Source organism: Spea bombifrons, chromosome 5 (genome assembly GCF_027358695.1).
Source record: "Spea bombifrons isolate aSpeBom1 chromosome 5, aSpeBom1.2.pri, whole genome shotgun sequence".
Lineage (NCBI taxonomy): Eukaryota > Metazoa > Chordata > Amphibia > Anura > Pelobatidae > Spea > Spea bombifrons.
This window is the reverse complement of record NC_071091.1, coordinates 98,873,316-99,017,494: the sequence shown is the minus strand read 5'-3', so window position 1 is coordinate 99,017,494 and position 144,179 is coordinate 98,873,316. Positions and strand designations below refer to the sequence as shown.

The 144,179-nt window shown below is 38.4% G+C and overlaps 3 protein-coding genes and 2 long non-coding RNA genes across 7 annotated transcripts; 3 read left to right on the top strand and 2 right to left on the bottom strand.

Annotated features, from left to right (window-relative positions):
• The first annotated feature begins 29,397 nt into the window (after window positions 1-29,397).
• On the top strand, window positions 29,398-48,616 carry SYBU (syntabulin). Of its 3 annotated transcripts, XM_053466552.1 has the most exons (9): window positions 29,398-29,481; window positions 30,007-30,047; window positions 32,336-32,516; window positions 34,844-35,041; window positions 40,342-40,447; window positions 42,700-42,753; window positions 45,134-45,337; window positions 46,756-46,905; window positions 47,119-48,616. In XM_053466552.1, exons 2-9 carry the CDS (start codon window positions 30,024-30,026, stop codon window positions 48,212-48,214), a joined length of 2,013 nt encoding a protein of 670 aa, XP_053322527.1. In that variant the 5' UTR covers window positions 29,398-29,481; window positions 30,007-30,023; the 3' UTR covers window positions 48,215-48,616. The 3 variants fall into 3 exon arrangements, with proteins under 3 accessions (XP_053322527.1, XP_053322529.1, XP_053322528.1); XM_053466554.1 differs by lacking the exon at window positions 42,700-42,753; XM_053466553.1 differs by lacking the exon at window positions 29,398-29,481 and having other exon boundaries at window positions 29,897-30,047.
• A 2,892-nt stretch (window positions 48,617-51,508) lies between these two features.
• EBAG9 (estrogen receptor binding site associated antigen 9) lies at window positions 51,509-58,679 on the bottom strand. Its single transcript, XM_053467120.1, has 8 exons — window positions 58,523-58,679; window positions 56,813-56,881; window positions 56,281-56,379; window positions 56,005-56,083; window positions 55,583-55,732; window positions 54,994-55,101; window positions 53,742-53,833; window positions 51,509-51,954 (listed from the first exon to the last, which is right to left on the bottom strand). Exons 3-8 carry the CDS (start codon window positions 56,361-56,363, stop codon window positions 51,834-51,836), a joined length of 633 nt encoding a protein of 210 aa, XP_053323095.1. The 5' UTR covers window positions 56,364-56,379; window positions 56,813-56,881; window positions 58,523-58,679; the 3' UTR covers window positions 51,509-51,833.
• Window positions 58,680-66,211: 7,532 nt separating this feature from the next.
• PKHD1L1 (PKHD1 like 1) lies at window positions 66,212-133,397 on the bottom strand. The gene is made up of 78 exons (XM_053466545.1): window positions 133,325-133,397; window positions 132,601-132,681; window positions 129,408-129,552; window positions 128,654-128,765; window positions 124,269-124,326; window positions 121,962-122,055; window positions 121,100-121,153; window positions 120,260-120,333; window positions 120,132-120,174; window positions 119,195-119,265; window positions 118,449-118,559; window positions 117,780-117,869; window positions 117,131-117,393; window positions 116,354-116,445; window positions 114,711-114,870; window positions 114,409-114,538; window positions 113,724-113,867; window positions 113,150-113,307; window positions 112,932-113,045; window positions 112,068-112,226; window positions 111,139-111,260; window positions 110,652-110,806; window positions 109,612-109,760; window positions 108,035-108,182; window positions 107,487-107,644; window positions 106,897-107,019; window positions 106,350-106,455; window positions 99,342-99,461; window positions 98,104-98,265; window positions 97,710-97,831; window positions 96,572-96,704; window positions 96,151-96,340; window positions 95,266-95,405; window positions 94,653-94,757; window positions 93,794-93,982; window positions 92,866-93,036; window positions 92,407-92,621; window positions 91,280-92,264; window positions 90,602-90,851; window positions 90,207-90,352; window positions 89,643-89,817; window positions 89,043-89,199; window positions 88,801-88,957; window positions 88,266-88,345; window positions 86,946-87,075; window positions 86,612-86,741; window positions 86,052-86,293; window positions 85,594-85,730; window positions 83,757-84,786; window positions 83,360-83,551; window positions 82,874-83,025; window positions 82,491-82,650; window positions 81,836-81,995; window positions 80,938-81,026; window positions 80,206-80,351; window positions 79,955-80,084; window positions 79,722-79,840; window positions 79,138-79,267; window positions 77,653-77,826; window positions 76,979-77,082; window positions 76,036-76,162; window positions 75,267-75,388; window positions 75,030-75,120; window positions 74,388-74,536; window positions 74,038-74,160; window positions 73,309-73,420; window positions 72,882-72,998; window positions 72,418-72,583; window positions 71,520-71,752; window positions 70,769-70,936; window positions 70,235-70,392; window positions 69,533-69,668; window positions 68,397-68,741; window positions 68,011-68,162; window positions 67,530-67,679; window positions 67,275-67,431; window positions 66,703-66,928; window positions 66,212-66,296 (listed from the first exon to the last, which is right to left on the bottom strand). Exons 1-77 carry the CDS (start codon window positions 133,371-133,373, stop codon window positions 66,723-66,725), a joined length of 12,597 nt encoding a protein of 4,198 aa, XP_053322520.1. The 5' UTR covers window positions 133,374-133,397; the 3' UTR covers window positions 66,212-66,296; window positions 66,703-66,722.
• On the top strand, window positions 99,871-100,823 carry LOC128496758 (uncharacterized). Its single transcript, XR_008354256.1, has 2 exons — window positions 99,871-100,119; window positions 100,335-100,823. It is a non-coding gene; the product is annotated as an uncharacterized LOC128496758 (long non-coding RNA).
• LOC128496759 (uncharacterized) lies at window positions 105,660-106,223 on the top strand. Its single transcript, XR_008354257.1, has 2 exons — window positions 105,660-105,904; window positions 106,120-106,223. It is a non-coding gene; the product is annotated as an uncharacterized LOC128496759 (long non-coding RNA).
• Window positions 133,398-144,179: the final 10,782 nt, after the last annotated feature.

Genomic DNA, 144,179 nt, shown 5'->3' with positions numbered 1-144,179 from the left:
TGTTCATTTTATGAGTCATGTTTTTTTAAGAATATGGTGTCCTGTCCAAGTTTTAATTACAGACAGGAAATTATAAAAATCATCCCCTGTTTTAAATAATGCATTGATGCCATCATTTTAAGCCTGATATGAGCTGATTCTCTGCTGTGTTCAGCGTTCTGAAGATTAAAGCTCTTTCCTGAAATTGACACACCACACATCTCTACTTTTGCTTGTATTTTGTTCTTATTGCACTGTCAAGATATCACATTTTCTACCTCTGCCGTAATTCATTGAAATTCTAATCACAATTTCTATAACTTTACTAAGGAAATCCTTTATCAGAAAGTAATTGATACAAGAAGTATCCTTTGACATTTTACATAATTTACCTTCAAATTGCTTGGCAGAAACCAAGGGGTTGAATATAAATCCAGCTTGTAAAACATGGTACCCTGATAGACTTGCTTGAAAAATATTGGCATGAATATCAATTAGTAGTACGCAGATGTTCAGAAATGTTTCATCAATATCAATTACAATGACTCTATAAGGTTTGCTCATTAATGTGATTTTTTTCCATGTAATAACTTCCCCTAATAACCTCAATCTCAAACACAGTATGCAAAGGTATGTTGTCTCATTAACCTCCTCTGTATATGCGAGTATACAATTTAAATATTCACTCGCAAAAATTCTAGGCAAGCAAAGCACGTAGTCCAAAAGGTGTGAATCAGAACTGTCAAGACATTTATAATGAAAATATGCAGAAAATGAAAGCTCTCATAGGAGAGGATAAGTCTGTATTTTAAATTTAGCTACGGTAGACATGATTCTACCTACAAACTATATTTCCCAATAATTTTCAGTTAGCTTTGAAATATATTTGTTGAAACATAGAATTTGACAACAGAGGAGAAATATTCAGCCTCCTAGTCTGACCATTTTTTTCTGATGTAAGACCAGGGGAATAACTAAAAATCACAGGGCCCTGCTGAGAAAATTGCCCTGGGCCCCCCAACTTCACAACTTGTCTGTGCCTTCTTTGCCCCTGGCCTCCCACCCTTTCCAACATACACTCTGGCACACATATGTTAACACACATAAATTACACATATTTACTCATACTTACCAACACACACTCCAATTCACCTGCTTACACATATATCTTAAACAAAAACACCTACAAATACATGCTCACACATACAATTACACATCCCTGCTAACACACTCAAGTGAACATCCTTGCTGACACAAACACAATTACACATCCATACACACATACATAAAATGACACATCCATGCTCACACACATATACACACACACACACACACATATATATATATAGATATATAGATATATATACACATACAAAGTTACACATATACATACATCGCGCCCCTGCCTACTTCTCACCACTCCTGCGACTTATGCCACCCCTGTTGTTACACCAGAGTGTAAGACTCAGATTTTAATCCGTTCTTGATTTTGTCTTAGATTCAGGATAGCATGTACCTATCCCAACATGTTTATATTCCTTTACTGCATTAGCCTCCAACATGACTGATGGGAGGCTTTCATCTACCACTCTTTCCATAAAATAAACTTTTTCGTACTTATCCAGCAGACAGGGACCACAGCGTAAAACGTTTTTTGATTATATTTGTATTGTTACATTTTGTTAGGCGTATTTACCACTGTTGGTGAAGAACTTGGGGTCTTCCTCAATTATTTCATTGTCACTTATCTCATTCAAGAGATGGATTCCTGATGGGTAGTTTAATGCAAACATTATTTAAATTGTTTTATATGAGTGTCACTGCATGTAGTCTCAACAGCTGGAGTATTAACTAACCCTAGCTGCAATACATGTTTAAGATAAACTACCTTGTGTCTGCAGCATGCAAACTGTGTCTCTGCCCAGGCAGGTAATCTATGACTGTGAAGAATCAGCTGCCAGAGCAAAGGGGAGGAAACCAGCAAGATAGAGGGGAAGAGAGAGCAGACCAAACCACTCTGATAGCATGGGTGTACAGAATTAAATAAAAGTTTTTTTGCTGCACTCACCTGATGACCAGGTTAACCTACTCAAAACAACCTACTGTTTCTCCCTATCCTGCTGTGGCCCAAGTGGGTCTCTTTGAATTTCCCCTCTTGCCCAATCAAAATGTCTGTAAACTATTGTACTTATTATACAGCTGTGGTTATTGTACACCCCCATTTATTATACTATAAACTGTAAAGTGCTAAGTATACAGGTCAGTGCTTAATAAATAAACATTATACATAATACAGACTATAGTAACACTATGAAAATTGCCACTGCCTCCTCCTACTGGGAAAATTTTGCTCCTGCATCTGGCATTCAATGATTTAAATCTGTAAGGTTTGCTGTGAGCCCCCTGCCCTTTCCCCCATACACCGTGCTGAGAGATGGGGTAAACTTTGAACTTCACATAGTAAGGCCACAAAAAAATAGCTTTCAGATCTATGAGTACTATTTTCTATTTGCTCCCAATTTGATGGCACTTGGCCAGATAAGGGCCTTTATGACTACAAAGTCAAGGATCAAATTCCTACTTGAATATTAGTGACATATGAATTATATATACAGTATTTATTGTCAGTCCGGGCAGGTTCTCATACTGGTATCTTCTGTTAACTCTTTTAATTCTTTGCTGCTTTCATTTCTATATATATACTCATTTCATACTAATTTTGGGTACATTCCATTGCAAAATTCTAGCCTTCTAAACTCACTTCTAATGTGTTAGACGGCAACAAGTTTTTTCGGTCATATAATATTGTTTCAGTCCAATACCTTATCTCTAGAAGATAATTGTTTTTTTTTTTACGGGAAATAGACAATTACTTTAGCTAAACATTGTGCCGAAATGTCAAAATCCGCAGGTCGTCTTGCAAAGTAAATTTATATCAATAATGAAATAAACCACATGCCATTTCCTCACTGGGCATTTCTGTTAAAAGTAGATTTCACAGGAAAGCATTGATTGAAACAAGAGATTATTGGTGTTTTCATTAGCAAATAAGAAGGCCCGAGTGGTTATTTTTGGAGTTGGCAGGAGAGCTACAGTTTAGTTACTTTATGAAGGACTGACCATAATGAGCTTCAGCTGCGTGAATGGCCCTGTATAAAGGATATTTAAAACTAAGATTTCTTGAAATGTACCAAACTGATTGAAGTAACCATTGTTTTGGGCCACCTGAGAGAGCAAGAACACCAGGCCTCCTTGCTTGGCCGCAGGGTCATGTAACATAAATTACATGAACCTACTGTAGTACAGACACTAGTGTAAAGAAGGCCCGTGTGTGTGTGTGTGTGTGTAGGTGCGTTATTGTATGCCTGTGTAAAAATGTTAGTATGTTACAGTATGTGTAAGTACATATGTTAGTGTGTGTAAGTATGTTAGTATGTCTAAGTATGTATGTGTGTATAAGTATGTTGGTGTGTGTGAGATGCTTGGGGGTCCCAACCATATGTGTCGCAGGAGGTCTTAAGATTAAAGAGAAAGTCTGGCACACTCAATATATAATAACGATTTAGCCTATCAAGCAGACAAACGGGTCTTTATCAGGCCATTACAGTAGGGGCAAAAAAACAAAAGCAGGTAAAGCAGGAAAAAAAGATTTGTAGAAAATGCAGGTGGGGCATGGCAAAAATGAATCATCTTTAAAAGATAATGGCATAGTTAGATCTAGAGGTATAGAGAGACCAATAAAATATGTCTATTTGATGTAGCAAATCAGAAAACGTGTGTCAGAAAACATACGGTAAATACATATACATGACTCATGTAATATGTAATTTATTCATTATTGTAAAGTTCAGGACCAAGTTGTCAGGTCCCTTCCTCTAAAACAGAATTTCCTGAGTACAAAAACATTCTTGCATTTAGAAAACTTTGTTTTAGCTTCATTGATGCCTCAGGAATAGACCTAACAAGTTGGTCATGAAAGCTCGCTATTAAACTCTCAGTTAGCCAATAAATTGTATCATTTTCACTATACTACTATATTACTACTATTTATGTTTTAATTCAATGATATTGCTTATTTAATGGTGTTCTTGGTATCATGTAAAATGGTTCTGATACAAAGGAAAGGCAAGAAAGTCCTATAAAAATGGTTATTAACCAGCATATACTGTATTCCAAAATTAATAAAATAAATACTGAACCATTCAAAATATGCAATATAAAAAATACCACACACATGAATAAAAATGATCTACTCTTATCAGGGCTTTTTCCATATCAAATTAAGCTAATGAGATCGGAAACTTGGAAATGCGTGACGCTTGGCACTCATGAGATGACCATTCTGTCCTTTTGACATTATTTGAATCCAAGCAAGAACAAATCTGGAATACGTTTAAATATATTTGAATAAATAATTAGCAGTGACTGACATTGTTAGGCTAGGCACAAACCTAATGTTTGCAGTCGTTATCTCTGGACCTTGTTTTCCATTCACGTTAATAATTAATATGGGTTTGTAATGTTCATTGATCTATTTGTGTACAATTTCTAAATGAACAATGAATTATTCTTAAGTAAATCACAATTTTAAACAGGCTACCAGGTACCCAGCTCAGAATTCCTCAATAGAGGGCTAGCAAGAGAGAAGGGGACTGGGACTTGGGACTGCTGTAAACCAAAAACTTTGAGACACTACCTAAAGCTTTATTGTGTTTATTCCACATACAGCAACCAGAGAGTCTAGAATAACTAGGAGTTTTAGAATAATTCACTAATTGACCGGATTACTTCTTTAGGTACATGACCACCTGGCTAAATGCCCCCGGGGTTCAAAGTTGCCAGCTTTCCCTCGGAGGTCTGAGACCGGTTTAGAATTTACTGAAATTCTAATAAGATTCTGCAAATTCTTGTTTATTGTTCACATTGACAATGTTCCATTCAAGGTAGCCCATATAGCAGGCCCAAACGGCCTGTGTCTGAATTTGGCTTATGTTCTTTTAAAGAATGCCATTGGTCCCAGGCCCCACACAAGCTAACATCAGAATGTCCTGATTTACATCTACCATGTTTCATTCAAATCTAATGAACAAAATGGGTCTTTAGTTGTAATTACGTTTTAAAAGGTTGTCTGTCTACCCTTAACCCCCCTCATTTAATTTCTAGGCAGAATAATCTTACTTTAGAAGAATCTGCAAATTAGCGCTAAACAATGAACCACAAAAGATACAGCTAGTGCACTAGTGGGTATAGAGAGGAATAAATGCCAGAACGTGGAAGCAAATTAAAATGCAAAAGCATCTGTTTTAGTCTGAAAAGAAAAATGTATGTGTATTCAACATCCACGATACATAAGAGACATGAACAAGGAATAGAGAGCATACCCAGGTCATTAATAATTTAAAGATGATTCCAGAGAGCACGGTAAAAAAACCAAACATTTTAGATATATTCTTGGCATGGAGGAGAGTGCATATGCCTCCCGCTACCGCATGGCTTTTTCCACCTGTGTATTTTTTGTAAGAAATTTCATTAAAATTCAGCTCTGATAAACCAAAAAAACTATATTATCAGAATAGTTAATAGTAAATTAATATTTACTGGCATGTCCTACAAACATAGAAGCCATAATTATCAAATAAACACATTTATGCTGCCCACTAAGTTAAACAGAATACATAAGTTATGTTGCCTTCTAGCACAAGAGACTATTTTACAAATTTTAATTGTTATAGGACTGGGGCTGGACTGGTAATAATGAAGTGGTCCTGGCACTTTAAGGCCAACAGCTGCCTGATGACATAAGTCCCTCCGACAGCTGGATAGGCGCAGCCACATATTACATTTTTTTGCTAACGCAGAGTGCGGCCTGGCGGATCCAGACATCAACCACACACACTGCTGCTCCCAATTTGCCACTGGAATTGTAGATCAGGCGAGTATGGAGCACTGGTGGCCAACAGTCTACTGGACCACACATTTGCCAGATGGCCAGTCCAAGCCTGGGTCTACATCATTCTCGTTTTTGTTATTTTGATAAAAAGGATACTCTTCAAAGTACCATTCTTTGTAAAACAGACTAGCAGTTTCCTTTTTCTATTGCCATTGTTCCCTAAAAAGAAGGTCTGGACAACTCAATTAACTGTATGTCTAAAGTTAATGGGTTCAGAGACAAATGTGTCATGGCTACACTGATAGAACCAGAGTAAATAAGAAGGAAATAAATTAGCGAGCAATCTTTCATGACCAAATTTAAAAACAACTTCTAAAGTATCATCCAAGGTGTATTAATAACATTAAAATACATTCATAGCTTTTACATAGTTTTCCCTTGAATTGCATCATTAGGATGACATTTATGTTTAGTCATAACTACAACTTGAAATTTGTAGGCCCAAATCCAGCATACGATGAACATTTTTTTCTCATGTTATAATTCATAGACAGATTTGCAATTGAAAACAGAACACTAATGAGAATTTAGTTAGGTCACATATCACGCTACATATCCATTTGATATTAGATATCGCATAACATATTTTTACTAATATAAAGGAGAGATAAGTAACTCTTAAGCTCCATAGTACAAAGTAAGGCCCTCCCAATTTTGTCTGAACCAAAAGGACAAGAAATAAAAATGTGTTGTCAAGAAACAAAAGATCAGAAATACCGTTTTTTGGTATTTGTGTAAAAGTCTAGTTGACAAGCTGGTTTATCCACAATGTGGCTTCTCTTCTCTGTATTCTTATGACTAGGCCTGGACTGGCCATCTGTACACTGGGCCACAGAGAGGGCTCAATGATTTTTGCTCCTTTAGGCAAAGCTAATTTTTCCCCACCTTGTATTCCGCTCGCTTTGTATACCATCCACTTATACCCCACTCATTTTAATAATTCTTACCTTAGCACTTTTTATGCGCTAATTAACAGATGTATGGTGACAGAAGTATATTACATTATAATGCAGAGAGACGTCATGTATCTCATATAATGCAGAGAAATCAAATCATAATGCAGACAAATATCATGTTTTAATTCAAAAGAATATCACACCATAACATATTATAACAGAGATATCACTTTGTAACGCAGACAGATATTACATCATAACGCAGAGAGATATTCCATCATAGCCAAGAGATGCCACATCATAAGCAGAGGAATACCACTTTATAAAGTAGGTAGATATCACATCATAACACAAATAAATTTATATTTTCAATTGCATTATAACTCAGTGATATCACATCATAACCGAGATATGACATCATAATGCAGAGAAATACCGGTATATAAGGCAGAGAGATATCACATCATAATGCAAAAAAAAATATTTTTACAAGAGTCGGTGCAAAAGTACAGGGGATTGTAAACATGAGGAAGGGAAGAGCAACAGGCAACGAACACCGCAGCTCTAGAACACCGCAGCTCAAGAACACCGCCGATCTGGAACATCGCAGCTCTGGAACATCGCAGCTCTGGAACATCGCAGCTCTGGAACACCGCAGCTCTGGAATACTGCAGCTGCATGAGGAGTTTTTATAGTGCAGCTAAGCTTTGCCTCTCCCCCTTGTTGGACCAACTCCTCACTTGATAGGTGGAAAGTGGGGTGTGTTGTACTTTCCTCTATTGGAGGATCAGACTGCATAGAGGAGGGGTTTTCCGGACTTCCAGAGGCATCAACACCCACTGTAGCACAGGATGAGGTCCTGGAAGATGTCCTGGGCATGACTTCCGTGCTACCGAGATCGCGGGTAACCACCACCCCTTTAGACCACAGCTTCAGCCTACTCATGGATCTCTACCAGGACCAGAAGAGGCTCTAGGAAGCTGAGAGGCAAGGGTGAGTATGATCTATTTAGAAACAAGACATAATTCATAATAGTCAAAAATAATTATCAATGGACTAATTCATTTCCAAAAACATGATCAGAAAAATCAAGTGAATCAATTAAAAATAAATACGCAAATGGGTACCCTCATCTGTCCCTATCCTAGAAATACATTAATGAATGAAGAGTTGGTTATCAGAATGTGTAACAGAAGGGAATAATTTGAGTAGCACAACCCAAATGCTATGTGAAATTTAAAAAAAGCCAAAATAGAAGAAGGCCCCAGCATGTAATCTTAAATGGGTGGCTTACAAAAAATCAGGTTTGTAATGTGCATTCAGATGAACACAGATACAAATATATAGGGAAATATTAATATTGCTCTTAACATTGTTCATTAAATTATCATAAATAAAACAATTAAATATCCAAAACAAATAAATATTGATTAACTTTCTCAAAGAAGGCAACAAATAAAAAGCAAGACAATGGTAGTTGGGTCGGTGCAAAGATAGAATTTCAAGGTCCCCTATAAAATACCGTATTGGCCGCCCAATACAGGCCGCCCCCGTATATAGGCCGCACCCTAAAAGTTTGGTGCTTTTTTAAAGAAAAAGTTTTTTTCTTTAAAAAAGCACCAAAAAAACATGTCTTCCCCCCCGAGATATGCTGCCACTGCCCCCCCCGAGATATGCTGCCACTGCCCCCCCGAGATATGCTGCCACAGTCCTCTCCCCCCCCAGATATGCTGCCACTGTTCTCCTCCCCACCCCCCGAGATATGCTGCCACTCTGCCCCCCCCGACTTACCAGAGCAGACTCCCGGGTGTCTTGCTGGGCCGGCGGGGGACATCCACGCAATACGCGTATACAACTTCTGGTGCCGGCACTCAGCGGATGTGCCGGCACCGGAAGTTGTATACGCGTATTGCGTAGATGTCCCCCGCCGGCCCCACAAGACACCCAGGAGTCTGCTCTGGTAAGTCTTGGGGGCAGAGGTAAAACGCATCGTGCTGACGGTCACCGGCTGCGGCGACGCGGGTAAACAACCTCCGCTGCCGGGACATCTGCACGATGTGCTTTAACAATCTCCCTTGCCGGGACTCCCCCCGTGGGAATTCCCGGCAAGGGAGATTGTTAAAGCACATCGTACAGACGTGCCGGCAGCGGAGGCTGTTTACCGGTGACCGTCCGCACATGCGCTTAGACAACCTCCCGTGCCGGCACCCCCCCGTGGAAAGTGCTGCCAGGGGAGGCTGTCTGAGCGTATCGGGGAGTAGGATGCAGGTCCCCTGCACAGCTGCGGGGGATCTGTATCCTAACCCCGCTGCCTGCCCGGCGCCCGGGACTCCATGTCCCGGGCGTCGGGCGCTAGACCCCCAATATAGGCCGCACCCCCACTTTAAAGACTTAAAGTGGGGGAAAAAAGTGCGGCCTATATTCGAGCCAATACGGTATTAGTATTATGTAAATTAGAATATAACTTCGAGAACCGATAGCTGATGAACATCAAAGACGGCTTAAGGTTACATAAAAACGCATTGTTCTATTATCTGTTGCTACAGCAGTAGAGCGATTAGCATTCACTGTCTTATTCGGGAAATGGATGATTGATTATATTTACGAGAGACACAATTATTTTGTTTTATTGTTGACCTTTCTTCAAAATGTGTAATGAAAAGAAACAAGCCCAAAGGGAACACAAGTGGATGCTGTAATGGAGGCAAAACAAAGTTGTTGATTATAAATGTTCAATACTGAACAAATGAAAACGAAAAAACATACAAAGAGGAAAAAAAAGTTGGATGCACCTTGTTATAGTAATATTCCTAATGATTTCTGGAATATGGTTAATATATGGTAAAAATAAGGTTATTATGTTTGTGGAGCTTTGGGAAAGGGTAATATTGCCATCACAAATCAATTAATTCCAACATTTAATTTTCATGTTTACAAACATATCCTATTCTGGGATTTTAGATTCTTTACATTTTTAAATTTAATCAAGCGCTAGGTAGTAAGGTGTTAACGTGTTTGAGTGCTTTTAAGTGCTTTTCCATTGGTCTTATTAAGCTACTTATTGGTCTTATTAAGCTACTTTTTGCCATAACTAATCATATAGCAAACAACTTTACATCAACTGCTACAGAAATTATGCAAACAGCTTTTTTACCCCTCAATTGGTTCCCACCTCAGGTTCGAGGAACCGTGGGGCTTACTGATGATCCACCCTGAACCGTAAGTGCCTTCCCCTGGTCTGGTAACGGATGTATAGTCAGCCAAGCCAAAAAAGTAGGGTAGGAAAAATCACCGCTGATTTTGTGACCATTACCGCCCGCTCCCGCAATGTGTGTGTGTTCAACTCCGAAACATATGTGTCCAATCCTGCCCGCTCCCGCCACACATGTGGTCAATCGCCGCCCACCCCCTTACCTGAACTGCAGATTTCCCGCGCACTCCCGCAAGGCTGCCTTCGCGTTGCTCCCTCACAGCGTCCGCCCAGGAACCCAGCGGAGTCAAGTGAAGTGACGTAAAATCACGTGACTCCACTGGGTTCCTGGGGGGGAACAAGAGAAGAGACGCTGTGAGGGAGCAATGCGAAGGCATCCTTGCGGGAGTGCGCAGGATTACCGGGACCCGCAGGTACATTGTCTGACCGCCCACTTTTTGTGCCATCTTAAAGAAAAGATCAGCTGTCATCTGGGTTTTGTTGTACTTGAGAGATAGTTAAAGTCTACCTGCTACTTTAAAAAGTATGCAGCAACTTAGCTCCCCAATGAACCAACTTATTCTGCTGATGCCTAAAAGCTATCCCTGCTAACCCTCTGCCTCCGAGAACCAAATGCTAATCCCCCCAATGGCTGCCACCCACTGACTCGGATCCTTGGTACCAAATCTGGAGCATTCTTAGTATTGAGAGTCTTCTGTATGACATCACTTGTAATGCTTGTGGCAAGTCTGAATATTGAAGATTATGTCACAAATGTCAGTTACATCCCTTCATATACGCCTTCCTCTTATTGTCTACACCAAAATGGCTAAAATATCCATTTGTTTATGCATGTGGTGCATCTTATTTCATTTTTCAGTGTCTTTAACATGCCTGCTGACAAGATTAAAATGCATGCATTACTTAAGAAGTGTTATCAGTGTTCTATTGTTCTGATAATTATGATAATTTTCTTCCAGTACTGAATTATAATTAGATTTCTTTGTAATGGTAACACGTTAATAAAGTGTCATGGAACAATCATACTTTATATAATTAATTTTCCCCCAGTTACAAATAAGATGCTTTTTTTCTCTTTTATGTTTTTTTTTTTTTGCTTGGAGATTCAAATTTATTTGTGAGGATTAAAACTGTGATAAGTATCAACAGACTGTAATAACATATATCAGGATAAGGCGAGATTCATTTCCAAACATCATTAGCATTGAATTCCTGTTTTCAGTATCCTAGTTTGGAAATATTCATATTTTTTTTGGTTCTCCAATAAAACTGTTCTGGTTCACCTTCTTCAATATTAAAAAAAAAACATAAAAGAACAGCAGTGATTGACCGATAAAAGGAAATCTCTTCTGTAATGCTGAGCAGTGGAAAAACATAGACACCAAAAAATCCCTTCTACTTTGCTTGGTTCTGAAGTTCAGCCAGAAGGTTAGTGACAAATGGTCTTAAGGGCAAAGTTGTTTTTTTTAATCTTTATCTGTAGTTTCTTGTGGCAGAACATGAACTTCCCAACAAATTATGCAGGGCTTCTTACAGTCCATATATCGAAAGAGTATGACAAAACTGGAATTGACAAAATAAGATACATTGGGTAAAGAAAGAGAATAAATTTATGTTCCTTAACTGGTACTTTAAGCTTCCAAAATCCACTTTTGTCCATCTTGAAATCAACATCTAGGGTCATAAATTGCTAGGACATGTTTTATCTATTGAACCGTTTTAAAGCCCATTAAAGTGGTAAGGAAATGGATCCCAGTCAGACCACTACAAGTGAGCCCACCATCCAAAGTATTGCTCCAGCCTGAAAGTTACCCGTGGTTCCAAAATCAAGTCACAGAGCCATCTGGAATTAGTACTGTGAATGACTTTGTGAAAAAGCAGGTTACAAACATCTGTGCTTAGAAACTGGTAGCACACCTTCCACCAATGACTAATTATGCCTTTATTACAGAATATAGTAACATCATAGTAAAGTATGAGTAACCTCTTTGTTGGTCAATATCGAAGAAATGTGAAAACAGTATGAAAAAGGAAAGAGAGGGCGAATTATAGAGGTTAAGAAAAAGGGAAGACGAAAATAAGTATAAATTGATGTATTATGACACAGAATAAAACAGATGGAGCAAGGTCAATCTATAGGAAAATGACTTTGTCCTTGAAGCCAGACAGCTGACATTTTAACTGCTAAACCAGACCATCGCTGTTGTTTTATGCATATAATACAATTATTAATATAAAAGGATTTTAAGACATATTTCAATGTTTTGTTTTTAATTGTTTGCCCTCAACCACTGGGATCTGTTCCCATTTTAATCAATTTGACTGCTGTGTACATGAAATAAGGTTCCCCATGTCATGGCATTTGCTATTTTTACTGTGCTTTCATCCTCAATAAATCTCATACTTTGTGCCGCGCATCAATTTTGGACTGTGAAATTTTGAATTACACCAAGGGCCATATTTGCAAAAGGTCAGAGGAAAACATAGTTGATAAAATATTCTTAGAAACATTTGTGCTGCTTCTTGGTTTAGATCAAAGCTTTGGTTAAAAAAAAGAGTTTCCTCTACAATTTGGAGACACTTTTTACTCATTGATTTATATCATTGAAAGCAGCTAGAGTTTCCGGTTCATACAAATGAAAACTCATACATGCACATTTCACAACATTATCCCCATAAAGTATCAGACCTGTCTCTCAAAAAGTTCAGTTTTTTAGGCAACTTCCTTCAGATGCACAAACTACTCGAAAAGTAGCCGATGGTACAAATAATTCTGCCTTGTCTCTAAAAGTCAAAAGACGTGATTAATTTTGTGTGGGGAACTCAAAATACAAAATATATTGGTTCTTATGGTGATGGAGGGAGTTAGAGAGAGAAACAAGGTGTCCTGTGCTACTACTGGTTAATAGTTAACGGCCTTTAGTTAGCTGGATGTGGGTGCAATGGTTCTTTTGCTCAGAACATTACTTTTCTTGTACTTTTCATGTATTTTTTAACGCCCAAGTGACAGTTTTGGATTTTCTCCAGCATGATCTTTGGAAGACTGCATCAAATCAAAATCTTGCTACCTTTGAAGATGATCTCATTGTTACATTATATTTATTTATATAGTTCCAGCGCCGTTACAATCAGTGGGATCATTTAAAGTCATACACAGTTACAAACTGGTAGAAAAGAAAAAGAGGGCGCTGCTCTTACAATCAAGTCAACGGACAGATATTGGGCATAGAAATGATGGGGAGTGGGCAACACCTGAGAAGGAAGTGGGCATGACTAAATATTTCTCTGAGCCATTGGAGATGCCTCCAATCACATTGTTCCTTGGGTTCCAATAAAAGAAGCATTTACATACTAATAAGAAGTATTTTATTTATATGTTAAAGACATTTTAACACTTTAGCATTCCTTATTTTGTACATTTTCTATGCATTTCTCTTTTTAATTTAGTGCAAAGTAAGAAGAATCTAAATTATTCATCACTATTTGAGTTCAACTCCAAAGCAGGCCCAGACTGGCCATCTGACAAACTGCGCAAATTCGAAATCCCCTGTACTCATCTCATCTGACACTCATCTGATGCTGATGGCTGAATATACCCATTGGTATACTACATGAGTATAAAAACATAGTGTGCGGACACGCATATCCAGCCATCGGACACACTTGCGTCATCAGAAGGGCCACTGGCCTTAAGGTGCCGGAACCGTCTCACTGTCACCAGTCTGGTCCTGCTCTAAAGTGTGCCATTGATCCCCCGCATATGCCCCTTATTCATATAATTTTCTTTATATTTTTTATAAATATTATTGATAATAAATAATTCTACAGAAATCAATTTCAGCTGGAAAATACTGGAAATATATTCATACTTTCCAGGAAATAAAAAAATATGTTTAATAGCATACGAAAAGCACATTGAGATGATATGCTTTACAGAGATAAACTTAATACATTCAATTACATTAACCGGGGCATTCTGGAATTGACTATTATGTATATGTAATTGAAATACTGGAATAATTTGGTTTTGCCATATATACGCAACATAGAGGCATCTGTCACTCAATTACGAGGTAATAGGATATAAACATGTTATTTTAAAATCTAGATTATATAATTAAAAAAGATAAATGAAGTGTTGGAATTTTATTTATTTTTAATTATCAAATATAAAAGCTTTTAGAAATTGATTTCTTGCAGTCATTTGGGAAAATAAGAAGAAATTCGTAACTGATGTTTAAATACAGGCTAAATATCATTTTCCTCTTTTTATATATAAAATGTATATATAAACTATTAATATACCAGTAATTCTGCCCATTAAATGGGATCCAAACAAAAGCATAAACAGTGTCTGTTAGTTGGAGAAATGTCCCCTAGTTTATGATATATTAAGCTGATGTAGAGGAGGTTTTGCTAAACTTTAGCACATTGGTGGCTTAGCTTTGGCAGAATTTAACAAGGTTCATCTCACTGGATTCCAAACTTTTAAAGTTACTTTTTCTTAGTGTGTAACCCTCAGTTGCTTTCTTCCAGGCTATGATTCCTATAGAACCTACGGTCCCTACATGGCCACTTGAAGTTGTGGAGAAGCAGCCAGAGGCGATAATAGAGTAGGATACTTAAGAACGTAGGGGGTTCAAATGAGTTAAGGGAATGAACATGAACGGAATAAAAATGAATATTGCTTGGAAAGTGACCCTTTCTTGGAAAAATGAAGCCTAAAAACCAGAGCCATGAAACATGGCTCCTATTTGAAGTGCAGGGTTTCAGGGAAAATAAGTTATTGGGATACTTTTGACAAGATTTGTCTACTTTTGACAAAGCTGTTCTTGATTTTGAAAATTCTTCATCCAATATCTTTTTAACAGTATGTTGGTTGAGTTCAATATTTGTGCCCAGGAACATCTGGGACATTAATTCCGAAATGAGCAAGTGGTTAGAAAATGTCCCTTTTTTGAATTTAATACAATTGACTATACGTCAGACAAGGCACCAGGCAAACCTCTGTTTTAAAAATAAACTCAATACATTGTACACACCTCATTAAAAATCCTGTTTAAATGTATAAGCAAGTATTATGGAAGAAAGGGAAAGTATAAGATCTGTAGTTAATTAAATGTCAAACTCCTCTTTTATTTGCAGTATTTGAGGTCAATGTGACAATTAAAGGCATTTTCACAGCGCGGGATCCTGTTTCCATATTTATTTTGTTATAAATATAAAATTCAAATGAGCCCTTGTGACATTTATGAAATGTTAAATAAGTAATTTACTATACCATTAAATTGTGCAATTCTTAATTTGGAACCTCCGGAGCACCGAGGCGCATGACTTTTACTCCCTCCCCACAGTGTATCTAATGGGTAATCTGGCTCTGGATTGGTGTCATTAGGTGCCAGGTTAATTATAGAGCAATTGAGGTTCCTACCCAGGAAGGCAAAATCTGTGAACCATAAAACTCTCAACAGTCCAGGACTTATAAGGACAATCCTGATTTTTGGACATTGTCCCGTTTTTATGGATGGTTGGGAGCATGGGCCAGTTGGGGACATCCTCTGATCAACCCAGGGAGGTACAGACCTCAATTACAGCTTGCATGAAGCCTCCTCACACTGGGTGGTAGAAATTGAGAAAAGGTGGGTGGGGCCATGCCTCTAGTCCCACCCATTCCCATGGTTGGTCCTGCCTCTTCTCACCATTTGCCACACCCCTCAACAGAAGTGTCCTGATTTTGACTCCAGCCTCCATGCTCATGGAAGTCATAGATCCTTAAAATATACACACTATTAAATGAAAATAAAAAGCTGTAGGGAATCTTGTCCGTCCACTTCAAATGACCATAACAGACACTTCCTGTAGGCCATGTGAAGATGCTTAGCCCTGGGAAACTGTTCCTTTTGTCCTGACTTAAAAAAATAAAATAAACAAAGCTGCATATCCTATTTTCAAATTTCAATACAAAATGAAAAGCCAAATTATAGCTAATGAATTCTATAAATGTTTCTTGTGATTTTCATGCATTACATTCGTTAAGCTTTGCAACTTCTGCTCTGCGTCATAGTATTGCTAAACAAAGTGGCTTAAGAAGTGAAGGTGACTGTAAAAATAATTGCATTAGAATTCTGTCCTTGTTCCAACAATACCTCTCCAGTCACTGATAGAGAACAGATAGTTCCAGTATAGAGAACATTACTGTAGAAAACATTACAATGCTTTAAACGCTGCTTAGATATACTTGAAATCTCCGTAGGCCTCATTGTGGATATAAAAAGAGTTTTAGTCACAGAGGCCACAGTCATGCGATTTATGTAGGTCATGATAATCTCAGACTTACAGAAGGATAGATGGAACACTACAGGCTTTTTATTCTCCATACAGGACATGTTGTTTTGCTTTATAAAAACTAGTTACATAAACTACAACTTAAATGAGAAGTTTCTAGAACTTCTGCAGTATATTTATCTTTCTCACTTATGGTGGAAAACTGAGCATTATTCCAGAAAAAAATTATTTACATCGTTTTGAAGATGCTAAAGGTCAGAGGCAAGTCGTTCTCTTTCAACGAAATTATGACTCCATACAATTTGAGACCACCATTTGCCATGAAAGAAATAAAGGAACAATCATTTATTTATTTATAGATTTCTATTTAAAAATTACTGTCATTGTCACACCTGGGCATTTCCCAGGGTAGACTACCTGGATCTCTCCCTCCACACCCCTTCCAAAAGAAAGAAGAAATTGACTGGTCACCCCGCAGCTATATAAGTTCTGGTCCATCAACTACTTAAAAATCACATGTCCTTAAAATAATATGGTAATTATTTCCTGCGTCTAAGACGTGACTCAGCTCATTGAACCAGGTGCAAGCCAAAAATAAGTCAGGCTCATCACATGCAGATTTTTGTGAGCATCACAAAACACTTTATAGAGAAAAGTTTTGAGCTGACATGGCACTGATTCACCAATACCCATAGAGTCGCTCATACGGACCTTTAACTCTTGGAGTGGGGAGACCAATGGTCTCTTCAGGCCAAGTTCCGCCGTCAGGCGTTAAAGGTCTGTACGAGCGACTCTATTGGTCGCTCGTACAGACCTTTAATTCCTGGAGTGGGGAGACCAATGGTCTCCCCAGGCGGAGTTTCAGCAATCCGGGAACCTACGGATTTCCGCTTCCGTTAACCCCTGCGATGCTGCATAGATAAGGTAGGCTAGAAGGGGAAGGGACCAGGGAGATTCGTTAGGAGATACTAATGAAGACCAAGACAAACACGAAGATTCTTCATCTTCATGTACGTTTTGCCTCCACCATGTTCGCTTCTTCGGTATTCGGGCAGAACAATGAAAACGCACCCTTCTTGTGGCAGCGACCATTGCAGTTTTTGTTCTATAACTCCTGGCAGACAAATTTCAGTTTTTGAACCGCAATACGTGTAATGTTATATATGCTTAATTACCTGCCACTTTTGCAGAAAACAATATGTAGGACGTGCCGGTTGTGGACTGAGATGCTAAATATGTGAACGACTGAGTTCTGCGGGCAACACTAAAAATTTCAACAAACATAGTGAAGGTACGAAACTTTTGAGGTTCCAAAAAATCAAAAGGGTTAAACTCCCAGTTTCATTAAACCATGAACGGGATGTAGGGTATTTTTTTCAATAATTCTATTTACTTTAATTAATTTATATGTTCATTAAACCTTAATAAAGACGTATAGTGGGTTTTATTATTTAATCTTAGATATCAGACACTTGACACCAACTATAATTAATGATCTATCTCCTTCCTCAGGGATACCTAATGGTTTTTATATGGCTGCTATGCATTTATTTGTTTGATCATTGTTGTATAGATTCATAATTTATTGCTTATGAAGTTTAAATATAAATATTCTTTTTTATTCTTATTTTCATATATAATCTTGATCTTCTGTATCCATGTTTATTATATCCATTATGAAAATTGTTATGCTCATTTGAATTATGAATGTATTTATTTTATATGGTATCACAATACACCAGGATTTCTGAATTTTTATCTTTTATATATATATATATATATATATATATATATATAAATGTATCTTTTATTGCAATTATTGCTCTGGCAACAGTGTTGCGGAGGATGTGTATGTTTCCTTGTTAAGGCAGCAGCTGTCATTAATTAGGAGGTCGGAAGGATGAAATGCGTCAGGTGACTACCACACACTGATGGATATGGTGGATTGAGGCTAAATTTATACAACTCCGCCTATGCTTTTATTTAATAGGATTAAATAAAATTATTAATTTTATAGTACGTCCTCTGTGTAAACTTGTAGCAACTTTGTCCTAAGGTGAACTTCCACCAAAATCCTGACGCTTTCAGTGACGTTTTCCCACCCGATTGGAGGATCAGGTTAGAGGACGTCACCGGAAGCGGCGCCATTGTGGCAGAAGTTTGCTCCAGGTTACGTCCACCAAGATGCAGACGAAGATAAAAGAGAGAAGATATAACATGAAGAACAAGAAGAAGTGGTTGGCAGAGAATGTAGGAAAACATTTAGAGAAAGTGAAAGAGTGAGAGTTAATGAGAGTGGGCACTGAGCAACGAATTTTGTTCCCAAATTAAAAATGTCCCCGATTTTTGTCCGAGCGAATGGGCAGGGAACATAATTTCAAAAATACCAACAAGTAAAGCGCTGGGAGGGTACCTTGTACATATTATCTTTGTGTCACACATTTAATGTATTCATTTATTATTTGGATGCACTTACACTTGTGTGTTTTATGAGGGAACGTAATTTATTGCCCAGAAACGAGGGCCACAAATTAACCGAAAAATTCATCTGAATCATTTGTTTGCACATGTCTGGTGGATATTTCATATCTGGGAGACTAAGTTGCTTCCTTTTTTTGTGCAATACAAAAAGTTAGTACAAGAAAAAAAGTTTACTTTCAGCTTAACAGCTGGAGTGTGAAATAACTGTGTTTACGTCCTGTACTTCCTGCATCTCAGCACTTAATTGAGTGCCTTTTAACACTTTTTGTTGTGAGATATTTACAAAGACTGTAAAAATAGAAAGGCAGATATTGCAAATGCTATCGCTGTATATCAGGAACACAGTTGCTGTTATTTCTGACAGTCTCTGTATTAGTTTCAGCTGTTAACCCCTTAACGTCCATTGACGGGTCAGGCACATCATGCAAAAACGGTCACTTAACGACCAATGACGTGTCTGACACGTCGTTTCATTAAACAAGCTTAGAGTGATCTACGATCACTTTTTTTGCTTAAATGGTGTTGCTGTAATGCCTTGATGTCAAGGAATTCGGCAAAACTGAGATCGGCTTCAGTGGCCATGTCTGGCCCCTCCCAGGGTGTCAACATCCGCCGTACACTGTATGGCAGTGGACGCTTTTTTTAAAAGAGTTTAGGAGGGGATCAACGCCACTGCGTTAAAAAATAACAAAGTTGGAAAAGTTCACCAGAGGGTCTCCAGACCCTCTAAAGAACTCTGGCTCCACTTGCAGGTTGAATACAGGTAACATTTAAAAATTATTATGCATCAGAGGAACCATCCAGTTCCAGCAAAAAAAAAGTCCAAAATTAGATATGGAAAGAGTTAAAGTAAGAGCATTTCAAATACCAAAAGGGTGTATAATTTACAAAAAATGAATGGTTTAATGGGGTAAATTGCAGCGGCCGGGCTCAAAGATAGGGCATAGGCACAGACTGACCAAAATGGGGGAAAAGCGCACTTCCCAAATGTGGCCTTTAAACCCCAAACACCAGACAAACCCGTGCATGGGTGGTATCACTGTACTCGGGAGATTTTGCTGAACTCACATTGAGCTGTTTGATAGTGAGCTATAAATTTATACCCGAAGTACAATTTGTGTGAAAAAAAAATACAAAAAAAATTACTACTACAAGCTTTGGCAAAGGCTGGTGGTAGAATCTCATGCATTGAAAGGGTTAAAATACTAGCATTTGAAATACCTTGGGGTGTCTAGTTTTCAAAAATGGTTGATGGGGTAAATTGCATTAGCCGGCTTCAAAGATACCCAAAATGGCACATGAGATATTGGTGAACACATATCGGGGTCTTGTTTGAAAGTGACATACACCAGAAGCTGTAAATCCATACCTGAAGCGCAATTTTAGTGATAAAAAAACACAAAATAAATTACTACCACAAAGTTTTACAAAGGGTGGTAGTAGAATTAGTGCATGGAAAGGGTTAAAATACCAATACCTTGAGGGGTCTAGTGTTTGAAAATATATGGTTTGATGGGGTAAATTGCATTGGCCAGCTTCAAAGATAACCAAAATAGCACATGAGGCAGAATTACCAGCTTTGGGAAAAAAATGGTTTTAAAATCGCAAAATGCCACTTATTGCCCAATAACTTGAAGAAAAAAGCAAAAAAAACCTTACAAACATAGGGTATTTCTAAACTCGGGACAAATAGTAGAATCTATTTAGCAGGATTTTTTTGGATGAGTAAAAGATTTTTTGGGTAAAAGTCAGAAAATATTTTTTTTTTCAATTTTTCATAAAATGTTATTATTTTTTTATAGCAAATTAGATAATATATCTGAAGAAAACCCTTCTTGTCCTGAAAAAAAAACAATATATAACTTGTGTGGGTACCCTAAATGAGTGAGGAGAAAATGACATCTAAACACGAGCGCCGCAAAGGTGTTAAAACAGCCTCAGCCCCAAAGAGTACAAAAGGAAAAAAAAAACAGCCTGGTCCTTAAGGGGTTAAGTAAGGTATCTAGAACACAAGGCCAGCTTAAGTGCAATTTAGCTGGATTTACTAGGAGCTGCTGATTGGTTCAGTTCATCCTGATATCTGACAACATTACATTACATTACCCTTCCACTTAAAATGAAGGGGGTAGTAGAAGCATTATTAACCCCTTAAGGACAATGGGCGGTCACTAAACCCATTGAAAACAATGCATTTTGAGCCTGTACATGTACAGGCTTTGTCATTAAGGGGTTAAACACTCATCTACAGACACCAGACAAGATATGGGATTGATCTTCAGGTCTCAGATCATGTCAGGATCTGAAGCAGCAAATCAAGTTTGGTAAAGTTTATGAAGAGTATTATAGTGACATCTGCTGGAATAAAAGTATAATACACGCAATATGTGTCTGGTGTGACATACTTTTTAAGATTAAAAAATATTTTAAAAAATACATGCTCTAAAAGGTAACTATTCAGATGCAAATGCACCTTATCAGCATGCATATTTACACACAAGCCAGATTGTATCTGTAAATTTACTCCAACCATATACAGACCAGTTGTAAACTTATCATGGTGACCCGGGTCATCACAATATGGGACAATATTCTTCAATGACAAGACTGAAGTACAAAGATTAAAAAAAAAATTATTGTGAGCAACACACTATTATACAGTAACTTGTCATTAATTAATGGTTACCACAATTTTATACAGAAAGTGTTTCCCATATGCCTTATGATCTTCATTGAATTTTCTCATCATTTCCTTCCCCAGGCATTCGTAATATGTCCAAAGTAATTAGCACATCATTGCTAATTAGCAAGAGTATTGTTTATTTGATTAAATGTCCATTATATGGAAAGAATATTAGACTCAGGGTTGGTCTAGGAGCATAGAAGCAGAGGGTGCTACCTCTTGCCAGACACCCCTATCAGGTAATATGCGGTGGTAGGTAAGCAGAACCCACTAGGTAGAGGCAGAAGCACAAGGGCGCAAGAAATCCAAAAGGTAAGCAACAGGTCAAATATCGGGTAGTCCAAAGAAGACACTGTAGTACAGAGAGGAGGGAAGTCTGAAAACTGAAGCCGAATGACCACTTGCGCGATGAGGAAAAGGTCCTCCACTATCTTGATTGAGGCCCGTATCAGATTGGATGGCAGAGGGTGGGTGTTTCCGTAACACATACCCCTCTACTTGTTTAACTGCAGACCATTGGAGGACTAGTAATTATGGAACCAGGCTCTTCTCCTCCACAGGTGCAAGCGGTTACTTTAATATGTGGCCTCCACCTACTACACACAGGACAGAGGGGACACCTGGCCATGGCAGGTAAGGGCCAGTGGGGCCTGACAATTAGAAAAACAGAATTTAATAGCAGGAAAAAATCATTTGGTCCATTTATGCTCACGTGTTGCTTGCTGTAAAAACATAAATCCCTATTCAGTTCTTGATCATGTCTTAAAATGAGGATATTATTATCCCTGTCCCATGAATATTTACATGCCCTCAAGGTATTAAATTCTACCAAACTATTAAATTCTAAGTGGAAAAGCATGTATTCACTACCCTCTTGCATTACATCTTAACCTCCAAACCTCCAGTTTTATAATATGACCTGTCGTTCTAATATTTCTCCTTTGAAATAAAGTTCCCTTCTGTACTTTATGGTAAAACCACCTTTTTCTGCTCCTAATGCCTCGACATATAGCAGGCTGCTTTCTTTTCCCCCCCCCCAATGTTTAGTTGAGTTGTCTCTCTAGTCATCAGAAATGATTATTCCCAAATCTCTCTTTGGCATCACCGACAACACATTTCATCCAAGACTACATTTTGCTTTTTTGTATTTTTATATCCCAACTTCATCACTTAACATTTATCAATATTGTCCTTAAAGATGCGTTTTTTTTTTCCCTGTACTTATGCACTTTGGATGGAAAATTCCTTGTGAACTTTATCAGTGATATCTAAGCTTGAGTCCATAGTAGCAGTAAAGTCACATTCTCGATTATTTCTGTTCTTTTCACATTTCTAGCACAAGGAGAAAATGTCCAACTTAGGTTTCAGTTCACATCTTTCCATTTTGTTCCTGATTTATCAAGCTTCAGACTCAAACAGGCTATCAAACTTAAAAGCTCTTATTGCTCTGACACAGTTTCACGAGGCATCTCTAGAGCGTAACAAAGATGTTATAACAGCCGACAATTGTGTTATAAAACGCCTCACATAAAGCCTTGAACTTTAACAATTACTTGCCAACAAAAAAAAACTTCCCTTAAACCAAGCTTGTGGCGTATTCTGGAAAAAATAAATAAAAAAAAAAAGTACTCTATTTGTTGTAACTTTTATGTTTCAATAAATGACGAGATTTGGTGATATATTTTGTTGAAATATATTACGTTTTGTATTAACTTTGGAAATTTCATTATATGATTGCGTGCGTTTTATTTTTCTATTATAGTATCGGACATTTAGGAGGTTTTTAGTTACAAAACACTGAAGTTTTACCAAAAGAAGAAAAGTTGTACAGTACAGCTATATATTGAAGAATATTTCAGAATCTGTAATTGTTAGATTGTATATTTCACTGTATCTATTCTCTGAAATTCTAATTTTAATAGAAAATGTTATAATTGTTTTTCTATTAGCACAAAATCTTAGAACTGGGCAGTTGCACTTTGCCAAACAGATCACTAGAATAACTCACGTTTCCATAGTAAATGATGGTCACACGTAAGTAGAAGAGGTTTATTTAACTTTATTTCTTCGATCTATCTAATACTATTTAAATGGGGCAAAACTTGCGTTACTACTTAAGAGAAAACGATACATTTCCCATAGGACCTATACCCCTGAATGCATTAGACAATTAAGAATCACCAGCCTTGTATTTTTCTTTCATATATCTAAGCCAATCATATTTGGAAAATAAACAGCAATTCTCAAAGTCAGAGATTCTATATACTGTATGCACTGCAGTGAAATGCCTATAGGTATTAATATATGGGTCCAATGGGATACTCATGTTACTCCAAGTAGGTTCTTGGAGTTCCTCTTCCACCAACTCCACCAAAACAGATTTGTAACCAAATACAGCACTAGGAAAGTCATCCCTAGTAGTATTCAACACTCAAACTTTTGAATCCAAGTAAAATTTTGATTTTTGCCAGGAGCACTTATTTGTCAAGTCACACGGAAGTAGACATTTTAGAAACATTTTGTCATAGAAACTGAACATTATTGCTGCATTATTGTTTCTGTGTAGCTTCATGTGATTAAACCTTCAGAAAAAATAATAAAATGTGTGCTCTTGGGTTTGGGCATTGTGACAGTACCGCAGGCTAGTGTTTTCAGTAAAATTACAATTATTTGCTCCATAAAATAATATGTTCCAAGGCACCATTTGGATACAAAACAGGATACATAGATATGGAGGCGTTCCTCAACAAAGCATTGGTGTGGGTCCCAGAATTTTCTCTCACAGAACTTGAGGAGGTACCACACCAGGTCAGATCAATGCAGAGGGATCTCTTGAACGTTTCTGCCCCCCTCTTTCCCCGCGAATCCCTCTGCATTATTCTGGCCTCTTGGAGTAAAAGAGCAAAGCCACGATGTGCCCCAAGGAGACAGCCTTTCCTCATTTCTCCCATTGGGGAGAGGGTGTGCGCAGAAGCTCTGCATTTTTGCAGAAGCACTCTGGAAGTCCTGGATAATGCAGCGAATAGCGGGAAAAGTAGACCAAAAGAGAAGAAAGAAGACAAGAGAAGTAAAGAACAAGAAAAGGAAAGGCGAAAAGCAGAGCAGCGGAAAAGCAGACTGGAATATGGAGGCAATTGGCAGAGGAAGGAGGGAGACATTGAGAGAGACTGTAAGAGTATAAGAGGGTGTGAGAGAGAGGGAGCGAGAGTGAGTAAGTGAATTAGGGTGAGTGACAACAAATTGTTATCTGAGCTGAAAGGGCTGGAAGTAAGATTTGCTGTGGAGCTTAAATGAAATGAAAAATGAGACCACAATGTTTTTGTCTGGTATACATACATACAAAATATGTTTCAGTATTCAGTTTACTGCCTTTTGTTTGATATCACGACATAGGATATGGTATTCTCTTTTTCTTAAACTGCATATTCACACCTTAGAGGGAGAATTGACATAATAAGGTCAATGTTCCCAAGGAATACGACCAAACCTGTCTTCCAATGTTAACATCACAAGGACTGTTTGAAGATAAGGGTCTGCTAGTTTTATTTATTTTACATTTCTCATTTGCAACCTAATGTATGGAATGAAGACATTCTCCTGCTCACAGAATCTACTGTGCAAAAAAAAAAACAGCGAAGCGATTTCCAATTGTGATATGGGAGACATTTCTTCTTGACTTCCATAAACCTCAATGGATAATCTCTTGCTCTTTGCATATTCCTAATTTCCTATTCATAAACATGTGATCAGTGAGCACCTGGCTTTATCCCCATATGTATTCGTATAATTATCATATCCCATCTAAGACGCCTTGTTTATAATGCAAACAAATTCAGCTTCTCTTGACTTTCTTAATTACTTCCATTCCAAAATGTCCTTTAAATGCAGGTGCGCCCACTTGGGCTCAATAGATTATTTTGTAATTATTAGTATTACTACATAAGCATGTCTACATTAAAAATAACAGGTGCCATACAACTAGGTATTTTTATCTATGTTCCCACCTTTCTTTCATGAACATGCAGATTCTACAGACACCCAGCAGATGGCAGTAGTTAGTTTATTTACTTTTTTCTTCCCCTGTTTACTGGTTTCATGATGATATGTAAATTTATGCTCATCACACTTACAGATGCTTTCATTAACAATACTCAGCCTTTTATTCATCATCCTGGCAAGTATTTCTGATAATTTTATTGTGATACAATTTTTAAAATGAAATGCACAGAAGGCACATCCATGTGCAAAAATGATGTGTGTCCTGGGAAAAAAAACAGTGGATGTATTTGGTTGGCCGTCAGCCTCTGAGCTCATTACTGCATAACAGACGGAGGGCCTATGACTCCATAAACAGGGCTTATACTGACTGTACCTACAGTATGATGTAGACAGAAACATAGACTGTGTCGGCAGATAAGAACCACTTGGACCATCAGGTCTGCCCAATTTCCGGATACTTATCTTACATCTAGACTAGCCTTATGCCTTTGCCATTCATGCTCAAACTCCTCCACTGCACTGACATCTACTGGAAGTTTATTCCATGCATCCACTACCCTCTCAATAAAGTAATATTTCCTGATTTTACTTTTAAAACATGTGCCCATCTTATTCAAACCTATGTCCTCTAGATGGATGGGTAAACACTAGGGTTTAATCACTATAGATCAGGGGTGTCCAACCTGCGGCCCTCCATCTGCTGCAGGACTACATTTCCCATAATGCTCTTTCAGCTAAGGGCTGGCTGAGGATTATCGGAGATGTAGTCCTGCAGCAGCTGGAGGGCCGCAGGTTGGACACCCCTGCTATAGATGGAGTTGGCAAGAGAGTCTACAGGAGAATTGCAACTTGAACTCACAATCTTCAGTACGCTTCATTGAGGGCTTCCTGGCTAATCCCTCCTGCAGAAGATCTGAGCTGTCAGGGCAATCAGTGAGGTAAAGAACTCTCATTGATTGAACAATGCATTATACAGGGCCAATCAAGCTTTTTTTCTGGAGAAGCTCTTTGAGGTTTTTTTCTTGATAACGCATGGTACTGAGCGATCAAGCCTCTGTGGTACGCTGAAGCACAATCACTATGTCCTATTGAGGCGTTGTCAATTAAAATTTAATTTATTGGGGTTTGGGTAATCAATATTTCAAACTATTCTCTTTTAAATTAAATATTAAAATATTATATAATGAAATATGAAATAAATATTTATTAAAATCGTTAATTCTGGTAAAATGTGTCCCGTCTTGAAACGCCACAGTTTACATAGTTAAACACGTTATGTAATACAGCTGTTTACTTTCTAGGTGTATAAAAGATATAATGTGAAAGGTGAAGCCTGGTTTGTCCTGCCCAAATTTTTTGTTCGCAAAATTTATCTTTTGGGCGTTAACATTAAGGATTTGTAAAGCGGTATCAGTTCTGCTTAAGGTTTTGTGTAAAAAAAACAAAAAAAAAAACAACTCTCAACTGAAACAGCACTCTGATAACATTTAGTTGGATTTATGGATTGAATCTGGCATGGACAGCATGTGACCCTCTACTGATTGCCGAACTACAACTCCCAAGATGCTCAGTCACACGGATTTGCATTAGGAGATTTCATTCTGGTTTAAAATACAGTGTAGAAGAAAATACATAACAGGGGTTTAAGCCAGTGACCCAGAATCTGCAAACCAGAGCAGAAGGTAGTTGTTCCCTTCCTAGCATATAGTCCCCTATAGCACAAACAACCAGCCCACTTCATGTCTGGAGAAGGTGGCGGAATCTCTTATAGCTCAACTAAACTGCAAATTTAAACACTAAATAAATATTAATCACATGAATAGAATGTATAAAATGTATCTGAAGTGTCGTCAATATATTTTAAAGTAACTCTCAAAAATGCGATCGTTACTCATGTGCACATATTTGCCATTGTTTGGTAAAAAAAGAATTCCAGGCACACTTTACAGCACAGCTATCAAAAAAGTTACTTGCAACTTTACCCTGCCCACTGCCCCAAAGCTCTGCCCACTATACCCAACCCAATAATTAGCTCCACCTAGTTATTATGGCACAGTTAACAGTGACTTGCCATGGCACCCACGGGGCTTGCCATTGCCATGAACCTTTTAGGCATCTGTCCATGCTCAACAGGCTAATGTGCCATCGAGAGGCAGGCCCAGCCCAGAAAGATCTTTTTTTTACAATGCCACTTATGTTAAAATAAATAGATTTTCCTAGGTCAGCTCTCTTGCTTTACACATTACCCCCTCCCCCGTTATACCCACCTCTCTTATTTCTCATTATATTCTCCCTTTCTCACTGTCTCTCTTTTCTTTTTATCTCGCCTCCCCATTTTCTCTCTTATTTAGCTCTCTCCTTCCTCACTTTCTCATCTACCTTTCTCCCCTACTTCGCCCCAGCCTTTTCCCTGATCTGTTATCCTTTTTCCATTTGCCCCATCACTTACTTTTCTCCCCATCACTTACTTTTCTCCCCATTACTTACCTTTCTCCCTCTGCCTCCTTTTTCTTTAGGACCTGTGCTGCAGGCTGTGGTGGAAGCGGGGTTCTGTCACGTCAGACCTCTGCTTCATCACTCCCTCGCTGTACGCGTAGCTTCCATGCTGAGCGCCAGCATATGACGGCATATTGCAGTGCTCAGCATCATTCACCGGCACACAGCATTAACCCCTTAAGGACAATGGGCGGTCCCTAAACCCATTGAAAACAATGCATTTGTCATTAAGGGGTTAATTTCGGGCCAGTTAGAGGGATATCTGTGATCTCCTCGACTAGCCCTGCACTCAACACCTGCTGCTAAATCCCAGGGCAATCACAAGAAAATCGAGACAGTTGGCAAGTATGTATGTAGCGCCCATTAAATGAAAGATCAAAGACCCCTGCCCTACATATTTAAAGTGGGAGTATCTATTGTAAACACATTATTAGTGCTATTATTATTATCATTACACACAGCTAGAGCTTCATTTGTGCTCCTCAGCATGCAACAGAACAGACCTTCAGATGCATGTGAAGGAGACAAGGGACTTCAATGGTCAAAAAGGGCACCTAAGCCACATAACGTGCGCCGACAGCCCGGAATCAGTTGAAGATACCGTATGTCAACAACAATCATTCCCAAGAGTAAGCAGTTGTTTAGGGCAACCGGGAGTCTATGGGGAATCAATCAGCGGATGGAAGCAAATGTGATACATATTTATCAGAAAGGTTACAGAATTATATTTATTTTGTAACGTCTGCAAATATGTATCATGTTGCTTTGTGCAGCCCTCTTTTTCTTCTGTACACGTGCTTATTATCAATTTTACCATTATCGTTAAATATTTTCGCTGTTCCGCTATTGTAACAGCGCTATGGAATCTGCTGGCGCTATATAAATAAATGTAACACAATGTGAACTTTAATCCAAATCTTGCATTCAAATTAAACCCCCTAAATTGAACGCCCTTAATAACCCACAACTGCTCCAGTCTGGTGTATTCATCTCATCTCACCATATAAACTTGGTCCTCCCTTTAGGAGACACCTGCTGAGCTTGGCCATCCTCACAGCCAGATAATGTTATCGTCTCACTGTTTAGTGAATAAACCCCCTAAACCAACCAGTTCCAGGTTGATTTTGAAATAAATATGACAATGTGGATACTAAAGGTAAAACAAAATGTATTTTACACTCAAAGGGTTAAAGGTGACTCTTATTAGCTGAATGACACGTTCTAGCCTGCTGTGTGCCCAGTCTGTGCTATCTTGGCACCTGCTGCTTGTCTCTCTGATCCGCCCCATCATAGATCTGTCATTCCCCGGTGACTGGGAGCATCATGTGCGCAGCGCAAGCAACGTGACCTGCCTGCAGGCAGAGGGGGGCAGCGGCGCCCTGTATCTGGGGGAGACAAGCAGATCCGCGGCCGCTGGCAGTGAGGTGTGCGCTGGAGAGAGGGGAGGAGGAGGATACTAGCGGGGGGGACTGCACTGCAGCATAGCGGAGAGCAGCCAGTTCAGGTAATGCATGGGGTTGGGGGTGCTGGGGAGAATGGGGTTAATGGAATTGGGGGCAGGGGCAAGAGATGATCAGGAATGTGCTTTGGGTACTGGAGACACTATGGGATCAGAAAAGGGATCCAGGGATGGAGAGGGGCTGCTGATCAGAACCATGGGTGTAGAAGCCACGATCAGCGTCATTAGGGGATCTGGGAACACGAATAAGAGCTTATAAACGTGGCATTAATAAACATATGGCAAATAGTTAAAATATTCCTATAGAACACACAGGTTACAGGGGTAGCGATGCAGCCACGTGTCAGCAGCCGCAGACAGGAGGCATTAAAGGGAAACCTATGAGAGGTGAACGCCCAGCCAAGCAAGGGGCAGAACCAGGGCTGTCAACAAGTGGAAGTGGGGGCTATATGGGGGGGCTTGGAGGAAGAAAAGCTGGGAGACAATCAGTGATCATTAATAATCAATCGGTTGGCTTGATTGTGAATGCTGGTGAACATTGTGTCGTCCTTACTGTCTCCCTTTGACCAGTGTCTGGAGCGCGGACCATGGGACCACAGCAGGACCTCAAGGTATGTCATGTCAGGGCTGCTATTATGAAATATTTAACCCTTAAGTCGCCAATGGGATGATCAATGCTTTTTTTTTATTTTTAGCATTCCATGTATAATCCAGAAAGGTGTAAACCACCTTCATGTGTATTACGTTATACTGATTACACTGTGTATTTTTAACCTGTTGTATGCCAGAGGACAGCATGTCTCTGTCTGATGGTCAATGGATTCACTTTATGGAATATGCTCAGATCCTTGTTTTAGATGTTACCAGAAAGGCTACTCCCAAATATTAGCAGCATCTGCTGCACCCAATTAGCTTTATTATATCTGTGTTTCCATACCTATGTTTCAGGGCGGTGGTGTCTCTCTTTTTGCAGATCAATGGAAACCAATGTGTGTATGTCTTTATGATGATACATGTATATATTGACTAATGTTGCCAAAACAATCTGAAATGGAAATATTATGAAGTTTGAAAATATGTAGCAAGAAAAGGGTTTATTTATTTGGTTTGACAAAAGATATATTCTGTTCAACACATCATATTCTAATAGAAACAAAAATCAGGGTATTTTTTTACAAAATAAATAGATTTTTGTTCATAGTTTATTTTAGTATTTTTTTTTTTTATTTTATTAATTTTCTGAAGATATGTTATCTATCTGATATGGAAACCTAACATATCTTTAGGAAATTAAAAAAATAAACCAACTATGGTAAACATATCAGTTTTTTTCTTCTTTTTTTTCTACTAGAATATATAATCTATCTAATAGATATAGAAACTAATCCAAAAATGAAACCTAGCAAATAGAAAAATGATAGCGGTAGATATTCCTTTAAATTATATTAAAACTGTAAATATATATATGTGTATATATATGTGTATATATATATATATATATATATATATATATATATATATATATATATATATATATGTATATATATATATATATATATATGTATGTGCATGTTCTATAGCGATTGTGATTTTTGTGGATGCCTTCTGATGTTGCTTCAGCATTTTCTTGCCCCAATGCAGTTCAATGTTCCAGACTTGCCATTTTATCTAGAGCTGAAAGGATGCAAAGGCCTCGCCATTGGATTTATATGTTATACATATCCCAGTCCTGTGTATGGTAAAAGCACGCAAATCTTTACAGGGGTGGTGTAGGTAGAGTGAAAAAATCTAAATAGAATAAAAACATTAATTGTGTGAGGGGAAAGAAGTGTTAATATAGATTAATACACTGAAGGCTTTTTTCAGGGAGTGTTCTGATTATACGATTTTTGGGCTACTACCTGAAGCCCTTCTTTGTGCTTAACTTGCAGTTCCATACACAGCCACCAGGGTCTTTAGCGCAACAAGGGCATTAGGTAGAAATAAATAGAATTAGGGATGTTCTTTCTATATTCTTTCTATATTCTATAGACTGGGATGGATAGTGGAATAGAATGTGTTGTCTACTATTCGCATTTTATGATGTGTTATCACTGGGCTTTTGGCAGGACCTAACCGTACACTTAAATGTTACCAGCCCATTCCTGCCAACCTTCTGGTACGGTTGCATTTGTTACAGCTGTATGTACATATTTTGCCGTTGTGGATGGTATCTGGGATTTTACTTTTAGATGATGGTGTACGCCTCTTTTAGTTTTTGTGTATCTGCTCTATATACTTGGGTCTAATTTAACTGCACTTTGGCTTGAAAGTCAGATTCCAATAACATTTGTACGTGGTTGGTACTAGGTTTGATTACAAAATGCCGGGGGCAAGAAGGACCATTTGGTGCTTTTCAGTACACATAGAAACTAATCATTGATTGTTTTAATGAGCTCTGGATTGTGTGGTGGGTTATTGGATTTTCCATTTGGTTTTTTCAATGATGGATAAAAAAAAAAAATAGGCCACCTAATGCGTGTGCAACCGTGGAACAAAGACTAAAGTAACACAGTTTACTATGGCAGTCTAGTCTTCCAGAATCACAGCTGATCCACATGGGATCCATCAGCTGTGGTTTGGGTACAATTGCCTTAATTCTCAGTCATCTACTGTGTTGCCCCGGTTACCACAGCTACGTCCTAAAATAAATAATTAAAATAATCTGGAAATAACATGACACCTTTTTTCCTGTTTTCCTGGGTAAAGGGGAGATAATTGGAGAGCGATTCATATTCTAAAGGAAACCTTTAAAAACATTAAACTAGCAAATGCGCTGATTAACAAGAAAGTTATAAGTATAGTTTAATACATTAATCTGGCTATATTGAAATGTATTCTAACGTATATTTTTTTATAGAAAATGCAAGAAAGGGAGATTGCTCGCAGCCGGATACCTCGCTTGATCCTGCGTCCCTATTTGCCAAAACAGAAAGCGTCGCCATCTTCCGAGTCCCCATTTTCTGACGAAGAAAGTAAAGGCTTTAACTTGACGTCAAGTCGATCTGCAAGGACCATAAGCAGTAACAGCTTCTGTTCAGGTACAGATCTTTCAATTATTCAACAGCTTCTTGATCATGTTTGATAAATCACTGGGATTCCAGTATTTAGCTTTCGAAATGTATATAGATCCAGTTAAGTATTTTTCAGGAATCCACGGTCCATTTATTGTGCCAAATGTTCTCTCTTTTAAACACGCGAAATGTATTATAGTGATCTGTGCACCGTTACTAAGCTTAGGGGCGATCTCTCATCTTCCCAACTGGCCCATTTGGCCCAGTAAAGGCTGTACCCTGTAGTGAAAATGGTGGCAGTGGGGTGTGTCAGGCCTAGTGTAGGGCTAAGGGTTAATAGATCACAAGTCACTGGATAGCTATATACGTCTATGCCATGCATGTTTAAATTTCCTCACTGGGTTGGCATCTACCACCGCTGGAAATTACATTAGGTAAAGTGGGTGATTATATATGATAAATAATATATAAAAATAATCTTTCATATCAGTACATGAAGTGTGTACAGAATTTGCAGGTGAATTCTGGTGGCATAGGACTGCTTTCTTATTGCGCCATCGTTGCAACGAATAAACGTGGGGTAAAGATACAACTGAGGCCCTATCGTCTTTTTTTGCATGAGAGTTTTTTAATGCAGCAACTTTCAGAATAAAGGAATTAAAGGAATAATATCGCCAAAATATATTTCATCATAACTATTCCAGTTACATTGACACAGTTCTCCGTGTAATGTAACGCCCAAAGGGGCAACGATGCACTTGTGTGATTTATTGGACATCTCCAGTTCTGTTGAAGATATTTGCTGTGGTGTAACAGATGTTTTGTAGGTATTTTCCATAACAATAATAAGATTAAGTAAGCTCCCTTGTTTGTCACACTTTAGTGTGAGTGGCTTCTAGCTTTTAGGGGGTTAGAACGCCTATAATTAAAGTATAGAAGTGGACCAGCAGCTGATGATTCCCTCGCATCTCTCCTTGTAGTCTCCTGTAATGGGGAGGTGATTGAGGTGATACCGAAACATTGGTTGGTACTTTCAAGGTTTAATGCCCATAGTTTTCTGACCACAAGGGGGGTATTAATGATATTTACACTTACTAGTTCAGTATCCTAAATAAACCTGGGTTTTTGTGTTTTATAGACACAAACAATCTCCAAATTGTTTTATAAGCGGCTAACCAGCCAGCCATTCGTGCCTACATTTGCGGGGTGGCAGGGAACGTTGCAATTCAGCAGCTTAACATTTAGTCAATAAACCCCCAAGATACTATAGGATGTTAGTCTAAAGGCCCAAAGGAGTTAGAGGCACAGAAAAAAGCATGACTAGACCCTATCTTGTTTTCCCCACAAACACTATTATACATCAATCATATATCATGGGATCTCTTACACCATTTTATATCTTTAGTGTTTATTTGGTGGCATCCACTCAGCAACGGGACATAAATCATTAAAAAATAAAATAATAAAAAAACAACAACAACAACTTTATTGTAGACTTTGTACCACGAGGCTATATAGGTAGTTTAGATGGCCAACAGGTTCTCGTTTACTGCCGCAATCTATTTTGGATACAAAATAAAAGAAAGAGAAGCAACGAGCGTGAAGCCAGAGCCTCCCGGATTCTTAGGAAAATAAGGTTGTGTGTGTAATTGTTTCCATGGTAAGAGTCCGCTGGATGTTTTTATAACAGATGGGCTGCGTTGTTGAAAAAAAAAGGGGAAGCAAAAGTGCCCAGCTAGGCTCGGCGTTAAAATGTAAATAATTATACTGAGTCCAAATTTAACAGAACCATTCCTGGATGCGTTTGCGAGTGTGTCTCTTGCCATCACAGCAACGGCCTCCTAGTGGCACGGCGCTCTGTTTAGGATATGACACTCGGGCCTCCTTTTCCCTTCATCATTCAGTTTGGACAGCAGCCATTAGGATCAGATGTCGAGCTGCGTGGAAAACATTCTGCCAGCCGCATCTGGCTGAACACTCGCATAAATGGATGACTTTCTCCAGCAAACTCCCAAGACGCGTTTCTAAACTTAATGACTTTGGAAAACCGTGACTGCAGCATGGAAATTTCTTACAAAAAAAACCCTTTAATATATTTGTCATTGGTATTTATATAATCTAAACAAACTTGTTCAAGGTATTTTCATTTATTTATTTATTTCTTATATTTGATGTTTCTGACATTTCCGATATGGTTCATCTTGGTTCTAATTTGTATGTAGCAGACACAAGACATTAATTCATCTTAATGAATGCCAAAAAATATCCTATAACGTGTGTGTATAATAATTAATTATTTGTGAAATGTCTGTTTTATTGGATTACATGTAACCTACATGTTTCTTGTTCTGTAGATGACACTGGATGCCCTAGTAGTCAGTCCGTGTCTCCCGTAAAGACCCCGTCAGATGCTGGGGTGAGCCCTGTGGGGTTTTGTACCGGCAGTGAGGATGATTGTCGCCACAAACAGGTCGGTGGAGGCAGACTTGCAGATGGAAATATCCAGACCGTCCGATTCAAGAAAGAAATAAAGACCGCTTTGCTGAAGACAGGTATATTCCTCTGAATCCTGACACAGGAGAAATTGTAACCTCTTTGTATATTTTAAACCCATGAGCAGTCCCTGTGGTTTAAAGGGATAGTAATCCTGTGTTGAATTCAACACAGAAGTTTAATTGTTGATTTCTTTACATAGGGTACATGTGAGATCAGCACCAACTTTTAACCAGAAGTCTTTTTGTTTTTGTTTTTTTCTGTGGGAACGAACACAGAGTGCAGAAAACCTGGGTTTCTGTGCTCTTTAACATGGAAAGTTGATACAAATAACAAGGTCATTCAGGATTTAACTTGCAAAACAACTATTTACATTTACAATCGAGTCTCGCGTTGCCAGATTACATTTTTGTCTGTTTATCTTGGACACATTCTCATGTACATTGCATACAAAACATTTCAAAGAAGGGTTTTGTAACAGCTTGCACAAGCTAGAATCAGTAAAATAATTTTGTTGACAAGTATGCTTTGTGCTCAGGAATTGGTATTCTGAAGAAGCTAAATATGAAAAGGAAGATTGCGCTCCGGGCCAAAACTTGTAGGTGTGCCGTTTTTTTTTTTTTATATATGTATATATTTAATATTTAATATATATATATATATATATATATTTATATTTCTCATAACTGCACATATATATATTATGTGCAGTTCTGAGAAATATGTCTACCTTACCTTCACAGCCAAGGAAGCATAGGTGCTATATGATATATAAAATATCGCACATATTTACATACAAGTGGAATAACGCCCTATCCATTAAAGCTAATTATACACTGGGGCATACACTGTACCACTATATTCTGTATGAATACAGGTCTTATTTACTGCATGGAGACATTCCCTTCATCTAAGTGTCTTGTCTTCTGCTTTGGTTTGGGATTATGGCCAGTCTGGTAACTGAAGTGCCGAGTCTTCAGTATCTTTAAACCTTGGTTCTGCTATTCTTCGTGTGCGTAGGCTATATGGAACTACTGGAGGTCTACCTTTGTCACTACTTGGCCATTCGAATTGCTGGTATGATGTTATAACATTTAAAGGTTCATGTGGAACATTACCAGCAAAAGGTTGAACTCGATAGCCGTTTTCATTAGTTGTTTGTTGTGCGAGGTGAAACAAATGGACTTTGGCTTATTTAGAAGGTGAGAACAGATGCGATTGTTGGTAGCCTCGGCACAAATATATGTGCCGAAATGCCTCATTTAGTCATTGTGCTTCAGTGTACAGATTAACCTCAGCCTATTATGCTCTAACAAAGGTCACGCATGATGTACAATGAACAAGGATTTTGGCAGATCCCCATGTTGACCTTTTTTTAAACTTATCATTGAAACCAAACATTTTAACCTCTTCATCTCTGGGGCTATTCTTGGGCCAAATTGCCATACCTTGGCTACCTGGAGCTCACTCTCTTTTGGTGGTATGCATGGGGATGGTATTAACTCCAAAAAACCCTTTTGTTAGAGGTAACTGGGTGGGCAGCTATGGGTAGGAGGTGAGTGGGTAGTGGAAGTGCCCACATGCAGCTCCCCTGTCTGGTGGAAGCAGGGCTTTGTCTGGTATAGGCCAGGTTAATTACGGTAACTTTTTTAATTATTATTTCTAAATGTGTGACACCTTGCTTTTATGTGCTTCTACAATGAAATCTGTAAAATGGTATATTATAGGGTTAACATTTAAGTATGATGCTCATACAGTGAAACACTAAGTACTCTCTGTTCCATATGGAAAATTCTTTGTCTAAAATATCTCCTACAATGTTGAGTATGTATGTACACAGATTAACGATGGCTAACTATCAACTTTAAGAATTTAATTTCAAAAATTAAAAAAAAAGTACCTAATTGAAGATTTTCTTTGACAATTTGATATATACAGCTGTGATAGTTTGATTTTTTTTTTTAATTTTGGGCTATAAATTAGTTTTTTTTTTTTCATTATTATTATTTAAATATTTTATTTAAACAAGTCACAGATATCTACGATGCTGCTCTGTTACAATGACATCCATTCACCTTTTCTATAGTATGTATTTGGGATTGCACACTTTGCAAATTCCTTGCATTTTCAATGGCTCGGTTCATGTCAGCGGTTTTGGCCTCTATACAGATGATGCCAGATGGTTATTGGACTCTGCTGTGATTGTCCTAAAACCCTGTAAAGATTTGAATCATGTACCTCTTTTGCTAAGTGGCTTTGCACCGCCACCTTCTAAAAGGTAAGTGCACCTCAGTTATGTGGGAAATATGAATTATCAATGTGTTTTTTTTTTTTTTGTTACTTATTGGATACAGTTTTAGAAACACTAGTTTTTTTTTTCTTTTTCTATTTGTATGCTGTTTTGTATAGTTTTTTTTAATTATTTTTTGAGCATATTGATGCATTTCCTACATTTTGTAATATTCAAACAGTAAGCAAGTGAATGGAGCGAAGGGAAACGTCACTTTTAGCCTCAAAAACATACAATCTGAACCCAAACCATACATTGGTAATGCAAACGAGTTACTTGCCAGTTGAAAAATGAACTGTTGTATCAACCTTGCTTGTCTTATTGATGGAAACCATTCAGGAGTGGATTTTGTTATTAAACACTGTTATAATGTGCAGTCTAAGGTATTAAGAAGTCCGCTTTAAATGCACCTTTATCTACACCTTCTGTTGGCACCAGTGGTAGTCCTGTGGGGTTGGTGTTCATGTGCTTTGGTGTTGGGATGCAGCCACGTTTGCACCTTCCCTACTCCCTTCTTGTTCTGATTAACTGAAGAAGCTTTTCTCACATTAGATCACCTGGGGTTGGCCTTCTAACAGTGGGATTTTTAGGTCCGTAACATCTACATAAAAAACCCTTTTCTAGGTTAAAAAACAGTTTTTGGTCATTGACCACAAAGCATATGGTTCATCATCTTTAGTCCTATGCTGAGGATATCTGCTCCCTAGTTTGTCAAAGATAATGGCATATTGATCAATAATTACAGTATTGTTTGCTTAATTGAGCATTGTAAAATCTCCAGGTTTAGCAGCATTATAGAAAGAGCAGTTTGTGCCGTCTGAATGCAAATGCTTTTCTCCTTTTTTCGCCCTCGGTATTTCGTATTCTGCATAGCAGCTGCTGAACGCTGCACTGATAGGCTGAGCCTCCTTTTCCGTTGTCATGGAGTCGTGTAGATTTGCTTACTTGACCTGCAAGCACAAGAAGTTATTGAAGTCTGTCTCCATGGTTACACAAGCATTAAAAGCAAAGGATATATATTCAGCGCATCACTGTAATCAATGGTTTGCTGCCTAAGGCACAGTTTGTTTTATAGCTTCAAATCCTGGCAGAATAGCACAGGAAAACATATTTAAAAATTCAGCATTTTTTTTAGACAATTGATTTTAAGCCAGCAAGCAAAATATTTGTTGGTAGAGTGTGGGGGGGAAATGATCATAGAACTGTCTAAAAATTATTTTTGACATCATTCATATTGCTTTTCCTCATAGGTCACCTTCATATTAAGTCATGCTGAAGCCCCACCTCCAAGTTCATCCTTAAAATAAGCGTCCCTTTTAGACCATTTTACATGTTCAAATGTGCATGTTTTTCACCACATTGTATATTGATATTAAAATACAACAAACGTATATATTATGCATACTGGTGGAGTATTGTATTTTTGACTCACTTCACTCTGCATGTTGAAGGGTCAACACCTGCAGCTTTCACTAGCAAGAAGGGCTGAGCTGGCCCTGCATAATGTATCATTCAATATGTGTGAAGAAATCTTGCCGATTTAACTATGCCTTTATACATTGCCAGCCAAGCGTTTTCTGTAGCAGAAGCTCATTGGGGTTAGATCTTCATAATGCATAGTGAAGCCAAGGTGTTAAAATAAAACTCTCCCTTTAGTAAAATGTAGTAAATCTTAGCTTAATTTCATGTCTGTAGAGGATACAATACAATGCCACAGACAAAATGGAAATGGTGACTTTTTTATGGTAAAAGTGGGTATCAATTGATCTTTAGCAGGGTTCATGTGTTTTGATATACTCAATGTAATTCCTATGTAACATACACCAAGTATACAATGCGTTGGCCTGATTTAACCTGTTTGGTCCCCTAAAGACGAACCTTGTAATCTGTGCCAAGAGGCCTATAAGGACATACTGGTATGATTGTGTGTAACGATGCTCGCCACAAGCACTGGTACACCGTCATACAAGGAATGCCTAATCACGTGATCAGGCATTCCCTTCCGGCTGATACCCATTGGAAGTAGACTCAAGGACGGCAGAGCCTGCTTGGCTCCCCTGTTGCTGGCTGACTGCATGTATTGCAATCGCAGTGCAGGGCTATGAGCTGGCACAGCATCCATACCGTAAATAGGTCGCTCCCTTGTAACTGGCCCATTGTTCGGCAGGGCACTGGGGGCTTTGATTGCCTGAGAATGCGACCTGCTCCCTTGTTTTGAACCAGGGTGACTCCCTTCCCTCTGTACCTCCCAACCTGGACCTAGTTGACTTATGCATGGTCAGTGAATCTAGACCATTCTAGAATACTCCGCTTTTCATAAGGTGCAAATAACAAGACTTCATAGAACAACCCTCTTTATCCCACAACGAAGAACTATTTAACTTTATAAAAGTCTCAGTGCTTAAAGAGGGTAAAAGTAAACGCCAATAACAAGAATATTCCATGGAATCCCTTTTCTTCTACTGCTGATATCATCAGAGAGGTTTTTATTTATTTTACTAATAACCATATTGACATAAGATGTGAATCAGAGGAGGGCTGGCATTATTTACCCCAACGGTAAACCTAGCCAATTAACACAGGAGATTAAGTTTGTGATGCAACCAAAATTCACTAAGGGACTGTATAGTTTATGGATCCCGTGAGAAGTACATATAATGCATCCAGCCAGCCATGCGGTATAAAATCCTTGTTAATGGAGACGCTCTTGTGGATTTGGAAAGTGGTTGTTAATGTTAAAAATAAAGCAGCTGCACGACGATATTCTGTGTTTATTCTGCTGTTAATGGTTTTCGTGTATTTGAACACCAAGCACAAAAAAAGAAGACAGAAGACATCCGCCATTGTACTGTGACATATGATTCCGCTGTCTGTCAATAAAAACTTTAAAATCTAAAAAAATAAATAAAGCAGCTGCGTTTGTCGGTTTTCCCCGATGTGATTTGATGCATTTTGTTTCAAGCAGTGCTTATGAATTTTATAATTGCTGAACTATGCATCGGTTTTCTGATTTTCATGTTTAATTGGCAGCTTAACATTTAATGTTTTTTGTGTTGTTGTTTTGCATAGGAAGTGAAGCTGACTTCAGTTCATCGAGCAGTACCGGCAGTATATCTGCTCCAGAAGTCCATTTAACTGCTATCTCTGGAGGCAAAAAGGCTTCGTTTTCCCGCAAGTAAGTAGACTCTGGTTATTTAGAAGGCTGTATTTTGTACCAAAGAAAAAAACCTGGAATGGCAAAACAGTAACCGGGTTTACTAAGTTAAAACCCAAGGGTAGGATATAAGGTGTCTTTATGATTCTTACAGAGACAGGTAACGTTTTTATGTCTATTATTTATACAGTGAAGTAAAATCATTTTATCTCCTGCAAAATCAATTCACAGTTGATAAATTCCCAGATCGGCTCTACCCCTTAATTTTTATTATAATTTTAAACTAATTTTGTTTTTTTTATTATACATTCTTGCACAGATTACTCATGTAACCGTGTTTATATTACTTTCTTTGAGGGCTCTTTATTACCGGTATTTACAGTTTCTCTTTAGACGATAGATGTAATGCATTCTCTACACATAAATGCAAATTCTGAAACAGATAAATATAATTTAACCCCTTCAATCCCTGGGTTTTTAAGGTACCTTAAGTCCCGGGTCAATTATACATATTGTTTTTTCAAGGAGCGAGAGGGCTTCCTTTTGATACCGTAGTTAGACAATTAGCTGAAAATTTTGGATAAGAAATTTAGTAAAAACTAGCGAAATGTAGAAAAACACAATTTTTTTTTATATATTTTCCCCTCTGAATCCTCATAAAATTAGGTAAAGTGATGGAAAATTCCCAGCACTTATAGGGAACGTACTATAAGGTGTACCTTTATTAGTCGAATTTCTACATTAGGTATGATGGGATTGCAACTCTAATTTTAGATGAATTAACCAAAAGTACCCACAAAAGTAGTATATATATTTCTGTAAAGCAGACAATACCTGTATCAGGGGTATTTGGGCGCTCTTCATGCAGCTGTTTGGCCACCAATCATTGTCAAAGGTGGCCACAGAGATTATTTCCTGTGCCTTTTTTCACCAACACTTCTTTGTTGCTTAGATTTTTTTGCACAGGGTATGTGTTACGGCAGAGAAACCCGGTCAAAATTGTTTAGCTGCATCTCTTGGTTATGGAAATACCCCACAGCCTTTTTTTTTTTTTTTTTTATTTTTTTTAGAGGGCAATATCCATCCCTTACATATAGTACCCTATAGGGTAGTGTTTTCTATACTTATGGCACGGGTTTGAGGGTTGTGAACGGGGGCAGGGGGGTTATACTTTTTTAGATGTTGTGTTAGGGCAATGGGATGTGAGGGTTTTTTCTTTATGTTAAATATTTTTTAATAGTTTTGTTTGTATTTTTAAAATATTTTTCTATCAGTGCAGTATGGTTAGAGGTTCTCTTAGGGACCTCTTGAACATGTTAATGCCAGTGATGTCACAATTGCATCACTTGGCTCGCTTTTTTTTTTTATTCTTTTGATTCATGTTTCAGCATGTGAGAAGAGTTAGAAACATGGTTTCTCGCTCCCCTCCACCGATCACACTGTGATCTCCATTCAAAGGGGGGCCTGCCTTGGGACAATAATTAAATACCAAAAGAGGTTGGCTGGGGGATATTAGTACAGGGTGGTTGGGGCATCACATAAATCAATACACAAAGGGAGGTGGGTGGCTGTGGGCAATACACAAGGGTACATTAACCAGTACAAAAGGGGACATCAATACACAAGGGAGGGGGGCTGGCGACATCACATAAATCAATACACAAGGGTATTGGGGCATACATGCACAAAGGGGGCTGGCTGGGGGCACAAATGCACATGGGGCAATACACAAGGGTGTGGGGGGAATACATTTAAAACCAAAGGGGGCCTGGCTGAGGCATCAATACACATGGGGGGAAACGCACAAAAAACAGACCAGTATGGAAAGCATTTTTATGCTTTGTGTAGATTAACCCATACTGATGCGGGTGTCTGTGTGGCAGAGCCTGTCCTGGTGTGTGTGTTTGGGTGTCAGTATGGCAGAGCCTGTCCTGGTGTGTGTATGTTTGGGTGTCGGTGTTGCATAGCCTGTCCTGGTGTGCGTGTTTGGCATGTTGGTGTTGCAGAGCCTGTCCTGGTGTGTGTGTGTGTGTGTGTTTGGGTGTCGGTGTGGCATAGCCTGTCCTGGGGTGCCGGTGATGAAGTGGTCTGTTGAAGAAATTGCATCATGAAGGGTAGCAATGGCTCCAGTGTGTCCCAGCAATATATATTTTCAATGTCCTATAAATGTGATCCCCAGTATAAGGGCCTTTCTAGACACTTGGGTCAACTTCTTAACGTTTTAACGGTACTAATAAGACATACACTTTCTTGTTTGTCCTGCTTTTTGTAAGGCATCCCTACAGACCAGATCCTCAGAAACGAGCCACCCGGATCACATCTGAGAGGTGACTGCATGTGCCGCCATGACACACAAACATAAATCATATTCAAAGACATTGTGAAGTGTTTGGTGCGGTTCATTTCTCATACTTTCGTGAATTAATTCATTAATGTTGTACGCTCATCCTCCAAATTATACAAGCGGAGAGGTAGAGGAGATGGTCAGTGTATAGTCCTCAAGACCCCACCATGTTCCATGTTGAATGGAATGATGTTTGCTGCACCTCAGCTAGAGACCTAATTTGGTATCTTCTCGTGATCTTAGGTGTCTGCTATAATGACTTGCCACAAAATGCAATCATATCCTTTTTAACGTAAAGTTGAGAATAATAGTTGGCAGACTAAGCAGTTCAAAGGCTTTTCTCTGTTCTCAGATTCCTGTGTAGGGACAGAACACTTATTTTCCTGTGTCAAATCAGATGTCATGTTGCGTGTGCTGTGCCAAATTATCTTCTGATTAAGTTGCTCTAGATATATTTAGGTAAAGTGTTTTTTAGTGGTGCAAAGGAAACATAGCCGGGTGAGCCAGCATTTGCTTAAGGCCGATTAACCAGACATGCATCTGGCTCAGTCTCAGCTTGCAGAGACCCAGTCAGGGCTATGGTCCTTGCAACGCATCAGCCAACCTACTCCAGCTCTAACGCTTAAAAGGCCTTTGTCAGATATCTGAAATGTAGATACAGATCACTGCAGTCGTAAATGTTTTCAGGTCAGGTGTATTGCCCCAATCAAACTCCCCCACCTGCTGCTGTCCTTGGGACAGGCTTTCTTTTAAATACACTTTTAAATAATGAATTGACGGAATTGATGTATGTTCTACCGTATTTGCTCGATTATAAGACGACCCTGATTATAAGACGACCCCCCAAAATCTGAATATTAACTTAGGAAAAAAGAAAAAGCCTGAATATAAGACGACCCTAAAGGAAAAAAGTTTTACCAGTAAATGTTAATTCATGTAAACTATTTTTTTAATAAAAGCTATGATTGAGAAAAATATTTTTTTTATTTTTATTTCCTTGTATTTTCCAACCTGTCCCCCAGTAACGCACATCTGCCCCCAGGCTTGCCACACCAATATGGCCATGATATGCCTTTTAACCCTCTATATGCCACTGTGCCCCATGGTATGCCTTTTGACCCCCTCTGCCTCCAGAAATGCCTTATACCCCTATATCCCATTCTGGCATTTAGGGGGTTAAAATGCATATTATGGGGCAGAGTGGCATATAGGGAGGTATAAGGCATTCCAGGAGGCAGAGTGGCATTAAGGGAGTTAAAAGGCATTTTTACCCCCCTTAGAAATGCCTTATACTCCTATATGCCACTCTGGCATTTAGGGGGTTAAAAGGCATATTATGGGGCAGAGTGAAATAGGGAGGTGAAATGAGTTATACCTCCCTATATGCCACTCTGCCCCATAATATGCTTTTTAACCCCCTAAGTGCCAGAGTGGCAAATAGGGGTATAAGGCATTCCAGAAATGCCCTATGCCCCCATTTAACACACTAACACACACACTAACACACACACACACACACACACACACACACACACACACACACACACTTACCGGTGCTTCCAATTTCATGCTGTTTTGCCGGGGCAGCGGGTTAACGTCTCCTTCTGCTGCAGCCGGAAGGAGGTGGAGTTGGCAGCGGGGGTTTGTCTGCGTCCGTCTCGAATACCTTCCCCGGCTGTCAGGGGAACTCTGATCTCTGACAGCCGGGGGAAGGTATACGCGACGGACGCAGACAAACCCCCGCTGCCAACTCCACCTCCTTCCGGCTGCGCGGATCGCTGCCCCGGCAATACAGCACGAAGCACCGGTAAGTGTGTGTATGGGGGGGGGGAGACAGGAGGATCCAGGTCCCCTGCAGCGGTGCGGGGGATCTGGATCTTAGTCTCCTAATCAGACCTCTATTTGAGGTCTGATTAGAAGACGACCCCGATTAGAAGACGAGGGGTATTTTTCAGAGCATTTGCTCTGAAAAAAACCTCGTCTTATAATCGAGCAAATACGGTATTTAAAATGTTCCGTATCTTTACATCGGCAATAAATCTCTTATTTGCATACAGACAATACTATTTTCTATTGTTCGTGTTTGTTTTGTTAACATAATTTTGTATCACTTTTACCCGTTCAGAAGTTGTGGTCACGGTGTAGCTTCCATTACGTGTCACATTTACTTCCAAATACATGTTTTTACTGTTAACTGCTGTCCACCATGTCTTGTTTTGAGTATCTTCAATTTTGAGCTGGAGCTGTTTGCATGCAGAGCCCATGAAATGATTCAATATAATTTTCTTGATTTACTTTTTTGTATTTGAACACCGTTTAAATCTAATTCTAATTTATAAAAAAAAATTGTTGTATCCTTTCAGTCGTGTCTCTCATGGAAGAGGCTCTACTTGCTCTTCTGCAAAACCAGCTAGTAGTCCTCCTGCCTCGCGTGACAAGGATCTTTTATCAGTGCTGTGCAGGAGTCAGCTGAGCCAGGTTAACACTCACCATGGCTATGGAATTTCATCGGCTAGTAGCAGCAACTCTGGATCGTATAAAGGAAGCGATACCAGCCCTACTCTGCGGTAATGTTTACTATGTGTTTTATAATTTCATGTTTTGGTTAAACTGGCATTTTACCTTATCAATGACAATGGTATGAGATACTAAGTGAATAAGTAAATGTAAATGCATCTTAATGAGTAGTAGATAATCAATAGTCAATTTTAACTGATTTTTAGCTTTTCAATTTTTCCCAAATTATGTAACATAAACCGTATTGATCAGACTTGAACATTCGGATCTGTACGAATTTTAATGAAATTTGCCGCTTTCATTAATTTGTACCCCAACCAAACCAAATGAAGATGAAACGGAGAGCTCCAAATTTTTACTTGCATTTCATTACTTTCGTTTATCACGTTGTCTGTCAATGTCTCCCGACAGCTTCTGTGTCACTGCCTCCTTTTCGGCATTTCCGCATCTCCGCTTTTTCTCTCGTCTGTTATCCTTTTTCTTTGTCTGCTTCTCTCCTATATCAGCACCGTTATCCAGACAGAGTCCCCATGTGCCCCATTTTCTCCGATTCGTTAAACTGGGGAGAGGTTGTCCACGTGGTGAGGGGCATGGCTTCGCCATTTGTGGAACTTCAAACTTTGTGGAAGTTCTCCAAGGGGCCAGAAAAGCTTATTAGATGGAGAAAGATAATCTTTTGTGTACCTCTGATTCTCTGCAAATCTGTTTGCATTATTTTGGCTTCTTTGAGTACTTCTACAAAAAAGTGAAGCCATGGCGCTTAACGGAGACAGCCTTTCCCTTGTTCCTCCAGTCAGGGGAAGAGTGTGCGTGTGGAGGCTCCACCCTTTGCGGGGTAGGCCTGGATAGCGGATCTGATACTGGAAAAGGAGACTCCCTGTCATGGAAGAGGTCGCCAGTGAAGGTATTGGTGACAAATAAATTCCGAACCACTATTAATCCAGTTGTATAATGGCCCATACGGCTTGTCTGTTGGCGGCCCATACGGCTTGTCTGTTGGCACCCCAAGCCCAGACTGTAAGCCTTAAAAAGTATTGAGGCAAATCACAACCTGTTCAGGGGGCAGTGCACCTGTCAAACCATAACATGAATGTCGTAAGTTAAGTTTGGGAAATAAAGAAACCTTTCATGTAGACTTTCTATGCCACACCACAATTATGTAAATCGACAGAATTTTTATAATTTTTAAAATAATTTTACATGTCAAAGCATAATTTCTAACCAGTAGGATTACATGGAAACCTTAACATGGAATAAGTATTGTCTTTGTCCAGTAGGATGTTATTTATTCAGGAAAAAATGTCATGAGCTATTTTTCTCCTCCACTTTCCTTGGTACACTGTGTCCAGACTAGGTTTTAAACATTGATGTAAAGCTAAAATGTTTTTGGCCATAGAATTGAGTTTCAGAATTTTGAGCGTACTGATCTACAATCATAGATTGATTACTGTTTTCTGTTTCCTAACAGGCGCTCAATGAAATACACCTCTTGTGATGATAACCATGGAATTAAGCCTCCTACCCCTGAACAATATTTGACACCACTTCAGCAAAAAGAAGTGTCTATTCGGCACTTAAAAGCTAAACTAAAGGAATCCAAGAGTACTCTGGAAGAGAGGTATTTCATTCTTTTTTTTTTTGTTTGTTTTATCATGGGACTGTTGGCATTTTAATCCCAGGGAATGATTCTTACATTATTTTCAATATTTTTATCTTTGTTTCTTTACCTGTATATTAACATTTTCCTCATTTGTCCCTTTCTGGACCAACATGAAGGTCAAGTGGCAACCATTTGAGACAACAATTATAAAAATATTTTTTTACCCTGCAGGGAAGCAGAGATAGAGGACCTTAAATCTCAGTTGGCTCGTATGAGAGAAGACTGGATTGAAGAAGAGTGTCATCGTGTGGAAGTACAACTTGCTCTAAAAGAAGCAAGGAAGGAAATTAAGCAGCTCAAATTGTTTATTGAAACAATGAAAAATAGTCTGGTTGAGAAGGATAAAGGGATACAAAAGTATTTCATTGATATAAACATTCAAAACCGGAAACTGGAGACATTGTTGCGCAGCATGGAGATTGCCCAGGATGAATCGTTCCAAGATGAGCCCTGTCTGGATTATATCTGTAACTCACCTGGCGCATCGCTGACTGAGAGCGCCATTTATGATAAAATGTCAGAAGGACTCTTGTTGGAAGACCAAGCAACAGAAGAACTGGCAGACTGTGATCTTCTCATCAATGATGACCTCGCAAACAAAGATGACTTGTATGATGAAATCATGGAGACCACAAGCAAACTTAATGATTTGATTAACCTGAATTCCACTGCACTGCAATCTAACCTTGAAACTACTGGTTTTGAGAAGGTTAAAGAGAAGGCAAAATGGAAATGCTCTGAAGATCCCTTATTGATGGAGCAAGCCGTTCAGACAGACATTGTTCCTTATAGTCTTGATCTTAAAAATCTCATGCTGAAGATTTTCAAGAGCCGCAATGACAATCCAATTGGATCATTTTCTCTACGTGGTCTTCATTTGAAGTGTTCCAGTGAGCCAGCAACATTAATAGACTTGACACCTGACGACCCCAATTCTGCAATTCTTTTATCCCCTGAGTGTCTGCAAGAGGCTATGCCAACTGCTAATGCACATCGAGCTATGAAAGAACTTGATTTTGATGGACCTTTATCAGGAATACCCTGCAGGGAGATTGTTCAGGTCTCTGTACCAAAGAAACACTGGTGTGATAGCTTTCTGACAGATTTTATGGCGGTGGCTGTGCCCATAATCCCTACAGTAATGTGGGCATTTGGCACCCAAAGAGGAAATGTTGACCCTGTATACAACATTGGTACCGTGATGCGTGGTTGTTGCCTTTTGGCCTTGCATTCCCTCAGAAGTACACCCTACCGTCCTTACATTTAGGTCTTTTGCATCAGTTATAAGACTAAAAACAAACCCCCACCTTAAATGCTAAATGTTGGTGGCTGCAAAGAGCACTTATAATAAAAAAAAAAGTCACTATTGCACCTAAAATATTTTCATTTGCACTTTATCACCTAACTCACTTTAGATTTTTTTTGCTTATTATATTTGCAAAAGCAATTAAAAAAGAAAAAAAAAAAAGAAAAAAGCGTACTAGTGAATTTCTCATGCTATGAATTGCACTTAACGTCACAAATCCTATATCATATAACTGGTCTTGGTGGCATTGCTTGGCTATGCTTAATGTTGATTGGCTTTGCACAGAAGCATATAGAAAAATGTAATGACCTCTAACTGCATTTGCTTAATGTAGTCTTCTTTTGATGTATTTTGTGAAAGAAATATTGATGTCAATGATGTTCCACCTACACCACTCCCAAACCATGTATCCTCCCCCCCCCCCCGTGCGTTTTGAAACTGTCTCAATTTCAGCTATTGGTATGTTTGGTAACATGTGAAATATTTATTGTTGGATACGTGAAAAGTATGTGTTTATTGGCAGTTGCAGTGTGTTGGCGCATGTTTGTGCTGAATGATATATTATTGTATTTCTAGAGTTTATTGTAATCTGTTTACAAACATGAAATAGCATGGTGAATTGTATCTAGAGGTGTTTCTGGAGTCTAGAAATTCTAATAAAAAGATCTACCAAGTAATCAATGCATTCTTTAATTGGGTAAACATATTGGTTTGGAGCTTCAAAAACCTAAGGAATCATTAATGGTAATGGGTACATTAAAAACAATAGCTTATATTTATAAGCTTAGGCATTCACAAAGAGTTCTCATTGAGGGCTGTGTATAAAAGTAATTCTGGTGTACAGTTTGTACTGGCTGAGTAGATCCAACACACTTTGACCACGCAAGGTTACTTTTTAAAACATGGTGGCTTACCCTCTGAGATCTAAATTACCAGTACATTTTAATCAATGGATGTGGCTACAGAGTGCTTAGAAGGGAAAGGGCTCTAGAATAGAAAGGTGTTGGCTTGCAAGAGAGCAGCCCCTTAAGGACAAGAGGTTTCCTTAGGATAGGATGGCCTTTCTGAGGGCACAGTTCCATCGGTTAGGTGCAAAGGGAGGCCGATTACGCTGACAAAGGCCTGCTTCTCAGAGAAAAGATCGCGGGGAGTTATTACAGACAAGATCCATGGTGAAGGAAAGTTGGAAGATCATTAGATTCTACACCAAACACAAAGGTCATTTTTGTTATTAAACGTCTGCAGCACTGCGCATTTATTAGGAGGCCACGATCCAAATCATTTCTCTCATAATGTTGGGCACTTGAAACGCGTGAGACAATTACACACAACTTTCATTACTGTGATTTTTAAAATCTTTATTTCCTGAACTATATAATGCACCAAAAAGTGCTAAAACCAGGTGTGTGAAAGTTTGATGATGTCTATGAACTTGGTGTTTTAATGTCTGTCGGGCTATAGATGAAAGCTGCCAACTTTGCATTGTTGTAAGCTGTCATCTTGTCTGATATGTGCGATTACTAGATTTACAACAATCGTCACGGTACTTTGCTAAAAATGCAAGGAAAACCCAATCGCAACTAAAAAGTAGAATTCTAGGGAATAATAGGACAAAATGCCATGGTTATGACTTTGTTAATTAGGGTACAGGTTTAAGTTCAGTCACCAACCAATGGAACATAAAGTTACAATATCAGTAGCAATAGATGGTTTTCAATTAAGTATTTAGCAGTTTTTTCATTTTCAATATATTTTTTTTTAATGTATCCTTTTTATTGAGAAACTTCAGATATGTCGACCATATCACTAGCAAATGCTATAGTTAAAACAGGTTATCAGAGATAGAAGACTTTGTAGAACTCCAACGATCAATGTTCTAAAAGGGTTTTCCAGTATGTATGGCCTAAACCAGACGTCTTTGTGTGTAACTTTTTTCTCTAAAAAAAAAAAAAACTGCTTAGCCCACTGCCTTCTTACTTAATGCATATGCCTCTCAAGGGAATTTGTTCAACCTCCATTAAGTTGCATTATGTAATCAATATGATAGCTTCCAGTCTCTTTATCTACGCTTCAGCATCATTAAAATTAAGGCTTATCCTAGCTCTTTTGTATATTGATTTATCCTTTATGTTCTATAAAATAAGCTGTATGGCTCAGAGGGCACTTAAGAAATGGTTACCACATCCAAGGAAGGCATCGGGTGCTCAAATTACCCATTCACATTTTGTAGCGGTAATAGACAGGTTCTTTTGAGGTACTTTGAAATTACTCTTTAAATCATTTAACATCAACCCGCTGGAGGGCACGTCTGATGTAAGCAGCCACAGTAATTCCAGCTCCAATAGAGTATAAAAAGTTTTTCATGTGGATGCCACAAGGAAAGTTACTGCCTCTGCCTTTGCCCCACAACTGCCAGAGGTCCTTGAGTGTCAGAGCAGTCCGCACTAGAGCCCTGCGCGGGACTTTTTTTTTTTTTAATCCCGCTGATTAAGGATATTATACACATTTGTTAACACACCAGTAACACAATGGCAGTTTTGTTATTTACCGGAACACAAGTATCTATGTGGTTTACTATGCAATATTCTAATCAGTCTCTGGCTACATAAAAAAAAAACTGATTACATTTAATATGCTGGTCTACAACCAATCATTGGTAGTATGAACTTGTTTAGGGTTAGTTTCTATGGCAACCTGGTTACTAGGATACACTGCCTTGATTATTTTCATAAATTTGTATAACATGCATTCGTTGTTTTACCTCGTTATCAGCACCAGTTACCATGGTATTTGGTTAGCAAAGAAAAAAAATAAAATTTAAGTCACAGATCACATTCATCATGCAAGTATTTACATTTGTCCCCGCTACTTTAATATCGCTTTGATGCGCCACAGAACACATCGCTACACCATGGTACCGGGAAGAAGATATGCAAGTCTTTGGGAACACAGCAAGATAGCACGTCAAGTCCTGCTGAAGACCTGTTGGTATATATGTCTGATGCGTTTAATTATACACTAAGGTTTTGTCTTATAAGCAAAAAAACATTAAGTTCCCCCATAAAGATTACCGACACACTTAACATGGCTGCATATCGTGCAGCTCTAGGATTCATCGGAGTATAACACACAGGTAGGGTTTCAGCTTCGTATTTTAGTTATAAAAGTGCGTGTTATACGCCAACAAATACGGTATGTAATATTCATAAGGTCTACATCAGCTTTGCTGGCTAAGAGAAAAAAAAACCCAGTCCATTTCTTTAAAATTCTTTATTATGTAATTACATATTTTCAGAAAGCAAAATGGAGCAGTAGATTCCACCACTGAAATATTTACACCCTTTTTCATGTTAAAGTCCCATGCGCTATTAATCTGAGGCAAATTTGACCTGGGGTTAGGTCCCTGGCTTTTAAAAAGGAAGTGTGAGCTGTTGTGCAGCAAGTCCCTGCCACCACCCGCTGATCAGGTTTACATCCGATGAGCTTGCCTTGAAGCATCAGTACTCGGAATGAACTGAAATATGTGGAAATGTTTGTACGATTTAACATTTTCAGCTCCATATTCACAGCCAGCCATCTGTTAAGATAATTTAACACCAATTTTGTTCTGCTCTTTTTTCATTTGCCGTAGTAATTCTTTCTCCATTTTCTTCCTTTGTTGTTCTGCTGTTCTTTTCTCTCTTTCTGCCATCTTCTGCTGCCTGGTGAAAAAAAGAGTAACTATTGTTTTAAAGAAGTAAAAGCATGAAAGGGCAATTGTGACCTTTTTCATTCAAGGATCAGTGAAAAACTTTTTAGAAAGCAGAAAGTGTCCACTATGCCAAAGGCATGATAGCCAACTATAACCACCTGACGGTATTTGGCAAAGTTCTACACCAAGGCCATGCAGAGCATGATTTATATTAAATTAAGGAAAATTTAAAAATGATAATGGCAAGATATCGGCCTAAGAAAGAGCTTGGGGGGGGGGCCTTTAATGTATGTGAAGTAATGATTTTACCGTTTCTCTTATTAGGAAGGCTAGTCATGCACCTGCTTTCACTAACATACAAGTTAAGTGGATTTTAAATAAGATTAACACCACAAATTTATGAGCTAGATAAATGTCAGCAAAGAAACAACATCAAACTTGTGTTATTCTGAACTTGCTTGTTTAAGAATAAATTATGAATCATACATAGAGTGAATTTTTGGAGCCCTCTAGTGGTTGTTTGTAAAACAATTAGACAGCCTGAGCTACTTACTTTTTAGTTTTTTTTAATGTTATGTTTACAGTTTTTAATGCTAACAACTACCAACGAAAAATTGAAAACACCTAAGGAGGCGTCAATAACCCCCTGAACTAAAAAGGCTAAAGGTAAAACATTGAAATTAGAAAAAAATGGTAATGTGATTAACTAAGGCAATCCCTGAAAGCTGTGAGCCCAAATTTAGAGCAAAGATCTTCTGTGACAGAAACTGTGTAAAAATACCATAAGGCTAGATGGCGACCTCACAGGCAGTGTTCCCAACCCCTGTTGTGTCTATATGTATTAATGTATATTTTATGTATGTGTTCAGCACTGCATATTTTGTTGGTGCTTAATAAAAAGGTAATACATTCATAAAGTAAACATCATAGAAACATGTACATCTGATTTGGGAGTTTTTGTATGCTACTCTTATTTCTATATTGCATTTAACATATTTTTACGACTAGAATACAAAATTACAGAAAGTACATTATGTTTAGCCACAAAAAAGAAAAAGAAATGTAGCAATATAGACTGTATCTTGCAAATACAAGCAAATCCACTATAATAAAGGGGACATATGATTTTAATAGTAAAGCTTGAACATAGAACCATTTGATGGTAAATAAGAACCATTCAGGCTATCTGATCTACCCAATTTTGCTGAAATAAAGACTGAGCCTAGTCAGTCCTTAGATTCAGTATTGATTTGTATCTATCCCACGCATGTTGTAAACTCCCTCACTGTATTAGTCTCTACTTCTGAGAGGTTGTTCCATTTATCTACCACCCTCTCTGTCAAGTAAAACATCCTTAGTCTGTACTAGAGGGTCAGATGTTAAGATGTAATCTATCACATTGCCCCTCTCTCTTCTTTCCTCCAAGCTATACATATGGAGATCCTTTAGTCTTTACTGATCATTTTTATCTTGCAAATACATTATCATTTTGGTAGCCCTCTTCAAAACTCTCTAATATGTCGGTATCCTTCTTGGGTTTCCAGAACTTACACAATACTCTAGATGAGGTCAGTCCAGAGATCTGTAAAGCTGTAGAACCACCCGTATAATGTATAGGACATTAAACATGTGGGATTTGTTAAGCGATAGCACCGCTTTCACATCCAGCACTTGAGAGACAATCACTGATCCTTAGTAGTGCAAACATTTGCAAATTAAAGGAAAAGTAAATTAAGATATTGGATGATTAGAACAGAAATTTGTACTTCGGGAGAAAGAAAAAATAACTCTCACTACCTGAGAACATCTTCAGCTTGCCAAGTAGCATCCTCCTCTTCTTCCCAAGCATTTGAGTTCTCTGGCCAGGTTTCCATATCGCCTAATTCTGCCTAAAACAGAAGAATCCACACATTCAGTGTCCACACATACTGCCAGGTGGGAAGAGTCTTTTTTCTCTCCTTTACGTTCAAAGCACTTTAAGTTAGTTCATTGACTCAAGCATATGGCTCTGGATAATATTCTGTTAACCAGCTTATTTACCTATGGCAGTGGAGGTTGATGGGATAAAAAATTCAATAGCAGCCAAGGAGCCATAGATGATATCCCCTTGCATATTTAAATTTACAAATAAACGAAAAGGATAATATTAAACATTGATACAAATGTAAAAATCTGGACACCTGCAGGTAACTCCGGTACTCAAATGGTTATATTAATAAATATCAGCAAAAATAGGACTGAAGCTTCCCTGGTTCCACAAAAATTGCCAAATTTATTGTAAAACACACAAAATCCACCAATTATATAGCCCTCAAAGCAGAGGTGTTATTTGGGATTAATGAAGCCAGCGGCAATTTTGTTAAACTGGGAGAGCTCCAGTCCTTTTTGCTGCTGTTGAAGTATGGAAGTTTCCAGACACTGATGCTCCCTGGGAAATATAAGGTGTGTGCATAAGAAGATTTTTTTTTTTATTATTATTTTTTTTTTCTTCTCCATTTATAAGTACGGCTCTATAAAGTTTTAGCACACCTTGTTGACCTATCCAAACACCTCTCAAAGGTCAATTAGGTGCACCCTTTAAGAATTCAAAGAGCAGTGCAACATCACTAAAGATAACCAGTAACTAGCAAGTACCCCTAATAAAGCCAATGCCTTCAATATGTTTGTATAGTTTTTTTTTCCTTTTTTCTTTTCAAGAAATAAAAGATAATTCAAGTATTTTCCACTCTCTCCCACCATTCGTCTCTCTGTGTGTTGATCACCTTGTGTGGATTTGACAGACTCAGAAGAGTATACTGTCCAATGTTTCCTGTGATGCTACTGCAGGAAACAAATGCCAGAATGTCTGTTTAGGCATTTAAATGATGTTGCTACACTCACTGCACAACACAGGATTTTCTACGCCATCTTCATGGTTATGACGGGCCATCATTTGAGGAAGGCATAAAACATCCCTGGTCGCAAGAGGGTTAAGGAATCATGGGAGACAAGTGGTGTTTAAAGCATTTCACCCCATTATTCAATCAGCATTACATTAAATTATACTTACAGATTGGTGAACAAAAGGAATATCTTGAGTGGCTGCCAGCCTACTGGAAAACCCAAAGTTGCCATCTGGGACACTAAAATTTACAGTCTCTCTCTTCTTTATAACAATCTACATAAATAGAAAGCGCTCAATAAATGAAGGCAAAAGAAGGAAACAGGATATAAAAACGATCTGCAATCAGCATTTTCACAAGATGATTTGATTGAAAAGCAAACCACAAGAGCGGGTCATGACATGTAATGATTCTCTAATTCTTAAATTATTCCAAATTCCTAATTTCACTGTAAGTGAGCTTCTCCTGCAAGAAGAAGAGTTGACCTAACCTGCACAATGTCTAGATGAATCATTGAGATGAATTTCAAGAAACCTCCCCCTAAGCAGGACAAGCAATGCCTGGAAAAGCTCACTGGCACATTTTTCTTGGTATAAAAAGAGACTTTGAGCAGCCCTTGGTAGTATTAGATTCAGGATAGTTTTATGCTTTATTCACTTATTGTGTTATTTATGTACCGCTATCACTTCTGATGTGAGGCTGTTCCATTTATCTACCATCCTAAAAAAAAAATAACTTACATTACATTTAGCTCACCTTTTGCGTTTTCCTGATCGTCGGAGCCATATCTTTGAAGAAATCAGGCTCCTGTGGCTCCATTGAATTCTGAGTAGATAGGGTGCCATTACCACCTTCAATCTTTACACTTGTGGGGGCTTCATCATCCCATGAGCTCCAGTCCTCTACCTGATTTAAAACATCAAGTGATTGAAATTATATAAAAAGCCATTTTTATATAGTACTCATTTGAAACATCATGCAAGGTCAAAAACTGGACACTGTTGTCCACTTGAGATTGAGCCGAGCGAGTCAGCTGCTGGAGGCACAAGTCAAGCCAGGGCAGAGGCAAGGTTTATAGGTTGTATAATTTCACTGTTTAAATAGGTGTGGTTCCCAGTTATGCCCACTCTAGCCCACATAGAAATCCATGTCTTAGGAAGGATATTTTAGACACACACTTGTTTTGGTACAGAAGCGTAGTCCACAGCAGTTGGCAGAGTGATTTGATCGCCGCTTAGCTTTCTACCTCGGCCAGATCTAAAAATGAAATAGGGAGAAATAAAAAGTCTACAGAGCACACATAGTTAATATTATGTAATTATATTTGTACAGTACAAATCTTATAAAATATATGTATGAGTCCCTGTGCATATTTACATCCAAGTGAAAACAGTTGTTTTAGTGGAGTTTTTTTAAAATATGATTTCTTATTATGGGTACATTGTGCACGATACCTGCATATTAGCCTTTTGAAGAAAGAAAGCAGAGATGCAAGGCAAGTGCAAATCTTGAACAACCGAAACTGTGTAATTGCCATCCTGAGCTCTGTTTACCTAGAAAGACAAAGTGTCTATTAAATGTGCTGCCTTTTGTTCATGGCAGACAATAAGATGGCAAAACCCTACACTGTTACATATTATACTAACCATACAACAATCATCATGAACTCAACAGGCGATAAAAACAGAAGACAAGTAATCATGCAGATCCCGAGAACAAGTTACAATGGCTTCTCTGATGGTAAGGTGGCCTTCTTATTACATGTCAGAGTCCCATCTGAACGACTTGTTTTTCCTCCAACAAACTATTGATGTGATGCTGGAGACCCTTATTTACCATTTATTAACCAGGCATGCTTTTGTAAGTGTGATTTATTTGACGTGTACCATGTATGTTCTCTATAAACATCTATAAAAGTAAAGCTTTACCTATAAAGAAATTCCAATATTGTATATTTTGAAAGTTAAAAGGAAAGTCTTTGATTACCCAAGAAGCACAGTTCCCTCTAGCCTCATGCACAGTTCTGCAGGGCTGATAGACCGTTTCCTATGGACCCTAAGAGTGGAATAGGAAATAGGATGAGGATCTATATACAACAATGTAAAATAAAGACAAATTATTGTTCTGTATGATGCTGTGTGTGCGTATATATATATATATATATATATATATATATATATATATATATATATATATATATATATATATACATACATACATACACACACATACACATACATACATATATATATACATAAAGACAGGACTTTTATAAAAGTAATTTTATTGCAATGATTAAAAATAATGTGTCTCCTTATCAGACTGAAAGAATTACTTTTATAAGTCCTGTGAGTATCTTCTACTTGGTCACATTGGAAGCACCAGGGCATAATTGCCGAGGATTTCGAATGCGCTATTCACTTGTGGATTGCACAGAAACGTTTACACACACGTTTTACTAACATAACCAGACCAACTGGAATGCTGAAGGCACTCTTCAATGGAATTTATTCACTAAAGTGGAAGTGGCGAGCACACTGAATTTACTATGCATTATAAAAGCAACTGAGCTGACCCAGAATAATACAAGGTTCATTTAGGAAATTTAAAAATACTGACAAAAGCATGGGCTATACTAGCTGCCTTTGAGCAGGTACCCACTTGGGTTTGCCCCTCATAATATATAGTTATGCCAGTTAGTTAAAGCAAATGTCTGCCAACTCCCTCTTTAGTAGATAACCCCCAATGTTATAATGAATTAAGAACGCACGCTAGTCTGCCTCCTAGGCCCAATTAAATGTTAATATAATGCTCGCCCCCCTTTAACTGCCTGTTAGTGGACATACATATAGTAACAGCACCTGCTACACCAACAGGCTCATACTGTGAGAAGGAGAAACAAATAAGAGTACATATTAAAATATTTTGCTCTAGCTGTAGGACATAAAAGTAGCCAAGACACAATACATATATGCAGTGTTTAAGATTATAATTATAACATCAGCAAGCGGTCACGTCATTCAACCAAGGAAATTATAGCCACATCTCAACTTCCTTTCATTTTTTATGTACAAAATGATTTTTGAAAAGGTGAAATTATAATTAGGATTATAGCGAAGGTTACGCATCCACAGACATACACACAATTACAATCATCTTTCATCGTGATTGTATGTATACATAGCCCACTAATTGTACCACATGAAAAAAAAGCACACATTGTATCACTTTGCTAAACAAAGGCATGCTGGCTGGTTCTCTAGATGCCATTTAAACTGGATCTAATGTTTATAATCTGTAAACAATGGCTACACAAACATCCATGTCTTCTCTCCTGAACTGAAGGCATTCAAGGCACTGCACCCCTATAATTCATACACTAATAGCCCGGATTGCATGTGTAGGAAGCCCTAACAGCAATACTAAGCACCAGATCAACCAGCAAACCCCTGGGTCCCAGTGTGTTTTGCTTGGATTGTCAGGAGCCATGATTGCGACTCCCATGAATCTCAACTTGCCGAGGACCAGTGAGGCGCTGGAGCGGAGCATCTGGGCTATCAGACGTTACAATGCACATCACTTAATAGCAAAAGCGATCATTTACACAAGAAACGCGCATGCGCCTGCAAACCACTCTCTGGACAGCTCTGCACAACAACATGTAACCCAGAAGCAGAACCCGGATGTTCCAATTACCCAGCAGTCCGTGCCCGCTCAGCAGGCGGTGTGCGCGACCGTGGCGAAGAGTGCAGCCATAACAGAGGAACGTGCGCGGCGCAAGACTTGCATTGGCCGAAGAAGAGTAGGCGAACAAGCAACTGAATGGGCCCGGACGTTCCCCGTGAGGACGTTAGCGGCTTGCACGCTGATGACGTCGCCTCGCTGTCGACGATATTACGTCGTGAGGCGGAGTCAGCAGAACGAGGAAGTGGGAGGCAAAGTAAAGCTTCCTGTGTTCTGTCAGCCAAAATAGCGCGTTTTGGCGCGTTTGGCTGTCTTGTGTACAAAATTGAAATTAGGCCCAAAATGCAACATTAACTACATCAGCGCCTCCCTGGCTAAAGCCCAGTTAATACGTAGACACTTTACAGTTATATTAATCTGATGATTACTCATTTTGCCTTTTTTCGTTGGTGTCCTTTCCGTTGGCTTGTTTAGGGGTTACTTCACTTATGTTACGAAAATCCCCCCCCCTTGCTTTGGAATGTGCCACCTGTTTGTGGGGTTATAGTCCCCACTGCTGCCCAGGGCATAGGTGAGGCTATCTACTAATCGATACACGCTAGAATGTCCTTCTTTTACTGAAACAGCTGGTGTGAACATCAACGCTATTCTATTCTGAATGAGCGGTGGAGTTCAAGACAGCATGGTCTGATATCTCTTTAGCTCTTTGGTAATCAATATAGCCATGCACAATTACTTAGGACTCACCAAACTTGGGGTACTTTGACATAGCGAATGGCTAAACAATAAATGGCCAGATAGGTGCTTTTTATCCCCTTCGTGACAATGGCTGATTTTTTTTTTTGTACCCTTTGTGACAACATTGTTGCGCTGCTCGTGTTTAGCTGTAATTTTCTTCTTTCCTGTTTACTGAACCCACACAAGTTATACCGGTATATTGTTTTGTTTTTTTTTCTTTCAGGAGAAGAACATGTCATTATTTTGATTGTATCATATCATTTACTAAAAAAAAGTAGAAAATAGTGAAATTAAAAAAAAAAAAAAAACTTTTTCTGACTTTTTTACTTGAAAAATCTTTTACTCATCTATAAAAGCTAATGAAAAAAACTGCCAAATAGGTTATATTCTTTGTTCTGCATTTAGAAATACCCAATGTTTTTATGTTTTTTTTTCTGCACGTTATGGGGCAACAAGTACAGGTAAGGTTTTGCTATTTCAAAACCATTTTTTCCCAAATCTTCCCCCATGTGCAATTTTGGGTATCTTTGAGCCCGGCCAATGCAATTTACCCATCAAACCATATATTTTTGAAGACTAGACACCCCAGGGTATTTCAAATGCTAGTATTTTAGCTCTTTCTGTGCACTAATTCTACCTTCAGTCTTTGTCAAACTTTGTGGTAGTCATTTTTTTGTGGGGTTTTTTGACACATTTTATTTCATGTATGAATTAACAGGTCCTGGTAGATATCACTTCCAAACAACACCCCAATATGTGTTCAGCAACATCTCCCCAGTACAGTGATATCACCCATACAAGAGTTTGCCTGGCTGTTGTGGGGCAAAAGAGCCGCGTTTGAGGCATGTGCATTTTTCAATGTTGAACTTTGACATTTGGTGATCCACTGCCCATGCCCTATTTGGTACATCTTTGAGCCCGGCCAATGTAGTGTACCCAATAAAACCATATATTTTTGAAAACTAGGCAGTGTATTAAAAAATGCTGGTATTGGAGAGGGGTCAACAAGCTAAAAGAATACCACCCCCACTGTGAAGCACGGTGTGGCTCGCTGATGGTTTCCGGGTGTGTGGCTCAGAGTAGGAAACAGCAGGTGCAAAAAGCTAGACCAATAGATACCTGCTGCCTAATTCCCATCTCAAGGCATGTTACAAAAAATCTGAACCCTGTGGCCAGCCCCATCAGAGCCATCCTATGCGATGCCAGATCTATTAAAGACAAGTCAGCTACCATTGCCAACCTTATTGAATGAGTAGATCTTGCTTGCATTACTGAAACTTGGCTGGATGAAACCGCAGGCCCCATCTTGGAAGCACCAGTCCAAAGCAATTATTCAGTGCACCACTGTTCTAGACTCGACCGCAAGGGTGGAGGAGTGGAAATCAGCATCCTCTTTAAATCTCAGGCCACTCTCAGTTAATACAACACAGCATTTTGGCGATGGGAAGGGATACAAAGAAGAACTCGCAGATCTTGTGACAGGGCTAATCCTGGGGGACTTTAATGACAGGATTGATGACACAGCTTCCCAACTCGGGCAGGATCTCCTTAACATGATCAGTAGTTTTGGCTGCACACAAACTGTCATGTCTGCCCCTCATAAAAGAGGCCACATACTCGACCTGGTGTTCCAACTTGAACTTGAAATCCCTGCTGTAAAAATAAACCCAGTAGTATTGTCAGATCATCACTGCTTAAACTTTTCCATCTCCTTAGAGCTAACCAAACTCCCCCCTCCAAGGCTAGCCAAATGTTGCTCATTAAAGGGTTTGACTTCACTAATCTTTTTATCAAACCTTCACCTAACAGAATTACTGGGCATATGCAAAGACCCCAATTTATTAGTCCGACAGTATAATAAGAGGGTGAGCGATAACCAAGCACATTACCGACTACCAACTCACAATAACTATGAAAAAATCTACATTCCTGTCTCGTGAAATCAGTCTTGCACAAAACAGACCGGCCCAGCTCTTCCACACCATAGAAAGGCTCTGCAAGCCATCTTGCCTGCATACCTCCACAAATCTCACACAGTCCAAATGAGAAGATTTGGCAGCCTACTTTTCAGATAACATAGCTTCCATCCGGACCTCTATTGCAGAAGGACAGCCAAAGGCATTACAGAAGTACAAAAATGGAGGTTCAAATTCCCCCACCCATGGACAAGTTTTAGCGTCCTGGGCAAGGAAGAAATTGTCTCAATCTCACAAAATCTGCGGGCAACCACCTGTGACTTAGATCATGCACCTACATATCTCCTCCCTGCATGCTCAGAAACAGTAGGCCCGGTTTTTACAAAAATAGTCCAATATTCTCTGGACTCTGGAGTTTTTCCAGACCTACTGAAAGAAGCAATCGTGAAACCTCTTCCAAAAAAGCCTTCCTTAGGCCCAGAATGCTTAACGAACTACAGGCCCGTCTCTAACCTCCCTTTTCTGGGAAAAACCATTGAAAATTTTTGTTAATGCAACTAGAGGCCCATCTGTCAAGTAATAATATCTTTGATTCTTTCCAATCTGGCTTCAGAAAACACCATAGCCGAAACTGCCCTGGTTCGTGTTCTGAATGACCTCCTGATGGCGTGAGACAAGGGTGATTATTCAATCCTAATTCTTTTAGATCCTTCAGCAGCATTTGACACCATTGATGATAAGATTCTTATTGAGCGGCTGCAAGACCCATGCGGGCTGGAAGGCACAGTTCTAACATGGTTTAAATCCTTCCTCACAAACATGTCACTGAGGGTTTCATCAGGAATGTGTTCCTAAGCTCCCACGCCACTAACGTGTGGAGTAAGGATCCATTCTATCTCCCACTCTATTTGCCATATACATGCTGCCACTGAGGGACATCATCAGACAACATGGATTAAGATACCACTGCTATGCAGATGACACGCAGCTTTACCTTTCCTTTACATCAGGAACTAAGGATCCAATATCTCTTTTCAACAGATAAAGGACAAAGGATAACTGCGCCTATCCTAGGAAATACTAACCAAACTGGCATAGAATTCGGAAGTTCAGAGCTACTCAGGTCAAGTGAAGTAGTAATCCCTTGACAGTGGTTTGTCACTTAAACATCAAATTTTTGCTGAAACAAAATCTGCCTTCTTCCACTTGAGGAATATAGCCAGGATAAAGCACTTAATCCCACCAGAGGATACTGCCACCCTAATCCATGCGGTCTGCCTTGCGTGTGCCTGGAGCCCCGGACTCGTAGATCTCTATTGTTAACTCTTTAAGGCGCTTGGAGTGTGCCCCTCCTAAGTGGTTGATGTACCTCACTGCCGAAACATTATGTATCGGGAGGAGGACAACAATCTGTCCGATCCTTTACCAGGCACTGTATGTCAAAGGAGCACGCAATGAGCTTGAGACAGTTGAAATGCATTGTTCTTTTCTCACTTGACCATTGACCTTCTGTGACTTGAGTCAATGAAGCCGCACCTACGTCAGACGTACTGGCTTATCATATTATGGAGCCCTCCTAAGGTGTTGAGCCTTGAGGCCTTGCAGGGCATGATAATGAAGCAGGCCCGGGAAGACCGCCTGGATGGATGATGAAAGAAGACCTACCATTCGAGCAAGATTCCCGGAGAAGGCAAACCTCCTTGAGAAGTAACGGACAAATCTCATTCTTGAGTAGTGAGTAGAGATGTGTCACCTTGCCGGCGGTTCCAGGGACGAGACGCAGCCCGCACGTTCAGCCACCTGCTCGTTCCATTTGCGGGAGACGCGGTGAGGTCCGTCCTGCCTCTAGACGCACGCCCCCACGAGGATCGAGGGATCCTCTCATGACGTCTCAACGGCTACCTCATGAATATTAATGCCGCATCTTAAAGGGGTATTTATCTTTTTTATCTAATTTAGGGGTAGGAGGAACCTGGAGCAAGAGGGATATTTAAACCCCCAGTCTGCAAGTATCCCTTGCCTGTGATAGTGCCTTTATTGCCTTCACTAGCGTTTTGAACCCTCTTTGCTTTTTTGTTGCCTGAACTCTGCTTGTACCTGACTACCCGTTGTTTGGCGCCTGCCCTGACCTTTGCTCGTGACCCCGACTATCCGATGGCCTGCTCCTTGAAATTATCTGTATGTTCCTGCATTATCGGGGACCCCTGGTTGCTGATACTTCTTCCAAGAATCTGTGTAGCTCTTCATCACCGCTTGGGGACGCCTTTCCTTGTACTGCAGCGTGGATCCACAGCCTGACCCGCCGTTAGTGACAAGATGCCACATAGTCGATTTAGAATCCGGGAAATTGGATCTTCTGGCGAGGGATTAACTCTGACTTTGCGGAGTTGACCACAAAACCCAAGTGGTATAGGGAACGGACGACAAAGTCCATCTGTTCCAGAAGAGTGGCCCTTTGCTGAGCAAACGGGAGGATGTTGTCGAGGTAGACTAATCCCTCACGCCCTGAAAAAAGCCATGGCCGGCTTGAGGAGTTTGAAAAGCACCATAAGGCATAACTGAGGCAGAAGGGGAGGGTCTCAAATTGCCATATGTGACCTTGCCAGTGAAACTGGAGGAATCTCCAATGGACCCGGTGAATGGGGACCGCTAGGTGTCCTTTAGGTCCAATCTTGTGTAAGGACCCTGGGTGCCGCACGCAGCTCAGACAGGAATCAAAACCAAACAATTCAAAGGCCAGGAACACAATGCTCTAGCACTGAGGTTAGGATAATTGCTTGAACGAGTGGCAGGTGTAAAGAGCACGCAGGAATAACCTGGACAAGGAGAGACAAAAACAGCAACCCAAGAGTAGTGGATAGGTGATTCATCTGGAATCCATAAGGTTGCTGGTTCATATCCCTGCGGATCCTGACATCTTATAAACCGATCCCCTGTCAATAGCAATTCCGCAGTAGGTGGATGCCCTCCATGTTGAAATGGTGATAAACTACAAAGGTGTTCCCGACCGCTTTCTTACCAGAAATATGGAACTGAAAACCTCTGGCAGAGGGGGATGCCCCTGAAAGGGAAAGGAAAATCTATCTGATAACCCCTTACTGTCTGGAAGATCCAGGGATCTGACGTTATCCCACTCCCAGTTGTGGAACAGAATTCCTCTTCCCCTGCCTTGTAGAAAGGGATTCTAGAAAGTTGGGTGCCACTTCCCCATAGTTCCTGGAGCCTGCCTGTTGGTAACAGCTGGAGACCCTGGCCCCACAGTCATCCAGTCATGAAGAAACATGGTGACTCCTGGAATGCTTTCGTCATGGAGGTCTAAGCCTTGCTCCAGGATATCATGAGTGACACATGGTGATTGTGCTCCTTGACAAAGGAGTTTCCAAAGAGCAGACCCATAGTGGCCCCGCTCTTTGGTGCCCAGCTCGGCCAGGAGAGACACGTTTGCGTTGCAGAGGGGCAAACAACGCAGAGCCCAGTCCCGTATGAGACTAGAGTCTAGACTCTTATCCTGGAGGAGAGCCCGGTCTGCCCGAGAGAGTATCTGGGTGATCAGCCCCACAAGATCTAGGAGCTTGTCCTGAGCCGACTTGAGGCCCTACTCCAGACCCTTGCAAGGGTTGCGCTTATTGTGAGACAGGAGCTGGAGAACATTTGGGTCAAACTCTGTCGTTACCACAATCTTATCTGAAAGGGAGGGCCGCAGACAATCGGCCCAGTTAGTTGCGTACCACTCTCTCCAGGGTCCTGCGCAACTGTTTCTGGAGGTACTGGCAAATGTGCCCTGGTGGAGCCCACTCTGTGGTCTCGGGGAGACATGCATCCTCTGGTGGGACTTCGGGGTCTCTAGACTCGGTGCATCGGAGAGAACAGATTCGCCTGAGCCTCCTGCCCGCCGCTCTTCTGAACCCTTCTGAAGAAACCCTACTCCACCGAGAGGGTTCTGCAGTTTTGGCGCAGTTGAGATTAAGTGGATAACCAATTTGAAAACTTCAGTCCCCTACATGTACTGACTTTCTTGCAGCAGAAGGGACTCTCCCTGTCTCGACATGGGAGATCAGGCTGGCTTTCGGCTGACTGATTGTGTGTAATGTCTGCCAACGTGAGCATCTGTAAGCCGTTACATAAGGAATACCCGATCACATGCACAGGAATTCCCTTCCAGGAGACGTGAACCGGAAGTTCATCGGAGGACAGGATGTCCCCCCTGCTGGCCGATCACACACACTGCAATCACCAATTCAGGACTGTTGAGACTTGCTTGGTGATCACTGTGTAACCAGTGGAGGGGGGTAACAAGGAATAGAGTGAAAAATAATGTTTCTCCCTCTTCCCACAAGTGGACAAAATAAATAAAATAAACAATAGAGTGCGCTAAATGATGTAATTGTGACATCACTGGCATCATATGTTCAAGAGATACATATTTGTTATTTTCACTAAAATCCTACATGTTGTATGGTTTTACCTACATTTAATTGAACAAAAAAACTGACTTAGTTTACATATTTATTGAGAGAAAAAATATATTTTTATAATATGAAACTGTATACATCATTTTGTTTGGAAAACTTATAATCATTTTTAATCATGTGAAACATATCAAATTCTTTATCACCCAACTAAAAACTAATAAACAGCAATTATGTGCTAAATTCTATGAAATCATTTATTTTCCTTATAGTTTTTTATTACGTTGTTACTATTCTCAAAAGAACCTATCATAAACTGATTATACAATCTGTGTCAGGTAGCGAATCTTTTTCATCTATGGAATATACTGACAGCAAATGTTCAGATCAAATTATACACCAGAGAGTGGGCCATACAAACATGTCTACACGCAATGTACATATCACCATCCCTCAGCTAATGGTATGCAGATATAAGCTGAAATCCTTAAGGAAACAATGTATTTTCTACTCCGCTAGCAATTTGCATCAATAGGGCTCATATATCAAAAGTACATGCTAATTAAGATTTAATAAATTATACTCTGTTCTTTTGATATTACAGTATTATAATTTGAAGTTATGACACGGCACAGTAGTCAACTACATCAGACTTTTCATTTTTTGCAATACATCCTTCTGTTTTTTCTTTGGGTTGAGGCATTTTTCCTTGGTACGACTGGTCTATAAAAAAACAAAATCACATAAATGAAATTAACCTTTTTTAAACAAAAAAAAAATCATACTAACTAGAATAACAATGTAACTTAATGGCAAGATCATTTAATAACTATATAACTTCACCTACACCCTGGGTTAGGTGATGTAAATTGAAACAAGTGGTGTATGATTTTTTCCCCCCATAGAACATGTGTGCAAACAAGGCTAACAACGATCACCTTTCCTTCCTCTATGTCCACTGTATACATGGATTCCCTTTTAGAGCAAATGTCTGCTGTACTACAGCCTTAGAACAAAGCCCAGAGTTACAATAGCCAGATGACCGCTCATGTTCCTCTTTCCTGGTCTCTTAAGAATTTCAGAGTCACAACTATTTTGGGATCACTGGTATAGCAGAGGAAGAACTTACCTTTCAGTGCATTGCATTTTTCATTGTATGTCCATAAAGAGGTTAAGGATAGTTAAATGAAGAGCTAGAATCAGAAGTATTTGGAAACTGCTGTGGATGGCTGTATTGGAGTTTCCTTGATTCGGAGGGTTAGGGCTTGTAGTTGTGGACGTGACTTCTTTCACGCTAAATGATTTCGTCTGTGCATAGACATTGTTCAGCACAAATTCAAGAATGTAACCCTTGCCTGAAACAAAAAGGTATAGCAAATTATGTTTTGTGCAGAATTATTAAGGAAAAGCAGGAATGGATTAACAGAGAGGCCCCGGACATCATAGAGTAACAGTTCTTCACCCAGTTGAATTTACTATTTAATTTACTAAGGAATTTGTTCACTGTTACTTTCTGGGACATTATCCTACAGGAATAACTCTGCTCCCATTATAGAATCACTTTGGAGCTGGCCTTTCAAAATAAATTATTCAGTTAAAACAATTTACTTATTTAATAATGTATATTTGGAACCTGGATATTTAGATATTTACACAATATCAGTGTGTTAAATAAGAATGAATGAACATTAATAATAATACCTGGTAATTTGAGAGCCAGATCCGTGTAGTTGGCCCAACAGCTGCTGAACTTTATTGTGACGTTTCCCCCTAATCCACCACTAACATAGTTGTTACTGGCATCTTTGAGCTTGGCAGTCAGTGACAGTGAGCTTGTACTTACAGAGACACAATTTCCCTACACAATTAAAAAAGAAACATTTTTGAAGTAGGTTCATACAAAATGGTCATAAATGCATCATTATATTAAAGGAAGCAGCAGGAAAAAAATCTTACATTAGAATCCAGTGCCATCACTGCTGGTTGCTGGGTAAAGATTTGGCCAAGTATTCCAGCAATAGGCTCACGGACCACTTTAAGTGAAGATACAGTGGCTAAATAATTTCCAGATGAAGGCTGGGTTCTGTTTACAGTCTGTGATGCCATCTGTAAGAAAGTTTGGTTAATTTCAGTAAGCAACATCAAAAAAGTATGGGGGCAATTCCTGTGTACAATTATGCAACCAGGTTAAACCCGGTATATTTTATAATTAATGTATTTCCAATGTGCCTGGACTAGACATTTTCGACTACTTTAGTTACCGTGTAATAAAATATGAAAGAATTCAAAAAATAAGTTTATGTACAGTATATATATATATATATATATATATATATATATGTCAAATGGCATAGTATATATTGGGGAAATGCCAAGTCAAATAAATTAGAATGTGTATAGCATTATTTGTAGAATGTTATGTGCAATAGTAATTTACCTCGCTCCAGCCAGGATCAGATGGGGAGGGAACTGGGTCAGAAATCGCCAAGGAAGAAATTGTAACATTCAGGTGGGAACTTAGACTTCCACTAATTGCAGCTGCTGCTAGGTTTTTACTCATTGACTGAAAATCAGAGTATGTCAATCCACCTATAAAGAACGGGGTTTAAATACATTTATATACACTTTATATATTACAATACACATTGTGTACATCATACAAATGACTTCATATCTTTTTCTCGTTTCTGAGTTTTTCTAACTCAACTTTATACATAAATCCCCTAGACCAATAAATAGTAAGAAAAAAATGATCTGATCACCAAGGCAACTGGTTGAACATTCTTTCTGATATACTAAAATAACGTTCAAAGGGATACTTGCCTGTGGTATTTGTAGTGTCTCTCTGTTCAGAAGGTGTATCTGCAATTTCAACTGAGACAGTGAGACCCCCCGCAGCTCTTCTCTTGCGACTTCCTTCTTGCACAATTTTTGTAATGCGGATTTTGCTTGCTGGGATCTTCAGGAAAATGGCAAGATTCTTTACGAGGTTTTCTCCGTAGAACTGATCCACTGTCATTGCAGGTATATTAAAGGCGATGACAATCAGAGGAGATGTATAGATCCCAATGGGTGTTGATCCTCTGACCAAGATGTAAAGCATTTTATAATCATTATCAAAATAGTTTTCTCCTGAAGTAGTGGAATTGAGCTTAGGCAAGTATTGCCCTTTTTGGGGAAGAAAAAAAAAAAGACAAAAAAAAATAAATTTAATAAAAAGTAAACAAAAATGATGATGTGCAGTGAAATAAACCTGACATTTCAAGTTATTACATGAGTAATTATTAGGAGACCAGCACTTCACTTGCTGATGTCCTTGCAGGAGATACAGACCTTAATGCTCCCATATACTGCCAGCAATGTAACATTGTATAAGTAATTTAGAGCACATTTCCACCAAATTATGCATAATAACAGACTTCAAAGGTTTAAGGCATTACTCTTCTTAGCAATATACAGTGCATGTAAATAGCCGATATAACTTAAGCTTTTATGTTTTAAAAAGGTAGGTCTGACCCATTCTTGTCATCATCATTGAAGCAAACTGTGTTGTCTCCATTGATTAACTTACTCCTGACACCACTGGTTTGGGACAGGAATTGTAATGAGGTATCTGCATGTGAGGCACCTAGTGTTTTTCTACCTTTTGTGGTTGTATTCAGCAGTTAACCCAGAGACGTTCCCTGTATTTGTAAGTGCTACGGTGGTTGTGCAAGCAAGAGGGGCTAATGTGTCCGGAATAGTGCTCTATTCAGAGCACAGCGAGGATAAGAGGAGATTTAATTATTTTAATTCAAAACCATGTAAGAAAATAAGTGGTTGAACAATTAATAGTAATTAAAAATATATTGGAAGCAAAACAGAAACTAGCTTTAAATGACATTAATAAAAAGATTCAGCCGACATACTAACCAACAGACATTAAGTGGCTCACTGCTTATAACGAGCAGAATACCGACCTTCATAGATTGGTGGCTTTAAGGTAAAATCCTTTCCATTGCCTTTAAATTCTGCATTAGATGGGTACACATATGTACCATTCGCATACACATCCAGACGTTGAGGATTAGAGAAAAAAATTCCTACTCGGACAGCCTGCAGAAAATAGTCACAAACATATTAGAAATAAAAAAAAGTTGTCACTTCATAATGCATAGTTCAATGAGGGTGATGAAATGTCTCATGTTATTCAACTCATTTAAAGTGGGTCTTTCTGGGTAGGTTTAAGGAAGAGCTTCAGCTTCAACCTTTCAGTACTGGGGGGTCAGGACACCCCCCGGGAAGGCTAGGCCAATTTTCATAGTTTTACTATAGTTACATTCAGGTTACAACTAGACTTCTGCGTTCTTTTTTGGACAAATGCGTTTTTGTTCCGAATGTTACTGTTTCATCCATTCATCCAAACAACAAATGAATGCAACATAGGCCCAAAGAAACGACAAACGAAAATCTTTGTTCATTTGTTTATTCGCTCCGCTGCCGTGGCCGCTATTTTAACTAGAGTTAGAGGAGGAGAATCTCACCGTTTGGCCTGCACTAAGAGGAAGGACATTGAGTGAGCTGATCTTCGTTTGTCCGATCAGCTCACTCCTGTCACATCATGCTGAGGGCTATTTGAAATTGCTACTTTTCCGCCGTCTCCCACTGTCCAAAACTCTTACCTTCGTACTGTCGGTGTTCAGTAGGATAAGTCGAAGGTTCTGAGGGCTGCTGCTGGTAAAGAAAATGTCGTAGGATTTATTTGTTGCTACTATAGAGTGAAACAATGAGACTCTCCTCTGACAAGTGTATCCAGAGCACCATCCGTGGTCTTGGGGCCCTTAAGTAAAATAAGTTAAAAAATCAAGTTATGAACGTTTTTACATGAGGAATACTAAATCTTTTTCAAATGTACCTTACATCTCATCTGTTACTATACAATTGTATAAAAGCCTGTAGATAGATCTTAGGAGGTGGCAGAGGTAAGACAACAACTCAAACAATACTGCTAAGGAAGTAGTAAAAGCCACGGTCAAAATGTGGGTTAAAATCATAGATGAAATAATCATCAAACAGTTCCATCATGTTTTACTGTTTTATAGAAGTAAAACTAACCATTTGTTGTTTAAAAACAAAGATAATTAACTTGTTTTTTTTAAAATGTGCCTCAGCGTAATTATGATTTTGGTCAAAATAGTTTACAGAATATGGCTTACCATTAATAAGGTCTACATATCCATCACCTAACACAGCTACGGGTGAAAGTCGTCTTGTCTCTGTGTCGGCATCCAGGCTCTCAATCACCAGCATTTCATAATTTAATCCATTGCATCTGTAACTCCCCCAGGCTGACATATATGCACACGTGGAGTCTCTAATTATGCCTTAAAATATAATGCACACAAAAAATAGTTTGAAAATAAAGTGATAATAAAAAAAAAAAGATCTAGCTTGTTGTCCACAAATACATATTTTCCAATTTTAGGTCAGATCTGCTTTGAACAGGAGAAATCAAGCTATTCCTTTAGTGTTATTTATTATTACTATTATCGGTAGTAGTACTTTTTTCAGAATGTTTCAATTCTGGAAAAGTCCGCCTAGGTGGCTTTTCGTGAATGGTGGAAACTCATATGGCAGAGGGGAAGGAGATCCCGGTAATAGTAGGTTGTATGATTAAAGAAAAAAAATCAATTGATCCAGAACTGGTAAAGGTTAATACAGTTTGGGAATTTCCACACGCATGGGATAGGCATCCTGACGAGATCAAGGACTCCACAAAATAATTGCATGACTAGATGGGCTGAATGGTTCTGATCTATTGTCAAAATCTATGCTTCTGTGTTGTTAATTCTAAGATATTGGGAGGTGACCACCACACATTTTACGCTAACAGATCACTTAATTCTGGTGACCAATATACATAACTATTACATACTGTATATAGCATAGGATGTAACTGGTGAATACCTTTGTATGGCGCCACCTCTGAGACCGGAATACGGCTTCCATTGAGGCGGGTCAGCATCACTTTAGGGATGCGATAGTCACCAAGTCCGTGGCTTGGCTCTCCATCCCACTGATATTCCGACTGAGGGATAATAGCGCCTTTGCTCCCGAGGAAAGAGCCATCTAGATCTTTTAGAAGCGATTTCTTCTTTGCATCACAGTCCATGTCCACACAGTCAGATGGGTTCGCTTTCCTGTAGCGGGCACAGGAGGAATATGGCTGAGAAGTGATATAAAATACCGACCAACCGCTTCAAATGATGACAAGCGAGTCGGGTTTTCAAGCTTTACCGTGGACTGTAGATAGCAGTGATAATGCCAGGGATTTAGGCTACCAGGTTTATTTCATTTTTGTGAATGGAGGAACATTAAGCTCTCCTAATGTTGTACAACTATATACCAACCAAATAAACCTAGACTTGGTTGAACTGACAATGATTCTTGGGGAGCACATTTAGAGATGTGGGACCCCTGTGTGTTTTTATATAGGTTATGAAAGGAAGCCTGTCACTTTATTTCTTCATCTGAAGGATTTTATTACGGAAACGTTTTTCAGTTTCTACTTCACAACCTATAAGAACATTTAGTTACAATAGTAGTGTAGATGGAAAAGCACCTTTAACACACAAGATATTTGCAATAAACAAGTTGCACTTTAAATGTGTCCCTTTAACACCTTGATACATTTTATATGTTTGGAAGAGAAGAGGGAATAGACAGAGGTATAGATGAGCGCCAGTTGTGTTTTTTATGCTCTATTGATTCATTCCGAGTATAATGTCAGCTATTGTTGATGACAATGCCCCTCTAATCATCATAATAGATTCCAAATGGTTTTACATTATAATCAACAACTTACGACACATCCGGCCTATGAATAAACACTTTCTGATTGTCTGAACTGTCAGAGATTTGTATCCTGGAGACATGTATCGGATGCTGTAAGTCTTCATTGAGTGGATTTGTCATGAACATCACATTGGTTTCTCCGGAGCATACGCTTTTATACCCCACAAAGGTTGTGTCTAAAATACAAATAAAATAGTTTTCTTTTGTACATTATATATATACACATTATGTAAAATAGCTATACCCTGATCCAGTTAAGCAACTATAGATAAAGGGGGAATCAAAATAAAGAAATAATCCAATATATAAACTGAAAACCACAAGCCCTAGTTTTAGTTAGTTTACGTGTTAGAATTTCACCAGCTTGTTGATTATACATCAGTGTATTCTTAAAAATATATTTTTTTATGGATAGGCTGTCAGGTTTAGGTAAGTTTTGTAGATTCCTTTTTATTTGCCGCAGTATGGTATTACCTTGCACAGTCATTAAGCCGCTGATTGCGTTATAGCTCATTATGCCTGCATGAGGCTTTAGTGGCGCTCCGTTTTGAGCAGAGGCGAAAGTTGGCCAGCAAATTCCACTTCTTCCACCTGCAAAATAGAAATGCAGCACATAATGTCGTATTTTACTATTGTCACGATTACACATTAAATGATGACTATAGTAAACTGCTTAAACTCATCCATCCAATACATTTTTAATTACATTTTGTCTGATGCTTAGCTAAACACTTTGATTGTAGTGGATTTTTTGGGGTATTTTACAATATTTACATGGCTTAGAGATGTCATTTTTGTTTTGGAAAATAGCCCTTGTAGTTAGAGCATATAAAAACAAAGATCACCAAATTAACTACTAGGTTATGGCTGGTTTACAATCATTTAATAGTAATGCTATTACCTGGTAAGGGCCTGGAGCTGCGGTGTTGAAGAGTCAGCTTTATGTTGACATCACTGCCATTAAGAACGTCTTTGCAATCAAATTTGGGGCTGCTTCCAACAAGCAGAGAATTCTAAAACCACAAATGATTTTTCATCGTTAACGTTCACATAATTTCATTATACAAACCTCTATTTGGTTGTCTAAATACCTTCATTTTATGTAACCTGCTAAGTTATTTTTCTGCCATTTGGGAATGGTCACAATTAGAGAAATGGCTACACCATATTGTGGCCCCACCATGTACAGATATCTGCTGTATGGGTTATGACCTTGTGTATGTATCCACAATGTAACTGTTCTTCTCTTGCCACAATCTGTTTACTAGGCTACAGTCCTTTTAAGCCCACATATGCTCTGCTTTGCTAGCCTCTTCCCAGGTGACGGACTACCATGAAGCCAAAAGGAGAAGAACTTCTTCTGGGTTTTTAGGGTGCGAGTCGCCCAGCTCCTCAACTAAAGGAACCTAGAAAGGTCCAGCTGCCTATTTTCCCAAATGGTTCGCCAGTATTTAGCACCCCTCTCAGATATATACATCTTTCTTTAGATGGTTATTTAAAGAAATGGAATCCCTGAAAATGAGTTTTCATCTTATTTACAACTTAAGATGTGACAATTTATACTTCATCTAGGTTAAAACGGAACCAATAATTTGAAACATTACACCTACGTTTTGAGTGATTAACTTACTGAGATTTTAACTGTTTTGTTAGATGTCTGGTGAGACGTTGCCGCTGGGCTGAATATGATGGGAAATATTCCCATTCCGTTGTCTGCCAGAACCACTTCGGAAATCTCCACGCGGTCGATTGTCTGCAGAGTAATATTTCGCGGTTAAAAAAGGCAAGCAAGAAAATCTTATTTTGGCTGTAGGATCAGACGGTTCCCATTGGGCATGACATGACCATTTTTGATATCCACATGTCTCCTACTCTGTGGGAATTCTAATGGTTAGGGCAAATTGTGTCTCTTTGAAGCCGCTTGGTTCCTATTTCACGTTAGAATATGCTAATTTATCTGTAATGTGGTAGCAACAATACCTGAGTGTAAATGCCATAATCCCAGCACTTCCACAGATGAAACCTTCTTATGAGTGAACATCCAGACAGACCATCTTCGTTCATATACACACCATATAACCCCCCATGTGCTTCGTTATTAAACCATTCTTCGTTGGCATTATTCGCACCTGTGAAGCCAGAACACGATGATATATGACAAAACAAGGATATCGCTATTAACTATTCTATAATATGGCATCACTGTGATAAAGAAAATCAGAGAAAAGAAGAAAATCCTGAGTCATTTTCCCAAAACCTAGCGGTGGAGAAACCTAGATATGATCTGTGTAAATTATTGTTAATGAAAAGCGGTGTATTTGGGGTGTGTTGTCAGATCGACCAAAGTCTGCTTGTTTATATTTACATTACAAGGTAAACATGTTCCGCCAGCTTCTGACCTAGTCACCTAACTACTGACCTAGTCACATACAAATTATAACAGATAAAACACTGAAAAGTTTTTAAATACCTTTGTTTTTCTCTAATGTTTGAGTTTACTATAAGGTGTCAGAATATATTATATCATGTTAGCCTCACAGAAGACAATAATGCACGTGATGCATTTTCTTCATACATTTATTGGAAAAATATATATATATATATGCATTTATGGCTTCCTACCTGGGCAGGGTTCACCATCAATACGATAACCAATTCTTTCAAAACCGGCAACCACGTTATTCTGTAGTACAATGTCGCTGCCTTTATTGATCTACAAAAACACACGAAAACGAAACGTTAGTCATTAAGTTCTGTTTCAGTACAAAGGACTGTTTAATTTGTACAAATAATTGAAAGCTGGATCACAATAAATGCTGTTTTTACAAATAAATAATTTAGAACATTGGCTATAACAACCTCTATTCCAGCATTCCAAATGATATTGTTTGGTTCCTCTCGGTCCTGATATGATCCAGGCCACACCGCAAGAGCCACGAGATTCCTTCTCACTCTAATACGTTCTCCCCATACCTTGATACCTATAATATGAATAAAAGAATACCAATCAATATCTCTGACATGTAAAAGCAAGCAGAGTTGGTCCAGAAATGGTTAATAAGCTAATTACACGTATGACCCAACCAATGGGTCATACGTGTAATAAATATCAGTTTAGTAAATGTATTTCAGTTTGCATGAACATCTCGTTCCATGAAATTGCTCCTGATTCAGAACTTTACAGAGAAACTGATTTCTATTTCCCAACAGATATGGATTTGGTCTTTAAAACGTTTCATGTTCCTGTGTGATTTAAATCAACTTTAGGACTACATTGGACATTATTTTATAGTTTGCTTTAAGAAAACTCAATTGAGTGTTTGGTGGCCAATCTAAAGTCCGAAAAGTAAATTGCAAGGAATCTGTTATCAGCAAAATAGCTTCTCGAATTATTTTAATTAAAACGTGTAAAGGGATAATGATGTACAGGTGGAATAATAAATGTGTAGCAAGGAAAATGGGAAAAAGTGGGGGTGATGCAGGGGAACCAGGCAGAGAGTTAAAAAGTCCACTCTTCCACCCAGAAATCAGAGGGCTTCTCCAGAGATCTGCTGCCATACACAGAGCCATGGGGCTAATGAAGAGAGTTCCCATTTACGTACACATTAAACTATTTCAAATACATTACCATCTCCCACTGCGAAATGTACGATGTTGTCATCAAGATCCAGTCCATTGGTGGCAAAAACTCCTATTGCCGGAGCAAACCCATTATGGAAAGAACAGCCTCTGACGTACGATGTGTTTTCAGCAACCTTAAAAAATATACAACAGAATTGCATGATCCATAAAACTAACACCGCTGCTCGTTTTACTACAGTGTGTTTCTTTACAAAAAGTAATACTGAATTTTGTTTTGGTGGCTACAGGAAAAGCTAGGTGACAGGCCTTTGTTGAGTCTTTTTTGGTAATTTTATGCCCTATTTATAGCTATATATGTAGCTGAGTAAGGCATTTAGAAAAAGAACACATTTTGATTTTGACATTGTGATAAACGGTATGAGCTCAAAGAAGAGGGGACAGATGGATCGGAGCCCCAGAGAGGAAGAATCCCTCCTAAGTAAATAATATTTGGACTGTATCCTGTAATACAACTTTTTACTGCTGCTGCGCAATACACGATATGGTGTCCATATTCATTAACAGAATTGTGTTGATAAGATCTTGCACAACATGTAATTAAACAAAGAAGTAGAGCGTGGTGACATCAAATGTTTCCACTCCGCACAATCCTGAATATGCATAATGAACATTAACAAAGTGCAATTACGTTAAAGTTCTGCATAAAAAAAGTCACCTATGTACTGGCCAGAAAATTATATTTTTTCTCCACTTCCTGAGAGGGACATTTTTTTTACAGTGAGAGCGGTAAAGTTCTGGAGTGCACTGTTTGCAACCTTTAACTGGACCCCTATATTTATACATTAAGAGGTAAAAAACCTTCAAGACCTCATTTCAAAATCTATATGTCATATAGATTATTTCACTCAAAAACACGTTAGTAGGAACAAGCAAAGCTTGGTTAATTTCCAGAGCTGAAATCATTTTGATATGTAAGAAAATATAATTACCTCTCCCAGATTGAGGAACGCTATGGAATAACGAGGATCTGTTGGATCTGAGTAGGCCAGCTGTCCACTGTGGTAAAATTCCACATTATCAATCCTTGCACTTCCTTTAATTCCACAAAGGAAACAAAATGGAGATATGTAAGAACAGTTTAAATTAGTCTGGAAAGAAACATACTGTTTATTTAATCTTAATTCAATAGATTTGTGTTTTCTGCTTGCCTCTTATCTAATCATGTGACCTCTCCTTTTTTAAATGCTTTAGCTCAGATCACACTTTATGACTTTTAATCCATAAAACTGCAGGTACACACGGTATTATTAAAGGGGTTAAATGATTTTCCTAAGCACCGCAAAAGAGTTAACAACTTTACCTGCCGTCCTTATTAATGTCATTCCATCTGATTAGTTCTTCACCTATATTACTTATGCTCCCCTTTCATTGTGTATTCCTCCATATATGTGGCTATTTTTCTACTTCTTTTTTTATGTTACTTAGGTAATTTACTGTTTTTGCTGTCCAAGGCCAGAAAATTTGAAGGACAAGACCAGGGATGTTCCATAACTTGGTCTCAGTCTTCCAAAACAAGCACTTATTTTTCTACAGAATGTTATTGAAAATAAGCATTAGAAACCACACTTGCAAATAAATATCCGGTGCAGAGTGTTTGCCATACCTTTATATTCCTTATTATTTGCAAAAAATGAACTGACGAGCACACGAGCTCCAAACGACTCTTTGTACCATCCAGGGTAATCTTGGCCAATTATTTTAATGTTTCTGCTTAGTAAAGCGACATCAGCTGCCAACGTATAAGTCCTGTTTGTATTCGGCACCTGATATGTTTCCCCTGCAAGAAAGAAAAAAAATATCTTGATGGAAGACATTTATTTAAAGGTACACCTTAGAATTAATTTTGTGTCCCAAATGCAAAGAAATTCATAATCTGAATTCTTTGCGTACATCTTGGATATTTACCCAGCCCTCTAGTCTTTTGGATTTCACGAATGTATCTCCTTTTCAGCAGTGTCTGTACCTAACCTCCAGCCAGCCCCAGCGCTGGCACTCAAGAGTCTTGAAGGTCTTATGAGACCCACCCCAACATCGATGGAAACTTGGTGCTCCCAACAATATTTTTTTGCAAGTCAAAGACGCATTTACCTAACAAGTACTTAAATCTGCATTTATGTATAGTGAGGCTGTTGGGGGGCAGTAGGCATCCCTATAATTAAATCTAACCATCTGTCTATTTTATGTATACACAAAGCTATTGTTTACTTGTTAGTTTTGATTGATGGGTAACCTATGTTTTTACCCTTTTCATCTTTGAAGGCAAAGAGGGTTCCTGATGAGGCTTGGGCAGTGCTGGCCCCAAGGAATGGGTCTGTGGTGACAATGACCATGATACTGTTTAAGCACTGCGTCTTGGGCTGTAGTTGTTTATGGAATACAATGTGTTCTGGATCTGGAAAATGAAAAGGCGAGGCCCCCATTCTCCCCTCACAACTGTGCACAGTGAGATAGATTGGTAAGCAATGGCAATGCAGGGGCCTGGGAGTCTGAGACCAGCTTACCCCTTAAGGGCAGCCCTTGCTATTTAATGCCATCTATTCCCCTCTCATTCAAGTTCTTCAGGCGCCTGTTACAAGCATATTACTTTCCCTAAAATAAAATCATTTTTGCTGAAGCACTCTCCGCTATCTCGATCCCCTTCAACCTCCTAATAGAGTGTATGGTAGCGGGACCCTCTTACACTAGTGTAGCAGTATGTCTTATTATATTATATATATTGCATTATTTATGCTATTGTTAAACTCGTATTCTGCTTTCATTGTAATAGTGCCCCAGAATCTGCTAGTGTTCTACAAATAAAATGTAATGTATATAACACAAAATCACACACCTTCAAGTATCACTCTTAGCTTAAGCTCTTTCCCGCTGCAGAATTGATTTATAGTATTTTCTTTTGGATTATCTTTTGTTTATATAGGGCCAACAACTTTCAAGCAGCACTTCATACAATACATATATTCAAGGGGTCTGACAAGACTAGAATTGACAGACTGAGACAAACCGATACATTAGGTGGAGAGAGCCCGGCTCGCAATCTTACAATCTTGAGGGAATGAATCCTTATTTAAATTGAAACGTTGACACTTACCAGTGTGAGTGAATGTAAGTGAGGCATTTAAGGTGAGGTTTGTTTTATCCCCTGAAATAGCAATGATCTTTCTGGTTTCTGTCTGCCAGGCATCATAGCTGGTGGTTGTGATGAGGATATCTTCTCCTACCTTTAAAATGGGAGGACAATACAAGATAGTCAGCCTTCACATGTGTAGAACTACTCGGAGAAGTTGAACTTGGTAAACAAGTATATATATATATATATATATATATATATATATACCGTATTTGCTCGATTATAAGACGACCCTGATTATAAGACGACCCCCCAAATCTTAATATTAATTTAGGGGAAAAAGAAAAAGCCTGAATATAAGACGACCCTATAGGAAAAAAGTTTTACCAGTAAATGTTAATTCATTTAAACACTTTTTTTTAATAAAAGCTATGCTTGAGAAAAATATTTTGGTTTTATTTCCTTCTATTTTCCAACCTGCCCCCCAGTTATGCACATCTGCCCCAGAAGTGCCTTATACCCCCTATATGCCACTGTGCCCCATGATATGCCTTTTAACCCTCTAAACACCCGCATATTTATCACCCGCAAATGTAAGTAGTTACCTGCCAGTCCACAGCATCCACCAATGTGATGTATGGGGATCCCGCTAGTGTGGTGTTGGCTAGCTTGGTTTTATAGACCGATCGAGGAATTCCATGGAGATCCAGATGCCCAAACACCCCTACAATTCAAAAATACATGACGCTTTGTACATGTTTGCCCAACAAAAAATGTGCAGTCGTCCCACTTAAAATGTCTTGCCGTATTTTGTTTTAATGCATGTTTCTGTGTTTACCAAGCACTTTTGATCCTTGGTTTGGTCCATCTCGCAATGGCATTTCAGGGGTTGAATGGTTTCCCTTCAGTATTATATGTAATTCACCCTGGAAAGGATCATTCTCCTTTCCCGCTATTAATGCTCCACCCTATATAAAGCAGGAAAAATCATACATAACGAGAATCTGAATTTTTTAAAATTAGTTATAAACATAAAAGTTTTTAATGAACTAAACACAGAAATAGCTATATGCCCATTGCATTTCTTACCTGTATGGATATGTACGTAGCACTGAGTATAGTTGTCTTATATGTAGCTGTCATGTTCATGTTTGTGAGGTTTCTCAGCTCCAAGACTCCATAAATAGTTAGTCTTTCTAATGATGGCAAATCCACATCAGCTACCACCCATTTGTCTGAAATAAAATGACATATAAGCTATCGTGAAAAAAAGAACATTCACGTCCCTTAACCCCAAAACCTGTAGTATTCCTAAAAGGAGGAATCCAGGGAAGAACAAAATAAGTATGGGATGAAAATCTCAGGTATAGTATTAAGGTTAAATAAATTTTGTCTTAACCAAAGGCTGCCAAATCAGATTTAAGTTACTTTATCATTCAAATTTATGGAATAAGATTTCTGTTTAGCAGGTTTAGGTAATGAGGTATAATTTTTGATTTCCATTGATATTTATATTATACATTATTGCCAAATCTTCCGGGGAGGAGGGAGGTAGCAAGAAGTAGCTATTATGGTAAGTGTATAACATCCCCTGGGTCGACCAACCACCTACGCCTGAGCAAACACGCAGTGAGATGTGCCAGCCATGTTGGATATTAGCCAGTTTTTATGATACATCATATTGCTGAGGTTACAAAGCTTACCTCTCCATCTGTCTATGAATTAGTTATTTGTGGTGGAAACGTGGCACCCTCAATGCAACCCAAAGGGATATCAAGCTTAGTAAACTACAAACCGTAGAATCTAGTAAGCAGAAAGTACCTGCTGGGATCACAACATTCGATCCGTCTTTTGGGACAGTGTAATCGTTTTCTTTTGATGATTGCCAGAAGGAACTGTTGGACCATTGGCTATCAAAATAAATAAATAAACATATAATACAATAGTAAACATTAAGGACAAAGTTTCACCATGGTATAGACTAAGGGACAAGGTGTGTCAATTGACAATACGATTGGTAACCAGTTCCATGACCATGAATGTAACTTCTACTTTCTGTGGGTCAATAGACACTATTCACTTTACTTCTACTTTATTGTCCTTTACCCAAGAATTAGCAAACACATGGGTGATTGTTGGTTCAAAATGCTTGGTCCAGTTGTATTCCATGTTTAACCCTTTAATGACAATGCCCGTACATGTACGGGCTCAAAATGCATTGTTTTCAATGGGTTTAGGGACCGCTCATTGTCCTTAAGGGGTTAATAACATATTTAAATTATAATTATGGCTCTTGAGCCACATATTGAAGCATGCCTACTTATACCTAACATGGTGATAACGCTGCTATTTCCTGACAGGTTCATTCGAACTCTATAGATCTCCATAAACATAAAAAAAATGAATCCCCACGGGTATAAACTGTTCCTGCTCCATTATATTGCTAGGTCTAGAATTATACTGGTGAGGAAATTGCCCATTTCTATCAAGTTAACTTTGAAATTGACCCAAACTATCAAGCCGGGCAAAGTTATACAGAAGAGGACACGAAGGCTGAATTTACTATATTGAACTATTAAGTTAAAAATCAGACTTTGAAGTGCCAATTGTAAATTTCAATAAAACCTGATTCAATGTAAGCTTTAGTTAGAATCATAACCAATACAGAGAGATAGACACTGGAGTGGAACGGTCATTTACGCTACGGGCTGACACATACTCGTAATTAGAGGGTCTGGCAGGTGTTGTAGTTGAAGGCGGAGGAGCGATGCAGTCCTTGAAGTAGCACTGGTAAACCTGCAACTTAACATTAATATTGGACATGGTGGTATCCAACGTTCCTGCAATAGCACGCCTTTGGACTTTCTTTTTCCCAGACACTGCAAAGATAAAACACATTTGTTGCGATTGCGATATAAGATGTAATGTTTCACCAAATACCGGCATATATGAAATAATGCAGAATGTGTCAAAGTTAGCATTATCCAATTCATTTCTTGTCCAGGACATTTTATCCTTCTCCTAACTTCACCCTTATAAAAGCAGCCAGAACTAATAAACAAATAAAGGTTACCAATAACCTAATGAAGAACAACCATAGAGATCCACCTGCTCCCACTGTATATACACTGTATATACACACATACTCTAATATATTATATATATTTATATATACATACATACATACATACAATATATATTGCTTCTTGCAATTTATAAATACCATTACACGAGTTCTCCAGTAGCCGCCCTTCCATGATGTTCATCTTGTCATTTCGTACTTTGTTCTGTTTAAATATGCGTAATTGTCTTCTAACTATTTGTACGGGCGCACACAAGCTACTTAGAAACATTAACACCGCTTTATTACTTACCAAGATATGTTAGTGTAGTTGTGTTGTTGTTAAAGAACCAGTCGCCATTACTGTTGCTGCTATAGCTCAGTTCACTCTGAGAGCTATTCCTTTTATCAATAATGTTAAACATGTCCGGTCTCTGGGTAAAATTGTGCGATATAAACACATAGTCTTCACTCTATGAAATATATAAAATAGATTAATTGTGTTCTTAAAATGACAAAACTTGCTAAGCAATAACAGTGCTAGGAACTTACCCAAAAAGTGATCGTTTCATGTTATGTTTACTGATCTGAAAACCACACCATTGTAGCCATGGCCAGTTCACAATGTTACAAAAGCAAAACATCTACATTGACAAAGCATTGTTCATAAATTGTTTTATTGGTTCTATTCATTACCTTAAAACCGTAAAAAGTAGAGGCGTAGGAGATGTTAGTGACAAAATCAACATCCTTAAAATGCCAGTTGAAAGAATTAGCGTTTGGTAACAAAGCCATCCATCCGGGTTTATGAGTCAAACGTTTTGCCAGGTAAGGAATGACGCTGACTCCTGCAAAGAGCACAAATAGTTAACCGGTTAGCATTGCAAAATTTATGCCTGTGCTGTCTCTGAAAGTCATATTGCAAGTGAAAAACATGAACATCTCTATCTCTCTAAATGTATATATATATATATATATATATATAAATCATTTTTTAAATATATATTAAACTTTGGTTATTTAATTTTTTACATTTGGGGGATTTGGGGGGTGTCAAATGTATTTTAGGGTCCTAAACAAAAGAACAGGTTTCTGCTGAGCATGCATTTAATACGTGTCAGAGTGAAATACTCAAGATACTTAAGTACTTTCTCAAAGCTCCTTGTATTATTAATCACCCACCGAATGCGTTTGAAATGATGACATCCTTTCCAGCAAGGGAGGAAGGTTGTGGGTTGTTAAAGGCCAGTCGATGAAAACTGACAGTAGCGTTGCAAATGTATCCGGGGAAGCCAACACTCCAGTCTTTCCCTTTCCTACATTGTAAGGGATCCAGCAAGCCGCTTTCAGGCACCACTTTATATCCCGGTGTCCCTAGAAAAAAAAATATTATCATGTTAAAATGTAATTATACATATTTTATAGATTGCTATTCCACCAAGTTAGTGTAAGCAGATTATTATGCTGTTTTATTAATAAATATGTTTTGTCACATGATCACATTCCCTTACTCTTAGAATTACACAGTAGTTTGTGTGTTAGAACTGTATTTGCATATTAGCAAAAAGTAAATTGTTACCTGCAAGTGTGCCATCTGTATCGATTAACACGACTTCGTGCTCCCATCTGAATCCGGCTTTGTTAGGGCAGGTAAAATACTGTATGCCACCAAATCTGGCACTCCAGCCTCCACATCTGTCTGCACAAAGTCCAATAACGGTGGTAACTCCGATCGCAGCACAGCTTGGACGATCAAAATTCATGAATTTGACAGATGAAACTGTTAATCCTTCATCAAATGGAAGTACTACGCCCCTGGAGGTGCAGTAATTGGATCCAAGACCAAGTTCATCCACATGGCCAACTATTATCGCATTTTTAATCAAAGCTCCAGTAGTCTCTCCCCATCCGCCAACATATGATGAAATTACCCTCTTGGTTTCTATGCCAGCCTCTTCGTTATTTATCATTGTGAAATTGTGGAATTGCAGCGCACCACCATTCACCCATTCTGCTCCTTTATGACAATTCCAAGTCGTCAGTGAGTTAAAAATGGCAGGCTTTGGTGTTGTGGAATAGCAACTTCCAGTTTCCATAGGGAAGTACTCTTCAAAGATCCAAATTCCAAACCACCCTTGAGAATGCACAGTGTTGTTATAGAATTCACCAAGGGGGACCCGTTTCTGACAGACTAATGGGTCGTAAGATGGTCCATCTGGGTTATTGTGCATCCTGTACCAAAATCCAAAATGGGTACCCCCAGCTGCTGCGTTGTGCCTTATTGTGTTATTGGGATTTGTAACCCAAAAAGCTGCTGGAGTGACATCATCGTTTAGCAGGCTAGTGCTTTGGCGAACAAACACAGCCAAGTTGTACTGGAGGACATTTCCGTGCTCAATGCCGTCTTCAATGAAAAATGCTCCCCCCATAATGTCATAAATGACATTATTTTCAATAAGAAGGTGATGAGTGTTGTGGATGGTGACCGCTCTGTTGTATGTCTGATGAATTCCACATCCACGCACATATGACTTAAACTGGAGATCACCCATTAAGTGCCAGTGTATTGGATAACGACCTAGTCGGAAGGCTTGTCCAGCATGGAATATCTAGAACATATAGTTATAACAGTTATATATGTTTTAAGTCTGATAAAAAATAATACAATTGTAAATCTTAAATAATTATTTTGGTTTAAGGGATATCCCAATGTTAATTTAAACAAAATAAAATATATTTATGCCAATATGAACATCCCACAACTCATGCTCCTCCAACCCTATAACACAACTTATACCCCACCTGTCCGTCAACCGCCACACAGGATTTGAAACTTTGGGTTTACCTAATGATATATAACCTAAAAAGCAGTACTGTCCACTTATTATTTATACCATATAATAAGTGTGGCTATATCTGTATCCTGAGCTTTAAATGCATGTAATGTAAAAATGTTCATCACTAAGGAACTTGTGTAGTAAATTCTATAATTCTATAAATGCAATTTCTATAATATTCTATATTTGGGAAATTACACTATATTAAATCTAGTGAAGCAAACTAAGATGCTAATGTTTTAATAGTTTTGGTTCCAGAAGGTAAATGTTTTGACATTTCTGTTCCTGAATCCTGCTGATCCTGAACTGGGAGCACATATGTGCCAGTTGGCAAGAAGAAGGCGAGCGTTAAGTAGATAGGTGGTATCTCTGCCTGTTTATCCAAAGGGAATACACCTCAGAAATACATTTTGCGTCACTGCCCCTTTAAAGACATATTTGAGCCACGTTTTTTATTTTGTATAACTGGCCCTTTAAAGGCTTCCACAGACTACAGAAAGTATGGCACTGATAATTTGAACGTATCTCTGGACTGTAAGACGGATAGAAGAACAGAAGAGCCGACGTTTCTTTACATACCTCAACATATTCTATTCTTCCAATGGACAGGAGTTTGTTTGGTTGTGGAGCATGGAACATGATGCAGCCGCCAAACTGGTCGCTTCCTATTTCTTCCCCAAACCTTCCCTGGAAACATGTTTGTGTCGCAAATTCACCTAAAAAGGAGGAGAATCAGAAATGTTACTAGGTAAGAATGTAGCAAGCCACCAGATTCCCCACAGCCTTCAAACTTTCCTAAAGAATTACTTCTTCGGGACTGCAGGAGGCATGTAGCCATGGCGTAAATTCTGGCTGAAATGGGGATTTTCTTCACCACAGCCATCCCATTTACTCCATGACTATGACCATTCTCGGCCCACTTCTTTATTGTGGAGTGCATCAAATCCAGATCGTAGAACTTAATTATTTCTATAATCCAAGGTTGTCCCATGTCCCACACCTTTAAGTAACGTAAAGATAATACAGCATGCAAATACCAGTATCAAATCCATCTGGACAAGCTTCGATTTTATCATTCCATTCCACATTATTGGATCCTCTCACAACAACGTTTCTTGTAAGAAGGCCAACTTCAGCCCTTGCTTCGAAGATAGTGTTGTCAGGTAAAGTGACTGATATCCCCAAATGTTTGTAGGTCAAGGGCTCTGTTAGCGTCAAGTTTGTGCCATCTGGGGAAATGAACTTAATTGTCCTTTTTTCATTTTCTTTTTGGCTATGTCTGGAAATAAAACAAACATTTAGAAAAACATTCAGAAAAGAGATGAGAGGGTCCTTACCAGACTAGACACAGAATGCTAAATGGATTTCTCAGTTAAGAAAAAGAATGCTGATCAAATATGAATTCGGTTATGCTCCAATCAGAAAATGGGATTCATGCATTTAGCTATTTTGCCCATAATGAACCCCAAAAGGCATACTGTGAGTACTATGTATACTAAAACGATAAATAACAAACTATACAAAATTTACACTGTACAATTACAACTGAGATGGATGGAGATTACAGCAAAGCTAGACATCCCTTTGCTTAAATTACCTGTGACCCGTTGATGCTATAACAATTTCATCACCAACTTTCCACGTTACACTTTTTTGTAAAATGATTGTAGATGTTCCTGCTTCAGCAGTTTGTGCCAGACGAGTCCAGGTCACCGGGACTGGAAGCCCTATACAACAAAATAGCATTTAGTAACGTATCACTTTATTTCATCCTAATTTAGGTCAATGCCACTTGCAATCTTTTTTCTTCTTGCCGTGCGCCAGCGATTAGAATTATTCCCCCGACTATTCATCCCGACTACAACCAAGTTTAGTTAGGATCATTGAAGTGGCTGAATTATTAAATATGTCATTGTCTAGTTGATTTTTACCATGGAGATCCAGGGTTCCTTCTCTCACAGCTAATGTTTTTGCTCCATACAAGGGTAATTCAGGTGAGCGTATCTGTCCATGCAGGGTGATGATTGCTTTGTGCTTGAATGGATCTGTTTCTGTCCCAATCTACAAAAAATAATAATCACGAGTAAATGTTGTCCTTCTGGATAATATTGGAGTACAATTCCTCCTTGGCAGCTGTTGAGAAGCAAGTTGGACTGCTTACCACCCTGTCTTCTAAACATCTTAAAAAATGTAGGTGTTCATATAAAATATACATAGGAAACATTGTACAATCTATAAGTATAAGGCTAGGTTTCCATTTGGTTTTTTTTTGCTAAAAACGCCTATAAAAACGCCAATAGCGCCACCTGGCGTTTTTTTTGTGAAAAACGGCTGCAGCCAGATGTTAGCTGTAATTCAATAGGAAATCGCAAAATGCCATTTCCACTTGGCGTTTTTCTGTTTGGCGTTTTTTCAGTCCTCTTTGGCGTTTTTCTGCTTTTTTGGGCTCTGTGGCAGTTTTTCAAAACTGCAGCATGTTGACACTCTGGCGTTTTTTGCAAGAAATCTTGGCTTTTTTTCTCCAATAGAAGTCTATGGGAGAGAAAAAACGCCATGAAAAAGCCATGTGGGTTTATTGCCTTGGCGTTTTTTATGGCTTTTTTTCCACAGTTACAATGCAGAGGATGGACCCAGTATCTGTGTGTCCTACGAGAAATAGGCTGAAAACAAACAGTTTCACACAAAACAAAGTCCTGGACTGGTTCATATTGAATTTTACACCATTTGGAACAAACATGCCATTACAAACAAACATACCCGACGCATCAACTGGATCCTGCGCGCCAAAAGCAACAGCAAACAATTTGCACCATCATTTGGGGCCAATCTTCCCAGAGGAGCAGACATTCGAAATAAAGCATGCCTTACAAACCACAGAAAAGAGACAAAAGGGTCTACCAAGTAAATGACATCAGGAGAGGGCAGATACTTGCCATTTATCCTAATCCCTTTTAGCTGGGTGAAACTTCTAACTTGTAAAGGCTGGAAAAACTGCCTAAGGTCAAAAAAAGCAATTTCCACAGAAAGGCTAAAACGCCAGAAAAAACTGCAGAAAAAACGCCAAAACGCAGGTAAATGCAGTGGCAGTTTTCTTGGCAGTTTTCCTGGCGTTTTTCATCAAGAAAAAAACGCCGGACAAAAACCCAAGTGGAAACCTAGCCTAAATACATTAAAACTAAATACTTTTTTTTCCCGATGCTGTTCAATATTGGTGTAATTACAGTGTATTGCAAATTGTGCTGTAACAATACCTGTAGTACTCCTCCGTCTGTAATAAGAATATTCTCTGACTGCAGCTCAATATCAGCTTCATCAAATATCAAAGTTCCTCCTATTAAAATGGAAAATGGAAAAGATCCAAGCAAACAAATCAGAGAGGTAAAACTATGATTACTAACTTTTCATCTTCCAACTGTGATGGAAATGTAGTTTTTACTTTTAATCTTTAAAGGCCATTAATAGATTTATTGAGTATTCTACAGTGTAAAATGCTCACCCCTGGCTCTGTTGACCTTACCATGGTCACCCCTGGCTCTGCTGACCTTACCATGCTCACCCCTGGCTCTGCTGACCTTACCATGGTCACCCCTGGCTCTGCTGACCTTACCATGGTCACCCCTGGCTCTGCTGACCTTACCATGGTCACCCCTGGCTCTGCTGACCTTACCATGGTCACGTATTTATCTGCCCCTTACCTATTTGGGGGGCCCTCGTTTTGTTCCAACTGCAGACACCCATGTGCATCTTTCTACCCAACTGGTAATAAGCTTAATTTAATTAATTTACCCTGTATTAGTAGCATCTTCAGAACAGGAGTACTCTGATCTAACAAAATAGTTTGTCCTTTTGTAATGACAGCCAGCGATCCTTCTTCAGGTGGCGATTCTCCTCCCCATGTATATTTGGATGACCAGACATCAATGTAAAAAAACTCAGTGTTGTTCTGAAATGGATAATAATAAGATAAGTTAAATTGCTTATCAGTAGCTATCAATCTATAGATGGAACAATAATGAGGAGTTCCTTACCATCTTGGCCAACCCTTGACCTTCAATATGGACTTTAACCTTGGCTTTCTGTGAAGGGGATTGGGCGCTTGTAATGCAAACAATGTGCGTGCTGTTGACTGACTGGATCTCACATTTTGCTTGTGCTATAGTCACGGTAATAAGTGACACGTTGGAGCTAAATAGGCAAAAAAAAAATCTGTAATATTACGAAAATCAATATTTTTGACATGTAATTAGAAGTTTATTTTATTGAGCCTGGCTATATTCTATTCACAACTTTATATCTGTTCTAGCTTATTGTCCTAGGTCAAGTGGAGACCTTTCAGCCACATGTGACACACTGGTTACCTGGGCTTTATTGTGATAGGCTGTTGCTTTAGACATAATTTTATTAAAGTGGATCATTTTCTGGTTTTGTTTCTATTTTATTTCTAGTATCACTTAGAACATTTTGTTTCACTTACTATTTACAGCTACATATTAGGTAAAGGTATAGTTTTCCTCTAGTTATGGTAAACTATAGAATGTTTTATTCTTAATCACCTAGAGGACCCTTTGGCCAGTGAAACACTTTAGGGAACTGACTACATTTCATTTCAATATTGTCTTAACCAGTACCTGAACTGGGACCCCGTGATGGTTAGTCGGGTCCCCCCAGCTGTTCCTCCCCTCTTGGGACTGACATCGTATATCTCAGGAGTTAATGTTGACAAATAAGAAAATGAATTGTTTATTTGGACCGTGTCATTTCCATTGACAACTTGGACATCGCAGGTTGTTGTAGTGTTAGTGTCTGCAGAAACAAAAAAGGTAAATACCGGTCATTTTCACCTAAATAGTGAATTTAATAATTCCCTTTTGGGAATAGCTTAGAGAAAAGTTTCTGGGCATACCTTGTTATTTGTACCTATCAGTTACCACATTACCACCCAATTCCTTCTCTTGAATGGTGGTCTGTATGCCGTAACGTGTGAGCTGTGTTGCCATCATTGTTCTCATTGTAAGTCGGCGTAATTATTGTTTACCCTACAGGTATCAGCCCACAAACGTGCACTATTTAGGGTATCTTCTATACATAATTCAATGCACAGCACAGTAAAGCAGCGTGGTATCTAGACCTGAATACCAGCCGGTGACCATATTTCATGGCGAAATCATTTTTTTACACGTCTGGTCACTTACCGTTCTGTGGTGGAACTTCACATAAGAGGAAATTGGAATTTGATCCTAATCTGTCCACTTTGCATTCGGAGTTGCACACAAATACACTAGACGTCTGCTGATCGAAACCGGACCCCGTGACTGTGATTATTAATCCGCCAGCAAAGCTGCCTAAAAACATTATATAAAAACATTGTATAAAACTGATATATAGTGCATATATATAAATATATATAGAGAGAGAGTACCTATTATAATATATAATATAATAAATGACATGGATTTGCATTAAGATTGGAGATATTAAGTCACAGTGAGATTATCACCCAGGAAGAACAAAGTCGTTATGATTAATTAATAATTATTAAGTACGGATAAAGTTGAAATGGGCTGTGTGATTTCTGTTTTTGTGTTACTTGCCTTCACGTGGGGAGACGTTTGTCATTGTAAGTTCGTATTTAAAACTCGCAGTCGATCTTGCAAATCCTTTCTCGTTTTGCAGCCTGACCGAGAAGGTTCCTCCCGAATGATTTCCAACATTACACTGAAGCTGGTCGTCTGAGACGCTGCTTATGTTACATACGGCGCCACCGATAGTCACGGAAACCAGTGCGGCATCCACACCAAAACGTGATCCAGAAATGGTGATTAACGTTCCCACTGGCCCTATACACAACAGATATGGTCAGGAACTTCGGAGTTTAACTAACATCGCCTGCTTTGTGACGTGGTTCACACAATCTTATTTTAAAGTTTACTTAAAGTAAACTTTCATATAATACATATAATTAAAAACTTAAATATTTATCTGAATTAGTGTATCGTTAACTATCAATAACATTATTTCCTTTACATTTTAGAAATATTATGATGAGTGAAAAATCATTTTGACATGCGGTGTTAAAGTAGTAAATGCAGATACTGTATATTCCTGCTCAGTGGTAATATAATGTTATAAAATCATTAATTCTATGTCTAAAAGCTAAGGAAATAAAATAGCAATATCAATAGATATTATTAAATAAAAAGTAGTAGATCTGTTTAATAATAATACTGTTTAATGATCATTTTGATGAATTATGATTAACAGATACCTGTTTCTGGAACAACGGACGTTACTGTAGGCGTTTCGGTCTCTGAATACGAGAAGCTTAGAGCTGGGTAAGTGGTAGATCTTACGGTGATGGAGACTGGTGACGTACGTGCGGATGTTGTAGGTGGTGTAAGACATTGAATTTCCCCGGGAACCACTGAGATAATTGGGCACGGAATTCCTCCAACTAACACCGTAGTGCTAAGAGGTTCAAATCCATTTCCTTGGACCACCATAACTGTGCCTCCTTCTATGCTTCCAGATGTTGTTTGAAGCGATGCCTCGGCAGGACTATTCACACTGAAACCTCCGGATGCCAAACCTTTACTTAGAACTATAACTTTTACAGAATAGTTGCCAACTGGAAGAGGCTCGATAAGGCAGACAATAGCTGTGTCATTAACATCTACTATCTCCAACTGGACGTCTCCTACGTAAACCAAAACGTCACCAGCATCTGTGCCAAAGCCAGTTCCATTTATATAAAATGTAGTAGTAATGTTCCGCACGACAGTGGGGCTCACGTTGTTAATGACCGGGGTGGCTTCATTGGTGTAGGAGAAGAAACAGGAGCCTTTGCATTGAGTAGGGATCCCACGTACATCAACTTTTACTTCTATGTCCTGTAAGTAACCTGGTTCTGTGTCACATAAAATATCGGTGTAATTTACAGATACGATAGAACAGCCAAGCCCTTCAATGCGGGTGCTGTTACTGCTGTCTGAAAGCCCTGTGCCGTGTATGGTTAAACGGGTGTATCCTGTATTAGATCCATTTCTGGGTTGGACAGAGTCTATATGAGGCAAAAGGACAAAGCGTCGGCCCATTTCGTTGCTTATTGTGTTGATGGCGTTTCCGTAGTTGTTGACCGTTACTGAAACGATTTCTGCAACACCAACAGACATGGCGTTCTGTGGATCGAGTTGACACGTGATTGAATTTTTATCAGAATAAGTAACCCTACAAGGGTATTTTCCAATGGAGACCTGATAAAAAAAATAAAAAAAAAAACATTATTTATGGCTCTGTTTGTTATTTATTTAATTAAATTAATAGTTATATTTATCACCTTGTGGAACAATGTGAGATCACGTTTGATTTAGATCACTAGCTTTTTTGTTAACGTACCTGAATAGCACATGGGGTATCACTGAAGCCAGTTCCATTGATGGTTATTAAGTCATATACTGTTCCAGAAGATGGGGTTATGCTGGTTATAGATGGAGAGTAGCACTTTGAAAACCCAAACCAAATCGAACTGTTACTCAGGGAAACGTTAGAAAGCCGAGGACAGTCGGGGTCCGGTGACGTACAGTTTGGTAATGGATAGAATGAGTCAGGAGCTGTTCAAAACATAAAAGACTCAAGACTCAATATGTATATATTACACAAATGAACAAAGTGAGATATCTCAAAAGTTACTGAATTAACTCAGGGGTTTGAAATATCCAACTCTCTTGCAGACTTGCATGTTACTGAACATTGAATCCTGCTTTTTATTGGGCTAACACAGGGAAAGATGGAAGAGTCACAAAAGCTTCCCAAAAGCTTCCCATTTAATGTTTCCTTTAATATATTTTTTTTTACCTGGAAGGTACTTGGCTTCTATTCCGCTAACAGATAAGTGAAGCGCACCATAATTATCCTCAGCCGGGGACACGTAGATCACGCCTTGTAAGAAAATGCTTGCGCTATTGTCGACGTAACCACTGCTGTAGTAATAGACTCCGGGAGCCGTGAACTGGTATGAGAAGACACCTACACATACAATCAAAAGGTTAGATTCAATATATCAATAACTGCAAATGTTTTTTTAATGTTTTGAATCGGTTGATTATTTGTGGCTTGTATGGTGAATACCCTTTGTTAAACCTGTGTTGGAATTAGGCTAGGTTTCCACTTGGGTTTTTGTCCGGCGTTTTTTTCTTGATGAAAAACGCCAGGAAAACTGCCAAGAAAACTGCCACTGCATTTACCTGCGTTTTGGCGTTTTTTCTGCAGTTTTTTCTGGCGTTTTAGCCTTTCTGTGGAAATTGCTTTTTTTGACCTTAGGCAGTTTTTCCAGCCTTTACAAGTTAGAAGTTTCACCCAGCTAAAAGGGATTAGGATAAATGGCAAGTATCTTTGGCGTTTTTATAGGCGTTTTTAGCAAAAAAAACCCAAATGGAAACCTTGCCTTATGCATAAAAAGTTATTCTGGGGCAAAGTTAAAAAGTGTTACTATCACTGGAGCCAATAATGTCCCATCTTACTGAATCATTCTCTTGGTTGCTATGATAATAACAATATTTTGTACCCAAATCTAACATTTTTTATTTGCACCTTGTACAGGGTATGCTTTTTCCAATCAATTTAGCAAGACCAAATGTTTACTGTTCTTTACGAACGATAAAGGAGGTAAAGAACCTAGCTGGTTGGCCATCTGACGTATTGATAGAACACAAGAAACATTACTGTAGAAGTTTGTGCATCCTAAGCAGCTTTTGTGCGTGATTCTGGGAAACCAGAGATATACCTGATGAAAGCTTGTTCTTTCCACTGATAAATCCTTCACCATCATAAGTGACATTTGCCGGATCAGAAACAGAGAATACTCTGTATCCAATGTTCATAAAAGAGGACTGCGCCCCCCAGGTCCACACCACCGTATCCCCAGGAAATATATCCAATCTCGCCGGTGTCCAAGCATATCCAACTCCATACACTGGAATAAATATATTCTTAAATTACTTTCAGACACTGATTTTTTTATATAGCACGTCTCCAGTTCCAATATTTCTATCTTCCTATACGCCATGCACACAAGCACCAAATACTAAATTATTTTTGTCTGTTATCAATACATCATTTATAAAATTGTACTATGAGTAAAGTCTACAAGTAAATTCTACTACCAGCCTGCGGCCTCATCATGTTTATGCAGGGCTATAATATATGTGTAAACGTATGTAAGTCTTTTTTAAGGCAAAAAGGATTTAAACATACTTGACATAGGCATAACCCTATCCAAGACCAATTATTGAATAAAATGTAGAGATTTTACAGCAGGAACAATGTTCTAGAGGGGCTGAAAGTTTATTATCTGCTGCCAAATCCCACGTTTCTATGTTTAGAGGACCCAAAAGCATGATAAAAATGGACAGGGCCTGGAATTAATCTCCTCATATATTCTTATTTTCAGTTCCTCCAAAACATGGTGCTTTGAATCCATGCATTGTCTCCAGTACTGGGAATCTCTTCTATTCTGGCCAAGTTACTCTGGAACTATGATGGGAAAACAACAGCAGAGGAGACAGAACCAGTGGGGGGTTTATTGGGACTTTTGCCTTTGGCGTCCAGTGGAGTCATTCTACCTAGAACTATGTAATACTTACCTGAATGTTTTCCATTATTAGTCACGGTGTATATTTTTCCAGGCCTTTGAATAACGCATGTTAGTTCACTTTCTGAACTGGACGTAACATTGCATGGAACAGAACCTAACAAAAAAATAGAAGAAGGTATGGCAATGAGAATATAGTTACTTATATTTCTCAGACATTCAAAGCAGCCAAAAAAATCTTTTGGGACAATCCAGAAAATGATTGCCATATTTGTCCAGGAGAAGAGCCTTTTATTGTATGTGATACTTTTATTTGGCTTACATGTAAAACAGTGTAGACTCACGTAAGACCTCTAATGGAATAAAGAAAGAAAAAAAACTTTGAGGTCCTCAAAGCTAATACGATTATTCATCTTTCTCTTGAACCAATAAACATTATTACCTACAACTAAAGACTCAATTTTCAATGATCCAGACACGCTAATACGTCTTCACTAATCAAATGCATTAGCCTTGATCAAGCACGTGCTTCACTTTCGGCAATCTCCACCAAGCACAGACTACACTAACCCGACCCTTTATAATTCCAAACATTTCTACCAAATAGAGTTGAATTATTGATCTTTAGTAACTAACATTATTACAATAACACAAAGCTAAAATACCTATTCGAACTTCATTATTTTCAGGGACCGAATGAAATCCAGACCCTTTTAATGTGATCTCAGTCCCGCCGTAAAGAGATCCGTACTGCGGAAAGATGCTGTTCACTTGTAGAATATACTCAATGGATGTATTCCCTTCACTAAAAAAGAATCCAGAAAGATATTTTTTAACCCATGTTATTGACTGATTCAATACAAATAGTTGCATGTATCAGCATGGCCCCTTCAAAATTAAGCAATAATTAATAATATTAATATTAACATTTCAACACTGCTCATATTACAACCTACTTTTATATTTTGTTAACATTTTCATGCCTCCATACGAAAGTTCTAACAATGTTTCAGTAAAAGACTATCAATTACCGTATATTTCTTGTGTCTCCCGTTGATGATCAAGCCCATGGATTTCGCCTTTCTGATTGGCTTCTTATTTAATACCTTTTTAAATTTGTAATATATTTAAGAATTGGTGCGGAAAACCTGAAGTAGGGTTTTTTTTTTTTACTGCTCCAAATCGTGTTACATTTTAGGATGTGTTATGCTCTTACGGTAGTCTTTATACTTAATTGACCCATGTTGAATTTATTGAGTTTGAATTAAAATGACCTCTTTTTATTTAAAACTACTAAAGCCATCATTAAGACAGGACAAAAGAGGCAGCTGCTCTTCCCAGGCTTACCGTAGTGGCTCACAGTTAGTTTTCCCTCGGCTCTACTCAACAGCCATGCTATCATTTATTTTCTCCTTGTGGACAGATAATAATGTGTGACCTGGCCAGGTGATCATCAAAGTAGACGGCTGGTCGAAAAGTACTACTGATGGCCCACTGAGAGGATCTCACCCATACTATAGTTATGGCACACGATTTTGTGTTGTGTTTACCTTAATGCAAAGCCCCAATCTGCCACGTGTACCAAGACAGTGTACGTTCCAGGTAGATGTGAAGGTAAGATGCACGTGATATTTGTTGGGTTCCACTCAAGTATTTTACAAAGTTCCTTTCCAATAAAAACTGCACTTTCTGTCGACTGGCTGCTGAAGTTAAATCCAGAGATAATCAAACTTGTGTTTCCTACAAAAGATAAAATGTGAAGTTAGCTTCATTTACTAAAGATAGTGCTCTCTGTGGGCCTTTACTTCTCCTTCTCTGGTTGGGCAGACTAGATGGGCCAAATGGTTTTTATCTGCTAACACTTTCTATGTTTCCTTTAGAAAAATACAACTTACAAAAGGATTATGCAATATAGTTTTTTTATTGTAGAATTGCTATTCATTTATTCACATACAACGTTGCAAACCTTACCCAAAACATTAACGCTGTTTGGGCTAATTTCCGTGATGACTGGTGTATACGAAGAGCTGTAAAGAAAAGACTGTTCTAAGGTTCTGTTCATTCCATTGGTAAAAACAACAATGTCCACAGATCCTTCTGATCCCTGGGAATAAAAGATGAAAAACATATTTAAAAGGTTTCCCATCTCCCTCAAATAAACATTTTAAGGAGACACGAGAGTAACCAGAAAGGGTGACAACTAGCACTTTTAATACGTTTAGGGATATGCCACCCTACACCAATTTCATGGAGGCTTCACTTCCAACCTATGCTATCCCATGTCTAGCGCCTTATCTCTGTACCTCTTGTTACTCTCTACACTTTGCATTACACTTATGTCCAGTCACAACGTGCCCTATGGATTCCCTGCGTATTTAGCAATATATTTCCTACTAGTCCATTGCTCCTCAAATATTTCACCCCTGTGTATCAGTTCTGTCCTCCCATTAGAGTGTAAGATACCTCTAGATTTTCTGCCCCATGGTTGGTTTTATTTGCTATTTTCTGCATAATCTATTGTATTCTAATCTATTGTAGGACACTCCAGAATCTGTTGCTTCTATATAAACAAAAGATATAATAATATAATAAAATAATAACAAATAGTAACCCATCACTAGCATGCTATAATATCCAGCAATAAACCTTGGTATCACTCAGTGATAACTGAGCAATATAGGGCTGAATAAGCACAGTTTTAAGAATTTCTTTGGCGATACAAAAAGGACTTAATTACTAAAATTAGTAAAAAGAGAACACCCATTATATATATGAAATACAAAAATGTTACACTGCCGATAACACTTTGTCTTCAAACTAATCTCAACCTTTGGCTTTCAATAACACCCGCACACCAATGACACCCAGATCTACCTATCCTCTCCCAATCTCTCTGGTATTGATGGTGTAAGTAACTGCTTTGCCTCTAGCTGGATGTCTGCACATTTCCTAAGACTTAATCTCTCCAAAACCGAACTTCTTACAATAACCTACAAAATATGTTACCCTACCAAAAGTGTGGGTCACATATCTAATGCACACAACGTTTAGAAGAATAACATATAAAAATACAGTCTTAAATTGTCACAATGACACATTATCAACTTACTGTTTGGGTTCTGCAGTGAATAAAAGTCAGATTAGCAAATTCTACATCACAGCCAGCGCCTCCAAACTGTACGACCGAGTCGGTGCTAAAACCGCTTCCACCTATAGTTACCAAAGTACCCCCTACAGAGAGAAGAATAGGCCGAATTACAAAAAAATGCATCCACCCATAGTTGTATTTGTGACTAATTGTTACAAAGTCATTATTTTTATTTCATTTATTACCTGATTCGTTGTGTATCAATTTATCCAGGGTATGAATTCTATTAATTTATTTGGATTAAAGTAAAAATGAAACTGGCTTTACATCCACCTCTTTCTTAAAATAAGCTCAAATTGGTTTACTTTATGGCAATTTTAATTTCATATGGAAAATAGTAAACATTTTATTTTACCTGCAAGACTTCCTGCAGATGGTGAAACGGAAGTGATGGTGATTTCATGCGTGAAGGTAAAGATTCCCTCGGAGGGTGTTGCAAATCCAGCTCCCGCGACGTATACTCTGATCGGAAATGTTCCCGCACTTGATTTTTGTATGAGGCATCTGATTTCATTAGCTTGTACACATAGGTATAATAGAACGGAATATTAGTTCAATGATACTTGCAAAAAGTTACATACCTTATCAGTGTTGCAAATAATTTGGTAATAGAGAAAGATGATAGGAATGGAAATGAAGATATGGCACATTGACAATTCTGAGGAAAAGGTTACAAATATGGAGAAAATGTTCTAGCTGCAATAAGGAAATGGCCATGCAAATGAAATGGGAAGCGGATATGTAATAAAGAGGTAGAGAAACGAGATAATGGAATATTTTAGACTCTTTTGATGAGAAGGGTTTAGGTTATTAACTTTCTTTGGAGATTTTTGCGAATAACTTGGACACTGGTGGCTTGTGGATCACTCAAGACCTTTTTAGCACAAATGTGCTGGGTTGTAAGGTCTATTAATTCTGGCAAAATTTGTATATGGCAAGAAATAGCGGTATAAATGTGTATCCCAACTTGTTCTGTGGTATCATCCTACCTCTCCTCTCCGGTCTGTTTTAAAGAACTGGACCCCCTGAAGCATTTTTGTTTTGATGAACGATCACCAGGGCACATCAAGGTTCCTAGCACACATTTTCACTATGACTAGATTATTTTTATGTTCCTCTATATAGATATGCTAAACCCTAGTGCTGGGGCAGTACACTCTTCTAGTTTTGTGAACAATTCGTACTAGGTGATTTGGCTGGTTTCATAACCTGTTGAGGGCAGATGTCATACTTCCTAGATGTGATACTGGTGATATCAAATGAACAATAAATTACTTAAATTGTAAAAAGGTGACAAGTGAAACAATTGGATACAGTTGTTTCTCTGCAGCATTAGAAATTTATTTTTGCAACTTTTCACCCCTTTTTGATGATGCTCTGCACAATGCTAATCTCCTGCTCAGTATCTTTATCTCAATATTTTATTACTAGGGATATTTTTTGTCTAAATTGTAACATAATGGTACATTGTTCCTCTTGTTAGCTCTCGCTTGCATCTTTTATGTTAGATGTTCCTTGGTGGTCGGTACCCAAGTAAAAAAAAAACTGCTTCTACAGTTAGGTAGCAACATTTTTATTAAAAAAATCACTTACCAGTCACATTGATAATAGGACAGTTCACTTCACCGATTTTTACATAGGTTGTATCGTTCACTGAGCTCTCTGAGAATCCTTTACCATTTATTATTAACACCTGCTCGTCCTCATTCAACCCTGGAAGAAACCACAATTATACATCATCAAGAATTACAAATGTTTTACATGTATAAGTTTGTCCTTCTTAATAGAAAACTCTTATTCGCAATACGTTTTATTGGGGAAACAATAAAGCATACAAGCTGAGGCTGGCGTAAGGCCATGGACCTTCACACCTTGCGTAGATCACAATAGAAACAAATGAGATACAAAAAAACAACAGGGATACATTTTATCGGTTAATGAATCTAAGCTGATATATTTCTGTCAAGAAATATATCCCTGGTGAAGAGAACAGCAGAACTATTCTTCATACTTTCTAGTACGTTAATACTATTTTGTACCAACATGATTAAGTGACCGTTAATAAGGTAACCGGCACACTATCTACTTATTGGAAAGTTTACTGTTGTTCTGCCCAGCAGGGTTTGAGAAACTTTACAGTTCACCTTTTTGCCACCTTAGACTTCTTTAGTAAATTATAGCTCCATCTAGCGGTGTTAAGTTGTATTACACCTTGTTTTCTAGTTAAAGAATAATGCATTGTGGGTGATTGCAAGGCATTCTGGGAGGGAGGAGCCTCCATTTTACAGTCTTCAGTCACCAGGACTCATCATCAGAGCTGTCTCTGTATGTCTCCTTCCAAAACTCCACCATCTGTGTAATAGCATATCTGGTGAGACATTTACTTCTGTTTCAGGGACATTATAGTATTCAGAGCTGTTCAGTTATTTGTATTATTACTCAGGAAAGTTAACTGTTAGACTGTTAGCTAGTCATGTCATTCTATGTATAGGCAGCCATTTTGCCATGTACTTAACTGTTATGTAATGTCATTATACATGCATTTCATGTGCCTTGTACTTATACATGTTATTTGTATCCTTATAGTTTTACCACATCACATTACCACATCACATTACATGTGTGTAATCCTGTTTTGCCATATATACTCAACAACCTGTTCACCAATAAACAAGTTAAACTACAAAGAACAGTCCTCTTATTTGGAAGACAGGAATGGTTTATACTGAATGTCAGACTGCACACTGAGTGAACGTGTAAGAAGACAGAACAGTAAAACAGATTGCTAGTCACCAGCGATAGTGGATCTGACTGTACGGAGCCGCCATCAGCAACGCAGTCCTATGTACAAGATTGCAGCGGCGGCCATACAGTCACAAGAAGCGAGAGTGCAGCCCCCAGCAAGCGCGACACGATCCAAACCACGTTGAAGTCCGTTCCTAGTCCTACCTAGACTGAGTCTGCACAGAGACATTAAGCAGCCAGCAAACAGGCACACCATGTCCACTAGCAAGGCATCAACATACGGGACAAGGTCACGAGCAAGCCGCTCTAGCAAGTCATCAATAAAAGAAATGGCTGCTCTCGCCCGTGCAGAAGCTGAGGCTGCAAAAGTAAGGGCTTCCTTTGCTGCACAAGAGATGCAACTAAAGAAACAGACAGCGTGTCTGCAGGCGTCACTGGAAAAACTCGCAGCGGAGAAAGAAGCGGCAGCCGCAATAGCCAAAGCAGAGTTCCTAGAAGCCACGGAGTTCGCTGAATCTGAGAAACACAGCCAAGTACTCGGGCCAGACCTAGATCAACAAGATCCAGCACAGCGCGTCTCAGAATATGTCCATCAGCATCCCAAGACAGATGACAACTATGATCCAGTACATCAACCAGCTTTTACAGAGTGCCAAAGATCCTACCTTGAACCACAGTACCTCGAGCAGGACGATATGCGACAAAGCGATGCTGACCACAACTACCGCCCTAAAGAACAAAAGCTACGTCCTTCGCTTCGACTTCAAGGGACACCCTTCGCGTCAGAACGGTATTATACAGACTTCCCTAAGCCAGAAATCTCTAAAAGGTATGGTGATACACCACACACTCAGCATAACAACAGCACACCGGGTAGTATTGACGCTAACCGGGCTGCCATGGACTTCGCTAAGTTCTTTGCTAAACGGGAGCTGGTTACCAAGGGACTTGCAAAGTTCACAGATCGCCCCGAGAACTACAGGGCATGGCGAGCCTCCTTCCAGAACGCCATTAGGGACTTAGATCTTTCCTGCAGTGAGGAGTTAGATCTCTTGGTAAAATGGCTTGGAAATGAGTCTGCTGAACACGCCAGAAGAATCAGAGACATTAACATAAACTATCCAAGCAAAGGCCTAAAGATGGTGTGGGAAAGACTTAATGAGTGTTATGGGTCAATAGAAGCTATAGAAAATGCTTTATATAAGAGAGTTGATAATTTTCCCAGAATAGTGGGTAGGGATTACCAAAAACTCAGGGAACTCAGTGACTTACTAATAGAGGTACAGGTTGCTCAAGCAGAAGGAGATCTGCCAGGGCTAGCATTCCTGGACACCGCCCGAGGTGTTAATCTGATTGTTCTAAAACTCCCTTATAACCTACAGGAGAAATGGATCACGCATGGTTCTCATTATAAACAGGTTCATAATGTACCATTTCCCCCCTTCAGGGTGTTTGTAGACTTTGTTGCTCAACAAGCAAGGATCAGAAATGATCCCAGTTTTGACTTTACATTGTCATGTCCCACTACCCCTGGTGTCAAACCTCATAAAACACCAGTGGCAGTCCACAAAACTAATGTTGCCTCCACAGGTTCTCCTTACAGGTCGTTTAAATCCTCTCAAGGGAACAAACTCGAAGATCTTACCAGACAATGCCCCCTGCACAAGAAACCACATTCTCTGCTAAAATGCAGAGCCTTCAGAGAGAAGTCCTTAGAGGACCGCAAAGAATTCCTCAAAGAAAACAACATCTGCTTCAGATGCTGCAGTACAACATCGCACTACGCCAGGAACTGTAAGGTCAGTGTGACATGCACAGAATGCGGTAGCACAGAACACAACACGGCTTTACACCCTGGACCACCCTCTCAAACATCATCCCAAGGAGAGGGGCATGACAGAAAGCAGATAGACACTGACATAGACACCCCAGCAGTCACTTCTCAGTGTACAGAGATCTGTAAAGGACTTGCAGGAGGGAAGTCCTGCTCAAAAATCTGCCTTGTCAGAGTTTATCCGGTCGGTCACCGAGATACGGCGATCAAGGTATATGCAATCTTAGATGATCAAAGCAATAGGTCTTTAGCTAAATCCACCTTCTTCGACACCTTCAACATCGTTGGGCCCGGTTCTCCCTACTCCTTAAAGACATGTGCAGGTACCGTTGAGACGGCGGGGAGGAAAGCAACTGGGTACAGGGTAGAGTCCATAGATGGTCATACCTGCTTGTCCCTGCCAACCATACTGGAGTGCAATCACATTCCTGACAACCGGTCCGAGATACCTACACCAGAGGTGGCAGCATACCACCCCCATCTGAGGCGTATAGCTCATTTGATACCGGAGCTGGACCCAGAAGCCCCAATAGTCTTACTCCTTGGAAGAGACATATTACGAGTTCACAAGGCTAGAGGACAGATTAACGGCCCCCAAAACGCTCCATATGCCCAGAGACTTGACCTAGGATGGGTCATCATAGGAGACGTCTGTCTAGGAGGAGCGCACAAGCCGACCTCAGTCAACAGTATGCTCACCAACACACTTGAAAATGGACGTCCTTCTCTATTCCAGCCATGTCAGAGTAGGTTCCTGATAAAAGAATTGCCACACAGCGCTCCCGCGCCTTGTCCTTTCGTGGATCCCTCCTGTGAAGACCACGCCTGCGATGGTGAGCAAGATCACTTAGGGTGCACAGTCTTCCACAGGACAAGAGAAGACAACAGGGTCGCAATGTCCATAGAAGACAGGCTGTTCTTGGATATCATGGATCGAGGAATAGTAAAAGACAAGTCGAAAAGCTGGGTCGCACCTTTACCGTTTAAACCTGAGAGACGACGCTTACCTAACAACAAAGAACTTGTCTACAGTCGATTTATCTCCCTCAAACGCAAACTTCAGAGGACACCAGAGATGAAAGAACATTTCTTTACATTCATGGAAAGAATATTCCAGAACAACCACGCAGAGATTGCACCCACGCTCCAAGACTCAGAAGAGTGTTGGTACTTACCCATATTCGGCGTGTATCATCCTAAGAAACCAGGACAGATAAGAGTAGTATTCGACTCAAGTGCCAAATGCGAAGGCGTCTCACTAAACGACGTCTTACTGTCTGGTCCAGACCTCAACAACAGACTTCAGGAGGTACTTTTACGCTTCCGCAGAAATTCCGTAGCATTTATGGCCGACATACAACAGATGTTCCACTGCTTCCTTGTCAAGGAAGAACACAGAAACTACTTGAGGTTCTTCTGGCACCGCAACAACGACCCCAATGAGGACATTGTAGAATATCGAATGAGAGTGCACATTTTCGGAAACAGTCCTTCCCCTGCAGTTGCTATCTACGGTCTCAGACATTCAGCTCGAGAGGGTGAAGCAAAGTATGGGACGGATGTCAGGTTCTTTGTGGAAAAAGATTTCTATGTCGACGACTGCTTGAAATCTACACCCACGAACGAGACCGCAATCAGTCTCCTGAAAAGAGCTCAAGAAATGCTCGCTCTATCTAATTTGAGGTTGCACAAAATCGCCTCCAACAGTCTAGAGTTAATGGAGGCCTTCTCACCCCAAGACCACTCAAGTGATCTAAAAGACTTGGATCTTAGCACAGACTCCCTTCCGATGCAGCGAAGCCTCGGTTTGCTCTGGGATTTAAAGGAAGACACGTTCACCTTCCAAATCAGCAAGGAAGAAAAAGCCTTCACACGCAGAGGAGTCCTGTCTACCATAAACAGCTTATATGATCCGCTGGGATTCGTAACGCCTGTTACCATTCAGGGTAAAATGTTGTTAAGAGACTTCACCACAGAGACGGCTGATTGGGATGATCCGCTTCCCATGGAGAAAAAAGACCTGTGGACAGGATGGAGGAAGTCTCTAGAAGCTTTGTCCAGCCTTCGTGTGGCACGACCGTATGCTTCCGTGCCATCAACTGAAGTCAAGATGCAAAGACTTTATATCTTCTGCGACGCTTCAGTCAAGGCGATTGCAGCCGTAGCATACTTGAAGACCATAGATGTCAAAGAACAATGCCATGTGGGTTTTGTTATGAGCCGGACTAAACTGGCGCCACTCCGCGAGCACACGATACCCAGACTGGAACTCTGCGCTGCCGTGCTTGCAGTAGAGTTGGCCGAACTTATAACAACAGGAATGAACCTGGAAATTGGGGAAGTCGAGTTTTACACGGACAGTAAGGTAGTCCTAGGATATATTTGCAACGAAACAAGACGCTTTTATGTCAGCAATCGGGTGCTAAGGATCAGGAGATCCACTTGTCCTAAACAGTGGCACTATGTGTCCACACACATAATCCTGTGGACCATGCGACTAGATCTGTAGCAACAAGTCACCTTAAAGACACAACATGGTTTATGGGTCCTGCATTCCTGTACCGTTCAACGTCTTGCAACATTGAACCTGACTCGTTTGGATTGGTAGACTCAGATGCCGACGAAGAAATCCGACCTGAAGTATCTGTTCTATGTACGGTGACTTCGGATCACCAACTCAAATCTCATCGTTTCGTCAGGTTCTCCACCTGGATGTCGCTTGTTCGTGCTATAACCTGTCTAGTTCATATGGCTCAATCTTATAAGTCAACATTACCTGAGAGCCAGAAGCCCTGCAAAGGTTGGCACCACTGCAAACATGCCTTTACCACTCCTAATTTGGAAAAGTCCAAGAACATAATTTGCACTATACAACGTGAATGTTATGCTGAAGAAATAGACTGCCTCACGCAGAAGACCAGCAGTCCGAGTGCTCCTCTTGGAGAATTCAAAGATAAAGACCTCTACAGACGACAATTGAGGCAGGTGCAAAGTCTTTCTAATGCCTTCTGGGACAGGTGGAGGAAGCAGTATATCTCTACCCTACAGTCGAGAAGGAAGTGGCAAACTAACAAGCCAAACATCAGACATGGGGATGTCATGCTCATGAAAGACAGCCAGTCACACCGGAATGAGTGGCCACTGGGTCTCATCACCAACACATTCCCAAGCAAGGATGGGAACGTACGCAAGGCTGAGGTCAAAGTATGTAGGCTTGGCGAGTGTAAGCTATTCCTCAGGCCAGTGGCGGAACTTGTTTTGTTTCCACCTGAAAGACCTAGTAGTGGCGTCGGTTGACGCCAGACGGGGAGTGTTCTGCCCAGCAGGGTTTGAGAAACTTTACAGTTCACCTTTTTGCCACCTTAGACTTCTTTAGTAAATTATAGCTCCATCTAGCGGTGTTAAGTTGTATTACACCTTGTTTTCTAGTTAAAGAATAATGCATTGTGGGTGATTGCAAGGCATTCTGGGAGGGAGGAGCCTCCATTTTACAGTCTTCAGTCACCAGGACTCATCATCAGAGCTGTCTCTGTATGTCTCCTTCCAAAACTCCACCATCTGTGTAATAGCATATCTGGTGAGACATTTACTTCTGTTTCAGGGACATTATAGTATTCAGAGCTGTTCAGTTATTTGTATTATTACTCAGGAAAGTTAACTGTTAGACTGTTAGCTAGTCATGTCATTTTATGTATAGGCAGCCATTTTGCCATGTACTTAACTGTTATGTAATGTCATTATACATGCATTTCATGTGCCTTGTACTTATACATGTTATTTGTATCCTTATAGTTTTACCACATCACATTACCACATCACATTACATGTGTGTAATCCTGTTTTGCCATATATACTCAACAACCTGTTCACCAATAAACAAGTTAAACTACAAAGAACAGTCCTCTTATTTGGAAGACAGGAATGGTTTATACTGAATGTCAGACTGCACACTGAGTGAACGTGTAAGAAGACAGAACAACTGTAGTGTATTACGTTTTCTGCACATACAATGCACAACTTACCTGCAGTAACATTAATGCTTTCGATTGCTGGAGTTTGCTCAGCTACCCATTTAAATCCACAATTCCCAGAACACCTGGATGGTATCCCATTGATGTAGACCTCAACCTATAAATTAAGAGTATGATAGTTGGTCCACAGATTTCAATCATCCATTTATGTGAACCTGGGCTATTCGCTCGAAATATAAGGAGCAGCGGCCCGATTGTACTATTCAAAAACTTTTGTCAAGCTTTTGTGAGGAGCTGAGACACTGGTAACCGTATTTCTTTAAAAGCATTCTTGTTGTAACATTTATTTAGTTGCTTTCTTCTTGAGGGCATTCATAATTCAGACGCTAGCTACCGTATTAGCCTGATAGGTATAAAGATACACAAATAAATAGGCCTGTTATATAAATACTGAACGATACTTCTGTGCTTCTCTGAGAAGATCCGGAACACCTGCACTGCTGGGACATTGAGTACTATCTTTGAGGAGGTTGGATGTCCTGGAGCCCAGGATTTCTGTCCCGCATCGATTCTGTTTACGTGGAATTAAATACTGTACCTGTGGCTGCTCATGTGGAGTTCTCAAAATATCTCCAATGAGTTGTTGACGGAATAAGCCACCATCTCTCACTTTTACAGCTGATATATTTGCATTTACACCCGTAACCGTAGAGTCATTTATCTGTTCATGAGAAAGATTTACATTTAGAAGCATCTACAAGTCTGTGTTATTCCAAGTAATATTGTTTTATCGTTCAAAGTAATTATTATCTTGCAACAACCTATAGTTCCCCAACAGAATCCCTAACTATGGACATTCATTTTGACCTGGCTTTAATGCCTATTGTCCCATATGCCTTTAATTTAGTGAAAGCATGTTTTGGAATATGGAATTTCCTCATAAGGAGGATTAAGGCACAAAAAAAGTGCAAGACAGAGAATTTGTAAAAATGGTCCCAGAATAATCGCTGTAATGTACTGAAAAAGTATTGTAAGGGATGGCTTGTAATTGTTGTGCATCGGGTCTTTACATTTCAGGTCCTCCATTTGGCCATTTTTTGGACCACAGGGCTTGGAGCTGCGTAAGGGACATTCGACCTTCTTCCTCCCTGGCCAGGACAACCTTAATCTATTTCTATAATCCAATACCTGTAAGAGGGGTTGGTAGCCAGAAGCTGTTAAGAACTTGATTTGCCATGTGTATCCAGAGCATCCTCCGGTCCTTGAGGAGACAGATACCTGACCCAGCTCTGGGATGGTCTGCAATGCGTATTGCAAACCTGTCCGTGAAATGTCAGCCTTTAGTCCTGAAAACAGAAATGGCGCAATTGACTGCATGGTCTTTGACTCTTTCTGCTATCGTTATGAGCAGATTTATTCCATGGTGTTATAGGACATTTCTCAAGGAAACACAATATAGTTCCTGACTACAGCGCACTTTGTTGATGTTGGGACATAAGCCAATCCATCAAACTTCAATGTCATAGGCATAAATAGCAATAATTGCTAACCGTCCCAGTTTAATTTTTGAACAATTATGAGGGCTCTGGCCTACATGGGACATCAGTGATTAACCAGGGAATACTTAGAATAATCAAAGTGGATTAACGGCCCAAAGTCGAGCAACCTGGTATCATTTATACCAGAGGCGTCAATGCCTAGAATCAACTGAAATGTGATTCAAACCCTTCTCTCACCTTTGATTTCCTTTCCATATGCTTGGACACTGAACGTTCCTCCTATGGGTGGTGAGGCCGCCTGCGTCCTATTTATTTGAATGACTGCATTTTGAGGCCATGAAGGTGCTCTGTAAGTTGCTGCATTTTCAGTGTTATTTTCAGTGTTCTGTTAAAAATGAACATAACATAATAGTTTTTTCTTTAAATCTTTAGTATTAATATTTATAATAATTGCACAATAATTAATGCATGTTAACAGAGTCATGTTGGCCCCAAATAATAAGCTTAAACAGACAAAAATGTTTCAACCCAAAAAACCACATCTAAAACTCAGTGCTTAGGGAATCAACCCCAACGTTTCTAACTATACTTTTATACTAACTATAAATTTTTAGTCGGGGTAATAGACGTTCCCGTGCTACACGCGATATTTAAGATTCTGAAAATAATGAAGATATTTCTAATTCTAAGTATCCATTTACCCAAAGCTCATTATACTATCAGGTCTTCACTAGAATTTCTGCCATTTCAAATCACCTCCCCACTGAAGAGCTCTCCTCAATCAATGTATTTCTATCCTTTATCATAAGGTAATACTCTCCTCGAGTATTTTACTTCAGCCTGGTAGTTAGCACAGGTGTATCAGTGTTTATTCTAGTGGCGATTTGGTGTAAGGTTTGAAATAATGTAGCGAGAGTTAAGTGCCAGTATCTCTGTGCGAGGACCAAGTATCTCTCATTTCGGTCCACATTACAGCTGATGTTTTAGGTAGGCTTACATGTTAGATAGGGATTTACCTTTTTTTTTTTTAGAATTACTTAATCTACTAGTTAGTTAGACACTTTAGAATTTGCAAAAACGAGGTAATTCTTTTATTACATAATAAGAGTCTTATCTTTCATTCCCCTTATTTTTATCTAGTATGGAATAATACAAGTTCCTTTTTAAACTCAATTGCAGGCTTTTCCCGCCTAATTTCTCTTAATGAACATTCTCTGTGAGCTACACTATGTATATCAGAAGGGCTCAGTTAGGATGCAAATGGACCCGCAATGAAAATACCAGATAGTTTTCATGTCAGATGTTCACTAAAGAACTTAAAGGGCTATCTTGGTCCCATTATAATCCAGAACAAATTGTTTAAACTTGTGTTGTCTCAGCCTGGGGAATCTGAGCTACTTAAGGAAAAGCCCTAATGAGTTTACTGAATTCTCCATTTGATACATATAGGTTAGGAATATAATAAAAGGAACGAGTACGATGTTTTTATACCTAGTATGGGGAAAAACTGTAAAAACCAAGAATGTTGTTACTGCATCTAGTCTACAGAAAATAATCTTTACAATTTAAGTAAAGAATATACCTTTGACTAGTAGATAGAAAGCATAAACTAATCCAGATCTCCGTCATAGTTAAAGATGCTAACGTTGAGATTATTTACATATACACAGTTAAACTAGCAACAAGAAGAACTGGGAAGTGAATACTGTCGTGGTGAGACTGGGATAACAGATCCCTCTATCGCTCTACTATTTTTCATTCACATGTCTGAAAAACAAACCTAATAATGTTCATGATATCAATCCCGTACTTACCGCTGCAAAGCCGACTGAAAATAGTGGTAGATTGAATCCACAGTTAAATGGGTCAATCGTAACGGTATATTGATCTGTTGGGCCACTTGTCACGCTAACGCTGTTAATGAATATTCCTTTGTTGGCTAAAGCTGGACGTCTTCTTACAACTATACAACACAGAAGTAAGAAAATGAATACAGTCTAATGCTAGTGAAAACAGACACATCTTTAGCAGTATTGTCATTGACAATCTGTCTTTAAAGTTTATTTCCTAAAGTTAACTCCTTTCATTTTGAAGGTATAATCTTCAGTACCAAGTAGAGATACCAATATGTCGTAAAGGTGTTTTTCTATGACCTAGATCATCAGCACAAAACTATAAAACCTATTAACAGAGTGTACATCATCTACATCATCTTTCCCTCTTACCCATCAAGTTTTACCAATACATATTATTATTAATAGATATATTTTCTCCATCCAGTCCTGTACAGCTTCTCTTCTTCTCACGTATATTTTTGATGGTATGGATAACTGCATGTAGACTATATACCTAGTGTTCTCTCTCTGTAGCTGCTGTTTTGGGGTATTCATGTTTGCTTACACTGATTAATTCTTGCCTACCTCATTTACAAGTCACTCAAAATGAATGGGTCTTGGTGAATGTCTGCCCCATGGAGGATAACACATATATCGAGTCCAGGAGCATTCATTGATATTGGTACATGCAACCAATATATGTGGACTGGTTTAACACCGGGGCATTATTCAATAACGGGGGAGTTGGCTACTCACCAACTTGACTATAGGTTATGAGGACCAACCCTAGTGACCTTCTGCTAGAATAAAAAGTAAGTCAATGAGACTTCTTGAAAGCCTCCTTGCCAATTGAATTATGCATTCTGCAGGGCCAGCCCAAGCCCTTCATAACGCATAATGAATTCACTGTTTTCAAACCACGATTCATCTGCAGCTTTATTGAATAAACCCCTTTTGTTTCAAGAGATTACAAGCAGACACTAATATTCAAGTTACAAATGAAAAAAAAAACCCTTTACCATTTAGATTATTAGTTGTTTCAATCTGTCCAATGTACAGGTCATCAATGTATAAGTTTTGCGAGGGCTGTAAACTAATCCAATTAACAAGAAAGTTTTTGCCTGAGTATTTCGATCTTATAAGACTCAGCATGTCTATACAGGTGTATGTCCAACTGCAAAAAAGAAAATACAATTCTAGTTGAATTTATGGACTGCGTGATATTTAAACATACACAGGTTTTATTTTCACTGATCACTTGAAAACAATATTATAAAATAATTCTAAAATATTTAAACAGAAGAGTGCATTGTGTATAATCCAAATAACAGATGTGTAAAGCATTGTAACGTGATGGCTGATTCACTGCCGGTATAGGCAGTATATTGGCAATATTGGTGGTATATTGACCTTCAGATGTAGAGTATATGATGAAAGATGCAGAGACATTGGTCTATAAATCCAAAATTAACGGAAAACACTAAAATTCATAGAAACAGTCCTTACCTCTCTTCCTGAGCAAAGTTATAACCGAACTGGCCGCTCACTGTGCTGGTACCAGTGGAGTCTTCATATTGAAAATTGATACCGATGAAGTTTGACAAGTATCCTTTATATGCAAAACACAGCTGCAAACAGAATATATCAAATGTCATTAGCTGTTCTACATGTGTTTAAGTAGAGAAGACGATTTCATGTCAAATAGGAAGGATATCATGTAGATTGCGTTGTGTATGAAATGGAAAAGAATACTACGGAGAATGATGTTTCAAACTTGGCTGCTGTGTTTTATTTCTAAGAAGCGTTTCAGCGTAAAAGTTTTACTTTAAGCCGCACAAAGGGTTATTTACAGTAAAGATGTGGACATTGCTACCCGCAGAGGCCGTGCTATCAAGTTCATTAGCTGCCCTTAGATATGGGTTGGATATTTTTTCTAGCCAATAAAAATATACCAGGATATAATTGATATAATTGTTTATAAGGACATGATAAATTATAACTTGTTGATCCAGAAATTGCAATTCAGAGCCAAGAAGTAATTTCTTCCCTTTTTGGAGGCACAATTTGAAATCACTGCACTGTACTGCCCGGGTTGCCTTCTTCTGGATCAGCTGCAAGGTTGAACTTGATGGACATGTGTGGTTTTTCCACCTAAATTACTACGTTACCCAAGTAAATGTTTTGATCACATCCCCTCCCTCTCTATGCATGTCAGCATCTTTTAGTCTTTTTTTTCATATGTTTTTTCAAGCAAACCATATTTCTGTGTCCCTCATATCTATAGTATCTATATCCTCCTGGAGATGAAGTCATCAGAAAGGTACACGTAGAACAGCCCATTCAATTTCTATTGCATGGTATGAGCTGGTCAGTATGTCAAAGGCAGGTAAAACAAGGAAATAGGATGCCTCAATTAACTCAATCAGTTAACATACCTTGCTGTGTATAGTCAGTGAAATAGAACCATAGGACTCTTGAGATGTGGTCGGAGGTTTAAGATCTGCAAAATGAAACAACATTTCTGGATTCTTTAAAGAATAACGCCCACAGAAGGCTTCTGTATCAGATGTCAAAATTCCACGGGAATGATCCACCTGTGGGCAGAAGCAGAAGACACTGTTACTAGCAAACAGGTATCTAGGAACTCGATAGATTATCATTTGTTAAAGGGAGCTATACAGCATATATGTACATAATTAACCTCAGGAACAAAAAACTATTCGTTTATCATGTTCCTTTATTTTAAAAGTAAGCATTTACTAAACCAAATATTCAAATGGTTTACATTCTTATCCTTATGCTTCTTCTATGATAGATAGATAGATAGATAGATAGATAGATAGATAGATAGATAGATAGACAGACAGACTCAAGGCCGTCACATCCAGGAGACCCTTCTGTGACATCCAAGCTAGGGCTAGCCAGATCATGGTCTCTTCACTTACCCAATGTCGATCTCCTGCACGGTCACGACAGTTCGGGAGCAGACCAGGAGACACCCCTGTGATGTGCACTAGGGGGCGATGCAGGCTTAGCACCATAGTTTAAATGTTCTAGGTTGCAGCATACAGATACCCTAATGTGGTCCTTTGGTTTGTCGTTGGGGGTTTGGCGTTCCGAACTCTTGTATTTGACTCTTGGCCCATTTTGATTTCTCTCTGCCTAGCATTTTTTGCATCCTGCTAACCTTCTCCGTGTTCCGTACCTGGCTTCCTGACTACTTGCTCCGTGTACCGAACCAGCATTGTCTGACTACCTGTCCTGTAATTTCCACTCAATTTGTTTGTTGGTATACGCACCGGTGTGAAATCTGTTTCATAATTCCTGAAGAATTTGACTGCAGTTCCTTCTGTTCGATTATTAATTGCGTCAGGACACTGAGAGCTAACCAAATCCAATATTGCCTCTTGAACCTGGGATTAGAAATGGAACATTAATAGAAACTACAAGCAGTACCTGATACTTTTAGTTTCTGCCACAATCCCGTTCAATAAAATTGTAAGTTTGCACTACAAACCTCCCCAGAGGATGCATTTAGAGGCAAAGGCTTGGAGTAAATGCCATCCCACACTAAGGTAAATGAATTCATGTCTGGTGTCCCCGGAGTAGTCTCTACAATATCCACTGTCATGTTGCTTCCTTCAAGGATTTCAAATGAAAGAAGCTTGAAATCCCCTACAGAAAAAACAATGAAACATGAGAAACAATGTAATAAAGTATAAATTTGTCAAACTCTACATTTTTTTTTTTAATTTGCTATTACTTTTGAGTTGAATTTCAACTTAATATATACATCTTGCAACTCAAAATCCAATGACAATTTCTATGCATTCAATATTATCAATATTGTCAATATCAATACACAACAATGAAAAATCCAAAAAATATGATTTTTTTGTAAATATTACACTTTGAAAAATACACGATTCAAGTAAAAATAATCCGAAAACTTTATTAGAATCCCAATTTGTTTTTGTTTTTTTCCAATAGCTTTTAAGTCTTGAATGTAAAGCACAATTATATTCTGCAGCACTGTACAGCGGAGCTTACAATCTAGAAGCCGTTAGGGTATATTATGGCCACACACACACCTCTTTGTGAATTGAACGTCACACGATAGACATTGCTTTGACCAGCCGTTTCCATTGTTACTTGGACGCTGTCAGGTTTAAGAGACCACAGACTATTCAAAGCAGACTGAACTTCACTAGCGGTGGCATCAGCGGACAAATAATCTACGGAGAGCAAGAAAAATGAATGAATATACATGCGCAATGAGAGCTTCAAGCCTGTATAGTTAAAAGAACTTTACGTCAATAGATGACGTCACTCATGTACCCCTTTATGGCGGTGTTGAACCTGAAAATAACTTGTCTTAAAATATTCCATAAAATTTTGTAATAATGTAATTGGTAAGTGTCCTACTGTTTTTTCATATTATACTAAAAAGGGATATGTTACAAAAAATGTTTTTTTTTGTTTAAAACGTGCAAAAAAAAAATTTTGGAAAAAAAAATCCAAAAAAAAAAAAAAAAAATGTGTTATGGATAAAGCCTATGTTTTTCCATATCAGTGATGGTATAATAAGGCTTGCTTTTCTCGCCTTGGAATTAATGTTGGAAGAGTTGACTCTCGTTAAACAATATTAAATTATTAAATTTATCTTACAGAATGCGTGTGATATCCTGATTTACAGTCATTCAGCTCTGTGACAAGGACGTCTATTTGTTGAACAAATCGTGAAAGAACTGACATCATATTTGTAAAACACCTCACCTGTCGCCTCGCTGTCATAGATTAATTTGAAGTTTAGGGCTGAACAAGCCAATTCGCAGTACTTTGTAACTCTGATTGTTTGCACTTCCCCTACAGATGTTGACTTGTTCCAGTTTTGTAAAGTAATAATCTGAAAAAATAATTTACTATAAATAACAATAATAGTACAGTAACAAGAGAATAACTCCAGGAATTTTTTTAACAACTAAATACCATCATTTTGTTCTTTAAACGCATAAAATATGTAGAAATAGAAGTTAATTGAGAAAAAAATCAAATGCCGTAGTTCATGATGTACATACTTGCTTTTCCTGTAATTGAGTTGTTTGTGATTGTATATTCTGTATTTCATTAACCGCATCTCTTGTCTGTTGTTCGATATAGGAGCTGCCTTTTTTGTACAGGCCGACATCTACTGTTGCCACTGAATTCATTTTCAGGATGTAAAACTCAATATAATAGCTATAAAAACAAAAATACAAGGTGATAAATATTCAAGGTAATAATATATATATATATATATATATATATATATATATATATATATATATATATATTATATTTGTTAAAAACCTGATTTACATTATAATTACCGTTAACAAATATAAATTCCAAACAAATGTTAAAATGTGATTATTGCATGTAAACACAATATATATATATATATATATATATATATATATATATATATATATACACACACTAAGGTACTGTATTACTCTGCTAACTAAAGGTTCCACTAGAAACATGGGTTGTGATCATGGTGGTAAAAAATGTGTGCGATTCAACATAGTTTTAAAACTGTTTTGTGTCCGCTTAAAAGGCTACATGGAGATTTTTTTAGCCAAGCAGTGCAACGGGGCGCACCAAATGTTACAACATCTTAAATGTATATTAGCTAGAATGACTGATTTACATTAGAACGGTAAAAGTGACACCCGGCACATGCACAGAGCAGACAATTTTACCCTTTACTTAAATAGGTGATTAAATATGCACGGGTATTGGAAGGGTCAGATTTGAAACTCTTTTGTACTGTATGTGAATCATTCGTCTATCAAAGTCTTTCTTCTGGGATTTAGGACAGTAAACATCACTACTGAATTAAACCTGCCCCATGGAAGTATTTTAATGGAACCTGGTCCATGGTACATTTTCTTTTAAAGCAGTTTTTCATCTAATTTGAAAATAATGTTATATATATATATATATATATATATATATATAGATAGATATATATAGATAGATATATATCTATCTATATATAGATATATATATATATATATATATAATTTTTTTTTTTTTACATTTGTAGCAGGTAGTTCAATGTGGCACCTGTAATGAGCAGGGATTACTTCATTTGCATAAATGGCAGAAATAAAGTAAAGCTCCATTCATTTACCATATAAAGGAGAAATGTATTACTGATTCAGACACAATAAAATGTTTTTTTTACAATTTAACCATTTCAAAACCGGTGAATATTTAGTAACCAAGATAAATTGCATCCAGTCTACTCTTGCACTACATAAATCTCGCTTGTTTTCAAATGAAATCTGCTTCCACGGATCTGTGATTCTCAGTTAAACATGTTAAATGTGTAAGTGGCTCAGTTATTTCTTGTTATTCTGATTTCTGCCCAGGGGGGCTACATAAAGTAACATGCATGAATGTAATCTGCACATTCATTAATATTATTTTCTTTACACTAATATTTTCTTTAACGTTTTGCTTTGAATGAGGAGCATGTGTTTGTGGTTAAGATTTGGCGTACCGTTATACAGTACATGTCCTCTCGATACCCTAATACTTGCCAGTAAGGAATAAAATATTTGCAGGGGAGTACATTTCTCCCTGACCTCTGCGTTCCATTACTGGTGATAACGCTGTATGGGAATACACCAATAAACTATATCCATATTATAGCCAAAAGACACAAACTTACGGCTTTCCTTCTTGAAGCTGGAACTGTTCTGACTTTTGACTTCCATAGTTATAATAAGAAGGAGATGAGTATTGGCCATATGCAACTTTTACCTGTAACAAAAACATGCAATAGCATTCCTCTACAGCTTCATATATACAGGTAAATACGTAATACAGATAATTCAACGAGTAGATACCATTAAAAAGGTTAGCGCAACGCATATTACAGTAAACAATTTTATACAGGGGATGTCTGTGGCTAACAGGAGGGCAAATGCCTAAACTGCTAATAATCTGGAACCACTAGAGTAAGATACAGCCATAATTCCTTCATGACCTGGCCCTTCTTATGTTCCATCTATTCAGTCTTTCTGGCTAGTGTCTGATAGACAGGAATGGGCAATGAGCATTGACAGAGTCAGGATGGCAGAGCCAGCCCTCCTGTATAGGTAATAGAAGTGGCTGCCCATGGGCATTGAGGTCTAGGTTCTTCCCTGTACTATAGAGTAAGATCATGCAGAAGGTGGTGCAAAAGACTTACTGGCTTATGGCCGAATGAGTGAATAGCCTAGGTGCCAAATACATTTGGGCCATTCCTCTGTGTCTAAGTTCCCAACCATCCTCTTATATTATCCATAGGGCTGGCTGATGCAGCCAACACTATAGTGAGTTGCTAGAGGATCTTTGTACTCTTGTCCAAGGGTGTTACTGCCATATGGAAGACTATGAAACGCACATGTGGTTCTTGCAGATTTTGAGTGCACAAATAAATATTAACTTATTTATTGACTTGTACCTTATCTGCGGGGTTTCCAGATTCACTAAAATACAGAGCGTAGCTATCATATCCCTTGATGTAGAAATTGTAGTAGTCTGTCTCTGGTGCCACCAAGAAGCCGCTGAATCGAGCAATAAATCTGGAGTTCTCATCTGGCCATGTTTTTGAGGCGCTGTCCACCCAGCTCGCTCCCACATACCCAGTAGTGCTTTCGTTAAATGTTATGGCCAAGTCCAAAGATTGTGAGTTGATCCATCTTTCTAACTTCAGCCCCCTGCCACCTTTTTATGTTAAAAAGAAAACAAATCTGATTTAAAAAAACACAGATTCAAACAGTGTTAAAAAAAAAACCCCAAAAAAACAAACTTTATGATCTTGTAGACTACCTATTGCACTAGATGTCCCATGAATTTTGGCCAGTCTATGGGACATCAACTACTACACTAATTGTTGACCCCCAAACGCCAGCCGCTACCCCCCCCCAGGGTAGCTCTGTGCTATAAGTCGCTAGAATTTATCATTATATGAAATGCAATCATTTTTTTTTTAACACACATTAAACATAGGAGCCCCAAAATTGAAAATGTTAAAGATACTAAATACCAAATAGAAACAACATAACAGTCGCCCGAGTATATGTCACTGAATGCTTGTTCACATCACGCACCAGGGTACAGAGCAGGGAGAATGAGGGGCTTTCTCGGAGCTCTGCATGTTATTCTTGTATCCGTTAGTTCAATAATAACGCAGTCCTGACCTGCAGAAATCATAAAGAAAAACAAGAAAAACTAAGAAACCTCGCAATGATCTGAGAAAGTAAAAAGATACCTGGGCAACATGTGCCAGCTTTTTTATTTTTATATAGCATGTTAACTCCCCCAATAATGCATTAAATATACATGATGGTTCTTGAAATACAACATTGACGCTTTGTACTTATCGTAGTAGTTGGAAGTTTAGATTTAGTTATAATTACACTATTGACAGATATGATAAAATAGGCATTTGGTAGATACCTAGATCAAAAAAAACAACCATTGTATTCTTAGATTTCAGGCTGATGTTAATTATTGCACAATATTAGAGATGGGCCAGCCAGCCATATTGCGGTGCAAGGTGAGCTGGGTTTGAGCCATACCTGTCCCAGGTTGCTGAAATTATACACCAGCCAAGCTGGCTCATCCCCCTGGGACAGGTACTTTTGCTTGACCAGGGGACTTAATAATGGAACGAGATGAAGAGCTTTTGCCACTTCCAGCTTGGATCTTGGTCTAGCACCCATGCAGACTAGGCCAAATCAGGCCTATTTATTCCTTTCACACAGGGTTAGACATACCTCCTACAAGGACCTTGGCTGGAGAATCTGTCTGATCAAAGAAGCGTCCATCGATTGTAATAAGCGTGCCCCCTTCTACGCTTCCACTGGACGGAAATATGCCAGTAATCTCTGGAACAAAAACACGTGATAGGTTGTACAGAAGTACAAGAATGCCATTTTATGTAGAATATTTTAAGCTGATTAAACAAAGTAGCAATCAAGCTTTATTTCGCCAACACTTCTGTAGCTATTTTTTTCCAATCTGTAAATCAGTTCTTTGACCAAGTTTAAAAAATTTAAATATAATATTTAATATATTATAAAACAGTTGCTGTTGATCAAGATTTGTCAAATAATAATATATAAATGTACTAATATTATTATAAGGCACATAACAGTAATGACATGTATCTTAGCATGATTTTATTAATAATTTCACATTACATATCACATTTTAGTGCACCTTATATCTGTGTTACCCTCTACATGGCATGTGCACTTATATGTTGGCGAGTTTTAGTTTTTCAGGTTAGGAAAGGAATTACCTATTATTTTATGGTGTGTGTACAATCTCTTACATATTAAAACATCTCCTGTTACTAAAACATGCGGTTGGAAAAATATCTCCCACTGAATGAAAAGGTTTGAGGTTTCACTCAAGTTACTTGGCCAACTCCATGTGTGCATGTTTCTGAGCTGGTCAATACATTAATCACTCAATATTTTGATTTCTGACATTCTAAATTCTTAAGTTGCAAACATACCTGCATAGGTTTGGAACATAGAAATCTTATTGACAGAAGACACAAAATAATTGGATATTGTTGGAAAACTCCTGTAAAGTAAAATGAACTATTAATGTCATTTAAAAATAGTATTTGTTAGTACATTATTTATAGCGTGTTCTTGCAAGCCTGAGATCCTACGGGAACTTAATAAAAGGCAGTGACAACTCCAGGACCAAGGACAGCAGATTTAGAGGCCGTATGATCCACGCATTTCATTCATGCTCTATTTTTTTTCTTGATCCCACCTATAAAAAACTTTTTTCCTTAACCCCTAAAAGCTGGACCTGGAAGGTAAATCCAGCCCTGATCGTGTTACAGTATTTTGAAAATCTCACTTATCACGTAAAAGTTACCTTTAGGCAATTTTTGGTCCAGGAGGAAACTCAGACAAGTGGGCCAGTAACAAAGTAGATCAGGACATTTTTGGGATACAACATGCTCCGTGTCCAATCATATCCAACATAAATTCACCAGAAGGGTGTTTCATGGAATAGGGGTTCCATAGTAAGATCCACAGTAGGATCACAGAAAGGATCCAAATATTGTGTATTTGCTGCCGAAATATCGGTTTTCCTTGCCAGCCTCCCCCTGTCCAGTAGGCATTTGCCTACACGACCATTTTTATCGAAACAATGATGGGGCTAAGCGGTAGCATCTAATCCATTTGCTTACTTTGACTTAAGATGTTTTAACATTCAGTTATGTATAAAGAGCCACTATGATGAAAAGTTTTCAAGGAGGTCTTATAGAAGGTGAGGAGAAGCTGCACCTACGTCACATGCCTACTTTGGTTTGACCATCATTCAAGTAGGATCCTTCTTTAAAGTAATCCAGTAAATGCACGTTAAGAAGGTATGTGTTAAGTAAATAGAATTCTATTATGTTTATATACGTTATCTTCAGTGCAACTTACCTTCCATAGTTGCTGTCCAGAATAAAGCTGACATTGTGTTGCCCTGCAAAAGAATACGTAAAATGTAATCTTAAACCCTTTGACTATTGCGTTTTAAGACAAATGAAAGAAAACTATGGATATCTTACCAACATATGTTCCCGTAAGCTTGCAAATCATTGACCCATAATCACTACCAATTCCATCAAGCTGCAGTCCATATCTAGAAAAGTACGTAAATGAATTATGCAACCATATTTCCGGATAAATTACAACTGAGTCATAAAAAAGTACGTCTGTAAATCTCATGCCATCCCATTAGACTGTATACCTAAAAAATTGTTTAGTTTAAATCTACCCATCTTATTGATTACTCTAAGCGCCAATATAAAAACATGACAATTAAATTATTTTAAAAACCCAGAATTTTAAAGTCTAAAACTTATTGACTGAAAATCATCTTCAGATTTTCTAAAGCTAAATGCAGCCTTACGAACATTATTCATGCTACTCCTGAATTCCGAAACCGCCCCAGATATAATCCTTTCCACATACAAAAATTTGCCTAATTGCTAATTTTAAAGAGAAAGCTTAATACGAATATGCCAAAAAAGCGGCCTTCGCAAAAGTTTTCGTGTTGTTTTTATATGATTACACCATTAGAACTGAATAAAATTAAAGATCTGCCATTGTTTACTTACCTACCGTTCTAAAGAGAATGTCAAAACAAAATTAAATACTCCATTTTTAAATACAAAAACCCGTTTTATTCGCTTACACATTATAAACATAGGAAGTGTAGACATTTTGTTTTGCTATAAAGTTCCATTTATTATATTTACTAAACGTAGTCTGTGTGAAGATTTTACTATTATATATATATATATATATTATTGTGCCAAATATTTTAATATAAAAAGACAAAATATTTATAAGTCTACTTGTTACAGATATATATATATATATATATATATATATACACTACTTACAACGTGTCTGAATTAGGCATGAGTAGTTCACAAGGCATTCCACCAGCGTAAACTCTGAAACAAAAATAGAACTTAATCAGGAAAAACGTAGTGCTAAATAAATAAGTATAACTTTCACTTTTAGTGAATACACTAACAGAAAACATGTATACAGGATCTAAGATGCTGCTAGACTGACAACTGTCAAATAGACCAAAAATGATTCAGACAAATTTCTTGTTTCGTTTTTGCCCGATTCATTTTCAGACAACGAATTTCGTATCCTGCTCTTTGGTTCGGACGAAATTCAGAGACCCTTTTCCATTCAGAAAATAAACTCATTGTCGTTCACCTCAGTTACACTTTCTAAGACTTGCTTATGCTCTTTCACTCTATGTCCTACTCTTTCACACAATCTCTCACATTATTCCTGCGCTTCTCTTCTCTGTGAATCTGTATGCATTATTCTGGGTTGTGCCAGAGGCGATGCCATTTTGTGGAAGTGCCTGGAGAGGCCAGGTTAACTGAGCGGAAAGAGGGAAGAAGCAGACAAAGAAGACAGATGAGAGAGAAGAAACTGAGCTGTGGGAAAGGAGACAGGGACACAGAAGTGGTTGGAGGAGAATGTAGGGAGACATTAAGAGAGAGCATGAGAGGGTGTGAATGAGAGTGTGAAACATTGAGAGAGAATGAGTGTGTAAGAAAGCATGAATACGAGTGAATAAGAGAGGGGTCTCTGCATCGTTTTCCTTTTTTTTCACTGGGGATCCTGCTCGTTTGCAGAAATTGCTAAATTTCATTAAAATTTTAATTTGTATTAATATTAATGCACAAGTCTAAAATTCACCATTACTATTGTACATAAAAATACTTTGCTTCTTGCCTTAATATGCGAACATCCCTGCCGTTGCTACTCAGGGCCGTGTTACTCCCGTACACATCAGTGAAGATTCTGCCTCTGATTGTTACCATGGAGCCTGTAACAAAACGGAATGGTTTTTGGCCTTAGAAAGATTCATTCGAATACAGTCATCAAACAAGACTCATATTAACTTCCCTTCTTGATTCTGTTCTTTCCTTCATATGTTCGTTGAAAAAAAAAAGTGATAACCTAAAAAAGGATTTAATCCCTGAACCTATAGGCGGGAGTATTTAATAATCCATTCTAATTGCTCCTGGGATCAAATAAAGGAACGCCGGCACTCCATGAAAATAGAAGTATAAAAAAGTATTTTATTCGGATTCTTTTGCAACATTTGTTGCTTTTCAAATGTTACATTAAAATTACTTTTTTGAAATAACTTCAAAAAGATCTACAGTGTGATTATTGTCATTTTACTTCATACGCCATCCAGTTACAGTTATCGCCTTCCTACCAGGAATTTACGTATTTATTGCTTATGTTTTGTCTCTGCTAGCACTCATGCGTACCTGTACCTGACCTTTAAATCCAGCCCTGCTTACCACAGTATTTGGTTTTGAAAAGAAAACATGTCAGCTCCCCATTCTGGACAAAATGACACAACATTGAGGCTTGTGTATAAATAGCCATATTGTTCCAAAGTTTGAGATGAGGTCTTATAAGCCTGGCGACTAATAGGATGGTCCGATCCACAAGAAATTTACATTAGTTTATTTTACAAATTATTGAACAAACCACCCCCCCAATGTTAAAGGGACACCCCAGTCCATCATGTTCACTTTATGCATATAATAGCTGCGTGGTCCCTTTAAATTTTGATGTTGTCCCATTTGCCCCTTCCCCCAGGTATTTGGAGTGCAGAGGCTGTTGTATGCGCGCGAATGTGTAGAAAGTGTTTAAGGATTTCATAGGGTCCGTTTTTGTTTTCAGAATGTCCATTTTGAGGCAACCCTTTTAAAAAGAATGATGGTGCTTCCACTATACTAATATAACAAGGAAATAATGCAATACCAATAGTATTAAAATAAAAATACAACCGGATTTGTATGTATAGGGGCAAATACTCCAACCTGTGCCCACCAGGTATATATATATATATAATAAAGACAAATAATTGAATGAAGCTGCATATAAAAAAAAGAAGAAAAAGCCAGAAGTACATGCAAAATGTATCTCATGTTTAATTCCACAATAATACAGAAAATATCAAATAGAAAAAATGACCCAAAAGGACTTACATACTTAATACAAGCATATGTGGCAGAGGAGTGGAAAATGTGAAACGCAAGATCCCCAACGCTTTGGCATAAAGTCGAGATCCCCATTGAGGAAGACTTTATGTTGAAACGTTGTATTGAGTACCAAATGTAAATCCTTTTGGGTCATTTTTTTCTATTTGAGATTTTCTGTATTATTGTGTGTAACGCCATTCAGTTATTGGCTTCCGCCATACTAAACCTTTTTATTAAAATACATTTTGTTGATGAGAGAAAACACACAATGGTGTTGTGTTGATATGGTGTTACTTTAAATAGCTTGTCTAAACATTTGTTTTTTTCTGAAGGCTTTGTATATCCCATAAAAAACACCCTTCTTGTTTATGTGACACATTGGCGTCCTTTATACAAATGAAGTGTCTGTCTCTTGTCTGTCTCTGAAGAAATGCTACAGTCTGTGACAGAACATGGAATAACTATGTTAATATCTGTATTTAAAAGCTTTGGGTTTGTTTGCATAAGAGAATCTAGTTTGACCTTTTTTTCAAGTAACACCTTTTAACGTAGCCACAGGTTGAAAAAGAAGATTGACTGTTTGAAAGCCTGTTTGCTTTACTGAATAGTCAACATTGTCGGTGACGACTGGGGATTGCCCGGCACTTTAAGGGCAACTGCTGCTAAATGACATAACCCAAGGCTGAAGCACCCGGTGGCAGATCGGGTGAACATGGAATACTGTTAACAGTCCAAGCCTGAGCATTCTAACCATCACTGGATATTAAACAATGTTCCTATTACCCCTTATTGTAGTCACATATATCATTGTTGGTATATATTTGTTGTTTTTTTTGTTATACACGTATTAAACTGTAGTCACGCAACACTCAATGCAAGAAAAATCCATTATATAAGACATCTAATGCAGGGGATCTTGCATACTCCTAATGGAGCTGCTCACTGGACCAATGGGGTATTGAAGCTCAAAACTAACTAATATTACATATCGAAAACCCCAAAAACACAAGTTTTCTAAATGAGACATTGCATGTACCTGGTGTTCCGGTTAATGGCGATATACTAGATATTACTGGGGTAATGTAAAGGAATGCCTGCAAAAAAAGACAAAAATACAAATTATTGTGCTGTCTGGTTACAGAGAAATGTAGTCTTAGTTAAAGTGATGTCTTCACTAAAATAAAAGAGGGAACGTTTTGGGCCATTGAGTGGTGCATCAACATTTCAGAGTTGCTGGTGCCCAAACAGTGAATATTTCACCGGGCCATTTCAGTTTGCACAGGAAGATCTGGTTTTGCATTGCAGATGTTCTGGAAGTACAGGCTATTGGTATGCCACCAAACAACAAGACAATACTTCGAAATATAATAAAAAGGTTGTAGGTGGGATGTAAGTTGAAACTGGGTGGTGTGTCCAGGCCTACTCAAAGGATGAGGTGTGTGTGTTAAAAAACTGTGGGTTGTACAAAATGGCAGAGAATGGGGGAGTCTTGGGCTGAGATACTGAGATGTTTAGGGCCTAAGATGACATATCCTATTTGATAATTATTTGGTCCCACCTAGAACATTTTTGTAAATCCCATGTGAGTGCTGGCAAAAACTCCTAGAATTAAAACCAACATATTTTTTAGAGACCTCTTATACACCATATGACCAAAAGTATGTCGACAACTGACCATCACATCTGTATGAGTTTGTTGGCTATCCATGCATTTGTGGAGCTTGCTTTGTGCACAGTGGCACAGTAATGGAGAAAGAGCCTTCCCCAAACCAGTGCCGAAAAGTTGGAATTATACGGTTGTCTAAAATGTCTTTGTATCCTGCAGCATTAACATTACCCATCGCTAGAACCAAGGATCCTAGACCAAACCCTGAAAAAACAGCCCAAGACCCTTATCCCTGCTCCATCAAACTTTACAATGGGCAATGGGCATTCCGGTAGGTAGAGTTTTCCTTTCATCCTCCAACACAGGTTTCAGATAATGTGATTCATCACTCCAGATAACACGTTTCCACTGCTCCAGAGTCCAGTAGCGATGTGCTTCACGCCACTCCAGCCGATGCTTGCCATTGCATATAGTGATCTTTGGCTTGTGTGCAGCTGCTCAGCCAATTTGGAAACCCATTTCATGAATCTCCTGATGCTTACCGAGGCCATTTGAAACTCTGTAGTGAGCGATGCTACAGAGGGCAGACAATTTTTACACGCTTCCCATTTCAGCATTCGGCTCCCCCACTCTATAAGTGTATAAGTTCCAACTCTTCATGGCTGAGCTGTTGGCACTCCTAGGCACCTCCACACCACGATAATAGCCGACGTAAATCTTGCAGGGCAGATATTTTACGAGGTGGCTCTGCAGTATGACCCATTTTACAGCCAATGTTTGTCTATGGAGATGGCTGCCTATGTGCTTGATTTGTATACTCCTTTAAGCAATGAGTGTGACAGAAACACCCAAACTCAATAAATAGGAGGGTGTCCACACACTTTTGGCCATATAGTGTATATAAAATTATTTTTTCCAGCATGCCAATAAAAACTTTTAAAAAAAAATCATTGTGGAAAATAACTATTTCAAAGGGCATGAAATGACCCCTATCAATGGATATATCGAGTCAAACTTAACAATTTTCAAGTGTCATGTCTTGATAGACTGCATTCCTCTGCTGCGCTGTGGTATGTTTTTGTAGTTATTACCAAAATATAATTACCGTCTGAGGATTTAGGGTAAAATATGTCTAGAATGGGATCGCACAGCTCCCTTCTGCATCACCGCAGCTGTATGATGTGTGCAGTAGCAACAATGTTTAAGGACAAGAACCCATAATCAGGATACTAAGCCTAAAAGCAAAGTCCTATCCCCTAAAATTAAAGCCCAAAACCTTAAATACAGCACTATACAAATATATGATGAGAAAATATTTTGAAAGTGTCATGTCCATTTTAACCCCTTAAGGACCGGGCTCATTTTTCGTTTTCTACCCTGTGGGACCGAGGCTGTTTTGACACTATTGTGGTGCTTGTGTTCAGGTGTAATTTTCTCCTCACCCATTTAGTGTACCCACATAAGTTATATATTGTTTTTTTCAGGACAAGATGGGCTTTCTTCAGATACCATTATTTTGATCGTATCATCTTATTTACTATAAAAAAAATAAAAAAAACCTGGTGAAAAATTGAAAAAAAAGACATTTTATGACTTTTATTTGAAAAATCTTTTACTCACCTAAAAAAGCAAGTAAAAAAACTAGCTAAATAGATTCTACTACTTGTCCTGAGTTTAGAAATACCCAATGTTTTTATGTTTTTTTGCTGTTTTTTGTATGTTATAGGGCAATAAGTACAAGCAGCGTTTTATGATTTCCAAATCTTTTTTTAACAAATCTGGTCAGTCTGCCTCCATCTCCTCTTTGGAACATCTTTGAAGCCGGTTAACTCAATTTAACCCCCTCAAACCATATATTTTTGAAAACTAGACACCCCAGGGTATTCCAAATGCTGTTATTTTAACCCTTTCCATGCACCAATTATACAACTACACTTTGTCAAACTTTGTAATAGTAATTTTTTTTATTTTTTTTTCCACACAAATTGTACTTTAGTTATAGATATACAGGTTCTGGTATATGTCACTATCAAACAACACCCCAATATGTGTTCAGGAACATCTCCTGAGTACAGCGATACCCCACATGCATGGGTTTGTCAGATTGTTTGGCTGGTAAAAGGCTACTTTTGGGGCATGCGTAATCCAGGTGGTCATTTGGTCATTCTGCCTCCATCTCCTCTTTGGAATATCTTTGAAGCCGGTTAACTCAATTTAACCCATTCAAACCATATATTTTGGAAAACTAGACACCCCAGGGTATTCCGAATGCTGTTATTTTAACCCTTTCCATGCACCAATTATAGAACTACACTTTGTCAAACTTTGTAATAGTAATTTTTTTCACACAAATTGTACTTTAGTTATAGATATACAGGTTCTGGTATATGTCACTGTCAAACAACCCCCCAATATGTGTTCAGGAACATCTCCTGAGTGCAGTGATACCCGACATGCATGGGTTTGTCGGGTTGTTTCAGATTTAAAATGCCACATTTGGGAAGTGCGCTTTTTTTCTCCATTTTGGTCAGTCTGTACCTATGCCCTATCTGTGAGCTAGGCCACTCCAATTTACCCCATCAGCCATTTTTTTATATATTAGACACCCCTTGGGTATTTGAAGTGCTTTTATTTTAACTCTGAGATTTTTGAGAAATTTTAGCACTTGCTCAAAATAATAAACTTTATTTTTTTATTTTTTTATTTTTTTTAATACTTTTTTTATATTTTTTTTTTACACATTGTGCTGGTACTGGATGGTTCATCTAGTGACATCACTGCATAATTATTTTTAAATGTTAGCACATTTTTTTTTTTCCATTTTTTTATTTTTTATTTTTTTTTTTTGAATATTTTACTAATCACATAGTGATTAGAAAGCTGGGCTCCATTGACTTGCATGGTTGAATGCAGTACCTGTATTCAACCAGCAAGTGGAGCCAGTTCTCTAGAGGGTCTGGAGACCCTCTAGCGAACTTTTTCGTCTTTATTGTTGTAGTTCCCGGGCCGCCGCCATCTTACCTGATGGCGAAGATCACCGGCAGCTGCGGCTGTGACCGCTCTCCGGAGCGGTCACAGCCCACCTAAAGGTAAGTGTTTGGTGTCGCTGGATGCCTCCTGATCGAGGCATTCCAGCGACACCATTTAAGTTTAGGAGGCGATCGTTGATCGCCTCCTAAACGCTTTTAAAACGGGCGTCCGCCGCCATACAATGTATGGCGGCTGTTGACGCCCCGGGGAGGGGCCAGACATGGCCCCCGATGCCGATCTCGGCCTTGCTGAATGCCTCGACATCGAGGCATTGCAGCAAGGTCGTTTAAGCGAAGAAAGTGATCCTTGATCACTTTCTAAGCTTATTTAACTTTTTGACGGTTCAGGACCGTCAAAGGTCATTTAGTGACCTTCTTGTCATGACGGTCCTGAACCGGCAAAGGTCGCGAAGGGGTTAATACTATAATAATAATTTATTACAATACATTTTTTGACAGCACCTACCATATAACTGGTTGCGGATATTGTTAAAGCCTTCACCTTGTTTATAGCTATGGTACTGATGAAAACCAAAGAGTTTTCCATAGTGTAGGGAGATTTTAATTAAAAAGATAATATATTCGATGACAAGTAGGTGGAGAACAAGGACTTTAAAGATGCTTTTGATGCTATATGTCATAATATTTTAAAAAGTCTAACTAATTTCTGTAAATGGCTGTACAATACATTTCTTTGATGCATTACAGTCAATTATTCCAAATGTTTAACTTTTTTTCCAAGCAAAAGTAGTATAGAAAAAGTCATTTAACCTAAATTACCCATACCTGAAATACACAGTTGTTGTAGTCTTGCAACTTGCCCCCGCAGGTGTTAGTGTCTTCTACTGGATATCCATCCACACTCACCCTTACAACATAACTGCCTTCTGGCATTGGTCTGCAAAAGGCAATGATGTTATCAATGTCAGTGTTCTCTCATTGTGCAATTAACAGTAAAGTGCATCTTTCATAGTTTGCAATCTGTACATAACCAACCACCGCAAGGCCAACCACTGTAGCGAGAAGACAAACAAAACCTTACCATCAAGGAAAAACTAGAACTCTACAGTTTTGTCTGGAGTCTCCTCAATGACCAGGTGGAACTTAGTTCCAGCCTAAGTGACACAATCTCTGGGTGTTCCTCATTCAACACAAATGACTACAATGTTTCTTTCTAAAGCAAACTATTAAATGCAACATAAGTGACCGACCTAATATTTCTACTTAGGTCCCCTAAAAACCTAAAGCTACTCTTTAGGGGTGAATTGTGGTATTATGTACTCACTGTATGTCAAGTGGTTAAAGAAAAGAACCAGGTGGTTTGGGTAGAGCTATATAGGTTTGTCCTTAATCTTTCCAGGGGTGCATCAGTTTTATCACAACATTGGAAGAATAACTAACATGACAGGTTCCCAGAATGCTACATATTTATGCAATGCCTTTTATTTGACTTCACTACCAGCTTCACTCATAGGCATTGGTGGGATTGGAGTATAAATTGGAATATAAACCTATATTTCTCAGGTAAGAAAATGATTACCTGGTGTAGCAGGTGATCTGGGTCGCATGACTCGCGTCTTTCTCCACGTCACAGGGTATTGATGACACGGCTGATACCAGCAGGACGCTATTTCCTAAATTGTCACTTCCATCTCCATAATTAAACTGGTTTGCCTCGGCAAAGCCTACAGAAAAGAAAATATATGATCAATCTTAGCAGGTAGCCCTGAAACGTATTAAAATTGCAGCTAATGTCTGATTTTAGAAGTTGTAGAGATGGACAGTTCCACAACACCCATAGGTCATGCCAAAAAGTCTGGTGCCCATGGCTGACCTTTTCTCCATAGGGTTTATAGTTGGGCGCTTCTCTCCTCCTGGCCTGTTCTCTGTTCCCTCTCTCTTTTCCTCTGACCCCCCCTTTTTTCCCCTCCCCTCTTCTGGTCTTTTGTTGTCCAGAAACAACTTTCAACATGTTTCATAATCATTGGAGTTGATGGCAACCCTTCTAACGGCTTCTGGGTTTATCTTCTGTACTTACCACAAAAACAGAGCCTACCCCTATCTTTGTAATGCCCCTTATGTTAGCTCTGGGCTATTACTTTTTTTGTATCTATGATCTGTAATAATACTCATTCTCATTTCAAGGTATGCTCATGACCCTAAATACTTCATATGTCATATTCCATCACACACCTTTAGCATGCCACGAGAAGGACATGGTGGAGATGTGATTGAAGTATGTGCTAAAAAAGCTTAGGATGGTTAGAGGAGATCTTCTGCTCCTCCTTACCAGACTATGATTCCCACATTGAGGCAGCTCAGTGGTACCATGTCCAAAAATTGTCACTGCCCCACTTATATTAGGACGGGTGAAAGGTATGGGTGCTATATGCTCCAACATCATTCCTACCAAGATTTCAAATGTCCAAACACTAATGATACTTATCTGCTTTGGAATGTTATGTACGGTATTTATTTTTCTTGGGCATTTAGAACGATAATAATACATTTCATTGGGTTCCAGAAGAAGGACTGTGTCTGGAAAGGGGCATGTGAGGGGCATGCAGTGATCTGCTGGCGGCAACAGCAAAGGCAACTCATTCTTGCAAAAGTCATCATCATATTGTCATAGGTGGATTAATGCTCTTTGCGTTAAACTAAAAGCAGGCAAAATGTTTATGCAAAGCATGTGTTTTTCCATAGTGTCCTATTTATAGCATTACAGTCAAAAATGAAGCATCTTCTGTTTAAAGTGAGATTCCAAGGGGGTACAGCTCCCGCATCACAAGTAAGTCCTCAGTTTTCATGCACGGGAAGGAGTCAAACCTCCGTTTACGGCTAAAAGTAATTCTCCTTTAACAGTATTGTGCAATGTAGCATTCAAATGATGCTGGATTTCATGATTATATATTTTCAGAAAATTAAATAATGAATCGTAATTTAAGTAAAATATATCTTAGTATCTTAAGAAATTATCCAGAAGGGTGTAGAGGAAAAGGCTACGGTGCAAGCAGACCATGACATGACTATCTATCACTTCAAGCTTATCTCTAACATCCACATTGAGCCTGCATGGAACATTTCCAGGAGCTTCTTGAACATTTTTAATGTTTTTCTACTCTTATTTGAATAGAACTGAGTCATTTATTACCACTTGGTAACTATGGATCATTAAAACTGAGCCATAGCTGCCTGTGTAACATGTGCATACTCCTGCTATCAATAATATACGGTAAGCGCTTGGGCAGTCTATTTGATTAATAACATAGAATTTGACGGCAGATAAGGAGCACTCGGCCCATCTAGTCTGCCCATATTCCCTGCTGTAAAAACTTAAAGCGTGTTTTGTTCAGAATAGCCATATGACTATCCCATGGATGTTTGTATTTTCTCACTGTATTGACATCTACCATCTTGCTGGAATGTAGTTCCATTGATCTACCACTCTCTCAATGAAGGATCAATTCCATACATCCAAGCCCCTGAACCAATATAGCAGAAGGACAAGGCTTCAATTACAAAAAAAGATTGGTAATATAGACAATTAAGGGCTGCTCTACTTTGCCTTTTTAGTGCCATAAATAACTAGATTACAATTGTATGCCTAAAAAAAATGGCTTCCGAGAAGAATGTTTTTTCCCAAAGCCATTTTTTCCTAAATTTGGTGCAAAGCATGCAACCAATACAGACTATGGTTATGCATGATAGAAATGCAATTCTCATCCCTATAAAATGTTACATCAGGAAGAGGTTAACAGAGACACCTGGTCATCCTACTTTAATGACATAAATGGGGTATATTAAGTAAAAAAGGATTGTAAGATTCTAAGAGCGTGAGCAGATTCCTCTTTACCATGTGTAACAGTTCATCTGAGGTCCAACATGAAATAATAATAATGATAATAATAATATTATTATTATTATTATTTTTATTATTATTATTATTATTATTTGTAACTGTTCATCTTAGGTCCAATAATAATAATAATAATAATAATAATAATATTGTTATTGTTATTATTATTTTATTATATTATTATTATTATTTTTATTATTATTATTATTATTTGTAACTGTTCATCTTAGGTCCAATAATAATAATAATCATAATAATAATAATAATAATAATAATATTATTGTTATTGTTATTATTATTATTATTATTATTTTATTATATTATTATTATTATTTTAGGAATAAATGTTAACACATATTATAAGGGCCAAACCCCAGTGAGCATATCCTGCAAGAAGGGCCGAGCTCACCCTGCTTAATAATTAAAAACAAGACCCTGAACTGCAGATCAAGCATGATTGTGCCAAGTCAGAGGATAGACCAATTCAAATCCTGGTCACTAATCTGAACATATATGAGAAAATAGCTTGTGCTTTTTTTATTTTGGTGTTATTCTTCTGGAGATTTATAATTCAGAGGAACAAAGTGCTTTCTGAATCAATCAACAACAATTACCAGGGTAACAGCAGAGGAAATACCTTAACGAGGGGGGATATCATGTAGGAAGTGACTGCTCAGAGGGGAAACTCATGATATTTCCAACACCTTTACTAGAATTATTGTATAACCCAACTTTAAAGTGCAGGACTTGGGAAAGAGACATAGAAAAACGCAGTTAAACATTACTGAATCTTTACAATTGTACTTTGTGTGTAAAATTCGTATGGTCTGCAGGGTAAAAAGGTAGCATTTATGAGCAGTTTCGTTCCAGTACCCACCCTGTCCTTTAATTGTAATTCTGACCGCTCCGTTAACACTTCCATAGCTTGGAATGATCTGGGAAACTTTCACTTGTCCGTCTGCGATGAAATACAAAGGAAATGGGTTTCAGAGTGCGTAGAGCAGATAATCGGTGATTAAAGTCCGTTTTAAAAACATACAAATCTTCTTTGACATTTTTATAGACCTTTTAAAAGTGGTGAAAAAAAATGCTGCACATATAATGCTGTATGATATTCTATATTGTAATCTCTATCTCTTGCATGTATTTTATACACACACACATATATATATATATATATATATATATATATATATATATATATATATGTGTATCTGTGTTGGGTTCACCTACCTTACCCGTCTAGCAACCACCCAAGGTACTGAAGCAGAATGCCAGGAGATGACACCATATAGCCATACCTGGGGGTTCTTGCGGGATGAGGGTACGAGTTCCCACTGCATTATTATTAGACTTGTACATTCGTATTCGGGAGAACATGAAAAGCCTCAAGCGAGGCTCTCAAAAGCCCACCATTCCTGATTGGAACCTTGTGTAAAAGTACCATGAGGCTAGATGGCGAATCAGGCAGGGTTCTCAACCCCTGATGTATCTGTATGTGTTAAAGTCTATTTGTTATGTGTGTTAAGCTCCATTTAAATTGTACAGCCCTGCGTAATTTGTTGGCGCTTAATAAATAAAAGGTAATAATGAAAACTTACATGCGGCTTGAATGATGACAGCAAAGAGGTAAACTAGGAACCTATTCATGATCCAAGCACAGTTTGGCTACCACCAGCCAGTGGCTACAAAAAAAAAGTGACATAATATGCTGAATTGCAAAGAAAAAACATTCTAAAATTAAATACCTCAGAAAAACTAAAAAAACCTTGTAAATACTCATCGGTATAATCTGCACCTGCCATTAGTGTAGGTGAGTAGATGTCCATTAGTGTAGGTGAGTAGATGTTCATTAGTGTAGGTGAGTAGATGTTCATTAGTGTAGGTGAGTAGATGTTCATTAGTGTAGGTGAGTAGATGTTCATTAGTGTAGGTGAGTAGATGTTCATTAGTGTAGGTGAGTAGACGTTCATTAGTGTAGGTGAGTAGATGTTCATTAGTGTAGGTGAGTAGATGTTCATTAGTGTAGGTGAGTAGATGTTCATTAGTGTAGGTGAGTAAATGTTTTCTACCAGTGCATCCAAGAGTTACTGATAGGACCAGATTTACTAACGACAGAAGTGTCAGATCAGCTGATTTAGATTTCTTTGGGCATTAACTGTGACAATTTGCGAAACAATATGTTCTATGGACAGTAGCTAGTAACGATAGTTACATAGAACACCCACGATTTCGAAGAGAGTTAATATAATTATCTTAATAATAATGTTAGAATATGAGATTCTTAAATTCATTATGCATTTCTTAAGTAGTGGTAATTGTCTTTAATAAGCTATTGTACAGCTGTAGACAGACTTCTTATATTTCATCCACTAAACGCTACTTCCCTTGAGTGGATAGTTTATTACTATAATGGTTGGGGGTTCTACACAAGGCTGGATATGTCTTCAGGCAACTGCTGGCCTTAAAGTGCCGCCGACCACCAACATTTCATCACCAGTCTGGCCCTGATAACCCACATTGCATATGGTCTTTTATAATTTGTGGTGGATGGATGGATGGATACGTAGATACATACATAATATACTTTCCAGACAAATAGTCCCAATGTTTTTTTATGAGAACTTACCGTAACCTTTTAGATAAGTGACACCTGAGATGAGTACATCATTCAATCCTGTACCTGTAACGACATTTGGAATTAGGAGAGATGGAATATCTGCAGCCTTTTTGACTGATGTCTTTCCTTTATAACTTTACTTTTTGGTAAAGCGGTAATTTGCTTTTCTGTCAGATACTAGATAAATGAATATATCGATAAAGCTTATACACATCTATGGATTATAATTCATATAAAACCCGGAAAATATGTCATTCGGTGGTAAACTTTCACAATTTCTATATATTAGTGAAATAATTATTGTCCACTCACCTTTTCAAAATTATTGATACTGTTGAGTTAAACTGAAATATCCAGAAAGTTCACAAATGTTTTTCCTTGAATACCCATAAAAATAAAAGATGTCTTACTTCTTGCTAATAAATATTAGTTTAAGCAGTAGTCCTCCACAAAGTTTTTCGCTCTTCTAGAATATATGGCTGAAGCTCGGGAACGCAGTGCTGCTTACTATGTTGCCTTGGTGAAGCTTTCCCCTTTTTTGGCTTTCTGCTCCACCTCATTTTAGTTTAAGAGCTTTTTATGTGTGCTTTCATTTCTGTACTTCCCAAGACCTCCATCTAGTGGTATGAAACATGTCTTTACTCCCACAAGCTATACTATACCCCTCGTGTACTAGGTGTTTGGAATATAACATCAACAGTATCAATATCTATCTATCTATCTATCTATCTATCTATCTATCTATCTATCATCTATCTATCATCTATCTATCTATCTAATCATTCTAGGTGGTAACTTTTCAACTACCCTTACTCTTCAAAACTTAAGGTTTCGGTACATAGAGTTATCTTTAACTAAGTCACCAGCAGGACCAGAAAGCAAAGTGACAACCAGAAGGATCGAGTAATATTAGATCAATGCAGAATATGACCACCATCTCTAAAATGTGAAGGCCTGTTGATACACAAAATATTGCTTTCTAATAGACAGATGAAGATGAAATCATCCAGACGTACGCTCATCCAGGCATGAACCAGGCATGAAGAAAAACACAACTTTTGTATATTGTTTTTGTTGTCACACCATTGGCCCTAAGTCATGGTATGTACAAAAGTCACAAGTAGTAGGGGTGATGAGGGTCAAGACCATGCAAATAATGTCAGTCATCATGCGAATGAAATATTCTCACTGAGGTGTTCATTGCAGAGTTAGATGGTATATCAAAACATCTTCATGTACTATACATTACGCCCCACTCAGCTTCAGTATTTACATTAAATAATCACATTGTCAAGTTAAAAATGCATTTGAACTGAGAACTGGAAGTCTCACAAATGTTACAAAACGAGTGGGGTAACTTATCGTTCTCGGCCAGCCCTACTTTATACACAAACTACAGGGTTCTCAAATGATAGCAGTGAGTAGGGCAACAAAACCCTATATACAGAAAACCCTATATATATATATATATATATATATATATATATATAATTATATATATATATATATATATATAATTATATATATATATATATATATATATATATAATTATATATATATATATATATATATATATATATACAGAAATATTAGATTATTTTATTATGCTCATTTTAATCTGTAACACAATTACATTATTTATTTATTTATTTATTTACTGCACTAATTCTAAAATGCAGAATTTGAAAATGAAAAAGTGTCCCGCTTTAAGTTACACGAGAACATGATACTTTTAAAACAATCTTTTCTAAGTAGTTTCTAAGTTCTAATGGTATCTCGCTTTCTTTGCTGATTTACACCCATTTCCACATGGAACAGAAATGCAGAATGCAAGATTTTCCTATTCTCTCTTCCTGAATTGTTATCTTATTTTCTGTTAAACATTTTAGAAGAGAAGGACATCCACTGGGCTTTTCGATTAGATGCTGGAACGTGGAATTCTTTACTTTGAACAGTTATCGCTTGCCGTTTTGTAATTTGTAGTTACAAAATGTCACACTGTGTCCGTTGGATTTAAAGGTATCGATGCTTAACCCCTTTCCGTGGAAACCAAACAGAGCTTCTTCCAAACAAAACACAATGTAATTAAAAAATAACCTGTTTTCTGGGCCCGGGGCAAGCAACTGATTTCTGTCTCTAATATATATACAGCTAGGTCTCAACAAATTCACAGCAGCACACTTTTGTGTACAAAGATATTGGTGTTTGGTAATCCCATTGTGCAAGGTCTTGATTGCATAGGCTTCTCAGATGGCTTCTTGACTTGTAACCGTTTTGTTAATAAGAATTACTTGTGATTAATGAGGATTTGAGAGCTACGGCAAAAATGTATTTTAGGGATTAAGGATACATTTAACTATTGCATTTTTAATTGTATTTCCTTCCGATGGTTAGTTTATTAGAATCTGAACATATACCGATTTCCTTCAGACATGGAGTAGGGTGGTATCTCTGATGGGTTGGTAAAGCTATTTAGAAGCAGGTGGGGAACTACTACTAGTTTTTGAGCTATCTGGTGGAGTCCTACTAAAGGTAAGTGAAATGGCAACTAAGTGCCCGAAAATTTCGGTTTTTTGTTCTAACCCAGATTAAGTCCAATAGTGGAGTATGCGCTTTCAGCATTATTACCATATTATCCCAAAAACTACAAAACACTTCAAACAGTATTTAGAAAAAAAACGCTGTGTTATAAAACTATTTTTAAATAAACGAATTACCATTTTACAAAAATCCCATAAATTCATGGGAAAGTTAAGAACTTTAGGCTTTAGTACAGTCAAGCAGAGGCATTGTGCATATGACAATTACAGATGATGTTAGCTCCTGAGAGTATGAGGACAGATATCATTATTTTGTGCAAAATGAAAAAAAAAAAAACATAATAGTTTAATGGTTTTCCTCCTGCCTACATTTCAAAAAGTTTACTGCAATTTTTATAATTTGTTATTTTATTGCTAAATACATTTTTTTATATTTTAAGAAAAAAATCCTGTTTTTAATTTTCTGTGTTCAGCATTTAGAAATGGTTCTGGGGGGGGTGTTTAACACTGTAATGTTCTCTGCAATATAGGAGAAACATATTAGAAAACAGTTCTTAGACCTTAAATTAGAAATGGTTCCAGTTCTTCAACATTTTTTATTATTATGTTTTTTTTTATGTTTGCCTTGTCTATTTAGTTTACTATTTTAAAATTATATATATAAAAAAATTTTTACTCATCCTAAAATTATCATGATTTGTCTATAAAAGCACTTAACAAAAATTAAAAAAAAAAAAAATTAAGAAAAATTTCCTGATATTGCTCCATCACATTTTTAAAATTAAATATATATATATACCGTATTTATCGGTGTATAACACGCACTTTTATATCTAAAAAAATAAGTTTAAACCCTACCTGCGTGTTATACGCCGATAACTTTCTGTGCTGCACGATCTGCAGCCGCGTCTCCCGCACTTCCGGTTCCGGCGAAGGTGCGTGTTATACGCCGGTGCGTGTAATACGCCGGTAAGTACGGTATATATATACATGTTAATGAGTGTAATTCCATATAACATTCATTTAGTAATTTAGACCATGTGATCCATTTACTGTGCAAAATATATACTTGTAAATCCAATACTAATACATACTTATCTCTGTGTTATAAACCTCTTACCTTCTGATGAGAATCGCAGGGATCACCGTTTCCACCTGCTCTGACTCCAATCTCAGCCACTTTGTGTCTGTATTTATAGTGCATCTCCCTGTAGCAACTTGGAGCGCTCTATCCGCTTCATGTCACCGCTGGTATTTGACGTGGTCATTTACTTGTCAGAAACTTCAAATTGTTTTCCTGTGAACAATGCTTTTTGTTTTAGAGCTTGAAAAACGGTACATGCAACCTTGTTTTGACACATAATTAATTATAGCTTTTCCTTATACTGTTCTTTATCAGCAGCGGCTTCCTTAAATACAGTCATTTTTTCTTCTTTTTGTAAGATAATATTTAATAATATGTAGCGTCCTCTAAAGAAACCAAGGCAGCAACAGTATAAACAGAATTATTGACTGTACTGTCAACAGAGAAATTATTATTCATCTATATTTGCATATATTAACACAAAAACGGGTAGTATTTATGTGTTACTAGTTTCCGTTCGTACCTGTATAAATCATTGGAGATATATAAAAAAAAATACAAATACAAATAAGAATAGGTAGTTCTTTGATTTTCCCAAAACTCTGGAAAACTTTTATCATTTAATCAAGAGAATACATTTTAAATGCATCTTCTATTTGCTTGTTGACAATCCTTCTGTCCTCAGTCTCCCATCAGCAAACCATCAATTATTGGCATGTGTATCATTACAACAATTGTAATACGCAGAGTACAGGGCATTCTTCAGGCTAAGATTAGTATAAATTGCAAGGCCCTGTCTGCTATGCGTTAGCATTTTGATATTGCTTGTGGTTGCCTGTAGATACAAGAAAAGAACGGTTACCAAATATGTTAATCTACTGCCTATCTGTCACAACGCCGCTAGCCCACTTTCATAAATCACTACCAGCTGTACATCCCTGTGTTGTCATGTAATAAGTCATAAGGTACCATTGTAAGAGTCGACAGTGTCTTCTGTTGTTCTCAAGGTATCTCAAAGTGACTTGGATGAGCATGGAAGTCTCCTGCACGAGATGTTTGGGTGTTTTCGGATGTACAAGATACATACAAAGGGATACAAAGTAACTGGAATAAAGAAAGATTTAGTCCTCATATGATATGTTTTCACATCAATAAAACATCTAAAAACATAATGGCCTGCTTGACAAAAAAAAACCTTTAGTGGTACCAACCTTAAAAACATGTTCATTTCGCCTATGACTTTTTACCCAAGGCGGTAACTCTGATTCGTAGTTAGCAAATATACCCTTCCTAGTCAACAAGTAGCAGATTAAAAGGCTGCCTAGGGGTTGAGGAACTTGTTTGTCTTTCCTAATTGGCAATCAAAGTAGACCTGCTTTTGGAGATCTGTGGATTAAATGGTGGGACATTAGAATGAGTATTTGTTTTGGTGAATACGGTACAGCAGGTTGTACAATAATGGTATTTTCTGTAAAGAAAGGGCATTTAAACCAGGTTAACAAGTCTCCCTATTGATAAGAAAGGTTGTGAAACCAACAATGGCGAGTGCTTAAATAAAGAAAGAGATACCAACTGCAAATCCCAAAGCTCTGTCCCTCAAAGTCAACTACAAGAATGTAAACATATATAAGAAAAGATTTATTTTTCTCAAGCATGAAGGCAAATTGCGTAATAAATGTACAAAAATTACCAAAATGAGTTTAAAAGAATAACAAGGCAAAAAGTTAAAGAAGTGACTGCAGGAATGTCCTATCATATACTCTATCATCCATATGTAACAAAAACACCAGGTATATTGTGAAATGAATACAGTGCACATAAAAAGAAAATGACTTATAGGTTTATATTCAATTTGGAATGTCTCTACCAAATTCATCAATATGGAGGAAAGCTGTTTTTTTGGTGGCTAAGTAATGTAGTAATGCTGGCACAGGTGGTTATTATTAAATGTATAACTAATTCATTATCATTAACGCATTTTCTTCACATTGGTCTGTTATAATTATGTTTATTTTATAACATCTCCAGGTTGTAGTGATGAATCTGGAAGTCTGATGGACTAATCTGGGTTTTGTGGAGACCAGGAGCATGCATAGTCCTACCGTGAAGTTTTGGAGAAGAAGGACAATGGTCTGGGCTGTTTTTCAGGGTTTGGGCCTCTTAGTTCCAGAGGAGGTACTGTTATAATGCCTGTTTTTGACAAATCCCCAGTCAACTCTGTTGAATGCCTTCTCCACATCTAATGCTAATAACAAGGCCGGGTGATTTGTTAATTTGGATATTTCAACGAGGTTGACTGTTCTGCTAACATCATCTGGGGCTTTTCTTTGAGGTATCAATCCCACTTGATCAGGGAATATCAGCGATGTGATGACCTTTCCCAATCTCACTGCCGACAGCTTAGAGTACATCCTTCTAGCTTTTTGGCAACAGTTTGGAGTATTTAAGTATTGCATATGTCAATCACATGTGGACATGGCATATGTTAAAGATATCTGAATAATAATGTGAGGGGCTGAGTATAGAATGAGTATATCTCCAAACTCATACAAGTGAGTATTTAGAAAAAGCCTTAGATAGACTAGGAATGTGTCTGGGGAACATATTTTTTAGGGGTGCCATAGAAGACCAAATGGGATTTTTCTGTATCCCTTCCCACTCATACCTAAACTCCACCATGTGAACACATTATATATATCTCTGGGCATATAATTTGGGGATAAGCAAACATCACTTCATTTGGGGGTAAGAAGAGATGCAGTCACGTGATTGACAGACTAAGCAAAAATAAACACAAAGCCGGTCTTTAACCTACAGAGAAACTGAAAATAATTGTCACTGATTACTTAACAGAACAAAGGAATTCCTCCTTGGCATCTTTTAACCATTGCACTCGTGTCTTCAGCTGTCCTACAAGACCTGATCAATTCTTAACATAATAGGTCTTAGTAAAGACAGGCATGCAAGTGCATGATTCTACAATATTACAATTACAAAATGTACGCAAAGTGTGATGGGACGAGTGTCTCCTCAGATATTAGCCTGTCAAAACAAACGCAACTCATCACTTTTTGGAACTGTTGAAAAAAATGTAAACAGGATCCCATCTTCATCAGTCTTCACACAGCTAGGATACATGAAGGTCACCGGTGGTGGGAAGTCAGGGTACAGAGTTTACCCAGAGCCATTTGGTGAAATGACTGGGTTGGACTGGGATTTTTGGGGAAAAATGATACAGGATTTGTTTCCCTTATTCCTGGCCGGCAGGTTTTATGAGCCGTTTGTGCCTGTGGTTTATGTTCTATCATTATTACTAATGCTATTGTTTCTGGTTATAAAATTTGGATTGGGTTTATATTGATGTTTCCTCAATAAATGAGGCCAAATCAGGTAGAGATAGCGCCAAACCCGCTTGTTACCCCAATTCTCTTACCATACAAAGGTCCAAGAACCCTAAGATCCATGAAACCAGTACCTGTATAAACTATTTAAAACAATGTTCCAAAACATTTATAAAACCTTTTTTACATTTTGCAATTGAACCTGTTTATAAATAAATTACAACCAAAACCAAAGTCAGCAATTTTTTTTTTTTCTGAAAAAAAAAACAAAAACATGCTGAAAATACTAGAATCACTTTGTTAATATGGTGAATATTGAATGCTGTTGGCCAGGATGCATTTTCCCCTAGAGGCTGGGCCAACAAAAAACTTTTATTTTGCAACAGCATATGAAGGTAACAGTATACAATATAATACAGGGTAGGCATACAGGGGGTTAACTGTCAAAACAAAATATAAGTAAATTATACACATTTTTATTTGTAAGGGATTTATTTTTCATGGATCACAAGCTTTTGAAGGCTACCACTCTTATCACTGCTATCATCTGTCTTACTTAGTATGACAGAAAGATGCTCACAAGCAGTGTACCCTCTAAGCTGTGTGCTTGTGCGCGCGCACATAACTTTTAGAGAGAGCGCACACATCCTAAAATTGTGCGCACAGTACCTAACGGGGAGCCGGGGGGCGGGCAGTCCGTCCAGGGTGCCGCTCATCAGGGGGGTGTCACCACGTTGGCACTCCTCCAGAGACAGACAGTAATGTTAATGCAGACCTCCGATCCTGCTCTCTTGCGATGCGCTTGGCAACTGATGCTGTGCGTCCGGATTTGATGTCATATCCCGGCGCACAGCACTGAAGCCATGCCCACCATCTTCACTGCACCGGAAGGACAGGACACAGAAGAAGAAGAGTCAAGAGGAAGAACGAAGAGGAGGAGGAAAAGTAACTAACAGAGGAAAGGTAGGAAAACATCAAGTAAGAGTGGATTAGTAAGTGTGTGAGAGTGATGGGTGTTATGCTGTAGTTTATGCTGAATGTTTGTGAATGAGTGTGTGTGTGTGTGATAGCATGGAGGTTTCCGTCCAGAATTTTCATTTCGGTGCATCCCTATATACTAAGCCAGACACTGAAGTGGTAGGCCTACACCACATCAATGTTTGGCTTAGTATATAGTGATAGGGGTTATGCTACATTATTGGCAATGTCTGGCTCAATGTATAGTGATATGTGTTGTGCTGTGCCTCAGTATATAGTGATAGGTGTTATGCTGTACCACCGTCTGTGCGTGCCTCAGTATATAGTGATAGGTGTTATGCTGCCCCACCGTCAATGTTTGCCTCAGTATATAATGATAGCAGTTATGCTGTACCACCGTCAATGAGTGCCTCAGTATATAATAACAGTTATGCTGCAGCACTGTCAATATTTGCCTCAGTATATAATGATAGCAGTTATGCTGCAACACCGTCAATGTCTGCCTCAGTATATAGTGATAGGTGTTATGCTGTACCCCAGTCAATGTGTGCCTCAGTATATAGTGATAGATGTTATGCTGTACCCCTGTCAATGGTTGCCTAATGACAGAAGCTATGCAGTTTTTCCCAATAAAAAAATTATATATATATATATATATATATATATATATATATATATATATATTGATCCTTTATGCAGCCTGGAGCCCCCGCTCATGAAAAAAAGGGTTGGAAATATATAGCTCCACCCCCTTGCAATGTGATTTTTTTCAGCTCCACCAACTTCACTTTATATGGACTGTAGAAGCATATTGTGCGCACAAAATTTTGGCTCTGGAAAAAATTTTGCTCAACAGAAATTTTCTGCGCACATCACCTAAGAAAAATTAGAGGGAACATTGCCCACTAGCCCATTTTTAAATAAAACCATACATTTTAAATATATAAAATATTTAAAAATATATACGCTAAGTTTATATGTCTCTTTGTTCGTTATTATTATTTTTTTTTTACATGAGGTGGCATCTGTGACATTACAGAGACCTGACCCTACATGTTAGAATAGATCAGCTGGCATCATGTTACCACTTTTATTGTTTTTTTTTTTTTATTTATAATGGCAATATTTGCCCCATGATCAATTGCAAAAAAACCCCATCATATAGATGAGGAGAGAAAAGAGAAGCGCTAATGATGAAGAAGATGGTTGTCAATTTACCCACAGCCTGGCCTAACATCCAGGCCATGCCACGTCAAGTCAGGTATAGTGTAACATCGTAACATTGTTTTATATGCTTTGTCTTTCTAGGTGAAGCCAATAAAGTAGCCTTCCAGATGTCCTTCCAAAAGTCCACGTCTCATTCAGGAACATAGGGCTTGGCTGCTTTGTAGGTTGGCTTGCTTGAACAGAATGGATATCTTATAGTATGGGAATTGATGGACATTGGAGCAAGAGAAGAGACCTGCTATGCAACTGTATCAAGATATAGAACTGGAGTTGGTCTGCACTCACAAACTTGGATTCCTGGCCCACCTTAGACACCTCAGAGGCAGCGCCATGCTTGAATATGAGCAAACCGAGAGGCATATTAGCTGGATGTTTGAGAGACCTAGGCCACCAGCCAGTGATAGATTGTGGACCGTGTGTGTTACCGTATATTACACTATTATATTATTATATTAGACTATTATTAGGCTATTGCATGGAGGGAGAATACAAAACTATTAAAAGTCTCAGTATATAAAATTAGCAATAATATGAACGCACAAGAAATGCATTTGTTCAGAGAAGCATGAAATTTACCCCAAAATCTTATTGAAAGAAAGCATCTGTTTCCCCCATCTTTGTGATGTCCAGGCCGCTGATCTCTGCTTGTGACCATCTCTGCAATT

Bases quoted from the DNA above. Each gene is read 5' to 3' on its own strand.
- SYBU (XM_053466552.1), top strand. From the start codon at position 30,024: ATGGGACCACAGCAGGACCTCAAG. The intron at 35,042-40,341 runs GTATATTCCTCT...TGTTTTGCATAG, and splicing joins GACCGCTTTGCTGAAGACAG to GAAGTGAAGCTGACTTCAGT. The intron at 42,754-45,133 runs GTGACTGCATGT...GTATCCTTTCAG, and splicing joins ACCCGGATCACATCTGAGAG to TCGTGTCTCTCATGGAAGAG.
- EBAG9 (XM_053467120.1), bottom strand. From the start codon at position 56,363: ATGGCAATTACACAGTTTCGGTTGTTCAAGATTTGCACTTGCCTTGCA. The intron at 56,084-56,280 runs GTATCGTGCACA...TTTCATTTTTAG, and splicing joins TTCAAAAGGCTAATATGCAG to ATCTGGCCGAGGTAGAAAGC. The intron at 55,733-56,004 runs GTGTGTGTCTAA...GTTTTAAATCAG, and splicing joins ACGCTTCTGTACCAAAACAA to GTAGAGGACTGGAGCTCATG.
- PKHD1L1 (XM_053466545.1), bottom strand. From the start codon at position 133,373: ATGAATAGGTTCCTAGTTTACCTCTTTGCTGTCATCATTCAAGCCGCA. The intron at 86,294-86,611 runs GTAATTTAAGCA...TTTTATTTCCAG, and splicing joins ATAGCATCAACGGGTCACAG to ACATAGCCAAAAAGAAAATG. The intron at 68,742-69,532 runs GTCGGTATTCTG...TTCCCCAAAAAG, and splicing joins AAAGCCACCAATCTATGAAG to GGCAATACTTGCCTAAGCTC.